This window comes from Schistocerca serialis, chromosome 4, assembly GCF_023864345.2.
Source record: "Schistocerca serialis cubense isolate TAMUIC-IGC-003099 chromosome 4, iqSchSeri2.2, whole genome shotgun sequence".
NCBI lineage: Eukaryota > Metazoa > Arthropoda > Insecta > Orthoptera > Acrididae > Schistocerca > Schistocerca serialis.
In genome coordinates this window covers 107,566,049-107,688,924 of record NC_064641.1, presented here as the reverse complement: position 1 = coordinate 107,688,924, position 122,876 = coordinate 107,566,049, and the positions used below count along the sequence as shown (strand labels likewise).

The window sequence follows — 122,876 nt, the reverse complement described above, 5'->3', positions numbered from 1 at the left end:
TTGTCGCTACATATTCTGACAGACCAGTTGTGCTTATAACCCTGTCAAAGAATGGGCATATCCAACACTGTAGTTATACTGTAGATTGCATATTCAATGCCTCACACACATTTGGTTTTGAGGTTGTAGCCAAGGACAATCACTGAACTTGCAGGATACGATTTGAACACAAAGCATTTACTGAGAAAGGAGGCGTAGCAAATAACAATACTGAAGGTCTACTGATACAGTATGGCAAGAATATTATTACATCGAGAGGCTCACTGCAAGTTGCTTTGTGGATTATTACATCTCCTCAAGTGGACAGTCATTCTAAGCTGTGCCAATGTCTGTAGGAGCGAGTGAATATGCTGCCTCACTTTTTACCAAAATTGCCCATTACAATTACATTTAAATATTTTTAATTACATTTAAACATTGTTGTTAGTCTATCAGTCCTCAGTTGCTACTAATAATATATTAATGATTTTTAGGTTTTATGTCTGTGTGTAACAGAATAAATGCAGCTGTATATTTCCAGATGAGTTTCACCCTAATTTATTGCAACGTCTTCTGTAACAGTATATGTTGTTAGAGCTTTACATGTGTCTTCACTGTTTTGTAAATGAAGTTGTTCATCTGCTTATGTGCATACACGTGCACATGCATGCACGTGTGTGTACACAATCCCCCCCCTCTCCTCCTCCTTCCTTCCTTCTCTCTCTCTCTCTCTCTCTCTCTCTCTCTCTCTCTCTCTCTCTCTCTCATGTTCTTTTTTTCTACAGATCCCACTTGCCTTCCTTATACAATGATTCCCTAAACAAGGTGGAAACGTGTGTGGGCAAAGTTGTGTGGCGCACTGACAAGAGTTCATTCATAGTGTTGCAAGCTGAAAAACAGCTTACCAGCAGAACAGCAAGTACACAAGCAGAACAACACTACATAACACATACTGCCATTGAAGATGTGTCACTAAATTAGTGTGAAACTCATTCGGCAAAATGAACACTGCCCAGTTCCATCCCGAATCCTTTAGCAAACGGGCCACTCTCTCTCTCTCCCGCATCTACACTGATCTTTTCCTGAAAATGTGAAGACAGTCCAAAACTATATTTACTGCAATTTTTCTGTGAGTCTTATCATTCCCTCTTTCACGAGTTTTCCCATTCACCTTTATAGTAATGTTATATTGTAACAGTTCCACTGTGTTGCATTATTACTATAAATTTACATATATGTGCTTTCAAACTAGAAACTATTTATAATTAAAAAAAGAAAATTATTTTTACTACAATACTGTAATTTGGGAACACTTAAATATGTTAAGAGTTAATTTAATTTGTTATCTTTGCAGTGACAAAATGGCAACTTTATGATGTGATCAATCGCTGCATTTAGTAAAATTCAGAGAGATTGGAGAAAACCACAGAGAGGGTTTCTAGTGGTAAAACGTACTGGCATTTGCCACAATTATCTTAAGTAGTACACCTCTATTATCAACTGCATGACAAAATCATGGTGGAACCATACAGTGTATTAAAAGTTAAATTCTGTGTCAGAGTATTCCTTGACACACAAGCAACAAAAGTATCAATTATCTCCATGCACATTTCACTGGACAATACATGAGATTCCTGTTGGAAGGGATATTATGAATGTCACTTTCCAGTGCTTGATTTGTGACTGTATGTGCCGGTACACTATACAAGTATCTCTGATGGAAGAAGTCATTAAAATAAGGTTTTAAGGCATTTAAATAAAAATAAAAAAAGACCCCCCTCCCCAGAATCTCACAGTATCGGAACCTCTTTTCTTACAAATCAAACATTGTCATTTTTTATGTTTGTCAAGGAGCTACAACAGTTGACCTATCCTTAAGAGCATTCTTGCACTTTTTCTTGAAATTTAGCATTCCTATTATGGACACATCTCCCTTCCAAAGCGAAAACATTCATATTATGGTGTCACAAAACTCCATAAAACTGTGCAATTGTTCACACGTATCTGCCTACCTACCGGTAAGTCTCTTAACCATTCCATCTCTCAAGGAAAAAATTTCAAATCAACGAATGCCACTGACTACTTTTGTTTACCAATAACTGATACCTTATTCTACATAAACTGTCAATATATAAGTAGGGCTTTCATCCTCAATTATTGCAACAGAACAATTTCAATATAAAATGTAACAGGAACCTTAAATATTTGTGTTGTAACTACAAGATAACAAATTATGTCTCACAAAACTGTGAAACATTATTAAAAAACTTTACATATGTGTACTGAACACACTATTAAAATCACAATTGTGTGTTTCAAATTAGTTAGGAAAGACCAAATTTAACATGCCTTTTATTTGATTTAACAGATCTGAAGAAATTCAAACAGGTTGTCATTGCAAAGACTATTGCAACAATAGACTGTAATAAAAAAAAGTTAGGATTTTAAAACAGATAATCAACTCAATTACTTACACATCATCACTACTATTAATTAACAGAGGGGGAGGGGCAGGTAAAATAAGAGTGACATATCAACTACGCCTCTCACTTAGAATTAAAATATTTTCTCCAATTTATAAATTTTATCCACCTGCACCACAGAAGGAAATAATGATATTAATTAATACACTTCATATTATTAAGGTAAAAAGTTATAAACTGAAGAAAGGGATGAACTACTACACCATATTGCCATCGTCAACACAACAAGCCAGAAGTACGCACTGATTCGGTGCCTAGTACTGCATGCGGTTTTCCCTGAGTATGGGGATGGTGTCTGCGAGGGTAGTTAGTTGAATGGTAATTTAGTTTACCATGTTAAATGTTTGCACTACAGCTTACTGTACTGGCCTAAAAAGTCATAACTCTACAATGACAAAAACTCATGTGTTTACTTGGTTTAAGTAGACCAGCATGGGGCAGCAGAAGTAGAATTTATTTTGCTTCATACCAAAATATAGGAATGAGTACTGTGCACGCCAGAAAAAATTAAAAGAGTCCTCAACCTGGGAGTTAGTTTCAGTACTGCAGTGCCTTCCTGGACAAGGTTCTATTGGAGGTGGCATGTCCTTGCCATCTTCCTATTGGAAAAACAATCCATCTTGCCATTTAAAAGGGAGTTAAATTTAAAGTGGAGTTCAAATGACAGTACTCTCACCATTTTCATAAAAAAAACAATTAAAGAGAAAAGTTCTCTCTCAAATTCACATCAAGAACTACTAGCTAAATGCCAACCTCATAATCCCATGCATAATTTGGCACAGCTGTCAGATGTTACAACAACTGACAAGTGACATAAGAGGACTGGGGTTAAATGGCACCAACTGCTGCATACAGTGCTTGTCACCAGCAATAAAATGAAGTCAGAACATAAAACAAGAGCATATCAGTTTCAAAATATACCAATATCACTAATAAGGGATAAAGTCCCTCTCACCAGAGTTGAATTTAAAATTTCAGGTAGAGAAGTAAACTGTCTGTTTACTTGTACAACAAGATGATACTTGCAAATTGCATGAAAGAGACAAGTTACTTCCCATATCACATCTACAATAGGATGAAGAGAGGCAAAACCAAAAAGTCACCATACAGATCCACCTAAATATGATGTTGCTGTTAGAAAGTAGTAAGCAAAAAGCAGATTTAACACGTCCTGAAGTTTGATAGGGCAATCTTCCAGAAAAACAGAAATTCTGAAGCAGCAGTAAACGCTTAAAACAATACATTTACATTTTGTGAACAATCAACCTCAACTTGAATGATACTTGGTACAAACATATAAAATACTTAACACATTTCACTAGTTGTAAACCTCACAAAGAGCTGAAATTAGAAGTTTTAGCTGTTGCAAATATTGAAGTTTTTGTAACAGTATACCCGCCATCACTAGTGCTCATCACACAAGCAGCAAAAAAAGAACATACAATAACATTCTAGGCAGTCTTCAGTACATTTCAATTAAAAACTACATTGCACTTATTGTAATGGGTGGCAAGATACAAGCAAAGTCACAAATTAATATCACAGTTATGGTTTGTAAATGTTCATGACATTCAGTTGCATTAATAGTGAATCTTAAATGTGTAATAATCTATTTAGCACTATTCCCCCATCTGGAAGTTAGCTATTCAGTTATTCCCTCCTTATGAACTTAGTGATTGGTTCCGCCATACTGCAATGAACCACTAAGTGGCAAGGGCAGATTTTCTGTTGTTTAAAGTTAGCAGGGTGGAGACCAGATGATGTAAGTACTTCAAAAATCCTCAAAATATCCAAAATACTAGAGGGGAGATTTAAATGTCTTCAATATCAACATCTAATACATATTCCAAATTCAACTGCAAACTTTGCACACAAATATATAAAAGCACAGATCTTGCTTCATAATGCAATCAAAAATCTGTGGGCCACTAATAGCTAAACAGAAAGAACACAGGCAAATTTTAACAAGTACAAGAATTATATACAAAACATAAAAAAATTGTATGAGGACAGGCACATAAGTAGCAGAGATGTATGTATATTTTTGTGGGAGTGCACATGTGAAAAAGAGAGGAGTACAGGAGAGGTGGTACACATTGTTATAAGCACATTAGTTACACTTTCTGCAACAGAAACTGAAATTTGAAAGCTGAATAACAATTTTTGTGTCTATTTATGAGCTTGTCATCCACCCGACACATCTTTTGAACGTACAATAGTGGTTGTCCTCATACCATTTCTTCCCTGTCATCCACATTGTTCATTATCTTATCAACATAAAATACAGTTACGCACAAGACAGTAATAAAATGTGGATAAAATATTAATCTTATGCATATTATCTGGTATCAATCTTAATTATAAATATTAATGGCTATTGGTAATCTATTGTAGTACCCTTTCACTGAGTATACTGAAACATTCTTAAAGGTTAAAAAAGGAAAGAGATCATTGTGTTCTCACATAATATGAGTGACTATTAAATTATTGGTTTGATCAGACATACATGAATTCTGAGATTCTTCCTCTCTATTTTCTGTCCACCAATGTATGCATACAGAAGACTTAAAATACTGAAAGGTAAGTACTCCTTCCATCTCCTCCCACATGTGATTTAATGTATGAAAAATGACTCTACACAGTAATTACAAGCACAGATCTAACTATAAACAAATTAGACTGCAGCTACAAGCAATTATTCCCGTGAAAAACATAAATGACTTCTGTTTTCAATTTAAATTCCTTTTTTTTTACTAGCAGGCATTTGGTAATTGTTATATGTGTGGGAATGAAGTGCAGATGCATAAACAATGAACTTATGAAAATATACACGCATTTAGTGTTGTAGATTTCATAGAACAACAAAAAGACAGCAATTCAGTTTTTACACTTAACTTCTGTTTGTTTAATTAATTTGCCCACACAGCTCCATTCTTTGAAAATTTTCAGACTCACATGCAGTCAATTCAGTACACGTAAACCCCATCCTCGGGCACCGCTCTGTTAGTTGGTTGTCGACTGTCACATTTTTGTGGGTGTCACTTGGCTTGAGTTATATTATTGGTGGCCTCCAAAAGCTGTACGAGGATGACATTTAAGTACCTCAAGACTGGTACCTCTGAGTCAAAAAAATTCTTCAAGGAACACGGGTGGTCAAGCGAATTGAAAGAACGAAGGAAAGAAGGAAGGTGTGGGTTTAACATCCCATCAGTCACAAGGTCATTAAAAAGAGCCCAGATTGAGAAAAGATCGGGAAGGAAATTGGTTGTGCCCCATCAAAGCAACCATACCAGCATTCACTTTAAGCAGGTTAGGGAACCACAGAAAACCTAAACTGGATGGCCAGGCAGGTATTCAAACTGCTGCACTTCCGAATACGAGTCCAGCCTTTTAGCACTGGCCTGGGCGCCTCGCCTGATGCAAGCAAACTGAGTAAACAGGAGACATACTAATTTAGTTACAAGTATGATTTTCATAAACTGCATATCAAAACTGTTACTAGGTTAGCACTTTTTCAATTTTCTTTGTCCTTTGTGGATGCCCACTACATTCTGCAATGTACACAGCAGATCAGTCTGTCACTAAAGCAAATACACAGCAAATTTTGCAGCAGCACAAAATGTGAATTTAAATAGTAGCTGGTATTTCACAAATTACTACTGCAACTAATGAAGTGATGTATTACTATCAGTTATCAATGCAACTGCTAATCTGTCTTATATGGGGCAAAATGATCTCTTGTGCATCTGTACACATTCAAGTAATGATACGTTACAAAACGTATAATAAATTACTTCATATGGTCACTTTTCATTTTAAACAAATGTGTGTGAAGATGAAGGAGTAGATAGGTGATTAGTCACAGTAGGTGTATGTGTTGGGCTTTGTGTGGTGGTAGGGTTATGGAGGAGAAGGAAGGGAGGCAGAGGGCGAGAAGAAAGAAAGAGAAAGAGAGAGGGAGAGAGAGAGAGAGAGAGAGAGAGAGAGAGAGAGAGAGAGAGAGAGAGAGTGAGAGAGAGAGAGAGAGTGAGAGAGATTTTGAAGTCTAACCTATACTTGTGTAGCTCATCTAGTTTTTTACAACCACAATATCCTCTACATTCATGTATGCAAATAAATCCATCAAATTGACTTTATGCAGAATCTTCTGATGCATTAGATAAGCACTTTTCATTGAAAAATAAAAAAATTAAAAATAGCTGTACAGTTCCTTGACACATGTCTTTGTTTCTCAAAGTACTCCTACAGCTGTAATGTCTATAATGGCACACAACACTGGAGCAGATCGCCTAGGCAGTTATTGTTACAGCAGTAATATACTGAGCAACCATAAAATTTCTTAGAGTTTATTATTATGTATTTGTTTATTTTTATAAAAAATGTGTACTGCGACAAAGGAAGAACAAGATATGCTCCCCAGTTCCAGAAAACAAAGAAATACCAAGGCATAAAGCTGAAACGTACCAAATATTGTACTGATGATAATAATCAGGCATATAATTATTTTTCTCTCATAACAGTTCTAACAATCACAGAGGCACATAAGAGGAAATGAACTGTGGTCAGAGTGCCAGAGAACAATATAAGAGAGGAGAAAAATGGCACAAATTATGAGGGGTTTTACATAATTATTTTTGCTCGCACACTGAGGCCACAGTCTCGACTGACTATACAGTTACGGAGAGGCTCCACAGAGCCCCACCAAAGATACCAGTCTCCTCCTCCCCGCGAGCTGATAACTGTTAGCCCCCACTACAGCAAACGGTCCCAATCAAAAGTGTCCGCCACATCTGAGTCCGAGTCCTGCTGCTGTGAATACTGGCACCTGAACATGAGCTGATCTGCCTCTGCACCCTGCTGATGATCCAGATGCTGTTGTTGATTCTCTTGTTGCTGCTGTTGATGGTGTTGGTGGTCCTGCTGCTGCTGCTGCTGCTGGTGCTGGTGCTGCTGCTGTTGTTGTTGCTGTTGCTGTTGCACGTAATCATAGTCGAGGCCTGCAGTTACCTGGGTGCCAGTATAGCAGCCACTGGCCTCAAGCGTAGTGGGAGTCGCACCATAACGCACATACAAGTCATTGGAGGCAGAGGGTGGTGCCGATGGTGCTGCAGGATAAGAGCAGGACTCGTCCAGGTACTGGTACTCCGAGAGCAGCCCTGTCAGCACGGCCGACAACTCCGCTGCATCTGCCAGCTCCAGGGCACTCTCACCCTCTGCAAATGCCGAGTTGCTGCTGCCTGTGGGCACAGAGTCCAGCATCGAGGAACCATTTGCTACTCGTGATGACTTCTGAGAAGTCAGCTTTCACTAATGAAGTCTTCTAAAGTTACTAGCCATGGAAAGAATTCTCTTGAAGTAATGAGCAGGGAACCAATTGATAAGTCACTCTAAGATGGTGCTACCACTTGGCTAATTAATTAATTAATTAATCAATTTTTTATTTACATGTCAAGTTCTGTAGGACCAAATTGAGAAGCATATCTCCAAGGTCACGGAACGTCTCAATACATAAAATTACAACATAAAAGTAATAACAGATAAAAATAATATGTTTATGAACCCAAAAAAAGTGAAGCCCTAAGTTTAAGTAAACGCAAACAACAATGAAACAAGAATCAGCTTAATTTTCCAAGGAACTCCAGGAGGAAACTCTTCAGTTTTGATTTGAAAGTGTGTGGATTACTGCTGAGATTTTTTAATTCTAGTGGCAGCTTACTGAAAACGGATGCAGCAGTATACTTCACAGCTTTCTGCACAAGAGTTAAGGAAGTCTGGTCCAAACGCATGTCTGATTTCTGATGAGTATTAACTGAGTGAAAGCTGCTTATTCTTGGGAATAAGCTAATATTTTTAATGAGAGATGACAGTAAGGAATATATATATTGAAAGGCCAATGTAAAAATATCCAGATTCCTGAACAGTGATTGACAAGAGGTTCGTGAACTTACACCACAAAAATATCCTTTTAGAATGGGAAGAGTTACCCCAAAATATAATATCATATGACAGAAGTGAATGAAAATAAGCAAAGTAGACTAATTTTTGTGTCGAACGATCACTCACTTCAGATACTGTTTGAATAGTAAAAATGGCAGCATCTAGTCTTTGAACAAGATCCTGAACGTGGGCTTTCCACGACAGTTTACTATCTATCTGAATGCCTAGAAATTTGAACTGTTCAGTTTCACTAATCATATGCCCATTCTGTGAAATTAAAAAGTCAGGTTTTGTTGAATTGTGTGTTAGAAATGGTAAAAACTGAGTCCTACTGTGATTTAGCATTAGTTTATTTTCTACAAGCCTGAACAGTATTTTATCAGATGTGACAATCATTTTTACAACATTCTTCCAGAGGCAAAGAGGAGAAATCTAAAAAAGGTATACAGAATATATCAGGACACTGAATATGTTGTGACTAATGAAAATTTGTGTTAAACTGGGACTCAAGTGCAGGTTTCCGGCTTTTCAAGAACAGTCACCCTAACAATTAGGCTATACGAGCACACATTTGAGGCTGACTGATGTTTCCAAAGGTTTTCTCCCAGAGCATATGTGGGGTGTACGATGCATAACTCTTGCCAAAAGAGTGTAATAGTTTCTTCTCTAAGGCTTTTCTACTAATTATTTTTGTGAACTGGTGTCTTCTGATCCTTCTGCCTGAGCCAGAGCAGAATGGGAAGCAGGAATCCAAGTCTGTACTGCCAGTGGTGCTGTTATGCTCTTCACTTAACATCTCAAATGATTCAATCACAAGAGCTTTCCCTGTAGTGTCCCTGGGAGATTACTCATTATCTCTGATCCTGATCACCAACTGTGACATATGTCTTCTGCTCGAGTCGCCTTCAGTGAGATTGGACTCATCCTAAATCCTGACACCTTCAATTCTTATGTATTCACTGACCATCCACAATTTACTTCAAATTGACTTAAGTTCTTAACACTTCCTCCTGCTATGTAGGGCCCTTGTATACCAATAACAATAAACATATTTTGAGCCAAATTTGGATCCTTATACACCTATCATGACATCTCTTTCCTCATTCGGTCATTCTGTACTTATTGTTAGAAGTACGATCCTGTAACCTTTTAGCCTATTTGTGACTGCTAAAAGTCTTGACCAACAGTATATTCATGTGGAATGAGCAAAATGTAGCTTTGTCAGTAACATTCTTCAGAGTATGTGATCACATTGTCAGATCACATCGTCAATGTGTAATATTCTTCGACATTTTGGCCACTGTTGCAAATGGCCTTCCTGAGGGTGTTTTTGCAAATTGCTGAATGAGAAAAACTTAAGTTCTTATGAAAATGTTTCACTGTACAAAATTAAACTAAATGAAATTTTCTACAAAAAAGGTTACATTCATTTATTTCTATAGGACTAATAGTTTCCGCATTATCAGGATTCAAAAATCGCAGATTGTTAAAAGCGTATTGTTCTGAAAAATTATAAAATTAACACTTCTTTAATTAAGTAGGTTAAAAGCAAATTTTAAATCTGTCAACCACATCTATGAGCAGTAGCGCCATATTCAGGGATAAATTGTGTTGCAGGAGTGCAACAAGGTGCAGGGGGTCAGTGTGGGTTTGAAGTGCAAGGGAATGTAGGTCATTGGATTGTGTTCATGCACTTCCCTTCTTCATAGGTCTGCAGACTGTAGGTCAAGCAGGAGATTCCCCACTCTATCAACTCCACTACATCACAATAAGCAACTACAGAGTGTTTCACAAAATTATACCGACCCTCCAGAGCACACCTCAGCAATCACTGGCGATGTAGTGCACAGACGTGCCGAGGACTATTTATTTTGCACAAAATGCGTTAACACTACACTGACTGCAGGTACAAGTTACTGATAACACTGACACAGAATCTATGTACAATGTGTGAGAGAAAAGTAATGGTACTGACTACTGACAACACTGCAAGCGATCTGGCAACGCTGTGTTGTTCTGCTTGCATAGACCACTGCATTCATCCCTGCCAGGCGCTCGGACCGAGTTTCAGCTCTGTACAGCAATCATTTGATTTTTGAAAGCACCGTCACAGAAGTTGTGTGTTATCAAATTGGAACAGCGGAATTTAGAACAAAGTTATGCCATCAAGTTTTGTGTTAAACTTGAGGAGTCTGCAAGTGTGGCATCTGAAAAGTTGAAACAGGCCTATGGGGAACATTTCCTATCAAAGGTAGAAATTTTTCACTGTCACAAATCTTTTTGGAAAGCCAAGAACATGCTGAAGATGAACCTCGCTCAGAGAGACCTTCGACCCCAAAAACTGACAAAAACATCGAACGTGTGCTTGATCTTGCAAGGTTATAACCGACGTTTAACAATAAGGACCGTGGATGACCTGTTATACTTAAATATTTTCATAGTACATCAAATTTTGTCTGAAGTTTAGCACACAACAAAGGTTTGTGCCATAATGGTGCTGAAAAACCTCACAACTGAACAGAAGGGCAATCAAAGAAATGTGTGCGTTGATCTTCTTGAGAGGATTGCCGATGACCACAAATACGATCACAGGTGATGAATACAAGATCTTTTAGTACAATCCTGAGACAAAGCAGCGAAGTGAGGAGTGGCACACTGAGATACATCCTCAACCGAAAAAAGGTAGAATGAGCAAATTGAAGATCGAAATGGTGCCAATTTGCTTTCTCGGCAGTAGGAGTATCGTGCACATAGAATTTGTTCCTGCAGGGCAAACTATCAACCAAGGGTCTTACAAAGATGTGCTCAAAAGGTTCAGGCAAAGGGTGAATCGAGAGAGACGAGAACATTCAAAATAATGTGACTGACATGTTAAAGGCCTCACCAGTTTAAGCCTTTCCAGCACTGCTGCAAGACTGGGAACAACAACTCCAGCAGTTTATAGATGTTAAAGGGGACAATATTGTAGTTTGAAAAAAATAAAAACTTTGGTACACAAAAAAATCACATACCCCATCTGTATTTGCCTACTGTTCTACACACCTGGATAAGAAATTGGTTCTTAGCCATCCTGTTCTTCTGGGAAAAGCAACTCCCCCCCCACCATGAGCACTGGTTGGTTGGTTGGTTGGTTTGGGGGATTAAAGGGACCAGACTGCTATGGTCATCGGTCCCTTTTTCCAAAGACAAAGAACACCCACAGAGAATAAAAACGAGGAACAGAAGAGATCACAGACGATACAGAACAAGAGATACTGAGACAAAGACAAGACAAAACAAACTAAAACCACACAGAGTGTGACGGTGGTTGGCCGACCATAGACATAAAAAAGGAAAGGCCAACCACTTAGAAACACATTAAAAAATCAGTGTAAAACCATAGGCCAAAGGCCAGAATCAACACAAAACAATAAAGTAAAACAGAAACACTCAGAGTAAATGATAAAATCCCCCTGCCTGAATAAAACGTAAAACTAAGTCAGCCATAGTGGAGTCGTCTGTTAAAAGGGCAGGGAGCATAGTAGGCAGCGCAAATGTCTGCCTGACCACAGCTAAAAGGGGGCAGGCCAGCAAAATGTGGGCCACTGTCAAAGCAGCCCCACAGCGACATAGAGGAGGGTCCTCCCGGCGCAGTAAATAACTGTGTGTCAGCCGGGAGTGGCCAATGCGGAGCCGGCAAAGAACTACTGAGTCCCTGCGAGTGGCTCGCAGGGATGACCGCCACACAGCCGTCGTCTCCTTGACAGCACGGAGTTTATTGCGCATTGTCAGTTCGCGCCATTCATCGTCCCATAGCGCCAAGATTTTGCGGCGGAAGACTGCCCGCAAATCAGTCTCTGGGAGGCCAACGTCCAGAGATGGCTTACTGGTGGCCTCTTTCGCCAGGCGGTCAACATGTTCGTTACCCGGGATACCGACATGACCGGGGGTCCACACAAAGACCACAGAGCGGCCGCAACAGGCGAGAGTATGCAGAGACTCGTGGATAGCCATCACCAGACGAGAACGAGGGAAACACTGGTCGAGAGCTCGTAAACCGCTCAGGGAATCGCTACAGATCACGAAGGACTCACCTGAGCAGGAGCGGATATACTCTAGGGCACGAAAGATGGCGACCAGTTCAGCAGTGTAAACGCTGCAGCCATCCAGCAAGGAACGTTGTTCGGAATGGTCCCCTAGAGTGAGCACATATCCGACACGACCAGCAACCATCGAACCGTCAGTGTAAACAACACCAGAGCCCTGATACGTGGCCAGGATGGAATAAAAGCGGCGGCGGAAGGCCTCTGGAGGGACTGAGTCCTTAGGGCCCTGTGCCAAGTCGAGACGAAGGCTAGGGCGACGAACACACCATGGGGGTGTATGCAAAGTAGCCCGGAAAGGAGGTGGAACAGTGAAACCCTGGAGCCCAGAGAGAAGCTCTTTGACGCGGACCGCTATTGTACAACCAGACCGGGGCCGACGTTCTGGCATACGGACGACCGACCGTGGGAACAGGAGACGATAGTTTGGATGCCTGGGCAAGCTTAGAACATGGGCAGCATAAGCGGCCAGCAAACGTTGGCGTCGGAACTGCAGTGGAGGTACACCTGCCTCCACTAGTACGCTGTCCACAGGGCTGGTGCGGAAAGCACCAGTGGCAAGGCGTATCCCGCTGTGGAGAATTGGGTCAGCAGCCGTAACGCAGATGGGGATGCTGAGCCATAAGCCAGGCTCCCATAATCCAGACGGGACTGGATTAACGCCTGGTAGAGCCGCAACAGGGTAGAGCGGTCGGCGCCCCAGCGGGTGTGGCTCAAGCATCTCAGAGCGTTTAGATGCCGCCAACACGTCTGTTTAAGCTGCCGGATATGAGGCAGCCAAGTCAACCGGGCATCGAAAACCACCCCCAAAAACCTGTGGGTCTGCACCACAGCAAGGAGTTCGTCGGCAAGATAAAGCCGCGGCTCAGGATGGACTGTTCGGCGCCGGCAGAAATGCATAACGCGGGTCTTGGCTGCCGAAAACTGAAACCCATGCGCTACAGCCCAAGACTGCGCCTTACAGATAGCGCCCTGTAGCTGACGTTCAACAGCTGCAATGCCAGTAGAGCTGTAATAAAGGCAGAAGTCGTCAGCATACAGGGAAGCGGAGACAGAATTTCCCACAGCCGCAGCAAGCCCGTTAATGGCTATTAAAAACAGACAGACACTTAAAACAGAGCCCTGTGGCACACCGTTCTCCTGGACGTGGGAGGAACTATACGAGGCCGCGACTTGCACGCAGAAGGTACGACACGACAGAAAATTGCGGATAAAAATCGGCAGAGGACCCCGAAGGCCCCATCCATGAAGCGTAGAAAGAATGTGATGACGCCATGTCGTATCGTACGCCTTCCGCATGTCGAAAAAGACAGCGACCAGGTGCTGACGGCGGGCAAAAGCAGTACGGATGGCCGACTCCAGGCTCACCAGGTTGTCGGTGGCGGAGCGGCCTCTACGGAACCCACCCTGAGACGGAGCCAGAAGGCCCCGAGACTCCAGTACCCAATGCAAGCGGCGGCTCACCATCCGTTCAAGCAACTTGCAAAGAACGTTGGTGAGGCTAATGGGACGGTAGCTGTCTACCTCCAGAGGGGTCTTTCCAGGTTTCAAAACGGGGATGACAATGCCTTCCCGCCATTGCGACGGAAACTCTCCCTCGACCCAAAGACGGTTGTAAAGACCGAGAAGGCGCCGCTGGCAGGCCACTGAAAGGTGCTTCAGCATCTGACAGTGGATGCCATCTGGCCCAGGAGCGGTATCAGGGCAAGCAGCTAGGGCACTGCGAAATTCCCACTCACTGAATGGAGCATTGTAAGATTCCGGGTGGTTGGTGCGAAAAGAAAGGCTCCGACGTTCCATCCGCTCTTTAATGGAGCGGAAGGCCTGGGGGTAATTCGCAGAAGCGGAACTCATAGCAAAATGCTCTGCTAAGCGATTTTCAATGACGTCGGAGTCAGTACAAACGGCCCCATTCAGAGAGAGCGCAGGGACGCTGGCAGGGGTCCGATAGCCGTAGACGCGTCGAATCTTGGCCCAGACCTGCGAGAGAGTGACATGGAGGCCAATGGTGGACACATACCGCTCCCAGCACTCCTTCTTGCCTTGGTGGATGAGGAGGCGGGCCCGCGCACGCAGCCGTTTGAAGGCGATAAGGTGGGCTAAGGAGGGATGTCGCTTGTGACGCTGGAGCGCCCGCCGGCGATCTTTAATCGCTTCAGCGATCTCAGGGGACCACCAAGGCACAGCCTTCCGCCGAGGGGACCCAGAAGAACGGGGAATGGCAGACGCGGCGGCAGTAACGATGCTGGTGGTGACCGATTGAACCACCGCATCAATGTCATCAGTAGAGAGAGGCTCAAAACAGGCAGTGGAGGAGAACAAATCCCAGTCAGCCTTATTCATAGCCCATCTGCTAGGGCTATGAGAAGAGTGACGCTGTGGTAGTGACAAAAAGAGCGGAAAGTGGTCACTACCACACAGGTCGTCATGCACACTCCATTGGACAGACGGTAAGAGGCTATGGCTACAGATGGAAAGGTCAATGGCGGAGTAGGTGCCATGCGCCACACTGAAGTGTGTGAAGGCACCATCATTTAACAGCGAGAGATCGAGCTGCGACAAGAAATGCTCAACGATGGCGCCTCGACCTGTGGCCACTGACCCACCCCACAGAGGGTTATGGGCGTTGAAGTCGCCCAATAGCAAGAAAGGTGGCGGCAATTGGGCGACCAGTGCAGCCAGGACATGCTGCGAGACATCACCATCCGGTGGAAGGTAAAGACTGCAGACAGTAATAGCCTGTGGCGTCCACACGCGTACAGCGACAGCCTCTAAAGGCGTCTGGAGAGGGATAGACTCGCTGTGCAGAGTGAGGAGGACATATATGCAGACGCCACCAGACACCCTTTCATAAGCTGCTCGGTTCTTATAATAACCCCGATAGCCACGGAGGGCGGGGGTTCGCATCGCTGGAAACTAAGTCTCCTGGAGAGCAATGCAGAAGAAAGGGCGAAGGCTGAGAAGTTGGCGGAGCTCAGCTAAATGGCGGAAGAAACCGCTGCAGTTCCATTGGAGGATGGTAGTGTCCATGGCGGACAAAGGCGTGACGGGACTGGGAAGGCATATTACGCCGCTGGGTCACCTGCTGCCTCCGACTGAGCACCCGTGCTAGCGCTATCCATGGCGTCTGAGGGACCGGCGAGATGGGGGTCCTCAGCGGACGCCAGGATCTCCACCTCGTCCTCAGACGCAGATCTGGAAGGTGGCAGTGGGGTGGCTGCCACCGCGATTTCCTTGGGCTTACAGCTCTTCTTCTTTGATTTCTCACGCTGCTCCTTGGGTTTAACTGGCTGGGAGGGCTTCACCGATTCAGTCTCCGGGACTGAGGAGGATCGTGAAGCCCGTCGACCAGCTGATTGCTGGCACTTACGCCACTGTCGGTCGTCAGCCTTCCCACTGGTGGAAACCTGGGAAGGGAGGGACCCGAGGGACCCCTTGCGAGCGTGAGAAGCCGAAGAAGTTGGACACTTCTCCGGCTTAGAAGCAGGGACGGACGTCCCTCATGGGGGGGATGGTGTTGCCCCTGAGGTAGGTGGCGCAGGAGCAACCCGGTGGGTAGAGCCCCCCACTGGCAAGGGGGCAGGAGGAGTTGTACCACTCAGCGATCCGGCCGGAAGTCGTGAAACTGATGGGGCGAGCACAGGTGTTGTAGCGGCGGCGTAGGATGACGTCATTCGCACGGGATGTAATCGGTCGTATTTCCGTTTGGCCTCAGTATAAGTCAGTGGGTCCAGGGTCTTATATTCCATGATTTTGCGTTCTTTCTGGAAGATTCTGCAGTCTGGCGAGCAAGGTGAATGGTGCTCCCCACAGTTGACACAGATGGGAGGCGGGGCACATGGAGTATCGGGATGAGACGGGGTCCGCAATCTCGACATGTGAGGCTGGAAGTGCAGCGGGAAGACATATGGCCAAACTTCCAGCACTTGAAGCACCGCATCGGGGGAGGAATATAGGGCCTGACGTCACATCGGTAGACCATCACCTTGACGTTTTCCGGTAACGTATCACCCTCGAAGGCCAAGATGAAGGCACCGGTAGCTATCTGATTTTCCTTCGGACCCCGATGAACGCGCCGGACGAAATGTACACCTCTGCGCTCTAAGTTGGTGCGCAGCTCGTCATCAGACTGCAAAAGAAGGTCCTTATGGTAAATAACTCCCTGGACCATATTTAAACTCTTATGCGGTGTGATCGTAACAGCAACATCCCCCAACTTGTCACAAGCAAGTAACCGTCGTGACTGGGCAGAGGATGCCGTTTGGATCAGGACCGATCCAGAGCGCATTTTTGACAAGCCCTCCACCTCCCCAAACTTGTCCTCTAAATGCTCGACGAAGAACTGAGGCTTTGTGGAGAGAAAAGACTCCCCATCAGCTCTCGTACAAACTAAGAATCGGGGCGAATAAGTGCTACTGCCATCCTGAGATTTACGTTCCTCCCACGGCGTGGCCAGAGAGGGGAACGTTTTCGGATTGTACTTTTCAGCATTAAATTGAGCCCGAGAACGCTTAGAGACTGCTGGCGGCTGGCCGCCAGCGAGAGATGATGTACCACGCTTCATTGCGGGTCATCCGCCCTGATGCCACCTACTCCGACCAAGGGCCCTCCCCACGGGCGCCACCCAGCCGCAGCAATAGCCACCTGGCAGGACGGCCATTGCCGGGAGTCCTGATGCCCCAAGGAGATGGGCATCTACTCCTTGGCATACGTGGGGAGTTAACGGCGCAGGCATCAGTAGAGCGATCCCTGTGTTGTCAGGGGGCTACAACCAAGAGGGTACATGGCGGCCCCACCACAACGGGCTGGATACCGTGCTGGATCTTAGGTGCAAAAATGGCCAAGGTCGTCGTCACAGTTAAAAGAAACACTGCAGAGTGCAGCGTGGTAATTGCCCAAGAGATCGAAAACGAGCGGGACACCATTGCAACGACGAGAAAGACGGCTAAAGGTCTAATTGCACGACGGATACAGTGCACCATGTAAGGCGCCCTTCCCCAATTGGCTCGCTCTTCGGAATAATTTAGAAAGATGGAGGTCAAACCCGAGAGGGGACCATCACATAAGGCCGAAACATGTGAGACTCCTTTTAGTCGCCTCTTACGACAGGCAGGAATACTACGGGCCTATTCTAACCCCCGAACCCGCAGGGGGGGGGCACTGGTTGCTTTTCCATTTTACAGATAGGTTATACCTCCCCAGCATTTCCTGTTCAGTTCTCTTATTGTGAGTACACAAAATAACTCCACAGAGATCATTTTTATATAGTGGAGTTATTTTCAGTTCATTAAGTGATAACTTATTTGCAGTTGTTAAGTGAGTTATTGTGTTAAAATGCTTAACAGTTGTAAGTGTTAACTGTCTACCACACTACCTTTCTCCAAATGTAACATACTATCAATATGTCTTCGACAATGTCAATTTCACTGGTTTTGCACTCACTGTCTGGAATACCTTTCACAGCATGAGGGGTACCAATTGCATCACCCCTGCCTAATGCCTCCCAATAGCTGAAGAGGGCCAGAGCATTACACTGTTGCCCTCTACAACAGCAATAGGTCACCAAAGTGTTATAGGACTTTAGATATTTTAACATAAGTCAAGTAATGCATTACAGCAGGCTACTGTTCTACACTCGAAATTGATCAGTCCCATTCCATCAGACACATTCACGCTGAAACCTAATCACTGAGTGCCATTACACCCCCCACCTCAACTGCCTCAGCCATGTTCACACCTACCTCGGAAGATAAACTATGGATCTGCCAGGAAGTTTTATACTATGGATGTTTGGGAACTGGCTCCACTTGGTGCAGTGCCAGCAATTCCTGAATGGAAGAGATTTATGAAGTCTAACAGAAAAACAATTAATGGCAAAAGAAGTGCAGTAACTTTTTGGTCATTCATTATTCACCACCACAATTACACAGTTTTACAATGTGCTGTCAACATGAAACAGCAACAGAGTGCCACATTTACCAATCCAATGCCTTTCCCACCAACACTACATAAATTATTGACATCACATGTACAAATCACAGACAAAGGAATGTATTTTGCTTAATAACTCCTAACAAATGCAAATAAATATTCACTTAATAAACTGAAAATAGCTCCACTATGCAAATATGAGCTCAGTGAAGTTATTTTGTCTACCCATATTTAAAAAAAAAAAAAAAAAAAAAAAAAAAAAAAAAAAAAAAAAAAAAAAAAAAAAGAGAGGACATGAAATGCTGAGGAGGTACAGTCTGCAAACTGGAAAGTACTCATGGTGGGAGAAGTTGTCTTTCCCAGAAGGTATTGTTCTTCTGGGAAAGACAACTTATCCCATGATGAGTACTTTCCAGTACAGGATGACTAAAAATCAATTTCTCATCCAGCAGTCAGAAGAGAATGCCGAGATTTACATGGAGTCCACCCATATGCATTACTTGCATTAGTGTTATTACTAACTCATATCTGCATTCCATGTAGTGCTAACATATTCTGCACAAAATAAACGTTAAATAGGCATGCATATGCAATGCATCCCTAGTAATTCATAAGGCATGCCATGGAGGGCCCGTATGACTTTGTGAAACACCCCATAGTTGCTTCTTGTGACACAGTGGGGTAGGCAGAGTGGGGAACTGCCTGCTCAATCTTCACCTTGCAGACCTACGAATGAGGGAAGCACACGGGCACAATCCAGCGAACAACCTTCCATCGTGCTTCTGTCCCACACCATCTTCCCCCTCCACCCTGTTACACCCCTGGAACACAATTTGTCTTAATTGGCTCTACTGCACTTAGATGTGCTACACACATCAATATTAGTTCTTAAACCGCTTCCTTTAAAGATAAACATTAATTTTATAATGTTAGAACAACATTTTTAATAATCTGTGATTTTTCCATCCCCTGAAAGTAGAAACTATTAGTCCTAGAGAAAAAATGAATAGGTCATTTTCTGTAGAAAATTTCATTAATTTAATTATGTACTGCAAAACTTTTCATTTAGTTTAATTTTGTACTGGAAAAAGCTTTTGTTAGAAGCCGCGGCTTTCGAGTTAGCTGAGAATAATATAACAAAGTGACCCATAAACCCACCCCCACCCAAACACACACAGTCCAAGTCAGGATTTTTTAGTTGTGTTGTTCATGACACTCCTTCCCAGCACTGTCCAAGGATTTGCGACCACGTGATTTTTCCTCCCTAATCGACTTTTTTTGGTCTTTGCTGACTGGGCTAGTAGGTTGAGACCAAAAAGGGCTAAGGTTAGACCCAGGGGAAAGGCACATTTAACAAAAGTACTTTAAATGTTCAAGGAAGTATTGATAGTAAGTGTGTTGTGAATTAGGTAAGTATGGAAGCATTAGAGCAACTGTGGGAGCAAACTGCAGCTCTTCTGTTGGAGAAGCAACCTCTGAGGAAAAATTTGAATCAGGCAGCTGCAGAAATATCAGTGTTTCATGGGAATAAAAGATGCAAATACAGCTACTATTTCAGCTTCACAATATCAAGTTGTTTCACCACCTGTGGTAATGTCAGTTAAGTTGGAGGTAGAGTTTCATTGAGCAAGTTTATTCAGTCTTTTCCAGAATGGTTGAATAAAATGTGCACAAATCCCTAAAGAATATCAGATGTGTGCATCATTTCATATGTGCACACAGTTGAGCAAGTTCAAATTGTATTGATGAAGAGACTTCCAAACAAAAAAAAAGGTTCAGTTTCAATCATGATAAGTAATCTACTTTGAGGAAAGACCATGCCACGGATTTTGACGTATTTATAGATAGAATCCAAATTCAAGAAAGAAGAATAGCAATCAGTCACAAAAAACTTGAATTTTATTGCAGATCGATTTCAACTACAGAACAGTCATCATCGGTGCATAAAATACCTAGTATGATCACAGTGACATAAAGTTCAAGCACATGTAGACCACAATTTACAGAAATACATGCAGCACCCATTACAGTGAAACCGAAGTGGCCGAAGTCTAATACAAAGTTGAATCTGTTTCTGTTGCAATTTTGTATTAGGCCTCAACCACTTTGGTTCCACTAGCTGTATATTTGAGGGAAACATTCCACGTGGGAAAAATATATCTAAAAACAAAGATGATGTTACTTACCAAACGAAAGCGCTGGCGGGTCGTTAGACTCACAAACAAACACAAACATACACACAAAATTCAAGCTTTCGCAACCAACGGTTGCTTCATCAGGAAAGAGGAAAGGAGAGGGAAAGACGAAAGGATGTGGGTTTTAAGGGAGAGGGTAAGGAGTCACTCCAATCCCGGGAGCAGAAATACTTACCTTAGGGGAAAAAAAGGACAGGTATACACTCGCACACACACCCACATCCATACACAGACACAAGCAGACATTTGTAAAGGCAAAGAGTTTGGGCAGAGATGTCAGTCGAGGTGGAAGTACAGAGGCAAAGATATTGTTGAAAGACAGGTGAGGTATGAGCGGCGGCAACTTGAAATTAGCGGAGGTTGAGGCCTGGCGGATAACGAGAAGAGAGGATATACTGAAGGGCAAGTTCCCATCTCCAGAGTTCTGACAGGTTGGTGTTAGTGGGAAGTATCCAGATAACCCAGACGGTGTAACACTGTGCCAAGATGTGCTGGCCGTGCACCAAGGCATGTTTAGCCACAGGGTGATCCTCATTACCAACAAACACTGTCTGCCTGTGTCCATTCATGCGAATGGACGGTTTGTTGCAATAACCAGAGCCACTTCCTCATCCCCTCAAACCCAGAACCTCCCACAGAAGAACCACAAAAGTGCCCCACTTGTGACAGGATACTTTCCGGGACTGGATCAGACACTGAATGTGGCTCTCCAGCAGAGATACGACTTCCTCAAATCCTGCCCTGAAATGAGATCCATCCTTCATGAAATCCTCCCCACTCCACCAAGAGTGTCTTTCTGCCGTCCACCTAACCTTCGTAACCTCTTAGTTCATCCCTATGAAATCCCCAAACCACCTTCCCTGCCCTCTGGCTCCTACCCTTGTAACCGCCCCCGGTGTAAAACCTGTCCCATGCACGCTCCCACCACCACCTACTCCAGTCCTGTAACCCGGAAGGTGTACACGATCAAAGGCAGAGCCATGTGTGAAAGCACCCACGTGATTTACCAACTGACCTGCCTACACTGTGAAGCTTTCTGTGTGGGAATGACCAGCAACAAACTGTCCATTCGCATGAATGGACACAGGCAGACAGTGTTTGTTGGTAATGAGGATCACCCTGTGGCTAAACATGCCTTGGTGCACGGCCAGCACATCTTGGCACAGTGTTACACCGTCTGGGTTATCTGGATACTTCCCACTAACACCAACCTGTCAGAACTCTGGAGATGGGAACTTGCCCTTCAGTATATCCTCTCTTCTCGTTATCCGCCAGGCCTCAACCTCCGCTAATTTCAAGTTGCCGCCGCTCATACCTCACCTGTCTTTCAACAATATCTTTGCCTCTGTACTTCCACCTCGACTGACATCTCTGCCCAAACTCTTTGCCTTTACAAATGTCTGCTTGTGTCTGTGTATGGATGTGGGTGTGTGTGCGAGTGTATACCTGTCCTTTTTTTCCCCTAAGGTAAGTATTTCTGCTCCCGGGATTGGAGTGACTCCTTACCCTCTCCCTTAAAACCCACATCCTTTCGTCTTTCCCTCTCCTTTCCTCTTTCCTGATGAAGCAACCGTTGGTTGCGAAAGCTTGAATTTTGTGTGTATGTTTGTGTTTGTTTGTGAGTCTAACGACCCGCCAGCGCTTTCGTTTGGTAAGTCACATCATCTTTGTTTTTAGATATATTTTTCCCACGTGGAATGTTTCCCTCTATTATATGAGGGTTGTAACTTTAATAGTGGCAACTATTTATTTACAGCTTGTACAAAATAGCTATGTGTTTCAAAGTTTTACTGACCTTCAAAGTGGTCTCCAGCATTGTGTATAACCTGTTGCCAGCAATATGGAAGTTGTAGTATACTCATAGCAGTGCCAGTTGTGTTCACAATTCAAGTGGCGCAGTCTATTGCGTGACGAATTTGTAGCAGTTCTGGAGTGAATGACGTGAAGTGTTTCCTTCAGTTTAGAAATCAAGTTGGACTCATGAGGACTTAAGTCAGGGGAGTGCAGTAAGTAGTACAGCACTTAGCAGCCCCATCAGTCAAACAAATCAGTAACAGCTTGGACTGTACGTGCTTGAGCAGTCCTGCAAAATGATGGTCAGGTCCTGCAGAAAGTGTCATCACTTCTGTCTCTATGCTGTTCATTTTTGGAACACAACCTACGACCAGCTTAGAGACAGAAGTGATGACACTTTCCGCAGAAGCTGACCATCATTTTGCACAGGACAATGCTGAAGCACGTACAGTCCAAGCTGTTACTGATTTTTTTTGACTGATGGGGCTGCGAAGTGCTATACGACTTACTGCACTCCCCTGACTTAAGCCCTCTTGAGTTCAACTCGATTTCTAAACTGTAGGAAATGCTTCACAGCATTCACTTCAGAACTGCTACAAATTCGTCAGGTAATAGACCGCACCACTCGAACTGTCAATACAGCTGGCATTGTTAAGAGTATCCTTCGACTTCCACATTGCTGGCAACGGGGTATACACAATGCTGGTGACTACTTTGATGGTCAGTAAAACTTTGAAACACGTATCTATTTTGTACAAGCTGTAAATAAATAGCTGCCACTATTAAATTCCAACCCTCGTATTTCTGTATTTAAATTGTGGTCCACATGTGCCTGAACTTTATGTCAATGTGACCACACTAGATATTTTATCCCTTGACGATGACTATTCTACAGCTGAAACTGATCTGCAATAAAATTCAGGTAGGTCACGACTGATCGCTGTTCTTCCTCCCTGAAACTTTGATGGTCACTGCGCAAAGGGATCTCATGTACTCTGACATAAATAAAATGTAAGTTGTTTCTTGCCACAGCTTTTGACAGAATACTGAGAACAGAACAATACACATTCTACTTCACCAGGAGGTGGCTAGCAATATTGACATTTAGGGAATTGGTCCTAGAACAAGTGGTGAGATCAGTTCATGGTGCTAAGTGCCTTACATCAAACATTAGACTGAGGGAAGAGGGAAACTAGGTAGTGACAACTGTGAGCCACACATCTGACAAGTGCCATGTAACTGAAGCTGGGTGTGGCCATCGCTATAGACCAGTACACCATGCATACTAGTGCTAGGAACCATATTACATGCACTGCAGGAAATGAGCCATACAAAACAGCCATGCCCTAAGCCTCAATAAGAGCAGACAGAAATTCAGCAAGGGGTAGAAGCAGAAATTGGGGAAATGCAACATAGCTGCCTCGCAGAGCTCCCATTAAACGCCATTACACCAGTGAGAAGCATGGGATTAGAAACAACTGTTTAGGATGTGAGACAATATACAATTTATGCTCGTGGGAGCTTAATCTGAAAACTGAGAAAGCAGTATTTGCTGCTGCAGCCTGACTAGCGGCTCAGGAAACCTGTTTTTTTTTTTTTTTTTTTTTTCCTGGGGAGTGGTTTCCTGGAACGCATTCACATCTTGGTCTAGTTTCAATAGTTTACAGTTATTTGGCAGCAACAGTACTGACAGGCATGTGAGAAGGCTGAAAAAGGATTGGTCCAACCACTCTCAAAAGACTGACCCACTTTAAGGTATAAGTCAAGTGTTTCCAAGCTATATGCAGTGGAATGAGATGAGTTTTGTGGGTGCAGGTCAAATCAAGCGTCAATAATTTTGGCAGACCAGATGTCACCATACCTGAGGAGAACAGATTTAGCAAGTGTACAAGAGTGCCAATAAAATAAGTTGTGAAATAGGGAGCAAAGAAAAAGGATGAATGGGAAAAAATTATGAGATAGAAAAATATACGCAAATATCAGAAGTTAAAAGAAAAGTTTATGCAGCTGCCTGCATAGGATGGAAATAATTGTATCTAATACTTGAAGGATTTAGTTCAGTTTTTGAGGGACAGCAAGATTTTATGCTTCTAATTTAACGAATCATATCTCCACGGGCTACAAAGGGCTGATAAGCTGAAAACTGAACAGATTCCCTATCATTTTCAAACTTGTTGTTGAACAAAGCACTCAGAAGCATTCGGATGCCGGTAAATTTAGTCCTCAGTTTTGCCTACTGTCATACTCCTGTAACAGACGCAAGATGGAGAAAATCTGTATCAAATATGTGTTAACACAAGATGTTTGAACAAAGGCCCGTCATGAATAGATGAGACATTGGATCATTTAAACGACTCCCAGTATTTCAGAAGTTTACACGTCAACCGATTTATCAGCAGCTACTCATCTCCTGTGATGACCATGAAAAGATGGAATATCTAATTATGAGAATTTGAGGATGTCCTCAGGGTTATATAAGGCACCAGCAACAATTCAACAATCCACAAATTTATTTATTATAAGATTTAGACTTTCTATGAAATCTTCAACCTAGTCCACTGTTAACTGAGAATTTCCTTCCTCTTGTTATGTGAAAGAATTACTATCTTTTTTGGATTTGACAACTGTTGCCATCACTTTGTACCAGAATACATCACTACCGTCAAACATCTCATGAAATTACTAAGGAAGAGAGTGTTATTTAGGCTACAAGGACTCTGAGTGTGTAACACTCTTGTTACAATTGAAAGATGTTTAAAGCTAATCAGCTGTTTTGGTACACACTGAGGAATGATTTGTACTCTTCTGTGGTGCCAGTCATTACGCAACCGGGTATGTTGACGGTCAAGTTCATGGAGAATTTAAGCCCCCTATTCAGTACGCATAGGCAGTTAAACAAAGCTGAACTCTCTTACAACACAACAGAGAAAGTACTTTTAGCTTTGTCTGTAGAGCAAATTATTTCAAATGTTATTTGTATAGAAAAAGTTTACCGCTCCAACAGATCATTATGCATTAATGCTATTTCAAGCCTCAAGGACCTTAGTAGTAGGTCACTACATGGGAATTTAAGTAAATAAGACTACTCAGTAAGACATGAGCTAAGAAACCCCTACCACAATACTAATGCCTCGAGTTGGAAAGTTTGGTATATAGACGTATATGATGTCCTGATTTTTGAACTTCAGATAGCTCAGCAAGGGGATTAACAATGCAAGCAAATTCTAAGCACCATTTGGATTTGTTGTCATTAATAAAGTCCTCTGTCACAAAAAGGTCCATAGCAATAGTGTCTTCATCCCTACATTAGTGTAACCGAGCTACGACAGGTCAGGAATGATAAGGAATGCACTGAGACTGGACAAACTGGCCAATAGTCGTCAAAAGTGGATCACCACATGTGGATAGAATGACATGCAACAAGAGAAGGATGGTCAATGGAGATGGCTTAGTAGAATAACAAGTCCCATCAAGTACCCATAGAACAAAACCTAAGAAGTAGCCAAAATGTGAGACCAAACCAATGATGATTAAAAAGAACAATGCAAGAGAGCAGTGAATACACAACTGAGGCAGAGCCGCAGTGCACCAAGCTTTATAGGGCTGTGGTGGGCTTCAATTGACTGGTGAGATGGGTGTGCATCTAAACCTCGGCCTCTGTGGCTGAGTCCACAAAAATCACTGCTGGTGGTCTGGAGCACAAGTTATATCCCCACAGTTGGGGGACTGGCAAAGTCGGGCTTTCCTACTCCGACTGAGTCACAGACGGCAGCGCAATGGGGAGGCACGGGCAGGGCTGACTGCTATGATGGTACTGAAAACCCTTGGAGTGTTAGCTGTAGCAAGGTACCACCCATGGTGGGTAGCCACCACCAACAAGTCTTTCGCTCCGTATGTGCTTTCCCACACAGTCGTGCCCAGAGAATAATGCCCCGCATGGTGGGTCCACTGTTCCTGGGGCTAGGAGACGGAGGAGAGTACGCGGCTGTTGCCCACAGTCGTGGATGGGAGTGGTCCTGTATGTGCTTACTCAGGGACATTGTGAGCATAGCCATTGTGGTGATACTTCCCATGGCTTTTAACATTTGCTGTTTAAACACCTGCAACATATGCTCTGCTCCGCCAGTCGAGGACACGTACAATGGCAGACTAAATAGGTGTCTGATGCCATCTGAAACACAGAATTGTTCGATAGTCGTTGCTGTAAGTTGAGGCACACTGTCCGACACAATGGTTTGGGGAAGCCCTTCGACGGAGAGAATTTGGATGAGTGGATTAACTGTGACGTCTGTGGTCTGTGTGGTGGAAACCACCTTGCCACATATGGGTATTTAGAGTAAGCATCCACGAAAATTAGTGACAGAGCCCAGAAAGGGGTCCACAAAGTCCAAATGAATGTATTCCCAGGGGTCAAGGGGTGAAAGAATGAGCTGGAGCGATGCGATGCCGGGAGTGAGTGGAACATCTGTGCACCACAGCTTCCACAACTTCATTCAGCTTCAGCCAGCAGGTGTGTATCTGTGACATTCCCAAGTGCCTGTAATGGAGGATTTCTAAAACTTGAGGTTTCTGGCAGTCAGGATAATGACACAGTGAGCACCTGCCAGTGTGCAGCAGGAGAACATTAATGACGACTGACTGACAGTGGGAAATGCGAGCCCAGGCTCACAGCTCAGGATTGGAGTTCTTCAAAAAATATGTGGGCCACTCACTGAACACACCATAAGATAAGAGTTGCAGCACATGTCTGCAGTGATTCGAGCAGCTGTAATGGGAAACCCGTCCAAAGTGTGGTGTCATTTCACATCTATGCGGAGACAGGAAATTTCCTGCCGGCCAAAGCCCCATGCAGACTTTTGTATTGGGATCCAGATGGACCATCTCATCTCGAATTAAAAAGTGAAGTCTCATCAGCAAATCATTCCTTGTAAACTGGTCACCTACAAGCGATATGACCAACACGGTTGCTTGTGATCTTGATGAAATTCGGGTTGTGATGTGACCACATGGAATCATTGTGAGTAATAATTTGAAAGTAACATAGAAATCTCTCAAAAGTGAGAAGGAAGCCAGTATTTTCAGTATAAAAAAAAAAAAGTCTCCAGGGAAGCCTAAGAAAGGAAGAGCAATTGTTGGAGAGTATCATGGGAGACCTGAAAGGCAGTGAAATGCCGTTTCAGCCATGGTAAATAAGTGTCTGAATTGTCTTTGGGAACACTGAAAGGCAGAAATGCATGTGGGCGGCTTTCCACCTGGGCAGTGTCACCGTTTGTACTGGGTTGGTACCTTGAATCTGCAGTCGATCCTTCAAAACCTGAATGTCCTGATGATGCAACTCAGTTCGCTGCTGCTGCAGCTGTTGTAACAACTGTTGCTGCAAGAGAAGCTGTTGCTACTGCTGTTCCATGAGCTGCACGAGCTTTGTGTCCGTAGGACACGGTGAACATCTTACCTTGCTGCCAATTATTTTAACAGAGCTTCTACAGAGGGTCAGAAACCGCTAAGAATGTGCCGAGACTGGACCAACCGGCCAAGGATCATCAGCAGCAGATTGTCGCGTGTGGACAGAAAGACAGTCAATGAGAGGAGGATGGAGAAAGAAATCAGAGATCAAACAAACAATGAGTAAATAGAACAATACAAAAGAGCAGCAAATTCACAACTGAAGTGAGCTTTATAGGGCTGTGGTGAATATTAATTGGGTGGTGAGATGCGTGTGGCCTTGAGGGGCGTCGAAGCCAGCTCTACAGATGGTGACACTAGTGCCTGTAGTTTTAACAATCTCACCTACTGGCCAAGATCAAGTTCCCAGTCTTTCAGCAGTCTCTGACAGTCAGTGGACTGGGATACCTGACACATCCCTTAGAGAAAGAATTTTACAACAGCCAGATGTCACTAAACCATCTGAATTGTTTACCTTTGTTATAGTTAGCCTATTTCATATTACAGCACAAATTAATAAATATGCCTTGTTGATTATTGACCAATTTCACCAATCTTCACTGTGGTTATTCTGGCAGATACGACAATAGAATAAAAGAAATGGTCATCCAATTTCGCCACTTGGAAGCCCTGTTCAGGGAAATAATTTTTTATCATGTCTATCCACACAGATGTGCAGATTATTAAAAATCAAGAAGTTTTGAACTACACCTTTTCGTTCAAAAAGTAATACCAATGAGGAGTGTATTCATAATTCTACTTTCAAAACATAGCCACATTATATAAAACAGAATTAGCAGTACACCCACTACTGGAAAAGAGACCATGCTGGAGATGCTCCCATTGTGTCTTTGGGTTACAATGGAGGTAGCAGCAGGGACATACAGACTAAAAACTGGAAATCCTTAGGATATCCAGAATCCCAAACAAATATAAAAAATGTACAGACTTTCAGCAACTGTTTTCACACAACAGTGATGTGTTGACACATTGGCGGCATAATGTATCAGAACAGAACTTTGAAGTATATACTTGCAGTTACTTTTTTTAAATTTATTACATTTAATATATGTTACTGTAATTTTTTCAGTAACTTAAATAAATCTCATCCTTGGTGTCAATACCAGTTATGTAATTGATGGGAGTATTTTGATTTCTAACAAACAATAAAATGAGACAAAAATGAACATACAGTTGTTGATAATAAGCTTTCAGAAAACAACATTGAATTTTGCCATAAATTAAAAGATTTTTCCTGTTCCTAGCAACTGATCACTGAGGACAGACAGGCCTACCAAAAGGCCATTTCAATCCAGAAGTTGGGCAAGGCTGTTCTATTTGAGAGTTGGCTAAAACTTGGAGATACAGACTCAGTGCAAAACTGAATATGCGTAGAGAAGTAGTTAGGCAAGAACAAAAGTACATTATTTATTGCTATGAAAAACTACAGTCTGAAATCAAATATTCTTGGATAGAACCAAATATTAAAAAGTCCTAAACCTATGCTGTCGTCAGAAATTTGAAATAAAGGCCTGGATAAAGGCCTTCAACAGGCCGCTCCACACATTACGGTCATCCACCATACACATCTATGCTGCTCCAGTGTCTTTCCTAGTGTTGCCTACACACTGTCCATTAAAACATTGCCTCTGTCTGCTCCAACTCAATCACAACAGTACACTGAACTGACAGCTCTGCAGTCTCTCTGGGACCTCCTCCATTTTTCCACTACTTTTGATTTTAAATTCTTCACTATGCTCATAAAGTCTGGTGAAAGCTGTAATGCTGATGTACATATTGACCATTATACTAATGTAGGGCAAAGCTAACTTACTCTCTTGTTTCTCAAAGACTGTTAGCACTGATTTTGGTCAAGATATTTTTCTCGGACACTATGAATCAAAATCAAAATGGTTAGTTTATTTGCGCTCCCTTCTATGTGCTAAAATAATATTTAAAACTTGCAAAGGGTGCATTGAGTGATGCCCATTCTATCATTTAGTGATTATCTTGTTCATTACAGGGAGTAGGCTACAATGTCTATAGATTTTTTTTTTTTTTTTTGTTTTTTTTTTTTTTGTGTCCCCCTTTTTATAAAAGTGAATTATAACAGCAATGTTCCAGTTCTGTAAAGCTCCTTTCCTAGGTAGACATTTGTTACTTAATTTTCGGTATTTCTTTTGTACATTTCCTCTCAATTTATCTACTTTAATAGAAACACTGATATATTGTGGTGCCTTTCCTAAATTGGTCCTTCAAATAGCTTTGTATATGTTTTCCAGTATTACTTCCAGAATGTCACTGTTTTCATCATCTATCTATGTTTGTGATTCATCTGTTAAATTAAATAATCACTGAACAAAATTTTCAAATACTTCCAAGACTTTCCCTTTAGATGCTGTGCAATCTGCCATCTTAGCTGATGAAATGCCAATGGTCTCGCCTCATCAAATACACCGTTCTCGTCAAAACACCAAAGCTAAGCAATGTCAAGCTCGGCCAGTACTTGGATGGATAACCGCCTGTCTACACCACATGCCGTCAGCAGCTTTCCCTTTGTCTTTATGGCAAAATGGAAGAGGGGTGGTGGCACAAAGTTCCCGACCATCAGACTTTGTGCCAATGCCGTGGCTTATATCATTAAGCTCAGCGGCTCCCTTGGTGCTACTGGGGGGAGTGAGCTGTGTGCCGGCACTGGTTTACACCCCTTCCTTCTCTCATCATCACACTACACACACACACATTCCAGTCATGTACACTTATCAGATAGACTTAACCTTTTTGCTGCTAAAGATGTGCTTTCTGCGTTCCGTGCTGAGGGCAATGTTTGTTATGGCTGTACTATTCACCTAATTGAAAATTGAGAGCAAAATGATATCTCATTTTGTTCTTTGAGTTATTGAGTTTTATATCTGAGTAAGGTTGCATGAGACGCACCCATTCACGTCCTTGCCCATCTCGAATCAGGTGGTCATAACAATTGTCATATTTCATAAACAATTTAAGATACCAAAACAATGTTTTTGTGAATGATAGCGCACAATGAAGCACATATGCTGTATGATAAATGCTTGAAACATTTTTGTTCACTGATAGACGAAAGTAACACATCCGCAGCAGTGAGAGTGCAGCTGCTCAGGATGCGTACAAATGTCCATAGCACTATAGGAAAAACTACGCGGCACGCATATACACTTCCACAGCGCTGGGGAAATGGCACAGGAGGATATGTATATGTGTCCACAACAGCGAAAGGTTTAAACACACAACCCTCACACTTTGCAATGGAAAGGTAAAGTACAAGAGTGTGCAAACGACAGAAAAACCTTTCCAATTAGGAAGCTGAACCTGCCCTTCTGGGTCTCTCAGCCAACAATGTCACATGACTTTACTTTTTACTGATGAAATGTGATCCCTCCCCAAATTAATTTTCTGTTCTGTTTTCTTCATACAGCATTGTCATTGTTGCTGACTGTTTCTCTTACCAAATTTTCACTGTAGCTTTCACACCCTATCACAGACATTTATGAATAGTTTTATGTAACTGAACATATTCTATAACATTGCTATTAGTATTTACTTGTAACTCTCATTTTCTATTTAAGAGTTGCTTTGATCCATTTTGCTTTCTTCATTTTGCAGACAACTTTGTTAAATAATTGCCCCCTTTCTCATATTTCTTGGTATAATCTTCACTTTCAATGATGCAAAAATCGGTTGCATTCATTCATCTGGTACACCTCGCTCTTCTCAAAAAGTCATGTTCTTTTTGAAACGCAAGAGAACTGCTGATAATTATTATTGCAGGAAACAATAATTGGTCATTCCCCCTTTCCTCACCCACCAGACTGCCTCCCTACCCCTCACCCCTAAAACCAGAGGAAACCTCTTGAACTCAACAATCTCATCAATTCAGGGCTCACTACAAAGCTGTTTTTCTGAACGTGGTGTTTGATGCCATTTAAGGCAGAGTCTCACACTTACTCTGAATGGAGAGAAAGTGCAGGAACTTCAAATAGGTGGACTGAGCTCATTACCTTCTGTTTCTGGCAGAAGGTTTGAGACATATGGATACAGAAATCTTTAGAATTTTTTATCTTTTTATGCTTCAGAAGAATTAAAAATGCAGAGAAGAGAGAAATGCCTAAAAAACCCTGGTACCATTGGAACATACATGTAAATTAATTACAGCGAATTCTGTGCAGATTTAGCTCAGTGTTTGATATAACGTATTTACATTTTGTTGTCTAAAAGGAAGTACCAATGAGAAGGGTGTGAACAGACTGTCTACTGTGACTGAATTTTTACACTAACAGCAATATTGTTAGTGTTGTAGGAATGTTCTTCTAAAATGTAAATTTTTTCCTTGATAAAAGGTGAACTACTTAGTCAAGATCGCTTGTAAACAATCTTTACTGTTGAGCACCAGCTTCAGTAAGCATGGTTACCATCTGTAGACGTCGATAAAACATTATTACACATTTTGTACACCATTTATCGAGATCTGAAGATGGTAACCATGCTTACCAAAACTGGTATTCAACAATCAAGGCTGTTTACATGTTATCTCAGCTAAGAAGTTCACCCTCTTTCAAGTAATTATTACGGGTCACCTCCTTCCTACTACTCGAGCTGAGTCAACTAACGAATACTTTTGGACTAAAAGAAGCATTGAGTTGATAATAAGTGCACGCAAAAAAAAAAAAAAAAAAAAAAAAAAAAAAAAAAAACACCTGCTAGCTTCAGGAGTTATTCTGTGACAAGCGAGAGTAACACACACACACCTATGGCCCCTACATGGTGCCGGCTAAACTAGGAGTGGCAATGCTATTTTTCGGGTGGTGGACAGGTTGTGGTGGGGGTTAGTGTCGGGTAGGGTAGGTAGAGGAAGGCAGGAAGTAGGAGGCAGTAAGAGGGACTGGGGATGGATGGCTAGCATCTCAAAGGGAAGTGACTGGTTTGCCTGCTAGGAATGCGGGAGGAATTGTAGTGCCCACTGGGAAGCAGCACACGCTGAAGGTGAAGTGACGTGAACTGGGAGTGGATAACCAGATGGATGAAGGGGGAACTTTTCAGTGGAGGGTGCAGGGACAGTGAGTTACCTGAGACTGAGGCCAGAACAATTAGAGGAGCAGGAGATGTGCTGTAAGGATAACTCCCATAGCCAAAGTTCAGAGAAGCTGGTGGTGGAGGGAAGGATCCAGGTGGCTCGGGCTGTAAAGCAGTCACTGAAACTGAGCATGTTGTGCTCAGGTGCATGTTTCATCACTCTTTGATCTCAACAATAGTTTGGCAGTGGGCATTAAGCCTGGTCGACAGCTGGTTGGTAGTCATACGACATAGAAAGATGTATAGTGTCTGCAGCAGAGCTGAAATATGACGAGGCTGCTTTCACAGTGGCTCAGCCTCTGATGTGGTAGGATGGCCTGTTACAGGACTGGAGTGGGAGGTGCTGTGTGGGTGGACTGGGCAAATCTTGCACCTTGGCCTACCACAGGGATATGATTCCTGTCGCAAGAGATTGGCAGCAGGAGTGGCGTAAGGGTGGACTAGGATCTTGTGTAGCTGGGTGGGTCACAGAACACCTCTTTAGAGGGGGTAGGAAGGATTTTGGATAGACTGTCACTCAAAATGGTAGAATGAGAGATAATCAAAGACCCAGTGAACAATATGGGTCAGTTGCTCCAGTCCAGATGATATTGTGTGATGAGGGGCATGCTCCTTTGTAGCTGATTCTTGGTGGTGGTGGAAGGGTTGAGGTGTGAGAGAATGTAGCATGGGAAAACTGTTTGTGGGCAAGGTTTGGGGGTATTGCCTGCATGTGAAGGCCTTTGTGAGGTCTTCAGCATACAGGGCAATGGAATTCTTATCACTGCAGATATGTTGTCTATGGGTGGCTAGGCTGTATGGCAGGAAGCTTTTGGTGTGGAAGGGAAGACAGCTTTTGGAATGGAGGTACTGTTGGTGGTTAGTGGGTTTAATGAAGACGGAGGTGTGGATGGAGCCACAGAGGAGTAGAGATCAACGACCTGGAAGGTAGCACGTTGCTCCACAACCTCTACACCTTTTCTCCCACCTGTTTCACCAGGTCCTCCTCTACCCAATGCACCATTTTCCTGGACTTGACCTCCCCCTCTCTGATAGCTCCATCTATACAACTGTCCACATTAAACCCACTAACCTCCAACAGTACCTGCCTTTCAACAGCTGCCATCCCTTTCACACCAAAAAATCTCTTGCCAGGGCTTCAGTTATCTCACATTCTGCCCTGAATTGAGAGATATCCCACCCAAGACCCTTCCACCCCTCCTAAATTGTTGTTCTAATAGCCACAAAAACCTACACAACAATTTAGATCATCCGCATTCCACTCCTACTCCCAAGCCCTTGCAATACAGGTTATATTTCTGTTGGAGAGCAAGGTGCAAGACATGCCAAATCAACCCACCCAGCTCCTCCTACTCCAGTTCTGTCACAGCCTTATTCTATCCCATCAGAGGCCGGGCCACTGTGAAAGCAGCCATATCATACATCAACTCTGCTGCAAACATTGCACAGCTTTTCATGTTGGTATGACTACCCACCAGATGGCCACCTGGATGAATGTCCACAATCAAATTATTGTGAGAAATAAGGTAGACCACCCAGCAGCACAACATGCTCACTTTCAACGGCTGCTTCCCAACCCAAGCCATCTGGATCCTTCCCTCCACCACCAGCTTCCCTGAATTACGCAGATGGAAGTTAGCCTTACAACACAATCTCTGCTTCCAGGATTGTCTTGGCCCCTACCTCAGGTAATCCACTGTCCTCACATCCTCCACCCAACAGTTTCACCTTCCTCCACCCTGTGACCCTCTCCCACTTCAGCCCCACATCACCTTCAGTTAGTGCTGGTTCCCAAAGGCGACTACAATTGTGCCAGCCAGCCCATATACCCGCCCTCTCTCCCTCACTCTTTCCTAGCAGGCAAATCAGTCGCCTCTCTCTGAGATGGTAGCCACCCTCCACCACTTCCTCTCCCCTCCTCGTGCCCCATCTGACACTATCCCCACCACAACCAGTCCGCCTGCTGAAAAATAGCATTGGCACTCTTAGTCCAGCCAGCACCATGTTAGCAGATAGGTGTGTGTGTGTGTGTGTGTGTGTGTGTGTGTGTGTGAGTGTGAGTGAGAGAGAGAGAGAGAGAGAGAGAGAGAGAGAGCACGCCCGCGCAGGCACGAATGCCTGTTTTACTCTAGTCTGTCAAAGGCGAACTCCAAAAGTTATCAAATTTTCTTGTACCTATCGACAACTCAATGCTTCTGCTTTTTGGTGAGTGGTCTCCTTTCATCCAGAAGTACTTACATAGTAATACCATTAGTTATGTTATGTAGCATAGGGAAAAAATATTCCACTGAAAGGCAGCAAAGCAGGCTCAGACATGGTAATTGGCTGTCTCTATAGGCCTCCTGGCTCAGCAGCTGTTGTGGCTGAGCACCTGAAGGATAATTTGGAAAATATTTCGAGTATATTTCCCCACCATGTTAAAGTTCTGGGTGGAGATTTTAATTTGCCGGATATAGACTGGGAGACTCAAACGTTCGTAACGGGTGGCAGGGACAAAGAATCTAGTGAAATTTTTTTAAGTGCTTTATCTGAAAACTACCTTGAGCAGTTAAACAGAGAACCGACTCATGGCGGTAACATATTAGACCTTCTGGTGACAAACAGACCTGAACTATTTGAAACAGTTAACGCAGAACAGGGAATCAGCGATCATAAAGCGGTTACTGCATCGATGATTTCAGCCGTAAATAGAAATATTAAAAAAGGTAGGAAGATATTTCTATTTAGGAAAAGTGACGAAAAGCAGATTTCAGAGTACCAGATGGCTCAACACAAAAGTTTTGTCTCAAGTACAGATAATGTTGAGGATCAGTGGACCAAGTTCAAAACCATCGTACAATATGCGTTAGATGAGTATGTGCCAAGCAAGATCGTAAGAGATGGAAAAGAGCCACCGTGGTACAACAACTGAGTTAGAAAACTGCTGCAAAGGGAACTTCACAGCAAACATAAACATAGCCAAAGCCTTGCAGACAAACAAAAATTACGCGAAGCGAAATGTAGTGTCAGGAGGGCTATGCGAGAGGCGTTCAATGAATTCGAAAGTAAAGTTCTATGTACTGACTTGGCAGAAAATCCTAAGAAATTTTGGTCTTATGTCAAAGTGGTAGGTGGATCAAAACAAAATGTCCAGACACTCTGTGACCAAAATGGTACTGAAACAGAGGATGACAGACTAAAGGCCGAAATACTAAATGTCTTTTTCCAAAGCTGTTTCACAGAGGAAGACTGCACTGTAGTTCCTTCTCTAGATTGTTGCACAAATGACAAAATGGTAGATATCGAAATAAATGACAGAGAGATAGAGAAACAATTAAAATCGCTCAAAAGAAGAAAGGCCGCTGGACCTGATGGGATACCAGTTCGATTTTACACAGAGTATGCGAAGGAACTTGCCCCCCTTCTTGCAGCGGTGTACCGTAGGTCTCTTGAAGAGTGTAGCGTTACAAAGGATTGGAAAAGGGCACAGGTCATCCCCGTTTTCAAGAAGGGACGTCAAACAGATGTGCAGAACTATAGACCTATATCTCTAAAGTCGATCAGTTGTAGAATTTTGGAATACATATTATGTTCGAGTATACTGACTTTTCTGGAGACTAGAAATCTACTCTGTAGGAATCAGCAGGGGTTTCGAAATGACGATCGTGTGAAACCCAGCTCGCGCTATTCGTCCACGAGACTCAGAGGGCCACAGACACAGTTTCCCAGGTAGATGCCGTGTTTCTTGACTTCCGCAAGGCATTCAATACAGTTCCCCACAGTCGTTTAATGAACAAAGTAAGAGCATATGGACTATCAGACCAATTGTGTGATTGGATTGAAGAGTTACTAGATAACAGAACACAGCATGTCATTCTCAATGGATAGAAGTCTTCCGAAGTAAGAGTGATTTCAGGTGTGCTGCAGGGGTGTGTCTTAGGACCGTTGCTATATTCACAATATACATAAATGACCTTGTGGATGACATCGGAAGTTCACTGAGGCTTTTTGCGGATGATGCTGTGGTATATCGAGAGGTTGTAACAGTGGAAAATTGTACTGAAATGCAGGAGGATCTGCAGCGAATTGACGCATGGTGCAGGGAATGGCAATTGAATCTCAATGTAGACAAGTGTAATGTGCTGTGAATACATAGAAAGAAAGATCTCTTATCATTTAGCTACAATATAGCAGGTCAGCAACTGGAAGCAGTTAATTCCATAAATTATCTGGGAGTACGCATGAGAAGTGAATTAAAATGGAATGATCATATAAAGTTGATCGTCGGTAAAGCAGATGCCAGACTGAGATTCATTGGAAGAATCCTAAGGAAATGCAATCCGAAAACAAAGGAAGTAGGTTACAGTACGTTTATTCGCCCACTGCTTGAATACTGCTCAGCAGTGTGGGATCCGTACCAGATAGGGTTGATAGAAGAGATATAGAAGATCCAATGGAGAGCAGCGCGCTTCGTTACAGGATCATTTAGTAATCGCGAAAGCGTTACGGAGATGATAGATAAACTCCAGTGGAAGACTCTGCAGGAGAGATGCTCAGTAGCTCAGTACGGGCTTTTGTTGAAGTTTCGGGAACATACCTTCACCTAAGAGTCAAGCAGTATATTGCTCCCTCCTACGTATATCTCGCGAAGAGATCATGAGGATGAAATCAGAGAGATTAGAGCCCACACAGACGCATACCGACAATCCTTCTTTCCACGAACAAAGCGGGACTGGAATAGAAGGGAGAACCGATAGAGGTACTCAAGGAACCCTCCGCCACACACCGTCAGGTGGCTTGCGGAGTATGGATGTAGATGTAGATGTAGGAAGCCAAAAAATTAAGGACACAGTATAATTGCTCAAGTATAAGAAAACACTGAATATAAGATGAACATCCCCCCTCCTATTTGTTAAGAGGATCCTTGAGAAAATTTTACTTTTAACATATTCTGACTAATCAGAATTACAAACTGTTTTACTGATTTATGTACCTGTTTATAAAAGTTAACATTATACCAATTCCTAACTTAAGACCATTTACTGATTGTCTATATTTTGATAGAACAAGGAGAAATAATATAAACAATAAGATTGGTTCACTTTAATTGTTATCGTAATTTCACTTTTTCCTTACTTTCTAAGCCAATTGTCTGTAGTATCACTATCATCAATCATGATCACTGACACCGCCACAGCCACCACCAATATCATCACCACCACCGCCACTGGTATCATCGCCTGGGATGATAGTTTAATTTAACCAATGAGAAGTAAGAAAAAAGGTAATGCATGAGGATCATTCCAAAAGAACAAAACATTTTTTCCTACAAAAATTTTTATTCGATATAGTTAAATGAAACTGTGTTTTACACACAATTTGATACCCAAGCTACTAGGTCTACAACTTTTCTTCCACCTTCTTTTCCGGAAGTTCGGAGCTTTATTGTAAAAACTTACAAAAAAATTATGATTCATAGTATTGCCCATCGCTGGGCACTACATTCTCCCGTCTTTTGGATAGCATACGAATCCCATGGCGGAAGAACTGGGCATCTTTTGTGTTGATCCACGAATCAATTCAATTTTGCTCTTGTTCATATGATCGGTAGTGTTGGTCAGCCACACTGTATGACACTGATCGAAAAAAGTGGTAGTCAGAGGGAACAAGGTATGGAGAATACAGCAGGAGTGATAGGACTTCTCATTTCAACGTTTCCATGTATATTTTGATGGGTTTTGCGACATGGGGTCGAGCACTGACCTGCTGCAAAATTACCTTTATGTGTCTCTCACTGTATTGTGGCCATTTGTGTTTCAGTGCTGGGCTCGAATGCATCAGTTGCTTTCGATAACGATGTCCTGTGACTGTCTTCGTCTGTTTCAGTAGCTACGAAAACGTGGTGTATTCCACTGCCACACCGGACTTCAACATCAAAATCACCGTTCTTAAGGCATTGAAAACATTCTCTGTATGTTCTTCCACTAACAGTTACCTCACCATTTGTCTTACCCAACATTTTAAGAGCCACAGCCGCAGATTTCTTCATGTTAAAGGAGAAAATTAAAACTTCCTACAAATGGCGAGAAATGGGTACTTAAGTTGATGTACTTAATCGAGAATAACCTTGTGATGCAATCACAAATCAACTAATATTTTTATGGCATTATGTTTACAGATGCCTAAGCTTATTGTATTACATCTATGACCAACCACCCAAACCCCACTTGCCGCTACTGCTGTCTATTGCAAAACGGCGGAAGCAAAGTTGAAGACCTAATATTTTTCTACCTAGTCACCATTCAAGTTTAGGTACTTGTCATACCATTTTACCAGCTTTTCTATGCGTTCTGCATACTCTATTGTCACCAGGTTGTTGAACTACCGATTAACGGCTTCTTTAAGTTCATCATCACTTCCAGAGTGTTGTCCACTCAAGAAATCATTCAATTTGGAGAAGTGATAATCACTTGTAGCTAAGTCCAGACTGAATGGTGGATGCTAAAACATTTCCTACTGAAACTGATGAAGCAAGTCCTATGTCACTCCCACTACCTGCGGACATGCATTATCGCAAAGGAGCATGACTCCACCGGTTAGCATTCCACACCACTTGTTTTTAATGGGGTGGTGAAGTTGTTGAAGTAGCCGACAGCAGGCCAATGCACTTATGGTCTCACTTCCATGTAGTCAATCAGCGTGACACTCTTACGATTCCAAAACACTGTAACCATAACCTATCTGATGCTCACAATTTGTTTTGCTTTTTATTTTCAGTTTAGTTGGGTATTATGAATAATACCATTTCACTGACTGACGCTTTTTTTCTAGTGTGAAATGTGATAGCGAAATCTCATCACCAGTGACAATGTGATTCAAAAATTCAAACATTCTTTACTTTCTGAATGACCCTCCCATTTTTACACATGAGCTGGAATGAAATTTATAATCATGCTTGTCATAAATATTCGCCTGTTTCTTCCAAATATGTTGCGACTCCAATGATTGTGGTTGGACCTAAGAACACGGCTGTCTTTTCCGAATGAATAGCGGATTTCGCATCTACATTAATGTGAGAATATGACAACATTACTTTGTCCTTTGCCTCCAAATATGCCGTATGCCCACTGCTCTCTCACTGGATGCATAGAACCACAATGTAGATGCATTTGTGAACACTACTTAATTGTGAATTGGTCTGACATTCCATGTGACTATGTGTTATGTGTATATTACCTACGTTTAAATTGGCTGTTGCCTAAGCAAGCACTGCTAGTTCAGCTTTAATAGGTCTGGCTTGAAAATGGACTTTGTAGTTCGATACTAGTGTCTGGAGGGTTATGTGCCTAGTAAGTGGATAAAGGATGGGAAAGATCCACCATGATTTAATAATGAAATTCAACAGATGCTGGGGAAGCAGAAGCTGTTGCAATCTCAGTTCAACAGCAAATGCACAAATTACGACAAGTGAAGGTTAGCAGAGATCTGTAGGTCAGTGGAAAGATCTATTCGTGAAGCATACAATAACTACCACTGTCACACCTTATCAGAAGATCTGGCAGAGAACCCAAGAAAATTCTTGTCTTGCGTAAAATCGCTAAGCAGGTCTAAGGCTTCAATTCATCCCCTTGTCGATCAGTCTGGTGTGGCAGTTAAAGAAATCATTCACACAGAAGAATTGTACAAATATACCATCATTTGACAATCAGATAGACTTATATATGGATAACATCATAAGGTGCATATCTAGCATAGAGAAGCAACTGAAAGATTTGAAAGCAAGTAATTCACTTCGATTTTACAAAGAGTATTCTATGGCAATGGCCCACTACTTGGCTTGCATTTATTGTGAATCTCTCGCCCAGCACAAAGTCCCAAGCAACTGGAAAAAAGCTCAAATGACTCCAATATATAAGAAGGGTAAAAGAACGGACCCGCAAAATTACAGACCAATATCCCTAACTGCTTTTGCTGCAGAATCCTCTAACATATTCTCAGTTCGAATATAATAAACTTTCTTGAGACTGAGAAGCTTATATCCACAAACCAGGGTGGTTTTAGAAAGCATTGCTCGTGCAAAACTCAGCTTGTCATTTTCTCACGTACACAACAAACTATGGATGAAGGGCAACAGGCAGATTCCATATGTCTAGATTTCCGGAAAGCGTTTGATATGGTGGCCCACTGCAGGCTGTTAAAAAAAGATATGAGCATACAGAATAAGTTCACAGATATGTGAGTGGCTCAAAGACTTTTTAAGTAACAGACCCCAGTATGCTGTCCTTGATGGCGAGTGTTGGTCAGAGACAAGGATATTGTATGGAGTGCCCCAGGGAAGTGTGATAGGACCGCTGTTGTTCTCAACACACATAAATGATATGGCGGACATGGTGGGCAGCTATCTGTGGTTGTTTGCTGATGATGCTGTGGTGTACAGTAAGATGTACAAGTTGAATGACTGTAGGAAGGTACACAATGATTCAGACAAAATTTCCAGTTTGTGTGATGAATGGCAGCTAGCCCTAGATGTGGAAAAATGTAAGTTAATGCACAAGATGAAATCTCTAATGTTCCAATACAGTATTTCTTGTGTCCTGTTTGATGCAGCCCAGTCATTTAAATACCTGGGCGTAACGTTGCAAAGCAATATGAGAGGGAACAAACACATAAGAACAGTGGTAGGGAAGGTGAATGGTCAAATTTGGTTTATTGGGAGAATTTTTGGAAAGAGTGGTTCCTTGTACAGGAGACCACATATAGGGCACTGGTGCAACCTATTCTTGAGAACTGCTCAAGTGTTTGGGATCCATATCAGGTCAGACTGAAGGAAGACATCGAAGCAATTAGACTGAAGGAAGACATCAAAGCAATTCAGAGGTGGGCTGCTAGATTTGTTATTGATGTAGATGTAGCACCAGCATAATTAAACACAACCATGAACAAATTACAATACAGAATTTATGCTACACACTTGCTCTTAAACCAAACTCCTATCCGTTTCAGTGATGTCTTTCATCAAATGAATGTCGCCACTGCCTTCACATCACTTCCTTCAAACAATGTCAGCATCTGACGCACTCAGAACCACCTACAATAGTACAGGTGACAATAGGAGAGTATGCCCTCGTTATTTAACCACATCCGCTAACCAGCTCCGCGTCATCAGTTAGCCCTTGCTTTACAAATTCCACAACAACGAAAAATAACTAACAACCTTCAATCCCATGTGGCATATCCTATTACCGACAAGAAGACAGCAGAAGTGTGTACAGCAGCTACAGTTACTGTTACATACCAGAGAGGTCTGCAGAGTAGCCATGAATGGCAGTGGCATCTGCTACCTGCCAACCGGGTAGGGATGGCGTGGACGACACGGTTGGGCCAGCAGGGCCAGCTGTGTACACGCAGTTGCTCAGGTCACTGCCCCCGCTCCCATTGCTGCCACACTCTGGGCTATATGGCACTGCTGCCTGTAATGTATATACACAGGAACACTGCTTATGGGTAAATTTCCATTGGGCAACCACTGATGGCAGAGATAATACAGTAACAGCACGGAAACATATCCACAAAATCCAGCAGCTCTAAAAAAATTCTGAAAATATATAACTATACTTATATATAACAATATATAATATAAGACATGTGACCAGTGTCAGCAGCAAAAGAGAGAGAGAGAGAGAGAGAGAGAGAGAGAGAGAGAGAGAGAGAGAGAGAGAGAGAGAGAGAGAGAGTCAGGATAAATATTTAGTCTGTTCCCCACCTCTTTTTACATTACTCATTGGGTTTCTGTCCTAAAGATGGACATAAAATTTCTAACTCATCTGTCACTCTCTCTTTATATAATCCAGAAAACTCACTAAAAGAAGTGTCCATCTGTAGCAGCTAAACATATTGATTATGGTGGGTTAAAAAGCTGTCAATAGCTATTTGTTCTCAGAAATCACCTAAAAGAAATTAAAGCTATTCTTAACCCCAAGGTTGGCTTGAACACTGCAGAACAAGATTTACCTATTCAATTACAGATGAGTCTACAGTTTAACGTACACTCTGAAACACAGTGTAACTCATCATTTTTCACACAACAAGCATGCCAGAGGTGATGAGTGAAGGACAAAAATCCCAGAACTGAGTGGCAATCAAACCATGGATCTTTGGAATTGCAGTCTGGCACTTATGCATCGAGCCACACAGAATTCTACTATCTACCTCTGAATGTCAGCCACACACTAACTTCTCTGAAACCTGGCCTCAAGTACATATATCTATTTCATACCAAACATTCACTTCCCACTCCACTTATTAAATTGACAGCTTTGGCTCACTATGAATTCTTGCTGCATCCTTTGTAGTCTTTTCATTGTTACATCTTGGAATGATCAAATCTAACCTTCCTTACCTTATCCAGATAAAAGCCCCTCCAGTCAGTACAACTAGAAGGCCAGCCACCTGCAGAAGTCTTACCTCACCTAACAATCATCTCTGTGAACAGTGCTTTTTCCACTGTTGTTGTGAACTGATGCACACACTCAGTTGAAGGCCAACACAACTTGTACCTGGCTCCATCCACGATCCCACTGACGTATGTCAAATCCCCCTCCCTTGTGGTACATCGCTCGTCTCATCTCCATTTATAAACTTGAGCACTGTGGATGTCCAACAGTGGCTGGCACTGCAGAAATGACAAATCCTTGTAAACTAGTGCATTCACTTCACATGTAGAGCCAATTAACTTCAATCGCAGCTACCAAGCATTTCAATCTCAGAGTATACCCAATTCCCATTCTGCTTTGACCCACAATGTAGACTGTGCTTCTCTTTCTATTAGTTTCCTATTTCGTATTACCTCAGTAAACTCTGGCATTTCTTATGTAGGTGAACAGCTGATAACTCCATGGTTCCTCCACAGTCAGCTTTGAGTACGTCTTTACATGAGTGATTACATACACAAATCTGCAGTTCAAAGGTGCATAACCACAATGTAGAGTGACTGGTGACATCTGTATACGCTAAATCTTCTAAAATTAGCTGTCATTCTTTCCATGTCCCAAATTTTACAGTTAGAATATAGCACTTTCCTATATGCTGGCCTCAGTCTTTGCAACTGCTCTATTCACAATAAAGCACAGATCATCTACAGTATCTACAGCTCAACATCTTTCTTACAATACTGAACTTTTCAGACATTATTTTTGCTCCAACGAACAATTTCTGCCCCTCTCTCAAAGTACAATCTCAATGAGTGCTTTACAGAGCATTGTACTACAAACAAATCCTTTAGTACTGTGATATCCTTCAGAGATCTGTTAATCAACCAAAGCAGATCTTTGAACATGTTCCTCAATAACACCTAAAACATTTCTCTCCAATCTGTTACTGTCAGATAATAAAGAGTGAGATGGCACCATAACAAATGGGGCAATGAAGACAAGCTATCACAGGTTCCCAGCAGTAGGTGATGCTAAAGTTGCAGGCGACAGAGGAATACACCACACTGTGAGGTCCGGTAAATACACAGACAGGGCCTGTTTATGATCACTGCCACCAAGACAGTCATGTTGGCCTTCCCCAGAGACTATGGGTCTGGTTACGTATTCTGCAGACATGAGATATCAACATCATTTATTTAGATTTATTTAGTGTTACTGAGGGAGCAGTATCTTCCCCCCACCCTGCTTTCTTTTAGATTTATTTGTATTAAATTTTTATGGCATTACGCTGTGTAGTGACGGTTAATACAGTAAACGTGTCTACTGTTTGCTTGCCATGTTCCAAATCCCCGAAGTTTCTCCTTCTTGATGAGAGCTATGGAACATGATGGATGGAAGAGTGGATGAATGAATGAATGAATGAATGAATGAACAACTATTGAACTTATTCTTGAAGATGGCTCAGAGCCATTTGTGGAAACAGGAAAATTCGGGCCAAAACATTACACAGATGACTCCTATGCACATTATGACAACTATTCTAGCCAAATGATGACACACTTCCATCGAGACCTTTCCAAGATGGCATACCTGGATACTCGGCACAGTCACAAAGATACAGAGATCCAGTACAGTGGAGATCTATGTGTTTTTCACTGTAATCCCCTCCCCCCTTTCCCAGTGCCCTTTTTCCCTCCTTCCTTGTGGACATTAATAACACAAACCACAAAATGTTTCTTATATTTCTTTGCTGCTCAGGTGTTCATTCTTAACTGAAATATTAGTTACTAGTTGGTCAGGATTTGTAAGACCGTCATTAACTAATCAAGTAACTTGAGAAGGGCAACAATAAAACTATGATGAAATGTATGACCAGTTACTGAAAGTCTTATGAAGCCTAACTGACTAGTAAATAAGATTTTAATCAAGTAAGGACATGGGGCATAAATGTACTGAAAATTGTGGGCAAGAAATGTAACATTAGAGAAGTTTCATGATTTGCACAAACAGACAGAACCCAATCCTAGAAAATATATGCAAGTGACCACCTCCGTGTCAATGCTTAGCTAGCCTATACATGAATACACTCTTGTTCATCATTTACATCTACATCTACATGGATACTCTGCAAATCACATTCAAGTGCCTGGCAGAGCGTTCATCGAACCACCTTCACAATTCTCTATTATTCCAATCTCTGATAGCGCGCGAGAAGAATGAGCAACTATATCTTTCCGTAAGAGCTCTGATTTCCCTTATTTTATCTTGGTGATCATTCCTTCCTATGTAGGTCAGTGTCTACAAAATATTTTCGCATTCGAAGGAGAAAGTTGGTGATTGGAATTTCGTGAGAAGATTCCGTCACAACGAAAAACGCCTTTCTTTGAATGACTTCCAGCCCAAATCCTGTATTATTTCTGTGACACTCACTCCCATATTTCGTGATAATACAAAATGTGCTGCCCTTCTTTGAACTTTTTCGATGTACTCTGTCAGTCCTATCAGGTAAGGATCCCACACCGCGCAGCAATATTCTAAAAGGGGACGGACAAGCGTAGTGTAGGCAGTCTCCTTGGTAGGTCTGTTACATTTTCAAAGTGTCCTGCCAATAAAACGCAGTCTTTGGTTAGCCTTCCCCACAACATTTTCTATGTGTTCCTTCCAATTTAAGTTGTTCATAATTGTAATACCTAGGTATTTAGCTGAATTTGCGGTTTTTAGATTAGACTGATTTATCACGTAACCGAAGTTTAAAGAGTTCCTTCTAGCACTCATGTGGATGACGTCACACTTTTCGTTATTTAGGGTCAACTGTCACTTTTCGCACCATTCAGATATCTTTTCTAAATCGTTTTGCAATATGTTTTGATCTTCTGATGACTTTATTAGTCGATAAACGACAGCGTCATCTGCAAACAAGCATAGACGGCTGCTTGGATTGTCTCCAAAATCGTTAATATAGATAAGGAACAGCAAAGGGCCTACTACCTTGGGGAACACCTGAAATCATTTCTGTTTTACTCGATGACTTTCCGTCAATTACTATGAACTGTGACCTCTCTGACAGGAAATCACAGATCCAGTCACATAACTAAGACGATATTCCATAAGCACGCAATTTCACTACGAGCCGCTAGTGTGGTACAGTGTTAAAAGCCTTCCGGAAATCCAGAAATACGGAATCGATCTGAAATCCCTTGTCAATAGCACTCAACACTTCATGTGAATAAAGAGCTAGTTGTGTTTCACAGGATCGATGTTTTCTAAATCCATCTTGGCTGTGTGTCAATAGACCGTTTTGTTCGACGTAATTCATAATGTTCGAACACAATATATGTTCTAAAATCCTGCTGCATATCGACGTTAACGATATGGGCCTGTAATTTAGTGGATTACTCTTACTACCTTTCTTGAATATTGGTGTAGCCTGTGCAACTTTCCAGTCTTTGGGTACGGATCTTTCATTGAGCAAACGGTTCTATATGATTGTTAAGTATGGAGCTAATGCATCAGCATACTCCGAAAGGAACCTAATTGGTATACAGTCTGGACCAGAAGACTTGCTTTTATTAAGCTATTTAAGTTGCTTCACTACTCCGAGGATATTTACTTCTACATTACTCATGTTCGCAGTTGTTTTCGATTCGAATTCTGGAATGTTTACTTCCTCTTCTTCTGTGAAGGCGTTTCGGAAGGCTGGTTTGGCAGCACCGTCTTCAATAGTACCTCCATTGCTATCATGCAGAGAAGGCATTGATTGTTTCTTGCTGCTAACATACTTCACATACGACCAGAATCTCTTTGGATTTTCTGCCAGGTTTCAAGACAAAGTTTTGTTGTGGAAACTGTTATAGGCACCTCGCATTGAAGTCCGCGCTAAATTTCAAGCTTCTGTAAAAGATCGCCAATCTTGGGTATTTTGCGTCTGTTTGAATTTGGCATGTTTGTTTCGTTGTTTCTGCAACAGTGTTCTAACCTATTTTGTGTACCAACGAGGATCAGTTCTGTCGTTTGTTAATTTATTTGTTATAAATCTCTCTGTTGCTGCTGATACTATTTCTTTGAATCCAAGCCACATCTGGTCTACACTTACATTATTAATTTGGAATGAGTGGAGACAGTCTCTTAGGAAGGCGTCAAGTGAATTTTCATCTGCTTTTTTGAACAGGTATTTTTTCACTTATTTTTTGAGGATTTAGGGATTACAATATTCAATCTTGCTACGACAACTCTGTGTTCACTAATCCCTGAATCGGTTTTGATGCTCGTAATTAACTCAGGATTATTTGTTGCTAAGAGGTCAAGTGTGTTTTCACAATGGTTTATTATTCACGTGGGCTCATGAACTAACTGCTCAAAATAATTTTCAGAGAATGCGTTTAGCACAATTTCGGATGATATTTTATGCGTACCTCTGGAATTAAACATGTATTTTCGCCAACATATCAAGGATAAATCAAAGTCACCACCAACTGTTATTGTGTGAATCGGGTAGGTGTTTGAAATCAAACTCAAGTTTTCTTTGAACCTTTCAGCAACTGTATTATCTGAATTGGGAGGTCGGTAAAAGGATCCAATTGTTATTTTATTGCAGTTGCCAACAATGACCTCTGCCCATACTAACTCACAGGAAGTATCTACTTCAATTTCGCGACAAGATAAACTACTTCTGACAGCAACAAACATGCCACTGCCAACCATGTTTAGCCTATCCTATCGGAACACTGTTAGGTTCTTCGCGCAATTTCGGCTGAGCTTATACCCGGCTTTAGCCAGCTTTCAGTGCCTATAACGATTTGAGCATCAGTGCTTTCTATTGGCGCTTGGAGCTCTGGTACTTTCCCGACACAGCTAAGACAATTTACAACTGTTATACCAATGGTTGTCTTCTTCCAGATTCCAACATATGACAACCAGATGGTGACTTCCTCTTGACACCCTTTTGCCAAATTGGGGAACCCACATGAAACAAAATAGGGAAAGTCACACCAATACCCCACATAACTTGTATTCCCTCACGTAACACAATTAGAGCTCTAATATTGGATCTGTTTACCACATACTACTCCTCTTTTTTATCTCTTCACTATATTTTTACTTACCTAACTATTTACGCTAACTGCTCCTCCAAGTTGTCCGTTCTCCCATTGGCATTTCAAATTATTATCTTTCATCTCCTTAAACATTTAAATAAGTAATCTTTGCAACATGAAGGTAGATTCCTCGCTCTCCGGGTTTTATTATGAACACCATGACTTTTGCCCAAGTACAATGTTCACACTTGCCAACAAATTTTACAATGTTCATTTATTGAATATTCTAATATCACATAAATAATAAAACCGAGAATTTGCTTCGTAAGAATCTCTGATATCAATACTTTCCAAAGAGTAGTGTGCACAAGTTTTAAATCACAGTCCACCATGTCTTCTTCTGGCTTCAGTGTACATTTTAAAAGGAATTATCTGCCATTATTCATGATTGTTACTGTCTTGTACTCTTGGCTGGTACTGACGCTGATGGATGCTTACGTACAACATAAGCATACTGATCCCATATTGTATTGTATAATGATAATTTAACAAATAATCTCATAATGTCAATTTACATTCAACTGCAGAATTCTTATTGGGATCAACACTGTTACTAACATACACGTTAAAGTCTTTACAGAAATTATGAATTCCATTGGTGAAGTGAGACTTGGCAGATCTTAGTTATCGTGAGAAAAGACAAAAAGATTTCGGTGTGAAATATTAGTATTATATTAATCTGTCAACCAGACTGTCGCTTACATGGTTTACAGAACCTGCAGGATATAAATCGAGATCCGATTCAGAGATTAAAATTAACAATTCACTAGTATTTGTATCAACATATATGCAGTCACTATTCTTTTCGATTTTTGCTTCTTTTACATTCAACACAATACAAATCATTGTAAATATACTATATAACATTATATTATAATCTTTACCTTAACTGCCTGAGTGCTTTTCTTCTTCTTGGTGAAAGATTCCTCTCGGCTAGAAGAATAATCAATACGCCAGTAGCTACCTTTCCCTGGATCGTCCTTTGAGCGAGCTACTTTTGTGAAACATTTGTTCAGTGACAGGTTGTGACGTATTGAATTCTGAAAACACAGTAAATCTCCCTGACATCTCAAATCATATACCATTTAGTGTGAGAGTACATATACAAAACAAAACCGTCAATGTGGATGTCTTAAAGAAACATATCAGACTTACATAAAAGAAAAATATAGTGACTTAGCATTGAATAGCTATCACAGATATTAATTCACTTAACTGACCTTCCACCCTGTACCTGCATCTCGATAGTATGGAAACTGCTGTATGATGAACTGATAAATCTCAGAAAGAGTCATTTTCCCTTTGGGAGCATTGCTGATTGCAAGGTGAATCAACTTCGCATAGCTGTGGAAGAAACAGTCATTGTGTAAATTTGATGTTAAGGCACCTTTCATTAAAGCAAAGCAAAAATATCACTTCCAACAGTTCAAATTATTAAGCACATCCATTAAAAATACAATTGTGGCCGTAAATTAAATGATAAACAAATCCTCATGGCATATGCATTACTAGATCACTTCTCTTCGCACACTAGATATCGTTACTGTGCAACCCCAATTATCTACACCCCCCATCTCCCAATCTGAAAGCCTGGCCCTCCAATAACTTGAAAAGTTCTTCAGGAACCACTGCTTAGGTCATTATTACACTATCAAATTTCTCAGTCAAAGATTTGATCAAAGATATGATGAAATATTCATCAAATTTATCTGACAAACATCTTTGACATGGCACTAAAAAGGGATATCACACTGTCAACATTTTTTTCATCAAAGTTCAAGATGTCTGACAACAACAACTTGTTATTAACCACAGCCGTTGCATGTACCACAATTGTACTGTGTGCACATGTAGAAGAGAAGTGGGGGAAAAAAAGGAAACATACCTGGGTGAAGCCATGGGTTTTACAACAAGACAATAAAAGCATTCAACGAAACTTCTTACGTGAGCTCGTAATGGAGGATGTCAAGTCGTACATAAATTATTTAAGAATGGATGAGCATACATTTCAGTATTTACTCAGTGAAGTGTATCCTCATATCACAAAGCACAATACTCACTTAAGAACTGCTATATCTGCAGAAGACAGGCTCACTGTAACACTCAGATTCCTTGCTACAGGAGAGAGTTAGGTTAAGTTAGGTCTCCAATCTTCTTAATCTATTTTTGTATTCAGGGTGCCTCACATTGTAAAGCACCTCATCAGCTTCATACATCTCTACTAATTTTGTATTTGTTGGTACACACCAACTGTATTTACCGGCCATGTTTATAAACGCACTACAGATGACAGAACGCTGCAGCGATGCTAGCACTCCACGTGGTACCATGTCACATTGCAGTGAACAGAAGACAAGCGACTTTTATGATCAAATCTACAGCAAGGCCCTAGATTTGATCAAATTTATTTGACGACAGACAAGATTTGACAATGTGCCCTATTGCACCATCCAACTTCTTTGACAAAAATATTTGACATATCAACTTTAACAAAGAAATTTGATAGTGTAATACCGGCCTTAACAATATCTGTCCTATCCTCAACAATCTCCTCCAACCCCTCCCCCCCCCCACACTCAAACCCCTCACAGAATGTAGACCCTGCCTTGCTGACCTTTTCCAACTGTCATGTTCCTGCAAACTCCCTCCCAATATTGTGTAAAATCCAGAATCCACATAAACCCAAAACACTGTTTCAAGTTACTCACAAAAAGCCTAAATCCCAGAGAAGTTTAGGTCCTATATAAAGGTCTCACATTCAGCCCCACACAAAGAATTAATCATACTGGTCTCATCAAAGACCTACTCTCTTCCTCTCAAACCTTCAGGGGAAACAGTTGTTTGCCACCACTCCTCTCCAACCTAACCCAGTCAAAACCCAGCACTACACCATTGTTCTTGCAGGTCATACCTCCGCCCAACCGCTATTGTCCCCCACCCCCACCTAACCATGCAGTGATTCCTTACCTTCAGCTTGGCTTTACCCTCCTTTCCTATGTCCCTTCTTAAAAGCACAAACCTCTCTATAAAAGCATGAGTAGCCACCTACAACCTTAAAACAGAACCAAATCTGATTCTCTCCCCTGTAGGCAACAGCTTAGCCTCTGTTGTGATGAACAGCAGTGACTATCTGACAGTAGGTGCCCACCAACTACCTGATAGCTCAACCTGCAAACCCTGTGATACCATCCCAAAAGTCCAACCTACAGTTCTGATTCAGATCCCTTGGCTCATCTCAGAACCTCTCCCCCACACCCATCTTCCTCCTCATCTCAATTACTGTCTCCACACTTGCCTCCTACACGCCTTCCAAAATAGATAAACTTAACCATGTTAGATGCATCATTGTAATTGGTGGTTGTTCTCCTCCAGAAAAAGTCTCAGCTCGTGTTGACCAACATTTAAAACCCAAAAAATGCATCCTAACTTCCCACATCAAGAATCAAACCACTTTCTTCATCACCTCTCAACCATCCCCATCTCAATGCCACCTAGATCCCTGCTTGTCACTACTGCTACCATCTAGCTATACACCAACATACTTTATGCACATGATGAATGGCAGACTGTGTGTGTGTGTGTGTGTGTGTGTGTGTGTGTGTGTGTGTGTGTGATGTATTTTATTGTTTATTTTTATTTTGGGCTAATCAGTATCGGACCACATGCCCATCTTCATTATAAACCTGTAAAATCACACCCTTACCCATATATACTTCTCATTTATCTATAAATACTTCTAATTTGAAGGCAAGATAAAAAAAAAGTCCACAGCACAATCATGGGCTTCTGCATGGCACCCTTATAAGCCAACCTAATCACCTAGAAAACACCTTCCTTCTAGCAACGTAACAATCCCAAATCTCTCATGTGGTTCTGGTTCATTGGTGATATATCTATGATCTGGATCCAAATCTCAACACAGTGTTGTAATGGGACATCCTACCCTAACAAAACTTTTCCTCAATAGTAGTAGTCGATACCAGTATTATTTTTCGAATTTTGGACGGGTTAATATTATCTCAGACGAAAACTTTCATATAATTTTATACACACTATGCTATATTTCAAGTTAAAATTTATGAAAAGGAGCTATTTTATGAAATATTTTAGTTTTAATGTTATAATCGATAAGTATTAGTTCTGAATGTACATTAAAATTTCTATTATTAATTACACAATCCTGTACTGTTTACTATGTTTACTACTGGATTCATTTATGAAACAATAATCAAAATTAATAATGTTATGAAAACTAGTAGGAATTTATTTGTTAAGAATATTGTAAACCCTTTGGAATATTGTTATTTCCGCAGAGTGTGGGAGTTGTAAGCTTGCCTCTGATGTAATCGGATGTATTTTTGTATAATAGGCACAAACAATGTAATTTTGGCTTTGTTAATGAAAAAATCAAAATACTTTATGATATACTGAAATGTGAGAAAATCAGTGGAAAATATATTTATGTCTACCTTGCCAGACACTGACCTCCATCTCCCTAATGGCTCCATAAAACATGTGCCTGTATCGAACTCACTGACAGCCAACAGTTATCTGTGTTCTAATAGCTGCCATCCCTTCCACACTAAAAAGCCTCTCTCATATAGTCCAGCCACCTGTGATGGACAACCCTCTGCCCAGTATTCTGAAGGTCTTACTGAAACCTTTAAAGACAAGCATTACCCTCCAAATCTAGTCCACATAAGATTTTCTGAGCCTTATCCACAGAAGCCTCTAATTCTCTGACTATCTCCAGCAACCAACTGCAGAGAAGCACCCTCCTCTCTACTCCCTCAGCACCCTGGACCAAAACAATTTAACCTTATCCTTCACTAGGCCTCTGATGGCTTATCATCGTCCCCAGAAATGAGGAGCATTCTTCCATAGCCCCTTCAACCCCACCCAAAGTGTTACTCCGCTGGAAAAACAATCTATGAAAGCTCCTAGTCCTTCATTATGACACTCTTACTCCCAATCCCTTGCCACATGGGTCATGCCTCTGTGCAGGACATAGGTGCAAGTCCTGTGCAGTACACCCATCCAGCACATCCTATTCCCTTCCTGTCACAAGCTTATTCTGTCCAATCACAGGCAGGACCACCTGTGGTAGCAGACATATCATATGCTAGCTCTGATGCAATTTCTGTGCAGTCTATTAATTTAAGCATCACCACCAATCTGCTGTCCAACCAAATGAATGAACATTGCCAGCTGTGGCCAAGGGCAGTCCGCCATTCTTCGTTCTACTCTCCACTGCCTTTCTCCCCTTGCAGACTCTGGTGGAAGTATTTTATGCAGAGTTCAGAGAGAATTTGTCATCTTATTAAATCCTGCAATCTGAACGGTGATTACATAGGGAAGTATTACAAAAGTTTAGTTTTAAGATATTCTAGTACACTTTCTGTAGCTACCTTTTCTTTCTTAGCCCAATGAAGATTTCTTTCCAGGTAGATCTCACACTATTTCACTAGGGACTTATTGCAGGTATAATTCGGTTCAAACTATTTAATGATAAGATCACTCTGTTTCAACAGGCTGCAGGTCGCTGCCTTACCTGAGAGGTGGCTTGCCATCCTTAGCTCTCGTGATGCCGGGAGGTGTGCACACCGTCCCCTCCACCCCATCTTCGGCAGCCCCATCGGCCTCTGTGCCGCCGCCCCCCACGGGAGGCGGAGTGGTGGGGCCAGTGCCCGCAGCGGCAGCCGCGCTCAACCGCGGCAGCCAGTCCACGGCGGTCAGGCTCCGGTCCAGGCCGGCCATCAGCCCCGCCGTCTCGCAGCCTGTCCACAGCAGCCCGTGTGCCGAAGCTGCACCTGTGCCCACATTCGGACTCCAACACACTCCTGCCACCTGTAACATGTCGTGATATAGTTGCGGGAATGGAGGTTCTCAAGGAATTAAAAGAATAATAATAATAACAACAATATTATTATTATTATTATTATTATTATTACACTAAACCCTCACTGATCAGGCACTCGGTAGTCTGGTCTCTCTCCGTAATCTGGTCCACATCTAAAATAGCACACAACAATGAATTATTGTGCACAGCACTGTTGTTACTGAATTGCAATGTTAAACAGTGCATTACGTATTTGAAATTGTGGCATTCTATACAGTGCAGCTTCATGTCTATAAAAGGAAACATATTATGCTAGACTTCAAGCAGAAACTTGAAAATTTAGGTAAGTTGAACTGAGGTTCTCTGCAGAAAGCCACTGCTGCAGAGTACAATGATGGAAAAGCCACTATTTATGACATTAAAAAGAAAGAAGGCTTTATTTGACAGTACACAACCAAATGGGTAGGGAGTTGGGAAAACAGATGGTTTCGTCAAAGAGGGAGAATGAAGAACTGTACGTAGCTATTTATAAATGGTTCATACAACAACGCAGTAAAGTAATTCCAGTTATTGGCCTGATGATAAAGGAAAAAGCAGTTGCAGTTTACAAACAACCTGGTGGTAATAATTTGTCTGCGGCAAGTGAGGGCATGTTATCAAACTGCAAAAAACGACATTATTTCCAGTAGCTGAAAGTCACCAGGGAAAGTTGCTCAGTTAACAAAAAAGATGCAGAGGGGTTTGCAAAGAAGATATGGAAGATAATAGAGGAAGAAGATTTAAATGCTGATGCCTTGTACAATGCTTATGAAACCAGACTCTTTTACAGGATGTTTCCCTGAAAAACATTACCTGCCAAGAATGAGAAGGACGCTCATGGGTACAAGCAACAGAAACAGTGCATAACATTAATGGTGTGTTGCAACACAGTGACATAAACACATTGCCAGTGCAATATTTCACTCAGAAGACAATGTGGGTGAACAGAAAAATATTCTCTTGGTGGTTCCACAAAATATTTGTAGCAGCTGTGAGAAAAGAGCTGCAGAAGAAAAAGCTTCCACTGAAAGCTGTTCCTGTTATTGACAATGCCCCAAAAGTGGAGAGCACTTCCATAATAAAGAGCTGGAGACAAGTGTGGTCATTCACAAATGCAGGGTTGAATCTACTACTGAACAACAGCGATGAGCCAGTCAGTTCGGAAGCATCCACTGCTTATATTTTGTACACTGATATGTTCCACAAGCTTCCAGGAGGAGGAGAAGGATGAGAAATTGACAAAGATTTTGCTAAGTGGTTGAAAGAGGAAAATGGTGAGATAAACCAAACCTTAAAAGATGAAGAAATAATCAAAAGTGTGCAGGAAAGTATTGATGAAAGTGATGAAGAAGAGCACATCGGAGGTGAGAGCATGAAGATTTCTCACACTGCTGCTGCTAAAGCTGCCAGCTTCTTCCTGGAGTATATTATGCAACAACCAAATACATGCAGTACAATCTAATGCTTGTGAAGCAGTTGTGTGTGATAAAGCATACAATCATTGTGTATCATCATTGTGATAAATATAAATTTGGGACATGTTTCATAGTGAATGTTACAGTACTATTACAATCAAATAATGGAAAATCCAGTACTACTATATAATTAAGTATAAACTGAAGAACAACATTTTTTTGAAAATTAATGTATTTTTGGATTTAAAAAGCCACAGGCCCTATGTTTTTTACAATTGTATCTTTAGATTTAATAAAATATATCCCCAACATATTTAAAGCTGTATTTTGAACTAATAAAGTATATCCGCTATGTTATTAACATTAATTTCATACCCTTTCAATAATACAGCACTTCTACTAATCCAGCACCCATGTGTTCCAGGAATGGCCAGATTAGTGAGAGTTTAGTGTATTACCATATGGCATTAGTTTAGTGTATTACCATACAGCATTACAAAACATATACATACCTAACATATTGGCATGTCAATCTTTGAATTTGACAACCAGATGGCAATTCTCAGTGTTATTCATGAAAATCTTTTATGAGACTTCTTTTAAAATCAGAGAGTGAGCAGTTCTCCACAGATTGTCTTATTGAGTGAGCCTTGTTCACATGCGGCACTTTCACAACTTCTTCAAGATGTGGCCACATCTCTCTTGTCCGATTTGGAAGCAGCAGAGTCTCGATCAATCGCAACAGAGAACACCATACCCTGCAGCCTTCATCATTGGGTTTTGAATTAGGTGTGTCGTCTGGGGTGGATGTTCATTCTAGAATTCTTTCTACTCAAAGAGTATTAACATGGAAACACTTTTTTGGATTTCCAGATACATAACTCTATTTAGCAAGAACCTCAAATCATTCACAACGAATTTCTCATGAAAAAGATCTGAAGATGGGTGCCCTGACTTCTATCTGCAACCAAAGAGGAGTAATATGTAATAAGTTCCTTTCAATTTTTAGAGGACTGTTAGTGGAATGAAGCCATTGTTCCAAGGACATGACACAAAAGTATTTTACTTTCATAATCTTTTTAAAAAAGGGAATCAATGGAATGTTATGAATCTGGTGTCAGACTTCAAAGAAGAGAAACGATCTCTTTCTCTGATAAGAGAATCATACAGTTATATTCCGAATTACAAGAAAATTATCTTTTTAGAAGTCAATTACGAGAATGATAACAATGCTGATTTTTATTTTCTAGTATGCAGCAACTGGATCAGAATTGAGATGTTGTCTGAGGAATGAAGTACCTTGACATGGATGGTACCTGGTGACAGAATCACAAGTAAACATACCCACATACCAGAAGCAACAATGAATGAGAGACCGTAGCATGGGCACAAACCCGCGTGTCCAACCCCCCCCCCCCCCCCCCCCACACACACACACACATACACACACCACCGCCACTGCACTCAGTGACACTCACCCCAGTCAGCAGTCACCACCTGAGACGACAGCATCGTTTCTCTACAGAGCCAGCAGTGCATAAATTGTATTATACAGAACTTTGCATAAAAGTTTATGGTCAGTTGCACTCTGTTAGAAGACTAGTATCTTGTTCTGTATCAAGTGACACATTCACAGTGAGTGACAGTATTGAATACTCATGACATTCCTGTGGACATGGATTGTAACAAAGTTAAAAGTACTCCATCTTTTTCATGTTATTATACATTGATCTAATATTTTATATGCTGAGGTACACTCTCAGCCCCCTCAAAGAGTAAAGCAAAGAACACACGACTGTACCTACAAATTATTTCATTTGGTATGACAAATAGTGTCGAGACTGGTCATTTCTATAGACTTTCCTCGCCTGCTTACAAAGTTGATATGTGCACCTCATTCCCATGCATTGTCCGTACTGAGTTTGTCTCGTATATTTTGATATTTTTGTGTCTCATATAAGGCATTTAACCATGTCTGAGCCACCACAGGAAATGTCTCCAAACAAAGTTGTTCCATTTCTGATGCAGCAGATTGAACAAATGCTGCTCAGTGACTGACAGATGATAGTTACTACTGCAGTAAGCAGCACCACCGCCAGTTGCTATTTCTGACTTTCACCCATTCAATAGTAACTGAAAAGATTGGTCAGAATGTCAGGCACAGATGGAGGTCCATTTTGCTGCATACATCATCACAATTATGGTATGCAATGCATGTTTTCATAGCCGAAGTGTACTGCGGTTTAGCTCCTCTGGCCACTTCTCGCCCATGCAGCACTCTGGTGGTCACGCCAACAGAAGGCACTGATTACTTACTGTAGTCTGTTTATTTCTTTATTTATTTTATCATTTTTATATTATACCATGAACTCCGTAAGCTCATTCTTAGGTATGTCATTACAATTTTATCTAAAATTCAGCACAAGAGCATATCCAAATTATTGTCACTTAAATATTTCCTTTTTAAGAATTTAACTTTGATCATGCTTTTAATTTGTTGCATCTTATTACTGCAATGACTTATATATCTGGTAAATCCACTACAGACTTTAATGACTCTATTCTTCGTTTTATTCCATATTGTACAATAATGTAATTGAACAATACGTGCATGCCTGCAGTTGCAACATTTAACGAGATGACAAAAATTTTGTGGCTACTGTAACCAGTTTGTTGTGAACAGTAGAGTTGTTAACAAGATGACTCTAGTATAGACCATATTTTATATATATGCGACAATGCTAGGCTGATTTTGTGATTTTCTTTTGACGATGCCACTATTGCTATATTAGGACTTGGTCTGAAAACAGGTATGCCTCGTCATATATAAAGTGCATAATTTTCATATGTATGTCGGTAATACTTTTCATTAAGATGTATTTTATTGTTTTTGAGCTGTACACAATCCACTAGTTATACTTGTGTTTTTCCTATATTTTGCTGCAGATCTGAAGGTGGTCCTTGCTGACCGAAACCAGTAGTCAGTAGTCTGTGCTATTAGAGTCGGCACAAGTGAAAGCTCGCATTTACGCATTGCAGAAATCTTCTACTGTAGTACGCAGACAGCACAGCAAACTTTTTGTTCAACTAACAGTGACTTAAAAGACAGTTAAATTTCAGTTAGGTATGGGTTCTTCTGTTCTCCTTATCAATAAGGACACATATTTAAGGATCAGTAGCCCATAACATCAAATCCTGTTTCTGTTCTGTCTGCATATAACAGACCTGGAATACCACTACTTGGCATGTGTTGTTTGCCAGCAACTTTTCATGAAATTATGAAATGCGTTTCATTTCATGTACTCAGTTCTTGGAGCAGTGCAAACATTTTTCGTGTAGTCTGGTTTGATTTGTTCAACCTGCGAATTTAAGATGAAGTTTTAGAAATCAGTGTTTCAGTGGAGAGACGAGATTAGTGTTTAACATCCTGGGGAGAATGAGGTCATTACAGATGGAACATTAGCTCAGATAAGGAAAGGATGGGAAAGGAAATCGCACGTGCCCTTTCAAAGGAACCATCGTGGCATCTGTCTGAAAAGATTTAGGAAAATCACAGAAAACCTAAATCAGGATGGTCAATTGAGGGTTTGAACTGTTGTCCTCCCAAATACAGGTCCAGTGTGCTAACACTGTGCCACCTCTCTTGGCAGTGTTTCAGTGCCTCACACTATTGTTTCTGACTTGTGTAATAAGTACAGTGAATTGTTTGAACGAGATTTAGGAAGGGCTAATTATTTTAAAGCACACATTACCAATGCAGACATTGGGCAGCCGCGATTTTTTCGCACTCAGCCAGTCCCCCGTGCAATACGTGAGCAATTTGCTCACAAACTGCAAAGATGGGAAGACACAAAGTTGTCCAGCCCCTTTCTGCAAGTCAATGGGCATCGCCTTAGGTCATTTTCAAAAAAGTCATCAGGAGGTTTACATCTTTGTGTTGCTTTAAAGCCACAGTAAACCCACAAACTGTCATGGATTTGTTTCCTCTCCCATGACCAGAGGAATGAATTAAAGGACAGTTTAGGACACCATAGATTATTTTCTAAGACTGACGTACAGTAAGCATATTCCCAGTTACCACTGGACAAGCAGTACAAGCAATATTTTGTGGTCAACACTCACTTGAGTTTGTTCGAGTTTCAGAGACTAACGTTTAGAAGTGCTTCAGTTCCTGCTATTTTTCAACAGTTCCTGGAACAATTAACAGTAACGTCCCTTGCAGCACAAACTATTTGGACAACATTGTCGTCACGTGTCATATGCTTGCTGAAGATTTGGTAAATTTAGACTGCATGTTTCAAGTTCTTTCTGCAGCTGGCTTAAAGTGCAACAAGGACAAGTGCTCCTTTGTCCAAAAGTTATTAAATATCTGGCAGTGCCCCCTAACATTTAGGAGCTCCTAGCTGGCATGAGAAAGCTCACTTATTATATTGAATTCATTGCAAATGCTGCACAAATTGCTGTTATGCTGGACAGGCTGCACCGGAAACATATTCCCTTTGTGCATCCCAAGAATGTCAGGACACATTCCAGCTAATTTGATTCATTTTGATCCAGCTAAGCCTGTTGTGTTGGCTATGTATGCATTTTCTAAAGGGACTGGAGTGCTCCTCTCCCATAGAATTGGTTCATCTGACAGATCTATTGCTTTTACCTCAAAAACTCTAAACAAAGTGCAGCATGATTACATTCCACTAGAAAAAGAGGTGCTCACCATTATCTATGGTGTTACCAAGTTCCATTGCACAGTAGGTAGTTCTATATGCTTACAGAACATGGCTTTGTTCAATCCTTCCAGGCCTGTCCTACTGTGGACAGTGCAAAAATTGCAATGTTGGGCTCCGACATTGTCTAATTACCAGTAAGAGTTGTTGGTACTTCTCTTATTTATGCAGCCACAATATTTCAATGAACCAACTGGTAACCATCTTCAGGTGAGTATAGTGATGTACACTATCGCTGGAACTGAGTTTCCAACAGAATTAGCAGTTCCTTGGTACACCATGGCTGGTCCAAGCACATGCATGAGTAGCAGTGCTGCTGCGCTCAAACCCACATGAAGTAGTACCACATTGGTGGAAGACATGGCCAAAATGATACATCATTAACAGAACACTAATTAAAAGAATCCGCTGCTGGTAGCGAAGACTGTTGTTGTTTAATATCAGATAAAATGTCTCTCATTAAGACAGCATTCTGCTGCTGTGTATTTCTCTGGATGGAGCAAACACATTTCACGATGGTGTTCTACACATCAGTCCTGAATAGTATGGATAGTGTGGCCAATATAAGCCATCCCATAATTACACAGAATTTTTTATACTTTGTGTTTCCTCAGTCACAGTCATCCTTTGCTGACCCAAGAAGAGCCCTAGGCTTAGACGGTGGCATAAATATACTTCTGATGTCATACCTTCTTAAAATTCTTGAAATACTCACAGCAAAAGGTAAAAATGCAACCATTTACAAGTACCCTGTGCAGGTTTCCCTGGCGGTCTGAACTGAAGAGAATGACATATTTGATGAATATTATAACCATTCAGCTTAAAAACTATGGTCCAATTTCTGAACCGAACTTCATATGTCACAAATGGCATAGGTTCTGTTCACCAAAGTCTGCACGACCCTATGTACCGGTGTCATGGATGACGGCTGGTCACATGAAGATAACGATCAGTACATGTAGGTTTACGATATACACTATGCCCAAAGTCCCATTGTCACTTCAGTGAATCAAAACATCACGGAAAGGAAGTCTGACACCCTTCTCAACTTGCACTGTAAATTTGACACTAGGACGAAGACAATTTAAATGGTCTGAAAAAAGGATTCAAAGCATCAATCCCATGAGGTCAAACTATGGAAGTGTCATCAACATATCTCCAGTCTTTGTTGGCTGCAAGCATAAGTAAATCCTAATCTTTTCTAACAGACCAGATAGCTGCACTTCCACAAGATAAAATATTGCTCCATGGGGGTAGTGCTCGATGAAGCTTGCGGGAGATCCGAGCCCCATTTCCTCCACCTGGTCTCATGGAAGTGGGGCATGGCTAGTTTAGCACCACAAATAAAAACAGCAACAGGAGTAAGTTTCAGTGTGGGACCAAAATTTAAACCCTTCTCTGACACTAATAATATAGTTTCATCCAGTTCCTTTTTAGTGGGATTAACACACTCTGTCGACAGGTATCATCATCAGATATAGCAGACTGGACACAAAGTCGATAAAACTTAAGAGGACCATTTACCGACAGCACTGCTTTGCGCTGAGTGTGTGACGTGGCTGACAACCGAGACGAAATCACCAACTGAAAATAATCTAAATCTTTGTATATAAAATCCAGTTGTCTACTGTTGCTTTACAGTTAATTCCTTTAGCTGGATCTATATCTCTCATAGCTCTTCTGCTTCCCTTGTGGGGATGTGAGCCTTGAAGAAATGGCTCCTCTGCTTTGTGCTTCAAGTTTTGTGTGTAAGTGACCGTCTGCATACTGCCTGTAACTTTTCCAAACCCCCAGCTGCTCAAAGCTGTTCCTTTTCTCCTTTGTGCTTCATTACATGTGCACTTATGTACCCAAGTGTTTGTAATGGTGATGCAAATAACATCGTAAAAGTTGGTGGTTGCACGACCTTATATTCTTTTGCTTTTTGCAGACAGTTAGACAAACATTCACTATCTAACAGTCAATCATTGACAAATGAAGTGACTGTGTTGTTCAAAAGAATTCCTTGGATACCAGTGAGTATGTTGCCCCTATTTCGATTGTACAAGCTGTGTGATTTTTCCTACACCTCAGTCCGGGGGCCTGAAGATGCCATAGTGTTGTGCTGAAACTGGTAGCAAAAATAAAATGAAATTGGCAATACAGAAGGCTGAGGGTGTTCTTGATTGACATTTCACAGATTTGAGATGTAGTAGGTGCCATCTGTTTTTCCAAATCTCTATTGAAGTGTCTGTGATCATTATTTTTCTTCAATTAATTATTTGAAATATTTTTTTTTAATTTTTATATCCTTTTCCACATCATTTTAATCACTGTCTTTAATATTTATTTGCGCTCATTTACCTTTATTCTTTTGGATTTGTGGCAGTGATATTTTTCATGTCTGGTGCAAAGTGAGATCAAAAGTGCGCGAGAGTTTTTTTTTGGTCATGTGTTGTTTTTTATCTTTGCCGTAAGACTATAGGATCTCCTAGTTTTTGTTACTTCTCTGTTGTTTTTAGTTTCCTTCTCATTGTGAGTTTTCACGAATAAATATTTTTTCGTTAACTCATTATACCGGACGGCTATGCAATTATTCGTTGTAGGCAAGTCGCCTACATAATTGGTGACCTCCGATTAAGCATCTGTGTCAACTTCGCAAGCGTCTATCTGACTACGGAGTCGTTTTAAATTAAAATAAATGCGTCGTGCACAAGAACCAAGTCACTTTCCTCGGCCATACTGTGTCATCAGAAGGTATATTGCCTCTGCCAGAGAAGATCGCGGCGATACAGGCCCTTCCGAAACCGACAAACTACCAAGGATGCAGAGCTACGACAGCTGTTAAACGACCCGTCTACAGGTCTGAAGTTCGAGCAAATTCTGGTGCCTAACTCCAAGCGGAAGCTGTGGTGCGACTTTTCTCAAGGCAGACCAAGACCATTCATTTCAGAAATATTGCGCAAGACGGTATTCGACAGTGTCCACACACTATCGCACCCAGGAGCCAACGCTACAATAAAGCTGCTGACAGACCGCTATGTGTGGCCTTCTATGAAAAGAGACGCGCGCCTTTGGGTACGTTCCTGCATTCCTTGTCAACAGAGTAAAGTAGGACGACATGTGTGTGCTGATATTGGAGATTTTGAAGGTGCCTCTGCTAGATTCGCACACGTTCACGTGGACCTGGTTGGACCTCTCCCACAGTCAGAGGGTTACAGATATTTGTTTACGGTCACAGAGAGGTGCAACTCCAATAGTCTATATTTCAGCCGAAACTACTGCTAAGACATTTCTGTGTACGTGGGTTGCCCGTTTTGGATGCCCCCTTCATGTCACAACTGACCAAGGACGTCAGTTCGAATCTACGTTGTTCCTCGAGCTACCCAAAATGTGCGGTTTCCAACGCCACCACATGACTGCCTATCACCCTGCCAGTAATGGTATGGTCGAACGATGGCACAGAACACTCAAAGCAGCATTGATGTGTCATCAAGAGAGATGGACGGAAGTATTACCATTAGTGTTGTTAGGCCTGCGGACAGCTCACAAACCCGATATTGGTGCATCAGTTGCCAAGATGGTTTACGGCGAGCCACTACGGATTCCTGCAGATTATTTAGTACGAACCTTACTACCTGGATCAGTGGGCCTCACACACTGGGTGCAGCAGTTAAAACGTCACTGCACAAATATACGTTGCCCGCCACCTTCTCGCCATGGTAACCGTAAGGTGTTTGTACACAAAGACTTGTACAATTGCTCTCACGTAATGTTGCGAACAGACTCAGTCAAATCGCCTTTACAACCACCATATACGGGCCCATTTCAGGTGCTGAGTAGAAATAAGCATACCGTGGACATAATGTACAATGGTGTTCCGACAAAGGTATCAATTGAACGTGTCAAGCCAGCATGGGTTTTACCCTCTCCGACCTCTGACACCACGCCTGTGCACCAACACATGATGGACGCAGAGCATACCAAAACACCGCTCAGTACATCGTCTGAGACAGGTGAATCACCACCACAAACAACAACGTCACCGCCCCCGAGACACACGACGCACACCAGAGCTCGACGTCGAATAAAATTCAAGTATCAAGATATCCCTGGGGCTCCGCACTTTAAGGGGGGGGGGGGGGGGGAGGGGGCTGTGTGGCAGTGATATTTTTCATGTCTGGTGCAAAGTGAGATCAAAAGTGTGCGAGAGTTTTTTTTGGTCATGTGTTGTTTTTTATCTTTGCCGTAAGACTATAGGATCTCCTAGTTTCTGTTACTTCTCTGTTGTTTTTAGTTTCCTTCTCATTGTGAGTTTTCACGAATAAATATTTTTTCGTTAACTCATTATACCGGACGGCTATGCAATTATTTGTTGTCGGCAAGTCATCTACAGATTCTTTATCCATGACATTTTAATTATTTTTATTTGCCCACTGTAATACCCATACATTAAAAAAAATACAGATCTACTTGGTTTTTTTAAGACAAAAACAATCTACAGTATTTATATTCACTGTGCATATTTTTCATTGTAAGACATACATTTTTTGGGGTGGTAACCCTCATACAAATATTTAATAGATAAATACTTCTTGCACTACAGACAAGATAAGATAAATGATAACAGTGCTTTACTTAAAAAATTTATCATGGTACACACGAGAAAGTTTCTCAGTGCTCTAAAGAGAATAAAACAATGTGTGACCAGGTCTTTGATGGCCATTTTTCATGACTATATTACAATCAACAAAAATTTGCTACATCCCACTGTACTACAATTTTGCCACCACACACCACTTCATAAATGTAATTATGAGAAAACTAAATGCAAAGGTGCCTGCTTCAATATTGAAAAGGAAATCCAGTTGCCCCCATGATGGCAAGTGAAACAGACAACAAATGTATGTGCACAAATATTGCAATCACAAAGTCTTTAATATTGGTTGGTTGGTTTGGAGGAGGGGACCAAACAGCAAGGTCATCGGTCCCATAGCATTTGGGAAGGATGGGGCCGGAAGTCTGCCATGCCCCTTCAAAAGAACCATCACGGCATTTGTCTGATGTAATATAGGGAAATCACGAAAAACGTGAATCAGGATGGGCAGACGTGGGTTTGAACCGTCATCCTGCAGTAGTAATAGTAGTAATGGTGGTGGTACATCAGCTGATAAAATTTTAGGACATATAACAAATTGTTAGACTACATCTCTTTGAAGTCTTAAGTTTTGTCTTATACTAAACATGAATGGGAGCAAACCTAGAGACTCCTGCAAACCCATCTTCAGAAAGTTGGATATCCTTACACTGCCTTGCCTCTACATTCTTGAGACTCTAAAATTTTTCAGAAAACACATAGTGCCAACTGACCCCAGAGCTGTAAAAAATAATGAAATACATGAACACAACACCAGGAAAAACGCAAACCTGCATGTTATACGTACAAACACTCAACTGTGTAAAAAGGGAGTTTTCCACATGGGCCTCCAACTGTTCAACAATCTTCCCACTAGTATTAAGTCCATTGAAGACAACATGAAATTTAGCAAAGCCATGAAGTCATATTTGTTGTGTCACTGTTTTTACTCTGTAAATGAATACTTAGAACAGTAATCTTGCTGTGTGTGTTAAATTGAAAACATTGAGCAATATAATACATTAGGATACTATAGGCCTACGTTAATATATGTTAACAATGTTAAATGATATTTTCCGACATCTGCAACACACTGTGTACCATCAGATCACATGGAATAAATAAATAAGAATCACATCACTCAAAATGATATAGGTATTGAAAATGGAAAGCTATACTGTCACCTGAATCCTATGTCAAGAAATATCTGCCCCATAACAAGATGAGAAAGTTGGCTGGAAGTATTCTACCAATGTGTTGACATCCATGTCTTAATCAAGCTACCACCATCCAATCTAAGAAAGACTTGATGAAGCTGGTTGGATTAAGCTATTTATCTTCATCAGTAGCAATAGTTGTATAGCTGTGATTGCACTCAGGCCAACATTTCCATTGGTACACAGTTCGCTTTATTTATTTATGCTGCTGTTATTTTGATATTACTGCTGTCAATACCAATTTATTTATTTATCTAATGACTGACTGTCTAATGCTCAATACACTAGTTTTACTATTTCCTGTCGTTGTCATCACAGTTGTAAATTTAAATTCAGCATATGCTTATCAATTAAACTATTACACCAAGTCACTTGCAAAAAATTTATACACCGAAACCGACAGACCACAGACTATTTTGATCATCCTATTGTAAACAGAGGATGTAAACAAACAATAGGTGCAGTACATTATTTACCAAACCAGGGCAAATGATAGGTTCGAAATCTACGCTGAAGCCCTGGTTCACCTCCCATACAAACGAAAATGCAGTTCCTCTTCCACCTGATTCATTAATGCTGCAGATACAGCTTGCGAAACTATGAGGACGTGCTTCACTGGCCGACTATAATAAATCGCCTCATCTAAGATGAGAACAACGTTAGTATCCTGATTTATTGCTATTTTACTTTAACAGCATGTAAACTATATACCCAAAAGTATTAATTAGAAATTAACCTAAGCAAGTTTGCAATTCAAAAAACTTCTTTTGGTTTCACTGGCGTTCAAAAGTAATACCCTCCAATTATCACGTGAGCCACGGGAAATGTATGTACCGCACAATTAAATAATAAATAACGAAAGTTTGGTTATCATAAGACTTTCACCGAACTTTCAAATATATTTAGGAATTAAATTAAAAGAAACGTAACCTAAAAAAGAACGAATATTGCCGTTCACTTATTTAACAAAATGATTTTATCATTACTCACCTCATACTATCTCAAAAATACAAACAACGAATCCAAAATATAATACGTTAGCGTTTCTGAAAATTTTTACACTGACAGCTAATTTCGCACGACACTTATTCCCTTGTGTAATAACTACGCTGCCGACTAAAGCCACCTAGTGGTCCGAATTTTAACTATAAGAAAGTAGGTACGGCAGGATGGAGGATCGAATAAACTTTTAGAGTCGTCTGCTGCGCAGTGTGTTGACGTGAAACAATGAGAGTTTGTCAACAACATTCGGTTTGACGTTGAATGTGATGGTGGTTATGAGTTTCATTAAGGAAAGAATGACGCTACTTCATTTAGAGATACAGATAAGACAAGGAATTTAGAAAGTACTGTTCGTGAAAAATGACAAACTCCCTTGAGATTTTCGTGAACAACCCAAATAGACGCAAATTTTACAAAATTGTGTTTTAGTCGTTGATCGACAGACGTAAATGGTTGTTCTTGTATTTGTATTTCAAGGGAGGTTAAAACATTGTATGATTCGCACACGGAATATATTCGACTTGTACCAGTAGTTATGTCTTAGCTTATATTCTAACATGAACGGAGCAGAAATTAACACAAACAGTTGCCAAAAATCCAGCACGGAAAATTTAATGGAGCCGCTGATGGATCACAGGAGAGCAAGATACCCGTTTTGCATTGTGTGGACGCCACTGCCGTTACTAACGTAAGTTTAGGGATACATTCAAACATGAGAATGCACGTCTCGTAATTATTGACTAATTTTTTTTTTCTTTTCCGTAGATGGATTTTTCCATTTATAGGGCATATGGGAATTGCCATGTCTTCAGGTGTGATAAGAGATTTTGCAGGACCCTATTTTGTATCAGAAGACAACATGGCATTCGGGAAGCCAACCAAATACTGGCGTCTCAGACCAGAACTAGCGGCAGGAGGAGCAAGTGGCTGGGATCGCGCCGTGATAGACGCCTCTGAAGAATACAAGTCAAGAATGGTGAGGAACTGCTGACATGTAGAAACAGAATCGCGACATATGATATATGCTTCAGATATACACATTTAACTGTGGTACCTCTAAATCAGTAATGTGCAAACCACACGGAAGAACGTATAGCACAGTGTACTTACAGTCATATCACACATTAGGGTTTTGTGTGGTGCCATTTGCATAAGGAGTGCAAGCAGACTGATTGTTTCACTGCCTCTGTGCATAAAGTCATTAGTGTAATCTAGTCTTTGTGGTCCATAAAGCAACTATACCAAGGGGGTTGCAGTGTATTGTTAGGTTCCTCATGTAATACTGATTGTTGAAACCGTGTAAGTAGAGTTTTGTGGGATGGTTGGTGTGTATCATCACAAGCCTGGAAATTAAAGGTTTTTAAAATATTTCTATGATGATCATCCATGGGTCAAACGAACTTGTCAGTGCGTGCTGCCCTTCTTTGTAAAGGCCTGTGTTCAGTACCCTGTGTTAGTCGTATTTGATATGGATCCCACTCACTTGAGCAATATTCTAGGATATGTTGCATGAGTGTTTTGTGAGCAGTCTTCTTTGTAGATTGATTGCACTTTTTCAGTACCCTACCAATGAACCAAAGTCAGTAACTCATTGATATTTTACTTATTTTGTGAAATGCACAATTATTTTTATTCCTGAACATTTCAAGCGAGTTGTCAAACTTTACATTACATTGAGATTGTTTCAAGATATGACAATATTTGTGCAGCTTTTTTTTTCAGCCTGTGGATAGCTGCATCATTTACAAAAAAATCCTTAGGCTGAGCAGTACCCAAAAATAGGTTGCACCAGGGTCCTATATGCAGTCTCCTTTACAGGTGAACCACTCTTTCCTAAAATTGTCCCAATAAACCAAAATCAACCATTCGCCTTCCCTACCACAGTTCTCACATGCTCGTTCCATCTCATATCGCTTTTAACATTACACCCAGATATTCAAACGATGTATCAAGCGAAATACTAGTAATACTGTATCTGAACATTACAGGTTTGATCTTCCAACTCATCCGCATTAACTTACATTTTTCCGAATATAGGGCTAGCTGCTATTCATCACACCAACTGGGAAATTTTGTCTAAATCGTCTTGTATCTTCCTACAGTCGATCAACTTCGACGTCTTGCCATTTACCATGGCATCAGCAGCAAAAAGCTGCAGATAGCTTCCCACTCTGTTCGTCAAATCATTTATTTACATAGAGAACAGTAGCAGTCCTATCACAGTTCCCTGCGGTGCTCCTGACAATGTCTCTGATGAACACTCACTGTTGAGGACAATATAATGGGTTCTATTATTTATAACCCCCAGGGGGTCCACAACTCTTTTGGGGATACGTGCATGGAGAACACGGAACCCTGAGCTACTGCAGCTCTCTTTCCTATCCAGACTGCATACCTTCCTTTTCCACATCCCTCCCCATCCCCCATTCTTACCCAACCCCTCCCCCCACCTCTTCCCTTCCCCCTCTCTTTGGGAGTATGTTTCGTGCCCTCTCTTTGTCCTTATCTTTTCCTTGGATCTTCTCTTTACCCTATTCTCCACTGCAGCATTTGAGACCTCTCATCCTTCCTTTTCTTTGTTGCTCCCTTTCTATTTCTTTCCTCCCTGTGCATGTCTGAAGGCCAACACACATAGCCGGGGTAATGCGGAATTCCCCGCCCCAGGTAGACAAGTAGGCTAGAACACGTATGTACGCCCTGGTAAAGGCCGGACCCAGAGAGGAGTGATTACCCTAGCTGGTACCTTCCAAAAGTGCTGATTGGTCCATCCAATCATTTCTCGGGAGGTGTGACCTGAGGTGTGGACAATCACCTAAGGCGGGAGTGACTTCAGAGAGGGGCCCCCACGAGGAAGGAGCGCGCGATCGGAGACGCCGGTAATCATGGGTGATACTTTCACAATGGTTTCTTCTACTCCTACAACTTCTGCCCACAAGAGAAAGCTAAATGAGTCTCAGCCACGAACAATTTTTCCATCAGTGCCCAAGTTCCTAGTTGTTTCTCGGTCTGACGAAGGTCAAGAGTTCTCCACAATCAACCCTTTCATTATTCAGAAAGGCGTCAACACAATTGCAGGTCCTGTAAAGTCTTGCTCCCAATTACAAAATGGCACCTTGTTGTTAGAAACAGTCAGTGCCCTCCAGACACAAAAATTGCTGCAAACTACACTGCTACAAATCTTCCCTGTCTGGGTGGAGGTACTTTAAACTCATCATGCAGGGATAGTTTATACACGCTCGCTTGACGGATTATCGAATGAGGACATTCCACACTGCCTGTCTGACCAGGGCAAAATGGCTGTACATCGAGTCATGAAAAGTGTTGACAAGGACTTGATACCGACCTGTACTCTCTTCTTGACATTTGATAGAGTTCAACTTCCTGCGAACATTAAAGCTGGATATGGGATCATTTCAGTTCGCCCTTACATCCCCAACCCTACGTGTTGCTATCAGCGTCAGCGGTTTAAACATACCAGCCTATCGTGTTCCAATCCAGCCAAATGCGTTACATGTGGCAGGGATGCCCATGAGGGTGATTGTCCACCTCCATCCACTCATTGCATCAACTGTATGGGAAACCACGGTGCTTCTTCTAGAGATTGCTCTATTTTCAAAGATGTATGAATTATTCAGGAAATCCGAGTTAAGGATAAGGTGTCCACATTTGCTGCTCGTAAGTTATTCACCAGTAGAAACCCCACTGTACTCCCAGCAGGTAAATATAGCACTGTCCTTGCATCTCCTCAGCCTACTAAGGAGGTAGCCACACAGACTTGCGATCTCACCATTAGCGCTATGATCATCAGATCGGCCAGCCCAAAGATCGCCTGTTCATCCTCGCCACTATTGCCTGCTCACTCTCAGGCTCATCCTTCATCGGCTCCTGCTAAGTCTCGGGCCCCAAGATTGGATGTCCAGACTTCCAAAAAAGAGCCTAGTCGCAAAGATTTTTTACATACCCTGACCTCTCAACTGTCAATCCTTCCCTCTTCTCACCACCATGCTTCCAAGAAGGCTCAAAAGAAACAAAGTTCCTCTCTTTCTCCGTCTCATCTACAGCACTACCCAGCGGTAGCTGCCCTCGCCTGTCTTCCGTGTTGCCGAGGCGCACCATTGGCGGCCGATCCACCAGCCAATCACTGGCAGCAGGAGAGGCCCCTGAGCAACCTATGGATCAGGATCTTCTGCCTTTGGCTGAATGCCATGCCATACCATCGGCCGACGGTTCTCAGCGGTCATTGAGTTGATGGCAACCGTGGTGAGATACCTTTTCTGCCCGCCCTATGTCAGTTATCCATTGGAATATCCGCAGAATTCACTCCAATCAGGATGAATTGTCGATCCTCTTATGATCCTACTCCCCGGCCGTCTTCTGTCTTCAGGAAACAAAGCTACATCCCCATGATCGCTTTGTCTTCCCTCATTTCCAATCGGTCCAGTTTGATATCCCCTCTGTTGATGGCACTCTGGCACATGGGGGACTTAAGATTCTTCTCCATGATACTGTCCATTATCACCCAATCCCCTTAAACAGTTCCTTCCAAGCAGTCACTGTTCTTCTTTCCCTTTCTGGATACACCTTCTGCCTTTGTACTATATACATTCCATCGTCCACACCAATGGCAACAGCTGATCTCCTTCATCTCCTTGGTCAGCTCCCGCCCTCCTATTTGCTGGTTGGGGACTTCATGCCCACCACCCACTTTGGGGATCTCTGCATCCTTGTCCGTGAGGCTCCCTATTGATTGACATCTTCCACCACGTGGATCTTGTTTGCCTCAACACTGGAGAACCTACATTTTTGTCTGCCTCCATGTCAAACTTCTCTCATTTGAACCTTTCGGTCGGTACTGTTCAGCTATCTCAGCACTTTGAATGGTTCGCTCTTGCTGATACACATTCAAGTGACCATTTTACATGTGTCCTTCCATTGCAGCTACAACTGCCACCTATGTGCCCAAGATGCTGGAAGTTTTCCCAAACTGATTGGACACTTTTCTCCTCTCTAGCGACATTCGATGACCATCACGTTCCTAGCATCGACGATCTGATCACTCATGTTACGGAAGTTATTCTTACAGCTGCGGAATGTTCAATACCTCGTACCTCACCTTTGCCCCGGCACCCCCTGAGTGGAACGAGACGTGCCATGACGCAACACGCAACCAGAGACGTGCTTTTCGTGTTTTCTGCCACCATCCTACAATGGCCAATTGTATCTGCTATAAGCAATTACGTACGCGCAACAGCAAGAAGGCAAGCTGGGACTTCTTTACCAGCTCCTTCAGTTCCTTCTTTTCCTCATCTGTAGTTTGGAGTCAAATGTGACGGTTATCTGGCATGTCCCCAATCTCTGGGCTCACTGTCACGCATGATACCTTAGTGGACCATGTTGCAATTTCTAACGCATTGGGTCAACACTTTGCTGAGATTTCAAGCTCTTCAAATTAACTGCCAGCCTTTCTTCCGAAGAAACAAGCAGTGGAAGTGCGAACTCTTGCTTTCTCCTCTCAAAATTGCGAAAGCTATAATACTGTTTTCTCTGTTTGGGAACTCCAACACACAGTCTCATCATCTCACTCTTCCTCCCCAGGACTGGATGGCATACACATCCAGATGTTGCTGCATTTATCATACCATAGTCTGTGTTACCTCCTTCACCTTTATAATCGAATTTGGACCGACAGTACCTTTCCCAGAAGATTGTGGGAAGCTATTGTCATTCCTGTTCCAAAACCTGGGAAGGACAAACATCTCCCATCTAGCTTATCGCCCCATATCTGCCACGAGTAGTGTATGTAAGGTTTTGGAGCATATGGTGAATTGCCATTTAGGCTGGTGGCAGGAGTCTCAAAACCTTTTAACACCTGCCCAATGCAGTTTCCGAAAGCATTGTTCTGCAGTTGACCATCTTGTTGCACTCTCCAATTACATCATGAACAATTTTCTCAGGAAACACCAAATGGTAGAAACATTTTTTGATCGGGAGAGGGCATATGATACGTGTTGGAGGACAGGTATCCTCAGCACACTGTTCTCTTGGGGCTTTCGAGGTTGGCTACCCCTTTTCATTTGCGAATTTATGACAAAGCGCACATTTAAGGTGTGGCTGACCACTACTGTCTCCTGTACTTTCTCCCAAGAAAACGGGATGCCCCAGGGCTCCATGCTAAGTGTTGTACTGTTTGCCATTGCCGTAAATCCAATTATGGATTGTCTCCTTCCCAGTGTCGTGGACTCCCTCTTTGTCAATGATTTTGCAATCTACTACAGCTCTCAATGGACCAACCTTCTTGAACAATGTCTTCAAGGGTGTCTCAATCGCCTCCACTCATGGAGCACCAAAACTGGCTTCCACTTTTCTCCCAGTAAGACCATCTGTGTAAATTTTTGGCATCACACAGTGTTTCCTCTGCCTTCTCTACATCTAGGCCCTGTCAACGTTCCATTTGCGGATGTTGCCAAATTCTTGGGCCTTATGTTTGACAGAAAACTGCGGTGGTCTTCCCACATTTCAAATATTTTGGCTCGCTGTCTACGATCCCACAGCACCCTCCATGTTCTAAGTGGTACCTCCTGGGAAGCAGACCGAGTGGTCCTCCTTTGCCTTTATCGCACCTTAGTGCACTCGAAATGAACTATGGACGCATAGTTTACTCCTCTGCATGGCAGTCTATTCTTTAGTGCCTTGACTCTGTCCACAACCATGGATTACGTTTATCATCTGGAGCTTTTTACACTAGCTCCGTGGAGAGCCTGTACACTGAGGCAGCTGAACCTCTGCTGTCCATTCGGCAAGCTGTCCTACTGAGTCATTACACTAGTCATCTGTCTTCCATGCCTGCTCATCTGACCCATGCCCTTGTTTTCAATGCTTTCTTGGATTTAGGGTTTACAGGCCACCCTTCCTCTCTATTACCACCGGGAGTCTGCTTCCATCAACTGCTACATTCTTTTGCCTTCCACTTTCCTAAAACTTTCTTGACCAATGGGGGCACAGTGCCACCTTGGCTTCATCCCTGTACCTGCCTGCTCCGTTACCTTTGTCAGCTTCCCAAGGATAGTACCCCCACTAAAGTTTATTGTCACCAGGAAGAGCTGATTTTAACTAGACTCCTGGATAGGGCACTGTCTTTTTAGCTGTCGACATCTTTTAAGTGGCGATCCTCCTCCGTTTTGACCCCATTGCTCTCAGCCGTGGGCAGTGAGACACCTTTTACTTCAGTGCCCATATTTTACTCCACTATGTGCCCGGTTACAGTTGTTGCCTGATATATCTTCCCTTTTAGCATATGACATGCACTCAACCAATCGCATCCCTGAGTTTATCAGTGTCAGTGAGATGACGTCGGTCATTTGAACCATTTGAACCTTTTTTTTGGGGGGGTGGGGTGGAGGAGAGACAACAATTCCCCCCCCCCCCCAGTAGTTTTTTACGATTTTCTTCTGTTTTTAGTTTCCCTCCTTCTTGAGTTTCGCTCCCATTGCCCCTGATTTAACATTCAAGTTTTTACCCTTCCCTAAGCCACACAATGGGCGCTTATGACCATAGCAGTTTTGCACCCTAAAACCATTAAAAAAAAAACCACTCACATATCTGTGAACTTATTCCATATCCTCGTATCTTCATTAACAGCCTGCAATGAGTCACTGTGTCAAATGCTTTCCAGAAATCTAAAAATATGGCATCTGCCTGTGCGAAGAGGGCAAGTTGAGTTTTGCACAACCGATGCATTCTAAAAGCGTGCTGATTCGTGGAAATAAGCTTCTCAAGGTTCACAGGAGAGCTTCTGCAAAGTTTGGAAGGTAGCAGGCGAGGTACTGGCAGAATTAAAGCTGTGAGGACGGGGTGTGATTGGTGCTAGGGTAGCTTAGTTGGTAGAGCACTTGCACGTGAAAGTCTAAAGGTCCCAAGTTCGAGTCTCGGTCCGGCACACAGTTTTAATCTGCCACAAAGTTTCGTATCAGCGCACACTCCGCTGCAGAGTGAAAATCTCATTCTGGAAACATCCCCCAGGCTGTGGCTAAGCCATGTCTCGGCGGTGTCCTTTCTTTCAGGAGTGCTAGTTCTGCAAGGTTTGCAGGACAGCTTCTGTAAAGTTTGGAAGGTAGGAGGCGAGGTACTGGCAGAATTGAAGCTGTGAGGATGGGGCATGACTGGTGCTAGGGTAGCTCAGTGGGTAGAGCACTTGCCCGTGAAAGGCAAAGGTTCTGAGTTGGAGTTTCGGTCCGGCACAGAGTTTTAATCTGCCAGGAAGTTTATATCAGCGCACTCTCCGCTGCAGAGTGAAAATCTCATTCTAGTCTCACATGTTTTGGCCTTTATGTGATAATCCCCTGTAGGGTTTGACTTCCATTTTTCAAAATTTTTCTGATGAGTGAGCCAACTGGGGAAGGGTGCCTTACATGGTGCATAGCATCCATCAGGCACTGAGACCTCTCGCATCCTTCATTGACATGGATCTGCACTTCCGCTCATTTTAAAGCTGTTGAGCGAGGTCACCCTCATGGGTGCATTTTCCTCCATCCTCTGTGCAGTATCGCTTTCTGCATTGTCAACGATAATGGACTTCTTAGCTCTTTTGCTCCTGATACCCAGCGTGATAGCCAGTCCATTGTGGTGGGGCCGCCATATACCCTGTTCGTTGTAGCCCCCCAACCACACAGGGATCGTTCTGCTGATGCCTGCGCCGTTAACTCCCCATGTATGCCAAGGAGAAGATGCTCGTCACCCTGGGGCATCGGGACTCCCGGCAATGACCGTCCTGCCAGGTGGCCTTTGCTGCGGCTGGGTGGCATCCATGGGGAGGGCCCCTGGTCAGAGTGGGTGGCGTCAGGGCAGACAACACACATCATGAAGCATAGTACGTCATCTCTTGCTGGTGGTCAAACAGAAGCAGTCTCTAAGCAGTGTACTTCTAACTTCAATGCTAAGAAATATGACCCCAAATCGTTCCCTCCCTGGCTACACCATGGGAGGAATGCCAGGCTAAGGATGGGAGTGGAGCTTACTCACCCCGGTACCTCGTATGTATGAGAATTGATGGGGAATCTTTCTTGTCAATGAAACCTCAGTTTTTTGTGGAGCATTTAGAGGACAAGTTTGGTGAGGTGGAAGGCTTGTCCAAAATGCAGGCAGCGTTGGTCTTGATCAAAACAGTGTCCTCTGCCCAGTCACGGGCACTACTCGCCTCTGACAAGCTGGGGGATGTTTCTGTTTACATCATGCCCCGTAAAAGCTTAAATATGGTCCAGGGTATCATATTTCCCAGGGGCCTTCTTTTGCAGTCTGACGATGAGCTGCACACCAATTAAGAGCGCCGAGGTGTCCATTTCATCTGGCACATCCACTGGGGTCTTCATCTTGGCGTTCAAGGGTGAGACATTACCCCCCCTCCCATCTGTGTCAACTGCGCAGTGCACCATTTGCCTTGCTTGCCAGACTCTACAGAAAGAAAGAAAAATAATGGAATACAATACCCTAGACCGACTGACCTACACTGAGGCTGAGAGAAAATATGAGAGGCTACATCCTGTGCATATGACGTCAATCTATGCCACCGCTATGACAACAGTTCTACCATCTTGCGTCCTGCTGCATACAGTTGGCTCTCAGAGCTGTCATACTCCACCTGCTCCCTTGATGCTAGGTGGCACTTCCCTCCCTGTTGCTACTGCACAACCTACTTCAGGAGCACACCCCACCCCCCACCTTCCCTCCAACCATCGGGGACGTCAGTCCCCACTTCTCAGTTTCGAGAAGTGTAAGTCTTCTTCGGCTCCTCTCGCCAGGAGGGGATACCTTGGGCCACTCCCTTCCCAGTTTCCTACCAGTGGCAAAACTGACACCTGGCTGTGGCTGAAGCAACCACAGGTCACAGGTAGCTGGTCGTAGGGCTTCATGGTCCTCCTCAGTCCCTGAGACTGAATCAGTGAAGCCCTCCCAGCTGGACAAACCTAAGGAGCAGTGAGAGAAACCTAAAAAGAAAAAGACCCCCAAGAACCAAGGCATTGCAGTGGCGCCCTCACCACCATCACCTATGATCTCTGTGTCTGAGGATGAGCTGGAGATTCTGGCATCTTCTGAGGACCTAGATCTCACTGGGCTCTCAGACGCAATGGATGTCAGATGTCAATCGCACAGGTTCTCATCAGGTGGCAGCAGGTGCCCCTGAGGCATAGACTACCTCATTGAGTGTTTCATGCCTTCCCAGTCTCACGATCACATAATCCTCCAGTGGAATTGCGGCGGTTTTTTCCACCACCTGGCTGAACTATAGCAAATGTAAAGCTTTACACATGCTTTCTGCATTGCCCTCCAAGAAACCTGGTTCCTGGCAATGCAGACCCCTGCCCTCCGCAGCTATAAGGGATATTAACAGGAACTGTAGCGACTATAATAGAGTGTCAGGTGGAGTTTGCGTCTATGTCCTGAACTCGGTATGTAGTGAACCTGTGCCCCCTTCAAACCCCTATTGAACCTGTGGCTGTCAGGATAAGGACAACACAGGAAATAACTGTCTGCAGTGTATATCTTCCTCCAGATGGTGCAGTACCCTTGAATGTATTGGCTGCACTGATTGATCAACTCCCTAAACCTTTCCTATCTTTGAGAGATTTTAACGTGCATAACTCCTTGTGGGGTGCACCGTGCTTACTGGCCGAGGTAGGGAGGTCAAAAATTTACTGTCACAACTCAACCTCTGTCTCTTAAATACAGGTGCCCCCACACATTTCAGTGTGGCACATGTCACATATTCAGCCATTGATCTCTGTTTGCTGTCCTATCCTTCTTCCATTTATCCTCTGGAGAGCATATGGCAACCGGTGTGGTAGTGACCAGTTCCCCATCTTCCTGTCGCTCTCCCGGATGCCTACCCAGATATGCTTTAAAGAAGGCAGACTGGGAAGCCTTCACCTCTGCTGTCACCTCTGAATCTCCCCCACATGGTGCCATCAATGCTGTCGTTGATCAGGTCACTACAATGATCGTTTCTGCAGTGGAAATCGTGATCCCTCGTTCTTTAGGGTGCCCCTGGTGAAAGACGGTCCCTTGGTGGTCACCGGAAGTTGCTGAGGCAATTAAAGAGCGTTGATGAGCTCTACAGTGACATAAGTGGCACCATTCCCTAGAGCACCTAATAGCCTTTAAGCGGCTCTGTGCCCATGTTCGGTAGCTTATAAAACGGTGGAAACAGAAGTGTAAGGAGAGGTACGTGTTGACCATTGGGTGCCATACATCACGTTCTCAAGTCGGGACAAAGCTCAGACGTGCTTTTGGGTACCAGACCCCAACAGGTATCCCTGGCATTAACATCAATGGTGCATTACCTACAGACGCAAATGCGATTAGCGAGCACTTTGCTGAGCACTATGCTAGAGCCTCTGTGTCGGAGAACTTACCCCCCCCCCCCCCCCCCTGCCTTTCGCACCCTCAAACGGCAGATGGAAAGGAAAGTCCTTTCGTTCACTACACGCCACAGTGAACCCTATAATGCCCTATTTACAGAATGGGAGCTCCTCAGCGCCCTTGCACATTGCCCCGGAACAGCTCCTGGGCTGGATCGGATCCACAGTCAGATGATAAAACATCTCTCATCTGACTACAAGTGACATCTCCTTGTCATCCTCAGCCGCCCTGGTGCGATGGTGTCTTTCCATAACAATGGCGGGAGAGCACCATCATTCCGATGCCAAAACTCAGTCAAAACCCGCTTGATGTGGATAACTACTGGCCCATCAGCCTCATCAACATTCTCTGTAAGCTGCTGGAATGTATGGCACGTCGGAGGTTGGGTTGGGTCCTGGAGTCATGTGGCCTATTGGCTCCATGTCAGCGTGGCTTCTGCCAGGGTCACTCTACCACTGAAAATCTTGTGTCCCTTGAGTTTGCCGTCCAAACAGCCTTTTCCAGACACCAACATCTGGTTGCCATCTTTTTTGACTTATGTAAAGCATATGACATGACCTGGCAACATCATATCCTTGCCACATTGTATGAGTGGGGTCTCCATAGCCCGCATCCGATGTTTATCCAATACTTCCTGTCGCTCCATACTTTCCATGTTCAAGTTGGTGCCTCCCATAGTTCCCCATGTATTCAGGAGAATGGCGTTCCGTAGGGTTCCTTATTGAGTGCATATCTATTTAAAGTGACCATCAACGGGCTAGCAGCAGCTGTAGGGTCATCAGTCTCCCCTTATCTGTATGTGGATGACTTCTGCATTTCATATTGCTACTCCAGTACTGGTGTTGCTGAGTGGCGCCTACGGGGAGCCATTCACAAGGTGCAGTCATGGGCTCAACACATGGTTATTTCCTCAGTTGCGAGGACCCACCTCAGTGTCGCTGTGGCTCCAAAATGACAGTCATCCACCGTTTGCTGGACTGCCCACTTTTAGCCACTCTGCGGGGCACTTTTAACTTTCCCAGCACCCTACCTTCAGTGTTGAGTGACAGTGCCTCAACAGCAGCTTTAGTTTTATGTTTTATTCGTGAGGGTGGGTTTTGTCATTTGATCTGAATCGTAGTGCATGTCCTTTCTGTGCCCTCCACCCTAGGGCTTTTATGGTGGAGGTTTTAATGTGTTGCAGAGTGGCTGGCTTCTCCTTTTTTATTCTCATGGTCAGCCAGCCATGATAATCCACTTTCTTGTTTTTAATATCCTCTGCCTGTTTCTTGCATCTCTCTGTGGTCTTCTTGTCCTGTTTTGTCCATTGTACATTGTAGTGTTTGTTGTCCTTCTGTTGTTCTTCTGGTTCTTCCTTTCTCCTGTTATTGTGCTGTACGTCTTCTTTATTTTCTTCTTTCCCTTGGCTAATTGTTCTACTGGGAACAAGGGACCAATGACCTCGCAGTTCGGTCCCTTTCCTCCCCTTTTAAACAAACCAAACAACACTGAGTGCAGCTGGTGTCCAGTGCCTGCACTGCACACTTCCCACATATGCCACGGAGTATGTGCCTGTCATGACTAGGGCAAGGGGTCTCCCAGCTATGGATTACTTGCTAGGTAACCGTTGCTGACGCTATGTAGCACCCCTGGGGAGAGCACCTATTTGGAGTGGATGGCACCATGGCACATGAAGTGACAAACTTTCTCCCATTGGTGGCCACACAACCCCAGCAGTCTCTACGAATGGAAAGGCCTCATATGGTGCAAAGAAATAAAATCCCAACACATTCCCTTCCCTTTTGGAGGAACGTAGGACTAAACAACAAGGAGAAAATTATTCTCCCCCAATACCTGGTCTGTACCAGGACTGACAGGGACACCTTCTTGCCTACAAAGCTTTTATTTTTTGTCAAAGGCACTGAAGACAAACACGGGGAAGTTGCAGCCATCTCTGAGATGAAAAGCAGTTCCCTCCTGATTAAAATGTCATTTCCTGCCCAGCCACAGGCACTGCTCTCTTGTGAAAAGTAGGATGACATTCCTGTCACTGTGTCTTCCCAGAAGAATCTCAGTATGTTCCAGAGTGTCATCTTTCACCATGATCTTCTTTTGCAATCTGATGATGGCTGCGGGCCAACTTAGAGCAACGGGATGTGCACTTCATCTGCCTTCTCCACAGGGGACCAAGAGAAAACAGAGTTGCTACCGGGGGCTTCATCTTGGCTTTCAAGGTTCATACATTGCATGAGTAGGTCAAGTTGATGGTCTACCTGTGTGACACGAAATCCTACGCTTCTCCTCCTATAAGATGCTATAAGTGTGTGAAGTTCAAACATATGTCTTCCCATTGCACCACTACCCCTGTCTGCAGGGATTGTGCACATCCATTGCATGTAAATGTTACTTGTGCCCCTCCTCCCATCTGTGTAAACTGCAGAAAGCTCTATTCCCCCTGCTCATTAAATTGCTCAATTTTTAATCTTGAGAAGAAAATCCAGAAGTACAAGACCCTGGACAATTTCACATTTCAAGAGGCCAGAAAAAGTTATGAACATCTTAATCCCACACAAATGACACAATTTTACACTACAGCCTCAACGTCTCACCTTCTTTGTCGATGGTGCTTTCCACTTTTGCGCCTCTTACAGTGGGCTCTGAGCCATCCGCTAATTGCTGACCCCCACCCCCCCTTCCCTCCCCCCTCCCCCCCAACAGCTGGGGGTCCTTCTAGTGCTCCCACTGCAGCCAATTAGGGAGCATTGGCTTCCCACTTGCCAGGGATACCGCCCCCCATCTCCCAGCTAGAGGTGCCTCATCCTCCTCTGGCTTCACTAGCTAGGAAGAAGTCCCTCGGGACTCTCCCTTTCATGGTCTCTGCTGGTCCACAGCCAGACACCAGCTGGGAGCTGAAGGAACCACAGGCTGCTGGCTGTCAGACTTCTCACTCTTTCCCTGTCCCTGAAACCAGTTCTGGGAAACCTTCCCAGTCCTCGTCTTGTAACGAGAGGAAGGACAAAAGGAAGGCCTCTAAGATGAAGGAAACTATGGTGACACCCACACCACTGAATTATGCATGTGTTCCCTCTGTGGCCAAGGTGGAGATCCCTGTGGCCCCAAAGGCACCAAAAATCTCCAGGCAGTGTGCCACGGAACCTATATCAGTGGATCCCCTGATATCTGAACTAGTGGCAGTACATGACCCTGGGTCATAACCTGCTCCCCACCCACTTGGTCACTTCGTGCCCCCACAGTGTTCAGACAGTTTGATCCTCCAATGTATTTACAATGGATTTTTCCACAACCTGGCTGAGCTACAGCAGCTTTTAAGCACTTGCTGTGTATTCTGTTTTGCCATCCAGGAATTGTGGTTTCCAGCAACTTGGGCCCTTGGCCTTTGTGGCTACAGTGGTTATTTTAAGAATCATACTGACTATGAGAGGGTGTCGGGTGGAGTTGGGTTGTATGTTCTGGACTCTGTATAAAGTGACCTTGTGCCTCTTGATAAATTTTTGTAGGCTGTGGCAATTCAGGTAAGGGCACATCATGATTTCACCACCTGTAATGTTTATCTTCCTTCCGATGATGTTGTGTCCCAGGATGTACTATCTGCATTACTCTCTCAGCTCCCCCCGCTTTTCCTAGTCTTGGACAACTTCAACACCCACAGCCCTTTGTGGAGTGGAACAATGATCACTGTCTATAGTAAAGATATCAAAACTCTACTGGCACATCTCAATCTTTGCCCCTCAAACTCTGGTGCATCCAAGGACTTCAGTGTGGCACACAAAACTTATTAGGCCATTGTTTTTTTCTTTACAGCCTTGGTCTTCTACCATCTATCCACTGGAGAGTCCACGATGATCTCGGCAATGCTCCCTTGTATGCCCACCCTGATGGATTCAGAATGCTGACTGGGATGGGTTCACCTCTGTTGTTGTTCTTAGCTCCGCAAACCAAGGCAGTATTCGTGTGCCTGTTCAGCAGACAACAGCAGCGATTCTTTTGGCAATCTACCAAGTCATCCCCTCTTCCTCGGGATCCCCCTGTCGGAAGATGGTACCTTGATGGGCACCAGAGATCACTAAGGCCATTAGAGACTGTATGTGGGCTGTCCAATGCCATAAGTGGCACCCTCCACTGGAGTAACTCATTGCCTTTAAATGGCTCCATGCCTGAATCCACTACCTCATAAAATGATGAAAGCAAAAATCCTGGGAACAATATGTTTCCACTATCGAATCACGAATTCCTACATCACAGGTATGGGCAAAGAACAGATGCCTGTATGGCTTCCAGCCCCTGCAGGTGTACCAAGTATTTCTGTAAATGATGCCATTTATACTGATTCAGATGCTGCCGCTGAATATTTTGCTGAACATTATCCTTGTGCATCTGCCGTCTGAGAACTACCACCCCGTCTTTCGACTCATAAAACAGTGGGTGGAGTGAATGCACTTATCTTTTACTGCCCACCTCCTGAAGCCATATAATACTCCATTCAGTGAATAGAAACTCTCCAGTGCCCTAGCCCATCATCGGCTCCTCGAGTCTGGGGGCCATTTGGCTGCATCCCAGGGTGGTTTTTGCTAAGACCGCCCCACTGCTGATAATCTGGTTCACCTGGAGTCTGGTACACAGGTGGCCTTTGCACATTGTCAGCACTTCATCACTGTCTTTTTGAACCTACAGAAGGCCTATGACATGACATGGCATCACCACATTGTTACTTCATTTTGTGAGTGGGGTCTCGGGGTCCACTCCCAACTTTTGTCAAGAACCTCTTGTAGCAATGTGTGTTCTGGGTTCAAATGAATGATTCACTCAGTGCCCCCCATATCCAAGAGAACGAGGTCTGGCAGGGCTCTGTACTGAGTGTTCACTTCTTTTTAGTGAGCGTCAATGGTCTAGCAGCAGATGTGGGGCCTTTGGTATCATCCTCGTTATATGCTTACGATTTTTGCTTCCGTTATTGCTTCTGTATTGTGAGTGCTGGTTAGCATTACCCACAGGGTGCCATATGAAAGGCACAGTCATGGGCTCTCACCCATGGCTTTTGGTTTTCGACCACCAAGACTCGCGGATTTCTGTCACTATCGACTGCCCACTTACATCCAGAGCTTTACTTAGACAATCAATTACTTTTTGTAGTTGAGATGCACCGCTTTTTTTGGGACTAGTCTTTGATTCCCAGAGGACATGGTTTCTCATCTTCACCAACTTGAACCGAGTGAGGTGGGGCAGTGGTTAGCACATTGGACTCACATTCGAGAGGACGACCACTCAAACCCGCATCCAGCCATCCAGATTTAGATTTTCTGTGATCCTTGACACAATCCAAGCTTGTGCTCCATCTCTAATGACCTCAATGTCGATGGGACAGTAAAGCCAATCTTCCTTTTTGCCAATTTAAATGAAAGTGTTGGTGTCACCTCAATACACTTCACTGCCTCAGTAACACTCTCTGGGGTGCAGATCACTCTACCAATTTGCTGCTCTACAAAGCCCTTATTCTGTCCTGTCTTGATAATGGGAGTCTTACATATGGTTCAGCGTCACCTTTTGCAGTTAGGATACTGGACCCCATTCATCATTGTGGGGTCCAAATTGTGACAAGAGCCTTCCGAGCTAGTCCTGTGAACAGTCTATTAGCCATGCTGAAGTCATTCCATTACCTATCAGACACCAACAGCAGTTGCTGAATTACACTATATGCATTCATAGCTTCCCTGAACGTCCCAACTACCATGTCCTTTTCCCTGAAAAGGAGCTCCACTTCCCACAACGGTGACCCAGAACTGGATTTACAATTGCTGCACACCTACAGTCTCTCTGTTTGGAACTGCGTCTTCCTCCACTGACGCCTCTGGTCAGTGAGACAACACATCTGCCCTCATGGCTTGTGCCCTGGCCTTGGATTTGTCTTGAAGTATCCTTTGGCCACAATTTTTTGCCACCTGTTCTTGAGATGTATCAAGGTTCAGAAATGGTATTCACCGATGACTCAACAGTCGACGGACGAACAGGTTTTGCATATACACATGCACAGTGCAGTGAACTCTACTCTCTGCCAAATGGCTGCAGTGTTTTCACTGCTGAATTGATGGCCATTAAACTACCCCTTAAACATGATGATTCTTGCACTGACAAGAGTATCCTAATCTGTAGTGACTCCCTTAGCAGCCTTCAGGCTGTGGACCAATGCTACTCTCTTCACCCACTGGTAAAGCTATCCAGGATCTTGTCTATAACCTCCATCAAGCTGGATGGCCAGTCATTTTTGTTTAGACTCCCAGTCATGTTGGAATTTCAGGAAATGAACATGCTGGCTAGTTGGCCAAGCTGGCTACCGGGATACCAATTTTGGAAATGGGGGTCCCAGAAATGGGCCTTCGGTTGTTTATACGCTGTCAATTGCAGGAAGTCGGGAACTCAGAGTGGTCTGCCCTGATCTCCTCAAACAAACTGAGGACAATTAAGGAGACCATGATCACGTGGCAGTCTTCCTGCGTGCTTCTCACAGGGAGTCCACCATCCTCTGTTGACTCCACATTGGCTGCACTTGGCTGATACATGGTCACATTCTCCGATGTGATGATACCCCTTACAGCTGATGTGGAACCTGCCGGATGGTGTCCCACTTACTCATAGACTGTCCTAATTTGACTGCTTTGAGGCGACATCTTAATCTTCCTGACACGCTACCTCTGGTGGTAGCAGATGACACCGAAGCAGACATTTTGCCTGTGAAAGTGGTCTCTAGTCATCCCTGTAAGGTAGGGCTTTTTGGCCTCACTGACTGCCTGAAGGGTTGGTGGAGCACCTCTCTCCTGCTCCCCCTCAGTGGCCCAACCTGGCCTCTTTCCTTCTCACCTTTTTATTTTTTTCATTCCTTGGTTTTTAATGCTTTGTCTACACTGATCTTTTGATGACTTGTCTGTGTTATCAGTTTTATGGGCTTTTATCTCTGTTGTTTTATTATTATTATTATTATTATTATTATTGTGTTAGCTACACTTAGGCTTTCCAGGATTTGCCTTTCACCTCCTTCCTCTGACAACCACTCCTGGTTTGCCACTTAACAAATGAAGGGACTGATGACCTTGCAGTTTAGTCCCTTTCACCCCTAACAACCAACCAACCAACCAAAAATCACTAAAATGTGCAGCAGCAGCAGCAACAACAAAGCACGTCTTCTGCTGCCTTTTCAACTAACAACAAATTATCTTAATATGGTCCTTTCAGGAAATTGTGATCTGTGTTGAAGAGTACTGAAAGCTGCTTTTGTTTCTGTGTAGGAACACAACTTTATTACAGCATACATAATAGCTAAAGCCTCCTTTTCTATTTGGTAATAATTAGTTTGAGTTGGTGTTAAGATACTGGAGGAATACACAATAGATTGTTTAGAAGTGCCCGGGTTCCTGCGAAATAACACAGGCCCCGTGGTGCATCGGGCAGCATCAGTTACCAGTACGTGCTGTTTTCAAAGTGTAAAGATTGGTTAAATGCCCTGATACATTGTAGTGACCATACAAAGTGCATGACCTTTTTATGTAATTTATTCAATGAATATATGAATTCTGCTGTCAGAGTGATAAATTTAGAACAATAGCTTATTTTACCAAGAGAAGACAGCAGCCCTTTTAAATTCCACGGTTGTGGCAGGTTTCCATCACTGAAAAATGTTGCATCATTGGCTTGATGCCTTCTGTCAAAAGGATATGGCCCAAATATTCTACTTCTGTCTGGAAAATTTTTGATAGTTACAAATTGCATTTGAAACCTTCATATTGCATTTTGATGAAGAGAAACCTGAGGTTTTTAGAGGTGTTCCAGCTGTGAAGCACTTGTTATGATTATATCGTTGAGATAATTTGCACAGGAAGGAATTTCCCCAGCTGCTGTAAGTATCGGTGAAAAATCATCTACATCTAAGCTCTGCAAACCACTGTGAGGTGCATAGAATGGGATACATCCCATTGTACCAGTTATTAGGGTTTCTTCCTGTTCCATTCACGAGTGGGGTGCGGGAAGAATTATTGTTTGACTGCCTCTGTGCATGCAGTAATTATTCTAATCTTATCCTCATGATTCCTATGTGAGCGATATGTAAGGGGTTGTAGTATATCCATAGAGTAATCATTTAAAGCCTGTTCTTGAAACTTTATTAATAGTCTTTCTTGGAATAGTTTACATCTATCTTCAAGAGTCTTCCAGTTCAATTCCTTCAGTATTTATGTGACAGTCTCCCATGGAGTAAACAAACCTGTATATGTTCAGAATCCCCTGTTAGTCCTATTTGGTACAGGTCCCACACACTTGAGCAATATTCTAGGATGGGTCACACAAGTGATTTGTAAGCAATCTCCTTTGTAGACTGACAGCACTTTCACTGTAATCTATGAATAAATCAAAGTCTACCACCTGACTTACCTGTGACTGAACCTACATGATCATTCCATTTCATGTCCCTACAAAGTGTATGAGTTGGCTGATTCCATTTGTGGAAAATCCTGGGTGGAATAATGACAGTATTACAAAAAGGATAAATTGCTACTCACCATATAGTGGGATGTCAAGTCACAGACAGGCACAACAAAAATATTGCTAAACAAGTAAGCTTTCGGCACAAGGCCTTCTTCAGAATTTGACAACATAACAGTCTTTTTGTTGTGCCTGTCTGCAATTCAACATCTCCATTATTTTCTAAGTTTCTCATTGAGATACGACACTGATGATTTTTTATTTAATTTACTGAACATAATCGTGTTAAAACAAGTCCATAGTTTTTGAGTCTTTTATGTCAGCATTTTAAATCTCTCTCTCTCTCTCTCTCTCTCTCTCTCTCTCTCTCTCTCATAGTCTCTCTCATAGCATGGGAAAATAGTGGGGGGAACAGAGCAGTCATTACTCTGATTCTCATGGTAGGTCAGTATTATTAGAAATGCAATCACGTCACCTGTTTTTCACCATTCAAATAGTCTGTTGCTATTCAAAATCTCACCAAATGTGTTCTGTTATGCAGTTCTAATGGCAAAAACTATCAAAGCTGTTGACCCGTGTTCCAAAATTTGTGCTTTGTACAGACTAAAAGTGATGAATGAAGGTGCTGTGCACCTGAAATGTTCTCGTAAAATCCGTAAATTACTATAGTTTTAGAATATTATACAAATCATTGTTTTGGGTTTCTCATTATGGTCTGTTGAGTGAATGCTTTATTACAAGGACATCCCCTGTCCTTACAAGGCAGCCATAATACATTATGTGGATGTTTTAAAATAGTCTTGTATATTTTACCACTTGTGTTTCAGTGATCTGTTGACTGCAGTTACAGGCTGTATCTTTTTTTGCAGCACAATCTTTGTTGTGATAATTGTCATTCACATGTCGCTATGGCATTAAACCTGATGAAGTATGATGGTAGTGAAAAATGGAATATGGTCAAACTAGCTTTCTATATTCTTTTTAAAGGTCATTATGTAAGGTGAGTGTACCTCATTTAAGGTTTTTGTCTAACTAATGACTGAAAAAAATGTAGTCTAAATCATATACATTTCAGTTTTGCAGCTTGGTTGAAGACATGGGCACCCTTCATCATCATTGTTACTGTCGTTAGTGTGGTATATGTTTTTACGAGGAATCTGTGAACTCTATTTGCGTGAGCCAGACAGATGTGGACAGAAGCTTTATGAAGAAAATGCACATGTTGCTGCATGTTTCTTGAGACAAAAACCTGTGCAATCTGAATGGGTCTTCCTGACTTAAGTGTGCATATTTTGTATGTAAGTGACTGAAGAAAACATTCCAGAAGATTTAATGTGACATGATTGTGGAAAAGAAATGTGTGAAATATGTTAAGTGATAAAAAACTAATTTCCCTATTGTATTCTCATTTTCACAAACTGACCAAACGATATAGTGGAAAAGGAGATGATGTTAAAAGTTTTGAAATATTACTGCAAATATTTTATTTCACTGTTCAGAACTGAAAGAACAGCATCATTATAGTTTCTGTACTTTTCTGTATTTTAATATTATATCAGTATCAGTATCATGATCATTAGGAAAAGAACTCTTTCTTAAGTGAAAAAGAATGAATAAATTTTCCATGCCACAGCGTTTTCACTCATGAGTAAAGTAAACTGTAAGAAATGTGAACCAGATGGTTTAAAGTACTTAGTTCCCTCCAAGTTGAAAACTTCATCAGTGATCCTTTGTCTCTCACTACTTTTTGGCCCTGAATTTTTCTTGTTGAATAAAAATTCTCCTGTTTGACTTTCCTATTAGCAGAAAGATACTCACACATGTCTGTCTGTCTTTCAGCATGGCACATCATGAACCCCCTCTGCGTGTCACATCAACCTCCCATCCCTCCCCCCCCCCCTCCACACACACACACACACACACACACACACACACACACTGACACACACACTTTTCCTCCCCATTCACCCATCTAAGCTTAAGAGATAAAAGTAATAAATGTGGAGGAAACTATTACTAAAATAATTTTCTCATTTATTGGTTGAGTGTGTTGACCGTAATCCTTTTGTCTTCTAGCTAATAGTTGTTTATCATGACTATTTTCATGTTTTCTGTGATTTTAAAAAACATACTTAATACTTAATATGAGTTTACAAAAAGAAACAGCATATGTGTAATAAAATATGACTAATATTAAACTGTCTTTTTCTTTGTAAGATAATTAGCTGGTAGCTGCTTCCCTCCTGTCTTGTGATTCGTATGTATACATATCGACTAACATAAACATGTGAGATTTTGCAACATGTGTATATGATATTAAAATACTTGGTGGTTTACTGCTGTGTTGGAATCAAATACTAAAGTAATAATGTTTCGGAGATGTGGCACTGGCCATACTCAGGGCACATACTGATTTTGCTCAAACTGCACGTCTACTGGTGTGCCTCCCTTGTCAGAGGTGCAGTGGTAAGACACCGGGCGTGCATTCGGGAGGATGGCAAATTGTATCCCTGAGTCATTTAAGGCAAATTCAGGGACGGCTTCTTTGAAAAAGGCACGGGCAATTTCATTCCCGTATCCAATGTTGTACTTGGTCTTTAATGACCTCGTTGTTGAAGGCACAATAAATCCACATCTTCCACCCTTCAATTCCTTTGTGTGGAAGTCTATAGAGTACCAGTTGACAAATTAGGATATAAATTCACCCATAAAACAGCTATCACAAACCAGTGTTGAGACATCAAATCCCACCATCATGTGGTACAGAAGTTGCTTTATCCTGCACACAATAATATCCCAAGCCCAACCCTTAAGTAGTACAGATAATGTTAGACAACAGCTGAGAGCTGAGAGAGCTACACAGCAACTGCTCCCAATCCTGCAGCTCACAGGTCGTTCCTTTGTGGTTGGCCCATTTGCAAGATCTGTCCCATAAACCCACCCACCACTCCTACTGCAGTCCAGTCACTACCGATAAAAGACTGGACCACGTGTGAAAGCAGCCATGTTATACATCAGTTGCTGCAATTACCATACAGCATTCCATGTGGGCGTGACAAGTAAGCAACTGTCTATTCACATGAATGGCCACCATCAAACTGTGGCAAACTGCAGCCTTGACCATCCAGTTGGTGAACGTGCTGCACAGCAAAACACAAATGACTTCAACAGCTGCTTCACAATGTGGGCCATTCAGACAGTCCCTTCCACCACTAGTTTCTCTGAACTCTGCAGATGGGAACTGTCTCTCAAACACATCCTGTGTTCTCACAGTCCCCTTGGGCTAAACCTCCACTAAACTGTTCCCACAGCCTCACCTTCCCTTTTGCCTTCTCTTTGCCCACACCAGTCCTCCTCCACCCAGGCAGTGCACTACCTGCTCCCACTACTCTTCGTGCCCCCCCCCCCCCCGGTGGTCATTCTATCTTCCTCTCTCTCTCCCTCTCTCTCCCTCCCTCCCTCCCTTCTCCTCTCCCCCTTTTCAACCCCTCTCTCTTCTCTGTCCTCCCTTTCTCTCTCTCTCTTCATCTTCATCTTCACCTTTCTTTCTTCATCGTCACCTTTCTCTCCTTTCCCCCTTCAGTTCCTCATGCCCCTCGCTCTTCCTACTTCTCTTTTTCTGCTGTACTCTTTTTGTCTTGTTTTGTGGCTGAGAAGTCATCTGTCCAAAGACCTAGCTCTTTACTGCTCGTAATGTCCCCACAGAAAATACCCTCTACCACGCATCAATTAATCATTTTCAATCAAACCATTCACATTCATTCACTTTGGAAAAGTTATCTGATATGATTTTCTCGTAATATATGCGGCGACAGCTCGATGACGCCAAAGTATTTTCTAGTGCGTTTATTCTTTGAAATAACAGAGATGCATATATGCATTCTCCATGGTTGTTAGAGTGGTAACTAGGAAAGCTTCTGGAGTATCTGTTGAGGGATTGACGTGTTTCTGAGAGATACATATTCTGCTTTTCTTCTCGCTAAAGCGAGCCAATTAACATTTGTGCCGCTAGCGGTTTGTTTGAAGAGAAAGGGACTGTAAATGGAAAATAATTAAGGCGTGGAATCACCGGAGATCTGGACATGTAATGGAGATGGATTTAATACACAATTTCCTCCATAAATAAGGTTTGTGACTTTTTTGTTCTGGAGTGAATGAACGAATGAGTTTTTTCTGAATCATTTGATGATCACGTTGGCCCTGTAATTAGTGGGGAAGTTTCAGCTGTGTCGAAGAGAGCCTGCAATCACTGAGTCTGTGTTAAATCATCCAAAAAGGCTTCGTACACATCTGGAATTCGCAATCTTTCGTAAAAGGAACAAATTGTCCAAACAATTGATTCTCCTGACTGACTGCAGTGTTTAACCGTAATAATAAATGTAAAAATCTCTTACAGCAAGCCAGCCGCTGATTGCCAAGACAAAGGACTCCACCAAAGACCCTATTTGGCTGATTTCACGTAATGAAATATTGTATTAAAAACTGTACATAGATAAAGGAGAGAAAGAGAGAGAGCGAATGAAAATAGAGATAATACTAATAATCCTCCATTAGTCTAATTTTTCGCCTGTCTTATCACGGATCAGCCAAAAACGGGGAGGGCCTTACTTTACTGTAGAGATTTATGTGTGAAGGTGAAGTGATCTTAAAGGCATCAGATACACGTCTATACAGACAAGACATTACACAGAGATAGCGGCTAGCTGCATTCATCATCTATTCTTAGATGAAGAGACGGAAACTTATTATCCGAACATTTAAAAATGTTAAACGCTGCCCCCACCCCACCTCCATCAGCTCAGGCAACGGCTTTTGTAGGTGTCCTGTGGCCCCAGGATAGCGCATGTGGGTGTCTGTGTAGTTATGTGTGTGCTGTTGCTAGAAAAAGAGCTAGTACTTGAAAGCTAGTGTAAATGCTGTTTTCTGCTGTGTCTTTCTGTGCTCCATGCATCGATCCATTGTTGGTGTCTGGTTGCCTTTTCTTTATTTTATGTCATTCTTGAAATGACTCAAATTGATTGGCATTCTTCTCCCTCCTGGAACCTTCCTTTTGACTGACTTCTCTCCCCTCATCCGCCCAACATGTGGGACCAACTCTCGACATAAAGTAATGCCACCACTGGGAGCATTTCATTTGCTCCATCTTTTTCCCTGCTCCATCTTTTTTTTCTTATCCATCGCCTCCGTTGTAGGTATGGATGGACAAGGATATTTTGTAGGTTGGGTGATTAACAGAACGCTACTGTGGGGGATGGGGGTAGGATTTTGGGTAAGATATCCCTTGTCTCAGGGCATGATGAGAGGTAGTTGGGCCCCTGGCAGAGAATGTGGTTGAGCTTTTCAAGGCCAGCATAATTCTGGGTGATTAGAGGAGTGCTGATCGGTGGCTGGTTAACAGGTTTACTGATGTCAAAGCAGCAGATGGAACAGTAGATTTTTTATGGATGAGTTGGATAGGAAATATTCTATCAGTAAAAGCTCTGGTAAGGTCGTCAGCAACTCCTGCTTCCCACTGCAGATGCGGTGTCCTCCGGGGCAAAGCTGTAAGAACAAGACCTTGCGACATGGAAAAAGATGACAGCTGCCAAAGTGGAGGTAATGTTAGTGTTCGGTGGGATCGATATAGACAGACATATTTATGGAACCACCTCAGAGGTGGTGATCGACTTCTTAGAAGGTGGCTTGATGAGTTGAGAAGGACGAGCAGAAGCCAGTTTGGGAACAGGTGTTGAGGTTATGGTGGAAAGAGCAAAGGTCATCCTTGTCATGAATCCTGATTGTGAAAATGCCATCGGTGGATCTGAACCAGACAAAAACTTTTAGGTGTGGAGTGGATAGGAAGAATTCCTCTAGGTGGCCCATAAAAAAGTTGGCATAGGATGGTGCCATACAAGTACTCATGGCAGTACCACAGATTTGTTTGGTGATTTGGTCTTCGAAAGTGAAGTAATTGTGAGTCGGGATGTTGCTGTCTAGGAGGATTAGGAAAGAGGTGGTGGGTTTGTTATAAAGAGGACACTGGTAAAAGTAGTGCTCCATGGCCACAAGGCCGTAGGCATTAGGGATGTTGATGTACAAGGAAGTCGCAACCACATGAGCAACAGAGAGTCTGGTGGTAATGGAACAGCAAGCTTTTGTTTGAAAAAAAAAAAAAAATCATCTCAGCAGGGTGACGTTAATCTGTGCCAACTAGAGCTACAAATTTTAATACTGGTAATTTTAGGTTTGTAGTTTTTAATCAGTGTGAAATGTATTGAGTAGAGCATAAAATCAAACTTAAATACCGTTTGCTTTTCAGGATGTGTTTAGTATTCTGGAGAATGTTTTTTCCTTTTTGCAAACCAGTTACAGTCTACAATGTCCTTGAACACAATACAAATTCCCTTTGCTCCTCATCTGCAGTCAGTAGTCTACAAAACTCTTGAATTAATCAAACAATGGAAAATCCAGGATGGAATGTAACAATATTATGAGAAGGAAAGTTGCTAATCATAATATTGTTACAAAATCTTGCATTAGTTTAATATACCTTTCAATAGAGTAAGTAACAGCTAATAAGAATAAGAATCTTTATTAGCCGTTCAGTATTTTCTTATACAATGGGCTTCATCAATAATTTTAATTGCAGTATAAAGATGGTTATATCCTCATAAAAATGTATATATAAATGATATGAATATTGTGTAGTACTATAGCACACATTTGGAATTTTATATATTGTTAATTTTACAACAAAAAAGAAAACATTATACAGATTTATATTAAGCGGGGAGTATTCATGTTGCTGACACTATGTCATTATCATATACATGTTGATAACACTATGTCATTATCCTAAGCTACTGATACAAATTTAGAGCTCATGAAATAGGTCTATTATGGCTATATGTTGAATATTGTTTTTCCAAATGTAGGTCCTACTACAGGCAGAGGTACCTTTCTCTATGTTAAAACAGCAAATCTGCCATATTACAATCTTTATATTCATCAACTGAGTAAAATGCTTTACCTTTGAGCCATTGACCCAATGTTGTCTTAAATTTATTTTTAGATACTGTTTGTACAATTTTAGGGAGCATATTAAACAGTTCAAGGCCTACATATTTATAACTATTATGTATCTTGGACAATCTAGAGTATGGCAGATCAATTGTGTGGTTTCATCTTGTATTATGGATGTGGACAGATGACCTAAGGGGATATTGAGCTTTGTTTTCTTTTACGTGTAATAAGCAATAATAGATGTACAAACAAGGAACTGTCATGATGTTGAGTTTTTATGAAATGTTCCCTGCATGTATCCCTAGGAGATAAACCCACCATACATCGAAGAGCTTTTTTTTGCCATCTGAAAATTTATATCGAATTGGGAGAATTTCCCCAGAGCAGAACACCATATGAAAGATGGGGGTGGATATAAGCAAAATATGAATGCAGCAGTAAGTTTTGGATGACATTACTCCTAAGCTTATAAAGTAGGAACATAGCACATGCAAGTTTAGAACAGACGTATGTGATATGTTTATCCCAGCTAAGTTTCTGGTCAATCATCATTCCTAACAGTTTAACGGACTTATTTTCTTTGTTTGATACCTTCAAATTAAAGAATATTTCCTCAGTTTTTGTTTCATTTATGAATAGGGAGTTTGCACTAAACCAATGAACTGATTTTTCAAATATTGTATTATTTTTTTCTCATACAGATTCAAGAGTCTGTCCTGAATTGATAAAAGTTGTATTGTCCGCATAGAGGATTGTTTTACAGGGTAAATACTGTGGCATATCATTAACATACACTACAAACAGGAAGGGCCCAAGTATGGAGCCCTGTGGCACACCTCTTTTTATTGTTTGTGGGTTTGACAGCTGCCCATTTACACTAACAAATTGTACACTGTTGCTTAAGTAGGATTCTAATAATTTCAGAGTGCCCTCTTCCGTGCCGTAGTGTCTTAATTTCATGATCAAAGTACTATGAGATGCCGTGTCAAATGCTTTACTTAGGTCTGAGAGAGTAGCACAAGAGATTAATTTATTTTCAAAGCCATCATATATATCACTAACAATATTTTCAACCACTTTAACTGTGGATAGTTTAGACCTAAATCCATACTGTGAGTTACTTAACAAGTTATTCCTCTCAAAATAGTGATTCATTTGTTGGTGAACACAGTCTTCGATTATTTTAGATATTATTGGGATTAATGAGATAGGGTGATAATTACTTGGATTTGATTTATCTCCTTTCTTAAATATAGGAATAGTTACTGCTATTTTCAAACAGTCGGGAAAAATCCCTTGCTGTAATATACGGTTAATGAGAGTGGTTAGAGGGGACAGAAGATCACTTGATATCTTCTTTATGAAAAAGTTTGACAGACCATAGAAGTCCTCTGCTCTGGAACTACTTAGTTTGCCTATTGCTTTGCTAACATCATTTTCAGTTACTGTTGCCCAGCAGAATTTATGGACTACATACTTATTTGAACCTAAAAAAGTTTTAGCATCAAGCATGGTGTTGGGGGCAGACAAATCTTGTTGTAAACTGAAGTTAACAAAGTGTGAGTGTAAGATATCTGGGGCTATGGGTATAGCTAGTTGAGTTGTTGGTCTATTTATTTCACTTTTAATTACTTCCCAGACAGCTTTACAGCTGTTTCTGGATTTAAGAATATAGTTATCATTCGACCTACATTTTGCCAAACTTATTTCAGATCTATAAATTTTTCTTATTCTAATGTACATCTCTTTGTACTCGCTGCTGTTATGAGATCTGTCCTTAAACATAAAAAGCATAATCCTGATGCTGTTGAGGTATGGTGTAAACAAATTATTTAGTCTCTGTGGTTTATGAGCTTGGTTATTATTCTGTCTTTTTACTAATCTGGGACAACACTCATCAAATATTCTTGCAATTTCCTCTATAAATAATTTGCTTGTGTTATTCACACACATATCTTTGTATAAGATGTCATTCCATTTAACTGACTTTAATCTAGTTCTAAACTCTCTTATGTTGCATTCATTCATAGGTCTAACAGTTTTATGTTGTTCATCTGGAATGCTGACTGGAACTGTAATCCATAGGCCATCATTGTCGGCTAGGCCTAACTTGACTACTCCAATTTCAACATTATTTTCATGGATATTACTTATTATATTATCTAAGCATGCATTATATCTTGTAGGCTTATCATTTAGACAATAGCAATCAAAAGCTCTTAGGCTATCCAAGAATTCCAATATGATATCCATGTTAATATCACCAAAAATTAAGATTCTTTGGTATTTATATTTAGGCTTAGTTAGTAAGACTAACAGTTTTTTTAACAAATTCGTATTCACTAGAAGATGGTGTGCGATATACAGATGCAACAATAATATTATGTTTAGGTATATGTACAACTGCAGCCTCAAGGGTGGTGTCTATACACAGGTCTGTGACATCAATAGTAAAGTACTGTAGATTTAGTCCATTCTTAATATATATTGCAACACCCCCATGTCCAATTGTTGATCTGCAGTAACTACTAGCTAAGGAGTAACCAAATGGAATATTGAGGTCAATTCCTGATGAATATAGCCAGTGCTCATTTACACTAAGTATACTACAGTTGGAAGTTTCTAACCAGTACTGCAATTCTTCCAACTTCTTTCTTAAAGACTGTATATTAATATGTAAGAACGGAAGACTATTTTTGCTAACCCTGGGCAGTAAAGATGAGGGTTCAGATTGTCTTCTTAAGCGCACTTCTATACAGCTGATATCTTGTGTTGTTTGTAAGTCTACTGCTGGTAGCCAGGCCCCATTTTGAGAACGTTCAGATACATCTAGTTTCCTGTGCTCAGAGTGAATGGTTTGAAGATTATTTTGATCCTGCTGGAGCATATCTGTTAATATTTTGCCAGACAGACCAGCAGACTTTACAGGTTTCCCTGGTCCAGCGGTATTACTGTAAAGGTGGCCATTTCTTCACTCACAGTTTTGGTGATCAGTTTCGAGATTAATCTTTTTCCTTGGTTGTTGAGGTGGAATCCTTGTCATGTATAGCACTCCCTGTCAAACTCAATAGCTTTAATGACTGTGGTATTTTTGAATTTCGAACACAGGTGATATAGCCGTTTGTTTACTTCCAATACCTCGCGATTTATGTAGGATCGTTTTGCAAGATCATATCTAAATGGAACATCGACAACAAACACTTTTTTCAATGTGATACTTGGTAATGTGCTTCTTAAACCTTTTATTAAGTTTGCGCTGTTGTTTTTCGCTATGTCATTTGTTCCAGTCATAATTACGACGACATCAGCTTCAGAAGCCTTTTTGTTAGTGTTTTGCAAGACATCCTTGGCTTCTGCTGAAGGATACACATACCCCAGACACTCGAGATTTACGTTTTCATTAAGGTAACTTGAAACATTACGACCTTGGCTGTCACTCAATAAGGTAATTTTACAGGTTTTACGTACTAAATTTTGACCATCACACTGTTTCACTCCTGTCTGAATTTCTTTTTTATATTTATTAGCACTATTATGTTTCACTGCATATGTTTCCTGTTCACTACTTCGTTCATGAAACTTGCTAACATTCACACTGCAGCTACTTATGCTGATTTTGGCACTATGCCGTTTTGCTGCAAATGTTTCTTGTTCATCACTTCGTTTATAAAACTTACTTACGTTCACTCTACAGGTTCTTACACTGTCTTCTGCCTGGCAGAGATGCGAATATTTGTTTACGTCAGCGAACCTTACTCTTCTTGGTGGTTTATTTACTACTGCTAAGCTATTATTATGGCAAACCGTTTCACAGAGCGGAGTTTCCTTTATAGTACAGGTTACCTTCGATATCTGCGATTCGTTATTTACTACTTCTGAAGTCCCACATGCTCTCTGAGTGAGTCGTAGCTGCTGATTTTCTTTCTTCAGGTATACAATTTCTTTATGTAGGACTTCCACAGTTTTCTGCAGACTGATTATTCGTTCATTTAGCTTCACAGTAATATCACTACAAGGCACATATTTGTTGTTTTTTACTACTGAACTATAACTTTCATACACACACGAATTACAAACACTACCAGTTGCCGCCATCTTACCTCCTGAACTATCCTTTAGTGTCTAAACATGAAGTTCTGGTCATCCATGTCAAAGGGCATTCTTGAATAAATCTAGTGTCCATAATCTTCTGGCAAGACAACAGATCATTGCTCTTGTTTGACATGATTTCAGCTAATGTTTTTGCTTGAAGTAAAGATGAGATTGAATTAGGAGAGGTAAACTAATGAATAAAAATTAATAATAATTTTTACCATATAGTTACCCATCCAGTTCTCCACAAGAAAGGAATAATATCTTTTAAAATTGTAGAGTCTCTCTGCCCAAATTTGCTATCATTTTGACTTTGGTTTGTATGTCTGCTGTATTGTCAGAGAGCGATAAGAAACATAATTGTACAGTTAAATATTACAAATGATTGCTAAATTTCTTTATAGCTGCTTTTGAGATTGTGGGCTGTTATCTTCTCTCATGATTTCAGATCTTTTAAGAAGCAGAGATCCAGATGAGTAGCTTTTACAGCTCCAGTACACTGAAGCCGTCATTCAACATAAGTACTCACAATGATAGAGAGAGACACCTCTCAGTGCATTTCTATCTTCAATGGATAGTTCAAGTTGTGATAGAAGAAATGATTTTAACCAATAAATTGCTTTTGCCATCCTTTGTGCTTTATGCAATGCTCCAGGAGGGCATAAGTCCCCCCCCCCCCCCCCCCCCCCCCCATGTCTCCTCCCAAAAACATTACACAGAACTCCATAAATTCACTGTGTCACCTGTCACTGTTAATTAATCTAATTCACTTTCAAAAATATCTTAACAACTCCCTAATTTCTCACTCATTAAAAACCAAATCCACAGCCTTTTTGCCAGTATGAAAATTACTAATGTTGATACTTTTCCAGTTTTCTCTCAGTTGGAAAACTGATATGCCAGGACTACATATTACACCAGGGTACTTTACATTCAAATACACTTTTTAAAATAAATTTACATATGTGATGATGGCATGGGAAATAAGACAACCTGTCCTCACGTGTTCACGTAATACACACGATGCATCCCCCATTAAGACGGCCAGTGTTTGAGGCAGTTCTGCCACTGCAGAGATTTTGTGCGTTGTCGTCAATACCCCAGTATGTCAATACATTCGAAACAGTATTTGCTTACTCTTTTTCAGAACTATTCTGTAATTTTGGAATACCAGTGAGCTGTTCACTGTCCCCAAATGTAACAATGATTAGAAGTTTTTCTTCTTTTGAGTCCCTCTCATTCAATGACGGCAGCAGTTTACAAGCCCAATGAACAAAATGAACTGCAGGGATATCAGTCTTGAAGACTGATTTTATTGTTTCAGACTGTTGTCCTCTCTTCTTCTGTCTGATTATATCTAGAAGACGATGAATTGTATTGTGACAGAGTGCCTCTGCTGTCACCTGGAGAATATAAATACAGAATCCCTTACACTCGGCTGACATCTATACAAGGCAGCCGCTAATTTTTCACTTATAAAATCTTCGGTACTTCATCTTACAGCATTCTCCAATGAACTACTCTCAGAAGTATATTCTAAAAACTCACAATCAACAGCATAAGTTTGAAAATTTCTTATCCGATTCTTCTGATGATGAAGAAGGAAGTACAGCAGAAGGTGTAGAAGTAGATGATGTGCACTTTTGTTTCTCTTGCCTTTCCTCTTCTTCCAGTTTTCCCTGCCATACTCTTTCGTCTTTATCCACAAGTATTTGGTCTAGTCGTGCAATGTAGCCTTTATGCCGTGCCTCTTTCTGTTGAAATAAAAACATCCTATCTTCTTCCAACTTGATAGTTTATTGAGCATTGACGTGTGCAATATCAAATAAAGTATCCCAGTTATTTATAAACTTCTCTTCAGGGCATTTAAACACATCTTGGCACTTTTTTGTGATTTTTGCAACTTTCTCCCTCTGAATGAACATTAGTAACTTTTTGTTAACAGTGCTGAATAACTCTTTTCAGAATCTTGCTTTCTCCCAAAATATGATGCACCCACAAACCACAAGATCAGCACTTTCACTAATGGCTAATTTTACTTCCTGTATGTTATAAAATAAAACTCCCCACACTTCTCTATTTTCTAAACAGACATTCCTTGGCACATCTTAGATAATGACTGGAAAATACATACAACACAATCAGTTACAAATAACAACTAACTGCGCTGCACATGCGCATACTGAAAAGCTGAGGTGACGTCACCACGACATCAGCAAACATTCACACTCAATTTGGCACAACTTACAGTGCTTCAATCACAACAAATTTTGTGCAGACGTATTTCATAGTCATTCAGACAATACTGGACGGTAAGCACTCACAAATATTGAAGTCGGAAATAAGGACACCCTCGTGTTGATCAGGAAAGGCAGAGTTCTTTCTGTGGGAGCAATGTACCCGGACACAATAGAACGACCAGTAGGGAGACCTGTGGGGTTGGGTTTGTAGTGTTTGGGGAATCGGTAAAAGAGAGGAGTGTGTGGCTTGCTGGTTTGAGAGGGGGAGGGGGGTGGGGGATGGATGCTTTGGGATGGACCTAAGGCCATGAGGAGCTGCTGGAGGTCTTGTTGGACTTCTCAGATGGAAATATGATTGTAAGGTTGCAAGCAGAGGTGCCAGAAAGCCGGCAGAGGTCCTCAACCACATAGTCATCATGATTCATGACCCCTGCAGTGGAGTCTTTGTCTGTGGGAAGGATGATACAGTCTGAATTACAGATAGCTGTGTGTTATCTAGGAGCGATGTTGGATTCACTGGGGAGCGATTTTGGAAAGGAATTTGTGTCCTGGTTAAAGTGATGAATTTCTGAAAGATTACCAGAGAGTAAGAGAGGAGGATTGTGGTTGGAGGGAAGTTGGAACTGTTTTAAACAAGGATCCGTATGGGGTTTTGGTCAGCTGTTGTCAGCAGGGTATGTGGCAAAGATATGTTTCCACTGAAAAGAAGAATAAAGGAAAGAAGGTCCTTTACAAGTTTAGCAAGGTTGAAATCAGGTTTGGGGCTAAGGATGAGGCCTTCGGAAGGCACTGAAACTTCTGCAGGGGTCAGAATTTTGGCAGATTGACAACTGTGTTATGCAATGCGTGTTCTGGAGTAGTGAGTTTTGTGAAAGATGTGGACAGTGGAATGTGTCAGTGAGGCATGGTTAGAGAGCTTTTGAAATGTTGGTTGGGGGGGGGGGGGGACAGTTTGGATCAGAGAGGTAGCCTTTTTCTTGAAACTTCCTGGCAGATTAAAACTGTGTGCCGAACCGTGACTCAAACTCGGAAAATTTGCCTTTCGTGGGTAAGTGCTCTATCGACTGAGCTACCCAAGTACAACTCACGATCCATCCTCACAGCTTTACTTGTGCCAGTATCTCATCTCCTACCTTCCAAACTTCACAGAAGCTCTCCTCCGAACCTTGCAGAACTAGAACTGCTGGAAGAAAGGATATTGCGGAGACATGGCTTAGCCACAGCCTGGGGGATGTTTGCAGAATGAAATTTTTGCTCTGCAGGGGAGAGTGCGGTGATATGAAACTTCCTGGCAGATTAAAACTGTCTGCTGGACCGAGACTCAAACTCGGGACCTGTACCTTTCACAGTAAGTGCTCTACCAACTGAGTTACCCTAGAGTCGTGCTTGGGTAGCTCAATCAGTAGAGCACTTGCCTGCTAAAGGCAAAGGTTCTGAGTTTGAGTCTCAGTCCGGCACACAGTTTTAATCTGCCAGGGAGTTTCTTATCAGTGCACACTCAGCTGCAGAGTAAAAATTTCATTCTGGAAGCCTTTTTTGTGGTTAAAGGTAGTCACATGTGGGCATAAGACAGCAATTGCTGGGACAGCTTCCTCAAATGATGGTGGGAATTCTGTTCCAACTGCTGAAGGGGAACAGTTTCTGTTGCGGTGATGGAATTCAGAAGCTGGAATCACAGAGTAAAAGGATTTTGTGAAAGAGTAGGGCTGTCAGGTGTGGTTTTAGCACGGATTGTATGATTATGAAGGACCAAATTTATGAGTGAATGAACTGATGCAATTTGGAAAGATGAAGGTTCTTGCCATGGGATGGATGACAGCCTGAGATGCCAATTTTAATGGTAAGACCATTAGATGGGCCACAAAGTACCAGACAGGATTTTAGGGGATGTTTGATTAGAATTTTGGAAAGAAGAATGTTCAGAATTGGCGGACATAGAATGAGCAGGGATTTATTGTTGTGTGGTTTGCGACAAAAGGAGTAACAGAAAGTTTGTTTAAAAAAAATCAAAAATAAGTTTAAAAATTTGTGGTTGAAGCATTTTTACGTATAGAGAGCTATGTTGGATGTTCAGAAAATGTTTTGAAGAAACAGGAATTAGTGGGCACACTCATAAATAAATAAGTTGGACAGCAAATTGAGATGCGTGACAAGAAGAAACACTTGATATCATAAATAAACACAAGCAATTGTAAATAACATGTGTGATCAGATTAATAGTCAAGTTGGGCAGCACAAGTCACTAGAGGAGAGTATGTTAAAATCTGCACTGTAATTAAATGTTTAGAAAGGGGTGTCACCAAGAGAGCAGAGAGTTGTAGAAGGGCACTATTTACTGTGGTGGGGCGTTACAATCACTGGTGTTCAGATGGCGCAACAGAGGGTTGCTGACGTGCGTTTTGAAGGCAGGTACTGTAGAAAAGGAAGTATAGATATATGAAGGAATAAAGAACGTACAGCGAGCTATAGATAATTAAAGAGATGGAGTAAAAGGGTATGGCAAGAAAGAGAGCTGAATCGGCAGTATATAACAATAATGGAGTACCCTGGATGGAGCAATACATAAAATAAAGGTAAGGCAATCACGTACCTGCGGTGGATCAATGCATGGAGCACAGAAGCACACAGAAGAAAACAACTTTCACACTAGCTTTCAAGCATTAGCTCTTTTTGCAGCAGTTGCACACACGTAACCACACAGCACTCAAACACACAGTCCTGTAGCGACAGTAAGACTAATTATTGATACTCAATAACTGAAAGCACTTCCCTGTGCTGCTGGAGGTGGGAAGAGAGTAGGGAAAGGCTCATGGAGGGGACAGGAGAAAAGAGGCAGGTCTTTGAACAGATGGCCCTACGGCCTCACAATAAGACAAAGAGTACAGATGATACAGCAAAAAGAGATTGAAAATGAAAGAAAGATGAAGACAATTATGAAGAGATGGATTTGGGGGGGGGGGGGGGGTGATAGTAGGGAGTCGGGTTGAAAATGAGGATGAAGGGAGGTAGGGGGTGCGGGGAAGGACACACACACACACACACACACACACACACACACACACACACGGGAGGGGGGGGGGGAGACTCTGTCCATGATGGGTTGGAGCCGCCAGTCTTAAAGGCTAAAGTCCATTTGGTGAGGGCTTGGTAGCTTGCTACTGTCGGACAGCCAGAATGGTTGTTTTTGTGTGTGTATGGGATTAGGTAGAAGATAGGGGTCTTTGAGTCAGGAGTGGTAAGGAGTTCTATAATTGTACAGCAACAGAAGAAATGATGAACATTGTTTTTAGAAGTATCACTGACTGGTTTTCTGCAAATCATCTCACCCTCAGTTCTGCACATCTACAGGCCCTGCACCAGTGATAAGTGTAACACATGGTGAGGAAAAATAAATAGGGTGAAAACTACAAAATTCTTAGATATCCGTATTGATGAGACTTTAAACTGGGAAAAGCATGTTTTGGAGCTCCTTAAACAAGTTAGTTCAGCCACATTTGCACTTGGAAAATGTGCTGTAAGAATAATATGTGGTGGTCACCCAGAATCATCTTGTAGACATCAGTTTAAGGAGCATTTTGACTACTGCTTGACAGGTTGTTGTAAATAATGTTGTAAATAATCCACTGCAGTTCAAAAGGAACATTGATGTACCTAATTACAATACCAGAGGAAAAATGGCATTTATTACGCCACATTAAGGTTGTCTTTAGCACAATAGAGGTACACAATGTTACAACCAAAATTTTTTATCACTTATGCACTGATATATAAGGTGCGTCCTTCTGAGCCAAGAGCATGAATGACCTACCTCTTCTTTCTGGCCTCCTCCAGCAAATCCCTCTTTTTGTCGCTGCAGAGGAACATTCAAATACCAATAGCTAAAGTTAATGTTTTCTGATTAAAGTGTTTTTTCTGGCTGTACTGGAATTTTACCTCATGAAGATGAATTCTGGTCAACCATTCTGTTCCCTTGTAAGTTAACAACTGTTCTGTTGAATTTTCCGTTTGTCACATATAACAGCTTATTCCATGTTTATTAATACATTTCTCATCAGTTAATGTTTAATGGTCGCTGCCCCCGTGGTACTCACTGTGCTGTATGTGGTTCATGAGCTGTGCCAGAGACCTCAGTTAGCAGTGCCTGACCTTACATTTATTCCAGCTGTTGTTCCTGAGCTACCAGCTCATGTGCACCCTGTTGCCAATCCTCTGCTTAGTACTGTGTGGAGGTAACTCTGCTTAGCATAATGGCCAAATGTATGTCTTAGAGAATTGGGAGATTTGCCTAAATGACGAGATGGTAAGAATAGTATGAACTTCTGTAAAAAAAAGATGAGCTCAAAGCATGCTACCTGTTTAGAGAATTGACTGTTAGTGAAGTGAAACAATAAGTGGACAACTTGTGGGTACTTGGCACAGTCCTGTATTAGGCGTAAGGCATACTCAGCCCAGCAGCAGGGCTCTGAATGGACATATGTTTCCTCAGTTTCAACTGGACTTCAGCACTTACCACTGTAACCTACAGAAGCATTGCCAGTAATCTGGGTAAGTTGTTGGATGTTGGTAACCATTGCTGGGTTTCCGGGGGTACACTCGGCGATGCATCCCCTTTAACTTTTTGAATCCTCAGAGGGGGGAAAAAGGCTACCTTTTATTTCTACTAAAGTGCAGAAAAATCATATGTCACTGACATCAGTAGCAAAAACAGATGGTGATACTAGATTTTGTATGTATCTGGGGAATTTGAAAATGGTATGTTGGTATTTTTTAGGTGTCACGGCAACTAATCTCTCAGCCTTTTAATCTCACAGCCTTTTTGAAATGTGACTAGAATATCAACCTGTACAGTATCACTGAAATCTCTCAACTTCTGAATTTTAAGAGCCATGAAAGTAAGTAGCAGTCTTATGTGGACAGATTCTAAAATACATTTCGAGAAGGTACTGCTTTCATTGTTATGCAGTGATGCTGTAATGTCATTAGTTCATTTCTGTACTTAGTGCTGAGGAGGTTAAGATGTAGTGTGGAATTCTATTAGAGTTTCAGAGTTGAAATGTGTCATAAGATTATGTAGTATTTCTCATCACCAGCGAATAAAATAATTAAGTTATTTGAGGATGATGATGAAAGTGGCAGAGGTTGTGACGATGATCGCCTGCTTTGTCTCTTCATTTGCTGTCCTCGGTGTCGAAGTACTGCGTTGCTACACTGGCTGAAGGTGCACAGTTGCGTTTCACAGACTTTTACTTTGACTGTTGACAACCCCCTAATATTACACAGTTATATGGCCAGTGCACTATTGTTTAACTTTCAATAAGCCTCATTAATAGTCTGCAGGCAAACATCCACATACTGGTACAATAGTTTCCTGTGGAACATCTACGAGCAGTAAAAACCTAACAACAGAGTTCACAGTTCTTGAAGAATTGGAATGTACGTATGGAGCAGACACTGTCACTGTTTTAACACATATCCCAATTGCATTACACTTATTTCACTGTTAAGTTGATGCATTGTTGTCATTCTAACCAACACAGGTTCCTCGTCTGAAACTCGACCATGGACTGACTGTCTCATGACCAAAAATCGGGCCCTTATATGTCCTCACAATAATAGGTATTGAAACTAAACATTGTTCAAAGTTTAATTGACAGAAATTACAATTAAAACTTAACTCATTAAATTAACTGAATACATGGAAAAATTTGTTCCTTTTAACAGTTTCTTCTACTACAAGGGTTAGGCCGAATTATTTGTTTAAATAATGAAATTAACAAATACAAGTACGCAAACAATACTTTTGACAAAACTGAAAATTACTTTGGAATTAATTAAGAGATGGTTTTGCTAACATGTTTTTGAATAGAACCAAATAAATACTTAAAGAATGTCAGTGTTTCATTTTCCTGGTGTTTATAATTATTATAGAATTTATATTTGTTTATATGTCAACAATAGACTTTAAGTTACAAAACAATTACTGATATCACCCTATAATGAAAGGTACTAACTAGGAATAGTCCACATAAATCAGAAAATCAATTTCATACATAAAACTAAGCACAAAATTGGATCTGGTGTTATAGTCATTAAAACTGAGGGTAAGCCTTTCTCTTTTATGAAAATGCAGATTATTTCCATGTGTGTTAATGGCAATTAGTTAAACGAATTTAAAGAGGCAGATGTCAAAACAAGAGGGGAAGTGAAAATATCCCAGCTTGCTTCATCACAAGGTGATGAAAGTAAGAAAACAAGTGGGAATGAAATCACAAGTGCTGAAAACATGCCACTCATGTGTGGACCTACTTCTGTAAATAATGTCAATTGTGATCTTCCTGACTTTTGGACATTTGAAGAGAAAGATAATTTGTGTAAGAATAATGAGTGGTTGGTAATTAAAAGAGAGAGAGAGAGAGAGTGGAGCAGAAGAAGAAGAAGACACTGTGATCCAAAAGTTGTAAGGAAGTTGGGACACTGGGGCCAGAAAGAATTAAACAAGGAATGAGTATTTTGCAGTAGTGGTCAACAGTTTGTCTCATGCTCTGGAGAAGGCAAAACAGTCCTGATGACATCTCTCCTAAAGAAAATAATTACACACAAAGAAAGTTAAGCTTATAAAGTCACTTTGAAAATATCTGTGCCAAGTGAAAAATCTTTAGAATCTGTCTGTGTTAAAGCACTTGAGAATAATGAGTCGGTAACTGATGTTTTCAAAACTGCCTACAAAGCTACCAAAAGGAATCAACTGTTAAATGATTTTGAGTGGGAAACCGATTTTAAGAAATTAAATGGAGTGGACATGGGTGTTCTTTATTCCAGGTTTGCGTGTATCAACATATTAAATCATATTGCTGCAGAAATGAGAGCTGGAGGCATCAAAAATACAACTGAATCCCGCAGCAAAAGTTCCTTGATACTTGATAAAAGTTGAACAATCAGCCAGTTGTCTTCATCTATTATTTATGTTCGAACAGTGTTACCTGATATGATGGAACCAACTAATATTTTCCTAGATTTACAATTTACGGAAAGGATTGATTGCTATCCACCATAAATATGACACATTGGGTTGCAGACAGGCACAACGAAGAGGCTTTTAAATACTGAGCTTTTGGCCAAAGTGTACTTCAGAAAAAAAAGAAAACACACATGCATTCATAAAAGCGAGCACACCTCATACATATGCAACCACTCTTTCCAGCTGCTGTGACCAGAATGCAATGGTGCCATATCAAGTGAAAGCAGCAATCTGGAGTGGGGAATGGGGAGGGATAGCAGGGTACGGGTGGGGGAAGAGGAAACAGTGCTGCCTGGTGGAGTGTGCAGGGACTAGAGGTGGCAGACGAGGCTACCTGGTCCAGTGTCGGGAGGGTGTGAGGAAAAAAGTTGGTGGAAAGGAGAGAGCAAAGAAGGAAAAAAAAAATCTGTGGGTGCATTGGCAGAAAGCAGTGCACAAAGTGGATGAGGAGACATGAGCTGGGAGGAGGTGACATGAAAGGAGGGTTGGAAACTGCTGGACGATGGGTGCGGGGATAGTGGGTTATCATACGTAATGCACCGAACGGGAGCAACAACCTGTAATGTAGCAGTAACCTACTGTCCCCATGCCCTTCACCTGACAGTTTCCCCCACCTCTGTCCTACCACCACTTCCCAGATCAGGTCCCCTCACCCTTTTTGTGCACTGCTTTCTGCCATTGCACCCATCAGTCTTTTCCCTTTATCTGCTCCCCTCCTTTTCACTCGCTCTTTTTCCTTCCCTCCCTCTCCCACAGCCTCCCAATGCTGCACCAGATAGCCTTGTCTGCCACCTCTAGCCCTGCACACTCCAACAGGCAGCACTGTTTCCTCTTCTCTCAACTGTACCCTGCTATCATTCCCCCCTCCTCACACCACTACAAATTGTTGCTTCCATTTGACATGTTTCAGTCTGGCCTGAGCAGCCAGAGATAGCAGTTATGTGCACGTAAAGTGTGCTCGCTTGTGTGAATGCGCGTGTGTTTTTCTTTTCCAATGAAGGCTTGGCCAAAATCTTAATTTGTAAAAGTCTTTTCATTGTGCCTGCCTGCAACTCTACGTGTTATCTTTATGGTGAGTAGCAATCTATCCTTTCTGTAATTGTTGATATTCCAACCTGGACTTTTCATTGTTTGATTTTTCCTAGATTTGATTGAAATAGAATGGATGGCAGCTGAAGGTATATTCAATGCTGTAATGAATAATTTAAAGACTTTGGGTTTTCACCAAAGTTATTTTTAATGAAAAATTAATTTCTGTTGTCACTGATGCAGTGGTAGATACGTTGGGGAAAAATACAGTTGCAGTCGCATTGGTGAAACAAACTTTTCCACAAATTTTAAGTTGCCACTTTGCCAGATATAACCTAGAACTATCTGGTGGTGATGTTATAAGAAAAGATTTTCCTTCAGAAATCAGCCATTCTAAATTTTTCTTGGATAATCTGTACACCGTCTTCCATCAGTCACCAAAAAATATCAGGGAACTAAGAAGACATGTAGAAAAACTTGAAATCCAATTTCTTAAAATTGGCAGAGTCTTCGGTACTTGATGGGTTGCCTCTTGCTTTAGAAGTGTCATAGCAGTTTGGGGAAATTATGAGGCACTATTTTCACATTTTACTGGTGCTAAGACTGGTATGACCAGAGATGACACTGATAGGAATATGTATGAAGACCCTCTAAATAAAACCACCAGTATTGACTTTATTTTGGATTTGGGTTTAATGAGTAATGTGCTACAGGAGTTGTCTCATCTTAGTTTAGAACTACAGACTCTTCATCACTCATCACACTGCTGCCAAAAATATATAAGCCCCTCAGAGTGTTTGAAGAGAGAAAGGTAAATATAGCTTCATACTATAAAGAAGCTCTCAAAGTAAAGGGGCGGCAGAAAGAATCTCATCCCGCTGCTACTGGTTCTTTCGTCATCATTCATGGTAGTGATAGATCCAAAAAATGAGATGATTCTCATGGGTGTGGAACGTGTAAGAAAGTATAACACAGAAGACATAAAACATTTTAATATAATACTTACTACCCTGGTCATTTGTCAGGAGATTGTCAAAATAGTTGAATGCATTACAGTAAAGTGGAACTGCTAATATTTACAGAATTAATATTCCATCAGAATGAAACATTGCTGTGCAGTTTTAATAAATTTATCATACACAAAATACCTAATCTTGACTGTTGTGACCAAGTGCTGTCAAAACTGAAATCTAACAGATATTTTTACTTAAGATGGCCTAACAGTCCCTTATAAGATATTCACCTATGGAGTAGAAGGAGTTGCCTTTCAAAAAGTCTTTCAAACTCTGTTTAAACCATGTTTTATCTGAAACCTAGTTTTTAATGGTTGCTAGCAATTTATTGAAAATGTTTGTTCCTGAATATTGGACCCCTTTTTGGACCAAGGTGAGTGATTTTAGGTCTTTATGTAGATTGTTCTTATTCCTAGTATTGGTACTATGTATTAAGATATTGGTTGGAGATAGAGATATATTACTTGCAACAAATTTCGTTAAGAAATATACAGAGAAGCAGGGGTTAGAATACAAAGTTCCTTGAACAGGTTTGTATGTGATGTTCTTGAATTTACACCACAAATAATTCTTATTGCATGCTTTTGTACGCAAAAAAAACTTTTGCTTGGTTTAATGAGTTACCCCAGAATATGATCCCGTATGACATGATAGAATGAAAATAAGCAAAGTATGTAAGTTTTTTTTGTATGTATGACTCCTACATCTGACATCATTCTCAGTGCAAACACAAACTTTTTTTAGGTGCTTAAGAAATTCTATGGTATGCTCTTCCCAACTGAATTTATTATCAAGTTGTAATTCCAGAAATTTAACACTGTCAACCTCTTCGATCTGCATGTCTTCATAAGTTATACGCATGCTGGAAGGAAATCTCTTACAGGTTCTTAACTGCATATAGAGGGTCTTTTCAAAGCTTAATGGCAGTAAATTAGCTTTAAACATTTTATTAATGTCAGTGAAAATTTGATTAGCAGCTATTTCTAAATCCCTGCTTGACTTGCTACTTATTGCAATGTTTTCATCATCTGCAAACAAAACAAACTTAGCATTTGGCAATGTAACAGATGTTGTTCTGTTTTGATTTGAAACCTGCTTTAAACAGCCAGGTTCATCTGCAAGATACCTCTTTTATTCTTGATTCTAGATATCATATGTAAATCTAAGTTATTTACGTACTTTAAGCTATATTTTAAAAAGTTTTATAGAATTCCTTACAATAATAATATGCAAATGTTAGGTACCAGAGACAGGTCACTCAAAGTGCCACTTAACTTTTTTCCATAGAATCAGCACTGGTAGTAACACAAGTGAAGTCACAAGTTTGTAAGAACTAATCACTATTCTTGGTGAATATAATGACATGTGACCACTTTATGTAACTAAATTTATTTATTGTGATACACTGACACACAGTCATAGTCCACTAACAATCACAATGTCAAGAGAAAACAGACCGACTCAAGGATCACTGAGCTTTGCAGCAGTTTAGACTCTCAACAGTCGATCTACTATCGGTAGTCACCACAGAGGCCCCCACACCCCGGCGGTGTGAAGCATGGGGAAGGACATGAAGGGACAGTGCTGTGGTTGATAGGGTGGAATGATGGCCAGTTGGCATCAGTCAAACAGAGCAATTGTCTGTTCCCATATCATAGAGGGAGTGTTTACGATGAGCAGGATAGTGATAAAGAGGTGACAATTGTCTATGGAAGCCATGATGTTATTTTCATCAATGTCGTGCAAAAGCTGGAAGGAGAGAAGAGGAGGGATGTGGGAGTTGCTGAATCATCAAACATAGTTGGAGGACTGTGGAGAATAAAGAGAGTGCCATCTGAGAATTAGGCATGGGGTGGGGTGGGGTGGGAGTGGGGGAGATGGAGGGGAGGGGGAGAGGGAGAGAGAGAGAGAGAGAGAGAGAGAGAGAGAGAGAGGGAGAGAGAGGGGGGGGGGGGGGTCCTCAATGAAAAATGCAGAATGTCAAAACTGTAAAGAAGGCAAAATTTGAAAAAGCATGAGGCGACAATGGTATAGGGGTCACACAGAGAGAGGGCACATCATCTGGCATGGAACCATCACAGGGAGAACTGGCATTTGCGGATACACAGGGAGAGGTGAACTCTAAAGACAATTAATCTGTGTACACAGAGAAAGGCATATCCGTGGATGACATCTCAGAATCGGATATCACTGGAGAGCTGTCTTCGAAGGTCTAAGTGGGTTCAACTCGGTTAAGCAACACAGTCTTTTGCTTCTTGTTGAGGCAAATGTCTCAAGTGTTATTCATGCATTGAAGCACCCTGTGTGAGCTGGAATAGGGAGCTTATAATGCTGCATGGACTGTGTCATCTCGAAGCATAATGAACTTACAGTGTTCTAGATCTTTTTATATGAACACTTGCAATATAGTGTGCGCACACAGAGGTAGTGTGTGGATGTAGGCAATGTGTGGGCAGATGTGCTCAACTAAGGCAGAGAGCCCAGAAGGGGAGGGGAGCTCAGAGTCTCTGAGAAACTCAACAGGGAGTGTCAATGACTCACCACATAATATTTTGGTGAAGGAAGAGTTTAGGTCATCCTTAAAGGCAGTGACGATGCCACATTAGATTTTGGTGAAGGAAGAGTTGAACTCATCTTTAAATGTTGTGTGAATGCTGAGTAATACCAATGGAAGGGCCTCTGACCAGGAGCCTGAGTGACACACGAGGGCCATTTTAAGTTTGTGGTGTCAACGCTCAACCAGTCCATTGCTCTGGCAGTGTATGCGGTCATATGGCATTTCTTGACACTGCACAGGATGCATCACCTGGTAAAGAGGAGTGACTCAAATTGTCTCCCTTGGTCGGTCATGATAGAATAGGGCAACCAAAGTGAGAGAGCCAAGTAGTGCAGAGGCTCGTGTGTTCGAATTGGCAGATATGTCTGAGAGGGCAACAACCTCCACCCATCTAATGGCATAATCAGTGACATAGTACGTACCTAAAACCTTCCAAAGGTGACAGAGGACCCACAAGGTCGAGGTGTATGTGACAGAACCTTCCTGTCAGTATTTCAAATAGTCATTGTTAAGCGTGATGACCACTGGCTTTGCTGGCAAGGTAAGCATGCACATGTCCAAGAGCAATAGTCGTTTTTTACTTCAGGGCAGACAAATCATTTTGCCACGAGGAGTGTAGTAGCCTTAATTCCCAGGTGTGCTAGGTCATGAATGGCTGAAAAAACCATACATTGGAGGGAGACTGGTACCGAGGGATGGAGAGTACCCATACAGTTATCGCACGGCACTGTACATGAAGAACCAGGAAGACAGCACAATTTCACTGTCAGTGCAGAGGTAGTGTCTTGTTGCACATTTTGAATGTTTGGGTCATCTGTCTTCTGGTGCGCTAGTTCATCTTAGTCCAAGGAAGAAGAAATGGTGCCCACATGCAACATGTACTCTGTGACAATGTTGTCAGCCCTTGTGATTAGGGGACGTCTGTGGTGCATTGACTAATGAGGTTCAAACGGCGGAAATGCTGGATGGGAGGGGGGGAGGGGGGAGGGGGGGAGATGGTTGGCAGGGTGCAGAGCACATCTGCAAGCAGCTTGTGATCAGTGAAGATGGTGACTTCAAGTCTTTCACTGTCCGTGCGAAAATATCGCATGGCCTCATAGAATGTGAGGAGTTCCTGGTCAAATGCTGACCACTTGCAATGAAAAGGGGAGAGTTTCTTTGAGAAAAAACAGAGAGGTTGAGTCTTAAAAGCATCAGTGAGCAGGTGTACAAGTGTGATGGTGGTCATGAGTGCAGTCTTGAGAGCATTGAACACATGGATCGTGTCGTCAGACCACTGCACTTTCTGCACCCCAGAAATGTTCTTGCTCACCAAGGTGTCTGTCAGTGGGGCCTGGAGAGAAGCATCATGATTTATATAGCGCCGAAAAAAATGTACAATTCCGGGGAATTGTTTCAGATCATGGGAGGTCTCTGGTAATGACAGGTCACTGATAAATGTGACATGGTCCAGAGTTGGATGGATACCCTCGGCAGTGAAAGTGTGACCGAGGAAGGTAACACAAGTGCAGTGCAATTTTGATCTGTCATGGTTAATCTTCACATTGTGGTTGGAGAGTGCTTTAAGGATCTGGATTAAGTGTTGCTCGTGCTCCTCGGTAGAGGTGGAGTAGATGAGAAAGTTATCAAAATAGGCATAGCAAAAAAGCAGGGGAAAAAGTACATAGTCAATAAACATTTGCCATGTCTCAGTGGCATTCTTGAGACTGTATGGCATAAAGCAGAATTCAAAACAGCTCAGGGAGCTAATGATGGTTTTTTTTTTTTTTTTTTTGGTATGTTGTCATCGTACATAGGGATCTGATGATATGCTTTGCAACATCAGTCACACTAAAAATCATGCACCCTTGAGTTGTCGAGCAAAGTTTTGTATGTGAGGAATAGGGTAGTTGTCCATAATGGTATAAGTGTTGAGCATGTGATAATCCCCACACAGCTGGAATGAACCACCCTTCTTAAAGACTATGTGACTTGGTGACAACCAATCGATATCCAGTGGATGTATTTTTCTGGCATTTAAGAGTTTGAGAATGGCTGATTTTGTGTGACAACATTTCTTAGAGGTTAGGCATTGGGCCCTAGAAATTGATGGGAGGGCCTTCTGTACTGGATGACCTATGGCAGGTAATGTTTGTGATCATGCCAGCGAGAGCAGTTTCAATGTGTGGGGAACACATGTGTATCGACATGAGAGGAAAGCGACTGATCACATGAAACATTGATAGTTTGAATGTCACTGAGCTGAGTTGCATAAAGCATGGTCGATGTTGAAGGAGCAGCAGGCATGGAGCAGAACTCATGATGTGAAGTGCTGGCAAAGTGGTGAGGTGATTTTGCGAATAGCACACACCAGGTTGGCATTGGCAATCAGCTGATGAAGGATGTTGTTTTTGTTGTTGGAGTGGAGGGCATTGATCTCACAGCACTGAGTCACACGGTCAACTAATGAGTTGATGAGGTTAGTTGTCTAATGGGAGCATTTGGAGGTAGTGCAAGAAAAGGGGGTCACAATGAACCAGAGGTGATGGTGAGGAAAGGGCAAAGAAGCTGGGAATGCATGCGACAGGTGTGTGATGGAGTGAGGTGATCAAATGAATATCATGAGAGAGACTTAATGCTTAAGGAAATTGATCCCGAGAACTGGGGTATTCACATTGGCAACATAGAAAGTCCAGGGGAATTGTAGCTCTGACATAAGCTGGAGCCAGAGGTCAGTGTTGCAGTGGGCAGTTATGTCGGAGTTGTTGGTTACGCGAAGAACTAGCGCCATAGGGAGAAAACTCGATGGAGCTCAGGAGGGGGGGGGAATGAAGCTGGCATCATCCCAGTATTGACCAGAAGTGTGAAGTTCCTGGTGGAGTCTGAGACACAGAGTCTGCCACTGGGAGGAGCTGCCATGTTGAATGACTGATGTGAGTAATGGCTCCCTGTAGCATCCATAGTACCTTAATCAACTGCCATGTTGAGTTCAGGAAGGCACAGGGGGGATGACAGATCCTTGCCATGCCTCCGAGCATCACATGGTACCAGCACAGTGGGTATGTGGGATGAGGAATGGGCTGTAATGTGGTTGAACTATTCAAAGAGTTGCATTTCGGGTTAGCCAGGAGGCAGGAAGAGAAGTGGTAGAGGACAAGGTAGGACATGCCAGTGGTGGTCCACCATATGGAATGGAGGTAGCACATGAACTCTACCAACTGGAGCACTGTTACCAACCGTAGAGGTAGGTAATGAGACAGCCATACCTGTCAGTGGCACATGATACAATATGCCTGATCTGCCAGCTGAAGTACAGATTCCAATGTGTCAGCAGAGTGGGAAAGTAACTGAAGCTGCATTTCAGTGAGAAGTTTGAAGAGCCAGTGTCCACAAGGGAAATCAGCATGTCCTCTGAACCAACCAGTGCTTGTAGGTGCCTCCACAGCTGCAAAGGTGTTCTGTATTGAAGTTGTACTTCGTAGAAGAAGTGATGTATCACCTTCAGCAGAGGGCATGACAGACAGTAAACAATGAGAGGCTTTGCAGTGGTGTACTTAAAATGAGTAGGCAGGTTGAGAAGCAAATCATTCATAAGATATGTATGACCATGTAGATTACTAATAAGATGGATAAAATGCACATCATTAATTATTTCATGAACATCCAAAATGTTGTGATTCTTCAGTTTCTCCCGGCATATTTGTTGCCCGAACAGTCCACAGGTATACTGACGGTTCATAGTGTCCAACGGGCACAATATTTCGTCGATCAGACATGTCGCCATCGTCAGGTGCGCTGACGAACTGAGCTCCTGAGGGCGAGCGGCCGATTTAACCCCCCCCCCCCCTCCCCGCCCCGTGGGCCGCTCTCTTTGCCGTCCGCACCCATGCCCCACGCACTGGTGGTCGCGAAGATGTGGGCGTCAGAATCTGTTGTAGCATCGATGTGCTTGCTACGTCTACCCTGGATGATGGCGACATGTCTGATTGCCGAAATATTGTGCCCGTTGGACACCATGAACCGCCAGTATACCCGTGGACTGTTTGAGCATCCAAAATGTTGCCCACTAAGGCAAACCATGTTTTTGGTTTCTCTTTCCGCAACTGTGAAAGTTTGGGGAATCTGCCTGCACAAATGTGCCGAAGTGGAACAGGGTAGGGCATGGGATGATGAATGGATGGAAAAAAGGTAGGTAGTTGAGGAGGGAAAACATCAGTGGTGGAATTATGATGGAGAGCAGCATGTGGTGTGTCAGCCGAGACCTGCATGAGGTGGACAGGCAGGCATTGCTCTCATGTCACACATGGTGTGGCTGGCATGGAGGTAACCCGACTGGTGCAGATGGAGTGACTGTGGTTGTTGGAGAGTAGTTCAGAAACTTAATAGGAAACAGTCTGGACAAGTGAGGGAACATTGCACTGCTTGTGGATAAATGATGTGGCTTCATGCTTCAAATCGCATGCCACACAGTGTGAATAGGCTGAATGAGTCCAGAACCACCAATGTGGTACAGGACATAGTGGAATGAGTACATGCAGTTCCTGCCATGATGGCATTAGCCAGGTGAATGTACATGTGCACACAAATGTGGGAAATGCAACGAAGGCAGAGTTCATGCATCACAGTCAAAGTTTACTGTAGGAGTCAGGAATATAGAGTGCAAGTCAAAACACGGTAAGTGATCCGTTGTTCACAGGTCTTGGTATGAAACCAGTAATGAACAACACATATTTTGTGGGCAAAAGAAACAAATTGGCATCATCAATGTGGGAACAAAGCACTATACTTGATGAATATAATGACACACACCCACTTTATGTAATGAAACATATTTATTATGATAGACTGAAACAAAGTTGTAAGTCACAAGTGATCACAATGGTGCGAGCAAACAGACTGAGTCAACGATGATATCAGTGAGCTTTGTAGCAGTTTAGGCAGACTTTTGATAGTTGATCTGCTATCAATATTTGCCACAAGTTTAGTGCCCCTGTACACCCATAATAAATACAATGTCAGTAACAGTGCACACACAAATTCTCAGATTGTGTGTGTAACTGTAAATAGAGAAGAAGGTATAACAGGAAAGCTATCACCTTAGTATATAAAGTAAGCATTTTATGAGAGACCAGTAACTCAGAAGTTACTGATGACTTATGAATAAAAATTGACATAATGTGTCAAGCTACATTATTGCAGAATGAGAAACATAACAAGTGTGAGAACTACACTGCAGAAACTATGGACTGTGAAGTCTGCCTGATGGTACCATTGAGCCCTTCACTCAGGCCCCAATTTGTCATAATTTCTCAGTTTGCCAGAGGGATAAAAGGAGGAACAAATAAAACTCTGATTGCTACAATAGCTCCTATTCTAACATTAATGTGTCCAGAACACCGAGATCCACCAGAAGGAGAAACCCTGTGTATCTGCAGTAAACACATTTTGAACATACTGGCACCCTGCACTGAGAGGTTATGCTATCCACAGACAAGAGAAGGTGAATGGTGTGCTTGTTAATTGCACACACCAATCCTCTACCATTCTTTGGCTACAGACTTTTCAAGCATTTGGGGCTATACTTCACATGCCACATACGTTCCATCTAGTGCTGTTACAAGAGACTTTAAAATACCAGATATGACATCCCATGGCCCAGATTAGGCAGGCTATAAATTCTTAAAAAAATTTCCACAATATTGAGCAATTATATTTGTCATATGTAAAAGGAACTCTTCTTAAAGTCAAGGAAAAATGTGATTACAAAGAAAAACTATTATCTGTAACATACGTATTATTATTACTTTGTTCTTTTTGGTATCGGTGTGAAACAAAAAGCACCAGACACTCTCTTGCTTGTTCTTGTTCAGATAGGATGTCATTGTGCACAATCTACATAGTAAGGTGTGTACATAGTTTATTATTTGTGCAGGGAGCTCCAATATGTATCTAAAGTATTTCTGTTGTGAATTTCAACATTAACCTGCAGCACATATCCTGATTGCTTGTTCCATCATTTTTAAAAGAATTTCAGATGCCATGCCGCAGCAAGTTGAACATCATTGGATGGTGACAACTGGCCACCATTAAGCGGCAATTTCAAATTATCGTAATTATTATCCCCTTCTTTTCACAGGCAACACTGGAGATTGGCGATATTATTTCTTTCATACATGATCTATAGGAAACTGAGATTTTCAAAGTACTTAATGATTTATTCAGACGATGTATGTTACGTGAGATAGGACACACCTTGGCCTTCACTAAGACATAATTAAATCACACATAGGTCCGTACATATTGAAAATGGTGAAATACTTTTTTGTATGTGTATATAGCCCATAACGATTAACTGTTTTTGAGCATGGATTTGTCTAATTAATTTCAATAATTATTCAGGATCCCATGCTAAATTTTTGTGTCAGTAAAGTCTAAAAATGATCCATGCCTTCGTGTATCTTTGCAGTGGACCCAAAATCAAAATAAAATATAAATTAAATTAAATAATAAAACAGACACATTAATAGATTATAGATAGATACACTACCCAGACTCTCAAAGACCCCACAATACACCTCTTCCATCCTCATCTCATGCTAAGTATCTGCAGTACATACAATGTACTGTGGGTTTTGTCTGTGACTTGGGAATTTTCCTCTGCTTGGCTGTGAGACACCAAGATCAAGGAGCTTACCCAGAGGGATACACTGGTAAGCTGCTGAGACATCCTCCTTCTGGTCATCCCACTTGAGCAGTAAACAAAACCTATAGTAGTGGAATTTCATTTACCATTTCTTTTTCTCTGATTGAGCTCTTGTGTGTCACATAACCTGAAATCTTTACTCACATAAATAAAATACCACAGTTGGTACTAACATTTCCCAGTGTCAAAGTGTGACAGTTTCCTAAGTTGCTGTAGGCTGCATAATAAATGCATTGCTCACCAGTTGCAATAGGAGCAATTATTTTGCAATGGACACATGAGTTACATTGAACTGCAGAGTGACAGCAGATGTGTTTTGACTTGACAAAACCGCAAGATGCTAGAATCCAAAAACATCAACAGAAAGTGAGGTAGTGTCAGTGACTCATCATTTTCTCTCAGGATTGACGATGGGAGAATAAATGTCAGCAGTATGATCAGATATTTGTGTTGAATAGGTACAATACTGTGACAATCAACCAGATTGATTTTTGTGTCAAATAGGTACAATACTGTGAGAGTCAACCATATTGCTATCGTAGAAGATGACAGCAACATGGACAGTTGTTTAAATCTTGAGTCCTCTGGACTCTGAAATCTGCCCTTATGCATGAGAATTACTCAACCAAGGCAATGTTTGTCTGTGGGGTGTAACACCTTTAGGTGGATATCCAGAAACAATGCCTCTACAAATGAAAGTCTCATGGTGCATAATTATGCAGATTATATGTTTGAAACTAATGTGTGTCATTTTTCTAGGCAGCCATTTCATCCCAAAATGTAAGAATGCTAGGTCTCTCTGTGTCTATCTTGCAGACATCATGTTCCACACCAATCACAAACTCTACACTGAGTTGCTCTCAGGAGGTGTGCCTGTGCTCAGAGTTCTCCTCTTCCTCCTGCTTCCCTTCCTCCCTATCCTCACCACTCTGAGAGTAATTCTACAAGAAGATGGGCGTTCACTTCACATGGAGCTTGTGTTAGTTTTGCAAAACAGTTAAGATGCACAGAACTCAGGAGGAATGATGTCCAACACATTGAGTATTAAAAATGGAGTGTGACAAGGGGATGCATTGGCATGCCTTCTCTTTAATGTTGCCCTGGAGAAGGTGATGAGAAACGCAAACCTTCTGAACAGAGGAACGATCTTCTATAAATCGATGCAGATACTGGCCTATGCAGATGACATAGATATAATAGCAAGAACCCAAAAAGCAATGGAAGAGACATTTAGTGCTCTTGAACAGGCCAGTAGGAACATGGGGTTAATTATTAATGAACAAAAAACAAAATATATGGCAGCTGGTTCAAATGGCTCTGAGCACTATGGGACTTAACAGCTATGGTCATCAGTCCCCTAGAACATAGAACTACTTAAACCTAACTAACCTAAGGACAGCACACAACACCCAGTCATCACGAGGCAGAGAAAATCCCTGAACCCGCCGGGAATCGAACCCGGGAACCCGGGCGTGGGAAGCGAGAACGCTACCGCACGACCACGAGCTGCGGACAATGGCAGCTGGAAAAGCACATAGAGAACATGAGTTGTATACCATATACAAAGACACATTGAGTATTAAAAATGGAGTGTGGACAAGTGGATGCATTGGCATGCCTTCTCTTTAATGCCGCCCTGGAGAAGGTGATGAGAAACGCAAACCTTCTGAACAGAGGAACGATCTTCTATAAATCGATGCAGATACTGGCCTATGCAGATGACATAGATATAATAGCAAGAACCCAAAAAGCAATGGAAGAGACATTTAGCGCTCTTGAACAGGCCAGTAGGAACATGGGGTTAATTATTAATGAACAAAAAACAAAATATATGGCAGCTGGAAAAGCACATAGAGAAAATATGCCAAATGTAATAACAATTAGCAATTATACATTTGAGAGAGTTGAACATTTCATGTGTCTGGGCTCGACAGTTACACATCTAAATGATACCTCCTTTGAAATTAAGCAGAGATTAATACTGGCCAACAGAGCCTATTTTGCCCTGACAAGACTTCTATCCTCAAGGCTCCTGTCTCGTACCATGAAATTAATTATGTATAAATCACTTATACGGCCAGTGCTTACATATGCCTCTGAAGCCTGGAAATTAACAGCTAAAGATATTGAAACACTGGATGTATTTGAAAGAAAGGTACTTAGACGAATTATCGGCCCAATCTGTGAAAGAGGAAGATGGAGGAGGAGATACAAACATGAGTTGTATACCATATACAAAGACCAACCCATCAGAAGGATAGCGAAATCATAACAACTGAGGTGGGTGGGACATGTGGCTCACATGAATGACACAGAAGTACCAAAAAGAATATTACAAGAAAAGCCAGGAGGGCAGAGAGGACGTGGTCGACCAAGAACCAGATGGAGTAATCGAAGATCTTAGGAAGATGGGCTATAGAAACTGGAGAGTATTGGCAAAGGACCGAGAGAGATGGAAGGAAATTGTAGAAGAGGCCAAGGCTCATCATGAGCTGTAGAGCCAAGAAAGAAGAAGAAGAACTCTGCAGAATAATTGAGGAAGTTAGGGAAAAAAAGAAAACTGAAAATTGTAGCAGAGCATACAATGAAAGTGAGGAATGGGTAGTGATTAAGTAATTCATTGTGAGATCTAAATAACAACTGTCAATTAGGAAAATCTGTTGGAATACATTTCCATTGCACAAAATAGGATTAGCTTTTGTTTGGTAGAAAGACTTTTTTATTTTGCTAAACAGATTAAGAATTTGAATGTTACATTAGGAATTAACTGATATGACAAGGCTCAGTATGCTGCACCACTGTATATTTTGATAAATGAAACTGGCCCATTGTAGATTAGGTCCTAGCTTTCATCCTCACGTATGTAGTTAGTGAGAAACAACTTTGCCTTCAATTTTTCACATGTTGAGCAACTAAAGGATTTGCTCTTATAGTGATCACATTGAATTCAATGCAGAGACCCATGTAAGATACTTTTAAAAGTAGAAAAAAGTATTCTGTATACATAATAAAAGCAGTAGGAAAGCAAACAATGAGAGGTTACAAATGGATATAGATTAAACCTTTGGCATTTTTGTGAGTGAATTAAGAGGGTACGCAATCACTAATACATGGCTTTCAGAAGCACAACGTAATGAATAAGTTTGTCTGACCCATGTGTATAGTAAATGTTCCATCAAACTTTTGACCTTCATTTATCTAAACTTAAATTTCAGTCAGTACAAGAAAGCACTAAACAGTTATTAGTCCCTTTTATTTGAGACTATGCTGTAAATATAATATGACATGTGAAAAGAAGGTTCTTTAAAGAGTGCACACTATAAGGATATCATCATCATCATTTATTGCACATACACAGGCCATTTAGCCCATGGCAGAAGACAAAACTATACGAAAACAAGACATACGTAGAACATAATGAAATGATTAATACATCAAGTCTATGAATCATGACAAAATAGTTGTGACATCACAGAAATTTATTACATGTGTTTGCCCATTTCCTTCTGTCTCAGGCATCTTTAGTTTTGGCTGTTGAATCTGCTTCTTACAGGGTTACTAAGGTTCTCTCTCTCCAGCTCATTCAGGGACCACCTCTTGGATGTCTACCAGTTTGCTGGTGTAGGAATGCTCTGTTAGGGAGAGTGCCCTCTGCTTGTAGAACATGTCCTGCACGCTGTAGCCTTCTTCTTGCAATCACTCTCCCAATATCAGCTTTCTCAAACTGCCGATACAATCTACATTGTGCTTTCTTTCCCATATTGTAATTTCTGCATTGTATGCCGGGCCATAAATTTTCCTTAAAAACTTCCTCTCAAATGCACCAATGCCCTCTTCCACTGTCTGTATTCTTGCCCATGTCTCACAACCACACAATACAACAGTCACACTAGTGACTTGCAGCTGTATATTGCTTTCCTTGGATATGAAGTGTGACATGTATAAGGTGATTTAAACTGTAGTACACCTGATTCACTCTTATTATTCTTTGTGCAATATCCTTCTCTGTCTCACTTTTATTCAGTAACATTGACCCCAGGTCGTGAATATTTCAAATCTT

The 122,876-nt window shown here is 41.9% G+C and overlaps 2 protein-coding genes across 2 annotated transcripts; one reads left to right on the top strand and one right to left on the bottom strand.

Moving 5' to 3' along the window:
* Positions 1 to 6,891: 6,891 nt before the first annotated feature.
* Positions 6,892 to 67,434, bottom strand: LOC126474171 (forkhead box protein J3-like). The gene is made up of 6 exons (XM_050101630.1): positions 67,294 to 67,434; positions 54,006 to 54,301; positions 49,675 to 49,798; positions 49,339 to 49,494; positions 42,227 to 42,401; positions 6,892 to 7,699 (listed from the first exon to the last, which is right to left on the bottom strand). Exons 2-6 carry the CDS (start codon positions 54,209 to 54,211, stop codon positions 7,215 to 7,217), a joined length of 1,146 nt encoding a protein of 381 aa, XP_049957587.1. The 5' UTR covers positions 54,212 to 54,301; positions 67,294 to 67,434; the 3' UTR covers positions 6,892 to 7,214.
* Positions 67,435 to 67,470: 36 nt separating this feature from the next.
* Positions 67,471 to 89,381, top strand: LOC126474172 (transmembrane protein 222). Its single transcript, XM_050101631.1, has 4 exons — positions 67,471 to 67,993; positions 68,071 to 68,281; positions 88,053 to 88,183; positions 88,259 to 89,381. Exons 1-4 carry the CDS (start codon positions 67,863 to 67,865, stop codon positions 88,344 to 88,346), a joined length of 561 nt encoding a protein of 186 aa, XP_049957588.1. The 5' UTR covers positions 67,471 to 67,862; the 3' UTR covers positions 88,347 to 89,381.
* Positions 89,382 to 122,876: the final 33,495 nt, after the last annotated feature.

What these genes read in the sequence shown, in the direction of transcription:
- LOC126474171 (XM_050101630.1), bottom strand. Translation starts at nt 54,211, where the DNA reads ATGGCCGGCCTGGACCGGAGCCTGACCGCCGTGGACTGGCTGCCGCGG. An exon ending in AAAGCACTCAGGCAGTTAAG is followed by an intron (nt 42,402 to 49,338) that starts GTAAAGATTATA and finishes TATACATTACAG; the next exon opens with GCAGCAGTGCCATATAGCCC. An exon ending in CTACTCTGCAGACCTCTCTG is followed by an intron (nt 7,700 to 42,226) that starts GTATGTAACAGT and finishes CTGTGCCCACAG; the next exon opens with GCAGCAGCAACTCGGCATTT.
- LOC126474172 (XM_050101631.1), top strand. Translation starts at nt 67,863, where the DNA reads ATGAACGGAGCAGAAATTAACACAAACAGTTGCCAAAAATCCAGCACG. An exon ending in AAGAATACAAGTCAAGAATG is followed by an intron (nt 68,282 to 88,052) that starts GTGAGGAACTGC and finishes CTTTTTTTGCAG; the next exon opens with CACAATCTTTGTTGTGATAA. An exon ending in TTTAAAGGTCATTATGTAAG is followed by an intron (nt 88,184 to 88,258) that starts GTGAGTGTACCT and finishes TATACATTTCAG; the next exon opens with TTTTGCAGCTTGGTTGAAGA.